At 52.3% G+C, this 138486-nt stretch overlaps 4 protein-coding genes, 2 long non-coding RNA genes and 1 pseudogene across 18 annotated transcripts; 3 read left to right on the forward strand and 4 right to left on the reverse strand.

Moving 5' to 3' along the window:
* Positions 1-3502: 3502 nt before the first annotated feature.
* Positions 3503-6725, reverse strand: ARSA (arylsulfatase A). 3 transcript variants are annotated; one of them, XM_061418990.1, is made up of 9 exons: positions 6602-6725; positions 5990-6227; positions 5562-5802; positions 5263-5481; positions 5019-5188; positions 4602-4726; positions 4382-4509; positions 4016-4118; positions 3503-3926 (listed from the first exon to the last, which is right to left on the reverse strand). In XM_061418990.1, exons 2-9 carry the CDS (start codon positions 6205-6207, stop codon positions 3607-3609), a joined length of 1524 nt encoding a protein of 507 aa, XP_061274974.1. In that variant the 5' UTR covers positions 6208-6227; positions 6602-6725; the 3' UTR covers positions 3503-3606. The 3 variants fall into 3 exon arrangements, with proteins under 3 accessions (XP_061274974.1, XP_061274975.1, XP_061274973.1); XM_061418991.1 differs by having other exon boundaries at positions 5990-6167; positions 6602-6716; XM_061418989.1 differs by having other exon boundaries at positions 5990-6241; positions 6602-6716.
* Positions 6726-6928: 203 nt separating this feature from the next.
* Positions 6929-20344, reverse strand: LOC133248603 (uncharacterized). Its single transcript, XR_009736768.1, has 4 exons — positions 20249-20344; positions 17062-17284; positions 7716-7903; positions 6929-7555 (listed from the first exon to the last, which is right to left on the reverse strand). It is a non-coding gene; the product is annotated as an uncharacterized LOC133248603 (long non-coding RNA).
* On the forward strand, positions 19961-69369 carry SHANK3 (SH3 and multiple ankyrin repeat domains 3). Of its 4 annotated transcripts, none has more exons than XM_061418992.1 (22): positions 19961-20260; positions 20581-20784; positions 21553-21624; positions 23555-23663; positions 23739-23890; positions 23983-24150; positions 24226-24342; positions 24702-24779; positions 25493-25559; positions 31224-31494; positions 34323-34525; positions 35533-35646; positions 40639-40714; positions 40950-41032; positions 41399-41523; positions 41615-41747; positions 42643-42723; positions 46475-46498; positions 50069-50199; positions 50820-50904; positions 55209-57462; positions 66843-69369. In XM_061418992.1, exons 1-22 carry the CDS (start codon positions 19976-19978, stop codon positions 67435-67437), a joined length of 5427 nt encoding a protein of 1808 aa, XP_061274976.1. In that variant the 5' UTR covers positions 19961-19975; the 3' UTR covers positions 67438-69369. The 4 variants fall into 4 exon arrangements, with proteins under 4 accessions (XP_061274976.1, XP_061274978.1, XP_061274979.1 ...); XM_061418994.1 differs by lacking the exon at positions 66843-69369 and adding an exon at positions 65814-66836; XM_061418995.1 differs by lacking the exon at positions 66843-69369 and adding an exon at positions 62737-65906.
* Positions 69370-71839: 2470 nt separating this feature from the next.
* On the reverse strand, positions 71840-74338 carry LOC133248606 (uncharacterized). The gene is made up of 3 exons (XR_009736769.1): positions 73654-74338; positions 73028-73303; positions 71840-72127 (listed from the first exon to the last, which is right to left on the reverse strand). It is a non-coding gene; the product is annotated as an uncharacterized LOC133248606 (long non-coding RNA).
* A 31-nt stretch (positions 74339-74369) lies between these two features.
* ACR (acrosin) lies at positions 74370-81816 on the forward strand. Of its 2 annotated transcripts, none has more exons than XM_061418996.1 (5): positions 74370-74490; positions 75460-75666; positions 75884-76167; positions 80508-80653; positions 81176-81816. In XM_061418996.1, the coding sequence occupies exons 1-5, from the start codon at positions 74423-74425 to the stop codon at positions 81713-81715; spliced, it is 1245 nt and encodes a 414-aa protein (XP_061274980.1). In that variant the 5' UTR covers positions 74370-74422; the 3' UTR covers positions 81716-81816. The 2 variants fall into 2 exon arrangements, with proteins under 2 accessions (XP_061274980.1, XP_061274982.1); XM_061418998.1 differs by having other exon boundaries at positions 74397-74486.
* A 9000-nt stretch (positions 81817-90816) lies between these two features.
* LOC133248605 (glucose 1,6-bisphosphate synthase-like) lies at positions 90817-92226 on the reverse strand (annotated as a pseudogene).
* Positions 92227-98629: 6403 nt separating this feature from the next.
* RABL2B (RAB, member of RAS oncogene family like 2B) lies at positions 98630-117421 on the forward strand. Of its 7 annotated transcripts, none has more exons than XM_061419000.1 (10): positions 98644-98739; positions 100581-100738; positions 108309-108377; positions 111432-111461; positions 112593-112672; positions 113228-113307; positions 115319-115430; positions 115769-115866; positions 116218-116301; positions 116482-117421. In XM_061419000.1, exons 2-10 carry the CDS (start codon positions 100632-100634, stop codon positions 116569-116571), a joined length of 750 nt encoding a protein of 249 aa, XP_061274984.1. In that variant the 5' UTR covers positions 98644-98739; positions 100581-100631; the 3' UTR covers positions 116572-117421. The 7 variants fall into 7 exon arrangements, with proteins under 7 accessions (XP_061274987.1, XP_061274988.1, XP_061274991.1 ...); XM_061419001.1 differs by lacking the exon at positions 98644-98739 and adding an exon at positions 98750-98936 and having other exon boundaries at positions 115772-115866; XM_061419002.1 differs by lacking the exon at positions 98644-98739 and adding an exon at positions 98750-98936 and having other exon boundaries at positions 115334-115430.
* The last annotated feature ends 21065 nt before the right edge of the window (positions 117422-138486 follow it).

Below are 138486 nucleotides of genomic sequence, written 5' to 3' on the forward strand. Positions count from 1 at the left end.
CCGGGGCTGGACCCCGGCAGCAACCCACTCCAGTACTCTTGCCTGGAAAGTCCCATGGGCGGAGGAGCCTGGTGGGCTGCAGTCCATGGGGTTGCTGGGGGTCGGACACGACTGAGCAACTTCACTTTCACTTTTCACTTTCATGCATTGGAGAAGGAAATGACAACCCACTCCAGTGTTCTTGCCTGGAGAGTCCCAGGGACTGGGGAGCCTGGTGGGCTGCCGTCTGTGGGGTCGCAGAGAGTCAGACATGAACTGAAGTGACTTAGCAGCAGCATAGAGCTTCTCCATCTTCAGCTGCAACGTTATCAGTCAGTTCAGCCGCTCAGTCATGTCTGACTCTTTGCAGCCCCATAGACCCCAGCACGCCAGGCCTCCCTATCCATCACCAACTCCCAGAGCTTGCTCAAACTCATGTCCATTGAGTCTGTGATGCCATCCAAGCATCTCGTCCTCTGTCGTCCCCTTCTCCTCCTGCCGTAAGTCTTTCCCAGCATCAGGGTCTTTTCCAATGAGTCAGTTCTTCGCATCAGGTGGATTGGAGCTTCAGCTTCACCATTAGTCCTTCCAGTGAATAGTCAGGACTGATTTCCTTTAGGATTGACTGGTTTGATCTCCTTGCAGTCCAAGGGACTCTCAAGAGTCTTCTCAAACACCACAGTTCAAAAGCATCAATTCTTTGGCACACAGCCTTCTTTATAGTCCAACTCTCACATCCATACACGACTACTGGAAAAACCATAGCTTTGACTAGATGGACCTTTGTCAGTAAAGTAATGTCTGTGCTTTTTAATATGCTGTCTAGGTTGGATCATGGGATTCCCTGGTGGCTTAGACGGTAAAGCGTCTGCCCGCAATGCGGGAGACCTGGGTTCGATCCTTGGGTTGGGAAGATCCCCTGGAGAAGGAAATGGCAACCCACTCCAGTATTCTTGCCTAGAAAATCCCATGGAGGGAGGAGCCTCGTGGGCTACAGTTCATGGGGTCGCAAAGAGTCGGACACGACTTCACTTTCACTTTCTACTTCACTTTCACTTTCTTTAGGTTGGTAATAGCTGTTCTTCCAAGGAGCAAGCGTCTTTTAATTTCATGGCTGCAGTCACCATCTGAAGTGATTTTGGAGCCAAGAAAATAAAGTCTGTCACTGTTTCTGTCGTTTCCCCATCTCTTTGCCATGAAGTGATGGGACTGGATGCCATGATCTTCGTTTTTTTTAATGTTTTTAAGCCAGCTTTTTCACCCTCCTCTTTCACTTTCATCAAGAGGCTCTTTAGTTCCTTTTCGCTTTCTGCCATAAGGGTGGTGTCATAAGGACACAAATCTCCAGTGTGTAGCTTCAGTGCTTTATGCATGAGTACACACCACATTTCTAGCCCTTAGTCGAGGAGGGAACTTCAGTAGCATCTGATGGCTCCCTCCTGTTGTACCCAGTCAATTCTGACACACCAAAACCCGGGGAGTCTAGGCGTCTTTGCACTGAACTCCACTCTGTCTGGGTGCTCAGGATTGATGCTCATCACCTTGCTAGTCATTAAACACCACAGGAGCGGGACTTTCCCTCGTGGTCCAGTGGCTAAGCCTTCACACTCCTACAGCAGGAGTCCTGGGCTCGATCCCTGGTGCAGGAACTAGATGTGCGTGGTACAACTAAGAGTTCAAACGACATAAAGACCCCACATACAATGAAAATCCTGTGTGCTGCAACTACAACCCAGTGCAACCAAGTAAATATCTATTTAATTTAAAAACCCCACAGGAGCAGAGATGAGTCCCCTCTATTGATCCGTGCCCCAGCCCTATGCCAGTAAAGGCTTGTGGAACTAGTGAGGCGATGCTCACAACCCAGCTGGGCAACCAGGTGCCTGCAGGTTGCGCCTGAGGGTTGGCATTCCTTCAGTCTTGCTGGAGTTTGGATGTGATACAGAGATCGTGCACCTGCTTCCATTCCTGTCTGTCCTCATCCTGAAACCAAGGCACCCTGAGGTGCCTGCAGGCCCCCTGGAGGAGGGTGCAGGGGGCAGGGGGTGGGCACGTCCAGAGCACTTGTGCACGTGTGTCCTCCCTATGCCAGCCTCAGAGGGGCAGTTCCAGGATGCAGTGGGATTTGGGCATGGCTAGTGCAGCGCCCAAGCCAGACAAGAAGTGACGGGTCACACGGAGAACACAGAAGGGGCCCCTGCACCTAGACACATGCCCTCCACACGTCCCGTTCACACGTCCAACCAGCAAGACTGCTTCTGGCTGCAAGTAACAGACAAGCCAGTAGCCGCGGTTTAGGAGGCTGGTTTGTCTTCTCACACTATGAGCTCCGGAGGGACACGGCTGGGGACGCTGATTAGCAGCTGCACAGTGTCTGGTCAGGGCCAGCAATGACACAGCATCGTCCTCACCATCTCCAGGGATGATGCTGAACAAGACCCTGGGCTCCAGCAGATGCCCTGAGCTTTCTCTGACAAGGATCCTTGGTTACACACCCTTCTCGGGCCAATCACTGGATTGCGAGTGGCTAAGACTGGCTTCCACTCTCCTGGGACCGGGAGAGGCTGCATCTGAGAGGTCAAGAGGTCTCAGCCCACCAACAAAAGGGTGGACTCCATCAGTAGGAGGGGATGGCTGTTTGGGCCACATGAAGACAGCACAGCCACTCTTCTCACTGAACCATGAGTGAGCAGGGGCCCTGATATCAGGACACACACAGGTGACCCGTGAGGGCTACACGCTGCTGTGCAGATGCATGCAGTGGGCAGTCAGGGGGCACTTTCTTCAGAGAAGGTGCCAGACAGCGTCAAGGATGGGCATCTTGGCCCGCTGCCAGGGCTAAGGGACGAGGGCATGGGTGAGGCATGGCAGGCCACCCGAGGAGTCTGGGTTCTGAGCACAATGGGAAGCCTGCAGTTCTGAGCAGACGGAGCCAAACCGGCACATCTCTTAAGCGAGTACTTTGGTGGAGAATGGCTCCTGTGAGGGCAGAGGTGAAGCCAGGAGACTGCAAACGTGTGCGCAGGCAGGAAGCTCGGAGCTTTGGAGGAGGCGCCAAGGGCCGAGGGCGGCCTCTGGAGCTGCTGCTGTGCCTTCTGGGAGCGGGGCCCCCAGCCCACGTCACCACGCCGGCTGACCACTCCACCACGCAGGATGCGCGGCTCCTCACCCAACTGCAGACAGGCTTCTCAGAGCCAGGCAGGTCTGGCTCCTGTGCTTCTCCGCCGGGGAAAACCTGGCTCTTTCGGGCGCTGTGTTCTCAGGGTCTGGTCTCTGCCACTCTCTCGCCCCCTCCCCACCCTCCCCTGGCACACAGAAGCCCCTAGTGCTGCTCCGGCGAACGCTGTGCCGCACTCGCCGCCACGCTTGTGTGCAGACACAAGCGATCACCAGGGGGAGGAAGGTGGCCCTCTCTCAGGCTGGGCAACCTCAGGCAAGTCGCTGGACTCTCCATGCCTCAGGCTCCTCACGTGTAACAGGGAGAAAAACACCTAGCTCAGGGCTCTCACAAGGATCACACAAATTATCACACAAGTGTCAGCTGGTGTTATTAGAGTTCTCGGGTACAAACCACCTCCACACCCCCACAGCACAGCCAGGAACCCCAGACGGCCTCCGTCTGCACCCTCAGGGCTGGAACTCGGGGCAGTGGCAGCAGGACGGCCGGGGGGTGCAGCTGGGCTGGCAGCAGACCTGCAGGGTGGGGTCCTCACCCTGCGCCATCTGGCTGGGTCCGAAGGTCATGGCAGCATCAAACTGGGCCTTGAGCAGCTCAAGTTGCTTCATTGCCAGCAGCGCCTCTGGGGCAACCTCATCCACACTGTCCAGAAGGTTGTAGTTCTCACCAGGGTCCTCAGACAGGTCAAAGAGCAGCGGGGGCTCATGGGCAGTCAGAGGATTAGAGGCATGGCAGGCAGGGTCTGCAGTGGTGTCGCTGTGGACAGAGCCTGGGGAGGGGCGCACATCTGTGCACAGGGCAGGGGGGCTGGGCTCGGGGGCTGGGAGGGGTGGGCGGGGCTGGGGGAGAGGAGGTTACCCTGGGTAAAGAAGTGTGCCTTGTACTTCCCGCTCCGCACAGCAAAGACCCCTCGGACCTCATCCGGGTAGGCCGAGTAGAAGAAGAGGGTGTGCCGGGGGCTCTGGAGGCAGAGTCGGGGGGTCTGCACGTGCCCAGCACTGTCTGCTCCGTGCTGGGCCCTGGGCGTGCACTGGCTCCCTGTCCACCCAGAAGCCCTTGGCTGGCACCTGTAGGATGCAGCTCAACAGAGGGTCCACCTGGCCCCAGGGACTTCAGGAGCTGCCCACACCCACTTCTGGGAGGGTGAGTGGCTGGTGGGGGTGGGGGGAAGGGAGGTCAGGATGGGGGTCGGGGGAGCTGTGGCTATGTGCTCACGGGCCCTACCTTGCCTGTGCCCAACAGCAGGGGGCTGAGGTCAACGCCATCCAAGGTGATGTTGGGCAGTTGGGCCCCCGCCAGGGCTGCCAGGGTGGGCAGCAGGTCCAGGGAGCTGGCCAGCTCATGGGTCACACCTGGGAGTAGAGGGCTGTACAGTCACTCCATTTGTGATCAGGGCCAGGAAGATGGGACCAGGAGTCCAGGAGCAGAAGGCCTGAAAACTGACCGGGAGCGATGTGACCTGGCCAGAAGGCCAAGGCAGGCTCTCGGACGCCCCCTTCGAAAGTGGTTCCTTTTCCACATCGCAGGAGGCCAGAGCAGCCACCATGGGACATCCGCATCGTCTCAGGCCTGGGACACACAGGGAGGACGTCAGCAATGAGGAGCCCAGGGTTTCCAGCCGGCCTCAGGGACCCCAGCCCCAGACCGATAAGTCACACATTTTGCACATAAATGGCCAGCACGTGTCTGTCCACTCCCTGTCTTCCCAAGACCAGCACCTCCATGTACTCACAGCTGCCAGGCTCCCACATGCACCCGGGTGTCACCATATATGGCCAACAACTCCCAAGACCCCCTTAGCCCACTAGGTTCTTGGCCAGCGTCAACATGGGAAGAGCAGCCCCCTGCCCCTGCTGAGTACCCGTTGTCCGCAGTGAAGAAGACGAGCGTCTCTCCAAGCAGCCCCAGGTCCCCAACAGCTGTCATCAGGGCCCCCACAGCCGCGTCCAGCTCCATCAGGGAGTCCCCAAATGGCCCTCGGCCTGAGTGCCCTGGGAAGCTCTGCCCACTGAACTGGGGGTAGTGGGTGTGCTGAGGATGGAGACTGGAGTTAGCACCAGGTAGGCGTCACGGGGAGCCCGGGCGGGGGGGCCACGGCCACTCACGTGGGAGGCGTAGTACAGGAAGAACGGGCGGCCTTGGTGTTGGGCGTCAGTCATGAGGTCGCGGGCAAAGGCCACGTAGCGGGCCTCGAGTCCAGGCAGCCAAGGGGGCTGTGCCTCCACCGACAGGTTGGCCAACAGTGGGATAGGGACCAGGCCCTGGTCGCAGATGCCTTCGCAGGGGGTGGCCGGGGGGAAGCAGGTCAGGTTCTGGCAAGGGCCCTGAGGGAGCAGCTCCTTCAGTGGTCTAGACTGCGGGGTGGGGCTCTGGGGTCAAGGGGAAGGACCCTGGTGGTTCCTACCTGGTCATGGGAGTATGGGATGCCCAGGAATCGATGGAAGCCGTGGTGGGGGGGCAGAAAGGCTCCCTCAGGCCCCACCCCAAGGTGCCACTTGCCAGCTATCCCTGTGAGGTAGCCTTGGGCAGCCAGGACCTCAGCCAAGGTCACCTCATCCAGGGGCAGGCCCCCTCGGGAGCTGGGCTCCAGAACTCCAGGGTACAAGCCCATCCGAACTGGGAGTCGGCCGGTCAGGAGGGCAGCCCTGCAGGGCAAGTCAGAGTCCATGTGACAGGGCAAAACCAAGATGCAGATAAGAAGGGGAGAGAGGAGAAAACAGAGACGTGAATTTCTCTATAGAGACAGAGACCCTGCTCCTCCCTCTGCACTCCGGAGTGAATCTGGGAGGAACCTAACAGTCAGGGGTGAGGGCTCCCGGCTCCCTTCCTCACCGGGAGGGTGTGCACAGAGACACAGGCACGTAGAAGTCTGTGAACCGCAGACCCCCTGCGGCCAACTGGTCCAGATTGGGAGTGGTGGAGCTGGGGTGCCCATAGGAGCCCAGGTCCCCGTAGCCCAGGTCATCAGCAAAGATCAGCAGGATGTTAGGTGGGCTGGCAGCAGCCAGACCTGCGGCCAAGGCCAGAGTGAGGGTCCACAGAGCCTCCATGGCTCACCGCACAGACAGGCCTGTAACAGAGACCCTTGGGAGAGAAGGCAAACTGGCTTCCGCAAGCTCTAACTCGGAGACCCCAGATTTGAGCGCTACCCACTCCCCAGACCCGGACATTAACCTCCCCCAAGAACCCAGGCTCAGGCACTACCCTCCGCTGAAACCCCAGACCCAAATACTCCCTCGACGGAGACAACCCCTTTCCAGATGCCTCGGCACCCGGAGACCCTCCACCCCAACAAAACCCAGGAGCCTGTAGCCCGGGATCTAACTCCCTGGAGACCCTAAAGGGCCAGGACACGTTCAGACTCTCAGGTGGAGATCTGACCATCTTCTACTAAAGGTCCCGCCTAGGCTCGTGGTCAGGGGGCAGAAGTCCCAGAACACTGACCCGCGGGGGCCCACGAAGCGGGACAAAAGCAGTTCAGGACCGAAGAGGTGGAAAGCGCAGGACACCAGCCAGCCGGGCCCTTCGGGAGCTTCCGCCTCGGCCCGGCCTGGCCCCGCCCCGCCCCGCCCCGCCCCCTGACCCGTGACTCCCGCGCGGCCCGCCCCGGGGCGGGGCACGGCGCTGGGAGGGAGGAGCACGCCGCTTGGGGGCGGGGCCCCTTCCGACAGGGGGCGGGGCGGGGCGGGGCGGGGCGGGGCGGGGCGGGGCGGGGCGGGGCGGGGCGGGGCGGGGCGGGGCGGGGCGGGGCGGGGCGGGGCGGGGCGGGGCGGGGCGGGTGCGCCCGGGTTTGCGCCCCGAGGCCTTCGGCGCTGGAGGCGGGCGGCGCGTGAGACGCGCGCAGGAGGGATCCTAGTGTTGGCGCTCGGCGCGCTAGTGTTCCTTAAAGGCCCTGAGCCTGGAGAGTGTGGAATGAGCAAATAGGAACGGAAACCGTGGACTCCGCGGGCTGCTGGCTTTTCCTTCAACGCTATGTTTGGTGTTTTATTGAAACAGATCAAAAATTCTTTCCAACCTTTCCCCCTCCGTTTGTGTGTCTGTGTGTGTGGTGTGTGTGGTGGGTGGGTTTGTGTGTGTGTGGTGTATTTGTGATGTGTGTGTGGTGTGTGTGTGTGTGTGGTGCAGGTGTGATGGGGCGTGTGTGTGTGTGTGGTGTGTGTGTGTGGTGTGGGGGTGTGGTGGGGGTGTGGTGTATTTGTGATGTGTGTGTGTGTGTGTGTGTGTGTGTGTGTGTGTGTGTGTCGGGCAGGGGCGTGGTGGGGCATCTGGAGGGCGGTGTCTTCTCTGCATCCGGGTCACACCAATGGGAAGGGCTCATCCACAGAGATGCCGGTCCTGGCCCATCACTGGACAGCCTTGTATGAGTGACTTCACGGTTTTGGTCCCCAGATTGTTTAGCTGTTTCAAAGTAAGAGAGCGCCCCACGAGGCGGTTAGGCGGGTATCTTACGCAGTGTAACTAAACACCCCAAGGTCAGTGCCTCCCGGAGAGTGCCTCCCCACAGCAGCTCCGGTAGGACATCTTTTCCCTGGAACCCTCCCCGGGGCAGCTCTCTGACCTCAGGCTCCCCAGCAGGGTCGGACCTCAGGACCAGCAGGATGTGGGCTGCTGTTGCAGAGGGTTTCTCATAGTTCCTGTCCCTGGTGCCAGCGGGAGCATGGACAGGGTCCTTGTAAGGCCTCTGGTCACTGGGGTGGGGCCAAGACACAGCTTCCACTGAAGCCCAGCTGTGGAGCTGGCATTTTCCTGGTGAAAGATGAAAGCTAAGACTAGAGGCAGTACTAAGGAGCAAAATTTGAGGGCAGGGATCTCCCTGAGACGGGGCTGGGCTCCAGGCTTCTGCTGGCCTCATTGGGAATGGAAGGGGCTCCTGTGAACCATCCCCTTGGTGTCACACTCCAGCATGGGTTCTGTGCCTGTGCGTGGGAGCAGTATGGGGTGGGTGGCCAGGACAGAAAGTTTTTCCATGGCCCAGAAATCTTTGAACCTGTAATTGGAACTATCACAGCTGGTTGGCGCTGTGAATTGGAGTTTAAAAGGAATAAGCCAAAGGCTCTTTCTTCCCTTTCTGCTGCAAGCTGGGAACTACCCTTATTCTTCGGGAGAGCCGGCCTGCTGCTGTAATGTTATGCAAATGGCTGGCACTTTCCCCTGCAGACTCTGGAGGTTGCTCAGGCGTGTGCCCACGGCAGGCAGCCCTGACCTCTGGGTGGGGAGAGGACGCGTGTGCCTCCATCTATGTTTGTTCAAAGCTGAGCTCTGTGGGCATCCGAGTCTTTCCGCGATTGTGGGCCTTTCTTGGCATTGCTGTGGGAGCCGGCAGGAGGGTCAGTTTGGGACAGAGCCCCAGTGGGAGGCAGCCTGCCAGGGTGCGGGAAGTGGCTCTGGACATTGTTAATTTGGAACTAACACCCACAGTTAAGAGAGGGGCCTTGTGAGCGGTGCCGGTCTGGTCTTTCTACACCTGGAACAAGGGAGGGGCCTCCATTTCCTGGGCCTGCTGGGGGCTGGTGCAGCACTTGGCCCATATGAAGGTATTCTGTGGTGATTCCTGGGAATGGCTGATGTCAGGGATCCAGGATGCCAAGGGCCCTGAGTGCAGGCCTCCACTTCCCGCCTTGGGTCTGCTCCCTCCTCTTTGGCCTCAACAACCATTATTCCTAACCCCAGGATATTGGAGGCAAAAGATCAGTCAGATCTAACAGGGAGCAGGTTCTGGATTCAGATCCAGGGCCTCGGATGATGCTGAGTGTGCTCTGGTTTTTAAAACCAGGGTTCACAGCAGCCCAAGTGAACGAGGCCAAGCTGCTGGAAACCTCTTTGGTTTAATAGAGAAAAAGGCACCCATAGACAGAGAGAAAGAAGTGTACTGTGCGTGACCTGGTCAGGTGTCCCCCCGCTGTCCTCCGTGAGGGTCTGGAGACAGCGAGCTGCGCTCCGGAGTCGAGGGGGGAGCAGCAGTACGCTTTACACTCCGGGGAGCTGGCTACTGCAGGGCAGCAGGGGCCACAGGGCCAGGCGGGATGGCATGGCCTCAGAGATTTTTGGCTCCCTGGCCATCGAGTCATACTCCGGGACAAACACAGAGGGTAGCACCAGTGGCCACAGGGCTGGTGGTGGAAAGACCCTAGGTTTCGGGCACGTGGCCCAGACTTGACTCACAATGCAGCTCCACATCCAATTCCTGGACATGAGTCACTCACCGGCCTGGAGCTGCCAGAGGGAAAGACCTGGTGGAAACACCCAAGGCGGTACTGAGTCTTCTCCCTGGCCTCCCTGGAGGGAGGTATGGCCTTCAGCCAGGATGGCCATGCTCTAGGGGAAGGGACAGTCAGGTTCTCAGCGGTTGCTGGCCACTAATTCTGAGTGAATACCACTTCCCAGACATTCTGATGCCCCCATAGTCCACTGATCAGAGAGGGCTTTGGAGGTCACACAAGACAAGCGTATGGGGCCACAGTCCATCTCACCGTGGATGCGGTGATTATGTGAATTTATTTTGTATTAATTTCCCTGGTTCTTAAGCATATCATTCTAATACATGTATTGAGCAGCAGGCCAATGCAATACTACCTGCTGATCTAGACAAGGACTCAAGGTTGTAGGCCCAAATTGAGGCTCCTGGGGTTCCCCTCCTGTAACAGTTGAGGAAACACTAGCTACCTTAACAGATAAAACCCCCAAATCTCAGTGACTTAACACAACAGATATTTGCTTCTTGGTCACAGAAAATCCAGTTTGCAACATAAGCAGAAATAGGGGTGGGTGAGTCTCTGCTCCATGTAGGAATTTAGGGACCCATAGAAGAGGAAGTAGGGGCTTCCCTGGTAGCTGAGGAACTGCTGCCATTTTTGACTCATGGATTTAAGATCATCCTGGATGCAGAAGGCTAAATAGAGAGCAGGCAGGATAAGAAGGAGGTATTTACTGATTAGGCCTAGGAGTGGCCGCGATTCCAGAACTCTTGACTTGGCCCTCCCTACCTAGATGCAAAAGGGGCTGGGAAATACAGACTCAGAGGGGTGGTCTGTTGGAGTCAGCAGGTGGGATATCAGCTTTCGGACATCTCAGTTTGCTGAATGTGGCAAAAAGTAAATCCCTGGGGACTAGTTCTGTGGCGCTGCTGAGGGAGAGTGTATTTCTAGGAGCTCAGGCTAGATGCTTCTTTCAGGACTTCCGATGACTTTGCAGGCACCAACTCCATGTACCAAATCCCTTTCAGCTCAAAGCAGTCGTACATGGGTCCGTGCTCTATACCTAAACCCTGACTTTTACAGTTAGTGAGATGAGAGGTCGAGGAACTGGGAGGCCATAGTGTGAGGGATCCCTTGGAGAGACATGGGCGATGTCAGAACACGGGGTGAGAGACAGCCCGTCGCCACAGTTCCCAGTGAGGGGGAGGACATGGTTGGCCAAGGGGGGCTGTTTGGTGACTGCTTTATTCCTAGTGCCTCACCCGCATGTTTTGGTGTGTGTGTTTGTGAGTAATCAACATTTTAAATGCAGGATGTCCTTTTGTTCAGTTACCCATCATTAAGCATTTCTATGTGCTGACTACTGTGACTGAATACAAAAAACAGATTTCCAACAACACAATCAAAAACACCTCTATTGTAAAACATTTGGAAATGCTGTTGTTGTTGTTCAGCCGCTCAGTCGTGTCTGACTCTTTGCGACCCCATGGACTGCAGCACACCAGGCTTCCCTGTCCTTCACTGTCTCCCAGAGTTTGCTCAAACTCATGTCCATTGAGTCAATGATGCATCCAACCCTCATCCTCTGACTCCGCCTTCTCCTCCTGCCCTCAATCGTTCCCAGCATCAGGGTCTTCTCCAGTGTCAGCTCTACGCATTAGGTGGCCGAAATATTGGAGCTTCAACTTGAGCATCAGTCCTTCCTGTGAGTACTCAGGGTTGATTTTTTTTAGGATTAACTGATTTGATCTCCTTGCTGTCCAAGGGACTCTCTTCTCCAGCACCACAGTTTGAAAACATCTATTCTCTGGTGCTCAGCCTTCTTTACGGTCCAACTCTCACACCTGTACACTGGAAAAACCATAGCTCTGACTATATGGACCTTTGTCAGCAAAGTGATGTCTCTACTTTTTTTTTTTAAGGCTTCCCCCAGTGGTTCAGACAGTTAAGAATCTGCCTGCAACGCAGGAGACCCGGGTTTGATCCATGGGTGGGGAAGATCCCCTGGAGAAGCGAATGGCAGCCCACTTGAGTATTCTTGCTTGAAGAAGTCCATGGACAGAGAAGCCTGGCGGGCTATAGTTCATGGTGTTGCAAAGAGTTGGACATGGCTGAGTGACTAATACTTTCACTTTCACCACTTTTTAATACTCTGTCTAGGTTTGTCATAGCTTTTTTTCCCAAGGAGCAAGCATCTTTAATTTCATGGCTACAGTCACCATCTGACATGACTTTGGAGCCCAACAAAATAAAATCTGTCACTGTTTCCATTTTTTCCCCACGTATTTGTCATGAAGTGATGGAAAGGGATGCCATGATCTTAGTTTTTTGAATGTTGAATATCAAACTAGCTTTTTCACTCTTCTCTTTCACCTTTTCTCTTTAGTTCCTCTTTGCTTTCTGCCATTAGGGTGGTATTGTTTGCATATCTGAGGTCATTGATATTTCTCCCGGCAATCTTGATGCCAGCTTGTGGCTCATCCAGCCGGGCATTTCGCATGATGTACTCTACATACAAGTTAAATAAGCAGGGTGACAATATACAGCCTTGACATACTCCTTTCCCAGTTTGGAACCAGTCTGTTGTTCCATGTCCGGTTCTAACTGTTGCTTCTTGATTTGCATATAGGTTTCTCAGGAGGCAGGTCAGGTGGTCTGGTATTCCCAGCTCTTTCAGAATTTTCCAGTTTGTCGTGATCTACACACTCAAAGGCTTTAGCATAGTCAACGAAGCAGAAGTTGATATTTTTCTGGAATTCTCTTGCTTTTTGTATGATCCAATGGATGTTGGCAATTTGATCTCTGGTTCCTCTGCCTTCTCTAAATCCAGCGTGTATACTGGAAGTTCTCGATTCACATACTGTTGAAGTCTAGCTTGAAGGATTTTGAGTATTACTTTGCTAGCATGTGAAATCGCAATAAGGAGTTCATGACCTGAGCCACGGTCAGCTCCAGGTCTTGTTTATGCTGACTGTACAGAGCTTCTCCATCTTTGGCTGCAAAGAATATGAACAATCTGATTTCAGTGTTGACATCTGGTGACGTCCATGTGTACAGTCCTCTCTTGTGTTGCTGGCAGACCAGCGTGCTCTGTCCTGTGCATTCTCTTGGCAAAACTGTTGGCCTTTGCCCTGTTTCATTTTGTGCTCAAAGGCCAAACTTGCCTGTTATTCCAGGTATCTCTCTTTTTTTCTTTTTAAAATTATATTTTATTCAAGTATAATTAATTCACGTTTTAGGTATACAGCAGATTGATTCAGTTATAATACATAAAGACATATATATATATATATATATATGTGTGTGTCTGTTGTTGTTATGTAGTCATTCAGTCATATCCAGCTCTTTTGTGACCCCATGGACTGAAGCCCGCCGGGCTCCTCTGTCCATGGGATTTCCCAGGCAAGAATACGGGAGTGGGTTGCCATGCCCTCTTCCATCCAGGTATCTCTTGACATCCTACTTTTGTATTCCCATGCCCTGTGATGAAAAGGACTTCTTTTTTTGGTGTTAGTTCTAGACGGTCTTGGAGGTCTTCACAGAACTAGCTTTATGGTTATATTAGAATGTGTTCACTAGGCACCAGGTACATGGTGAGCATGTCACACCCACGCGCTCTCCTAACCTGCACCAGGGCCCAGGGGGAGCTGGAGCCACCTCGTCAGCCCCAGAGCAGGTGCCTGGCATGTGGCCTGAATGAGGGAGGGAATGAATCAAGTCCTACCATTATCCCTAACACACCAGAGCTCACAGGGAGGCAGAGTGAAGCCAGGAAGCTTTCCCAGGCCACCAGGGTATCTGGTGGCTGAGCTGGGATGCCAGCTCAGCCCAAGGCCAGCCCTTCCACCTCTCTTACAGTCACGTTCCCTTTTAGAGAGGCCTTTCCCCTCTCCTTTGTGTGGACTTTCAGGTACCCTTGGCTCTCGGAGCCAAAAGAGAGAAAAGCAGATTTCAGGGACTAAGTTTGGAGATTCAAAGCCTCTTCAGAACCTTCCTTGTCTCCCGTGTCTATATTCCTCCCAGGGCTGCTTTTTCCCAAGCCTGCAATCTTGGTCACTAGTGTCTATCGAGCTTCATTTCTCCCATGTGTCCCAAGCGTGGAGAAAGGGTTTCTTCCCTCAGCTACGAGCCTGAGCCTCCAGAACAGGATTCTCATCGGCCCTGTTGGGTCACATGCCCACTGTGGTGTTCCAAGTCCTGGTTTCTCCACTGACTCACCACATGCGACTTCGGACAGGGTGAGTTGTTTCTAATTTGCTCTGTTTCCTCATCTGTTACATGAGGACAGTAACGGGTTGGCTTAGTGATTTAGTGATGACTGAATGAGTTCATACACGTCATACACTTGGGATGACATGTAGTGCTCAAAAATCTGGGGAGTAATCCATTTCATAATTATTACTATATATTTCTCTCTTATTTAAGCAGTTTTCATAAAGCCTGTGGTGACCTCTCTGCGAAGAAGTCTCCATGTTAAGTTGTACCCACTGTTGGCCCCCAGGTTTGGAGTCTTCATTATATTACCCTTTGGAGTCCCCAGGACCACCAAGCCAAGAAATTAACATGAAACAGTTCCTGGGTTAGTTGTACTCCTCTGAGGGACACATCTAGGCTTCCCAGGCCCAGCTGAGTTCATAACCCCAAGTCACAAAACTGTCACAGAAAGAACCCACAGTCCCCCTGCAGTGAGCGAGTTGGTAGATACTACAAATGAGATTAGACCACCAAAACTTTCACATATGTGAACTACTGACTAGAACTTTAAAGTAAATGTTTTAAAAATAACTAAAGACAAAAGAAATCTTTTGTCTTTAAAAAATTGCATTAAATAAAAAGAAAAAGTCAATGTAAAGAAGGAACAAGCAGATTTGATAATGTACTGAGTACGGCTTACAGAAATAAAATTTATGGTCTCTGAAATTTAAAACTCTATGGGGTGGGGGGAATAAAACCTATGGATGAGAGCTTCCCTGGTGGCTCAGAGGTTAAAGCATCTGTCTGCAATGCGGGAGACCTGGGTTCGATCCCTGGGTCAGAAAGATCCCCTGGAGAAGGAAATGGCAACCCACTCCAGTATTCTTGCCTGGAGAATCCCATGGACACAGGAGCCTGGTGGGCTATAGTCCACGGGGTCGCAGAGTCGGACACGACTGAGTGACTTAATAACAGATGAAACTCAAACAGAATCAGTGAGATGGAAGCCAGAAGTAGAAAAATTATCCAGAATACAGCACACACAGAGAAAAATCTTCGAAGTATTGAGAAAAAAATATTTTGTCAATTTAGCATTCTACACTGGCTAAATTATCACTCAAAATAAGGGTGAAATAAGACATTTCAAAGTCACTACTTTGTCACTACTTTCAGGAAGAAGAAAATTCAAGTCAGAAGGAAAGTGAGTAAAGAGTGGGTTGCATATGACTCCACGAGCAATCACAACAGACTCGCTGGAGGCTAGAACGATGTGGACAAAGGCCTGAGGCTAAGGCTGAGCCCCTCTAGTGCAGGAAAGGGGGAGGGGGACAGCCTTTACTTTGGGCTTTGTTAATCCCACATGTTACAAATCTAAGTGTATTTATGAAAATGATAGAAAGAATGTTTAACTCCAAAAACAAAGGGAGTTGAGGGAAAGAGGAATAAAGATAACGTGATCAATCAAAGGAAGAGCCCAAAGGGAGAAAAAAGCAGCATAGACAAAAAACCAAAAAAATACTGACTGACAACACAAAATAAGAAGGCAAAAATCAGGTAAAACACATCAATAATCATCATAAAACACCATTAAAGTTAATTTAAAAAATGGCCACACACACTACTTACCAGAAGCACGTCTAAGAGTATAAAATGTAGAAAGAATAAAAGGAGAATGAGGGGAAAAGATATATGAGGTCAACACTCACAGAACAGTGCTGTGCCTAGGCTAAATACTGAAAAAAAATTAAGGCAAAAAGCATCATTAAGAACAAATAAGGTACCATATAATGATAAAAGGAATAATTTATCAGAAAGCTATAATAATTCTAAATCTGTTAGCATTAAAAGCAAAGCCTGAAAAGACATATAAATCCCAAAATGGCAAAGACATATAAATCCCAAAATTTCGTGGAGAGGCTGCTAAAGTGGAATTTTATCCCACTTCTTTTAGTAATTTATAAATCAGGCAAAGGGAACATTAGAAAAGACAAAGAATATTTGAATAATACAATTAACAAACTTGATACAATGGAGGTATGATTTTATGTGTGTGTATATTGTTGGAGATATATATGGAGATATATGTATATACACACACACAAACACACACACACATACATACCTCCTTGCATCCAACAATTCCTATTGAACCACATACATGGCAACCAGAAAGTCTTTATAAAGTCAGTATTATTCAAATATACTCAAATATATTTATATTTGTATTTTTTTATATTTATTTTTTATTTTTTAACAAATAAATTATATTTGTATTGTAGTCAAATATACTCAAAGATCAGTATTATGCAGATCATCTTCTCTGATCATAACACAACAAAAAAAAATCAGTAGCTAAGGGCGAGTCCTTCCTCAAAAAGAAATAAATAAAAAGAAGGAAACCTACTATACATTTGAAAGCTTAAAGTAGCATACTTTTCAGTAATCCCTAAAGCAAACAATACAATGGACATTAGAAAATCAACAAGGTGAAATTAAAAGTGCTACTTATTACGACTTAATGGAGGACTTCCCAGGTGGGCCATTGGCCAAGACTCCGAGTTCCCAGTGCAGGGGCCTGGGTTCAATCCCTTCAGGGCACTGGATCCCACATGCCAAAACTAAGACCCGACTTAATGGACATAACTAAAGTGGAACTTGGAAATTTATAACCTTAAACACTCATTGTCAGAGAAAAGAAAGACTAAAAATTGAATTCGGTACCCAGCTGAAGAAATTAGAAGAAGGATCCTAACAACAATCAAAGCGGTAGAAAGAAAGAAACAGAAGAAAACAAAATAGAAATAGATTAGCAGAATGAAAAGTTGATTCTTCAGCAGAAGATTTGTATTCCTAGAAAAATAAAACTTATCAGACTTAGGATGAAATTGGACCTAAATATACTGACAGATGTTAAATAACTTGAAGCAAACAAAACAAAACAGAAACCTAACCAGAAGCATCGCACCAGGTCCAGACAGAATACTCAGGCATTCTGCCCCTACAACCTGCTCTGAGTTTGGAGAGGCTCTGCCCTGAACAGAAAGAGTTGGGTGTGAACAGTTTGAAGATGAAAGTTCAGCAAATGTCCACTGAGCTCGGACTAAGCCCAGGGCCTCGGACACAGGGGTGTACCAAATCAGGAAAGCTCCCGCCCCACGGGGAGCCCGCATCCTGGGGGGAAAGACAGGTCCTAGACCATAAGCAACAAGTGATTTCAGGGCAGGCAGACACTAGGGTGCTGTGGAGGGAAGACCAGAGTCGGGGCAGAGGAATAGCACAGGAGGGGAGACAGGCCCCTGGGGAGGGTCAGACGGCAGGACGCCCCCTGCCCCCTACTCCAGCCCCGTCATGGAAACCGGGCGTGAGGCCAGGCCTGCAGGGCTCGCAGTAAGAGGGGGCTGTGGGCCAGGCCTCTGTAGGCGACCGCGAGAGGGAGGGAAAAGCTGGGATTTGGGTGAGGAAGCGGCCCAGGAGTGTGAAAGGAGGGCGTGGTGAGGGAGGGGGACGCAGCCTCACCAGGAAGGCCAACAGGACGCCGCAGGTGGGGTGCTCTGCCCGCCTGCGGGGCGGGGCTGCTTAGGACCTTGAGGGTGCGGGCACAGACGGCCTCTGCAGTGGCTGGGGGCCTGGGGGGCCACGGAGTGGTGGGCAGTGTTCCACTGGAGAGGTCTGACCCTGTGCCAGGCACGTTACGGATGCTTTGCCCACATGAGCTTCCACAGGCCCTGGGCTTCCGAACCTGTGTTGGGAGGAAGTGGGGTTGAGAGAACCATGAGTTTTTCTGGAATCTTAGCCCTGATGGAAGGGCCATGGGGTCTGGGGACTCCTTGCCTTCAAGGACTAAGATAGGAGGGCGGAGAGGCAGGGCTGGGCTGGGAGGTGCTGAGGAGGCTGGGGTCTTTTATTCTCAACAAAACAGCCTGTCCCTGGGCTTCCTGCTCCATCAACCCACCAGGCTTCAGGGCCAGGAGGACATTCTGTGGGAAAGGTGCTTCTGGGGGTTGGGATTTTTGCCGTTTGCCAGGGTGGCGGTGGGTTGGGGAGTGGTGCCAGCTTGGAATTTGTTCATTATGTGCCCATTCTTTGGGCCAGGTGCTCTGTGGACCTGGCCCTGACACGGCAGGCCCAGTTGAGCCTGGAGACCAGGGATGTGTTGGTTGCTTCTCAGATGTGAGGTTTTCTCCTGAAAGCGCGGCATTCATGGTACTGGGTGTATCAAGTCCAATGGGCCCCTGGGGAGGCTGAAGGGGTCCCCATGAGGTCGTCTCGGTGGACAGGTGGGTGTCTGGCCACCCAGGTCAAGGGCTGGGTTGCAGGGAGAGCCTGGAGGCCTGGGGCTGCTCTGAGGCTGGTTGTGGGGAGATACAGCCTCCTTCTTCAGTCTCATCGCAACTCTGGTGAATGTGGCCATGGCCATACAGCTGCCACAGCGGGAGGGGGAGGGACACAGGGAGGGGCAGCTCTGGGTGACTCAGGGAGGGGAGACCAGGGGCAGGAAGACAGTGGAGACAGGGGGGCCGGGAAGCACTCGTTTCCTCTCTCCAGGGCTGGGCCACATGCTTCCCAAGGTGCTTCCTGCAGATAAGTGGGCTTCCGGCAGCCCCTTCCTGCTCCCCCTTCCCCTATCCCTCCCATCCGCTCTAGCCTCTGGGGACCCTCAGCTCCTCCACTCAGGCCAGGCCAGTGGCCTTGGGAAGAGCCTGAACATCCTGGGGTCATACTCCTAGGCAGGGAGGGTCCACCCAGGCCTGGGAAGAAAGCAGCAGCAGACTGCAGACAGCGCTGGACACACGCTCGGTGGGGTCAGTGGAGTTCCTAGGAGGCAGAGATTTTTCCTGGAGGGGTGGTGGCTGGGGAGGGAGAGAGCCCGGTTTCCCTCAGGGGTCAGAGCTGGTCCTGGGGAAGTGGGTCTTGCTCTGGGGGGACCAGAGGCTGTTCCAGGGGCGGAGTGGCGGGTACTGTGGGGCTTTTTGGGGTGGGGACTGTTCTCCAACGGGGTGTCAAGAACTGGTCTGTGTGGAGGTAGGATGCTTCCAGGATGTCGGGGAAGGGTAGGGAGGTTTTCTGTGTGTCTGTGTGTGGGGGGGCAGTTCATTCAAGTTTATTCCTGGGAGGCTCAGGGGATCCAGGGCTGCTCTTGGAGAAGGTGGGTGAGGCTGGGGTATTTTCTACCAGGACCAGAAGGTGTCCCCAGGCTGGGTTGTTCTGTGAAGGTTAGCAAGTGTGTCTTGTGAGAAGGGGAGTGGCCATGGGGGTCAGGGCCTGTTCTCTGGGGAGGAGTCCAGCACGGTGGGGGAGCTTTGTGGGAGTCAGAAGCTGTTTCTCGGGAAATCAGGGCTATTTCAACGTGAAGGGGCTGCTCGTTGCTTTTAAGAACCTTGAGGGCTCGGGTTTCCCAGCTCGGGGGTAGTTCTGTGAGGCTGACGAGTATTGGGGTGGGGGGGGGGGAGCTGGCGCGCTCCAATGGGGCGGTGGTGCCTGAGCTAGTTTCTTTACTGTGCTCCCCTCTCCTCCGCCTACTCATCACCCCCTCCCGCGTTGCCACGACAACGCGTAAAACTAAAATTCACTTCCCGGGTGCAGGTGGAGACTAGTAGCGCCCCCTCCCCTAAGCCCTGCGTCTTAGGTCGCGGCCCCATCCAGTTGTCGCTAAGGTGACCGGGGCGGGGGGGGGGGGTGACAGGCGTCGGAGCTAGGCGAACCAGGGGACCTGGGGAGGGGGCTGGAGGAGCGGCGGGCCTCAGAGTCCAGAGCGAACTCCCCAAACTCGGCTAGGGATGCGGGAGCCGCGAGCCGCGCTGAACACAGTTCGGCGAGGTCCTAAGGGTTAAGTTGGAGGGTTAAATGGTTCCGGTGGTGGGAGAGACCCCGGGGCTCTGAGGTCCCTGCCGTCCTACCCCCAGGACTGGGACCGGGTTGGTCCCTGTCATCCCCGGGTCTTGAGTAGGGTGGGGAGAGGGGGTCGGCAGAGTGGGGAGAAGCTGCCACCCCCGGAAATTAATTCTCCAGTTTTTCTCTCCCCTTCCTTCCCTGTCTCTGGTCCCAGTGCCCAAAGCGGCCCCCATCCCAGCTCCAAGACCCCCCGCCTCGCCGCATCTTCCCCGGTGGTCCACGGATGCTCTTCCGCAGCCGAAAGGCGGCGCGGTCCTCGCTGCTCAGCCACTCCCCCCACACCGAGGCCTAGGAGTCCCCACACCCCCAGCACAGCCCCCAGGGTCCCCACCCTGCAGCGAGGCCCTCGCCCTTAGCACGGACCTCCCTCCCCACCCCGGGACCCCAGACAATCCCCTTCGCCCTCGCCGGCCCTGAGCGTCCCGGCCCCCGCCTCCGGCTCAGCCCCCTGCCACCCCCGCTTCCCTCCCGGCTCAGGCCCCCTCCCCCCGCCGCCCCCGCCCCCGGGGAAGGCAGGCGCCGAGCGGAGCCGGGGCCGATGCAGCTGAGCCGCGCCGCCGCCGCCGCCGCCGCCGCCGCCCCTGCGGAGCCCTCGGAGCCGCTGTCCCCGGCGCCGGCCCCGGCCCCGGCTCCCCCCGGCCCCCTCCCGCGCAGCGCGGCCGACGGGGCTCCGGTGGGGGGCCGGGGGGGGCCGGGGCGCGGCGAGGAGCCCCGGGGCGCCCAGCTCCCGGCCGCTAGCGGCCCCGGCCCGGGCGCGGGGATGGACGGCCCCGGGGCCAGCGCCGTGATCGTGCGCGTCGGCATCCCAGACCTGCAGCAGACGGTGAGCCTCGCCGCCCGGGTCCTGGCGTCACCCTCGCCCCGCTCTCGCGGCCCCCTACCCGCGCGTCGCGAGCGGTGCGCGGGAGACCCCGGCCCCGGCCACTCGCCCCTCCCCCGCCGCCTCCACCCGGACCCTCCCCGCAGCCGGGCGGGGGCGGGGCCCAGGGAAGCACCGCCCCCGGGGCGAGGCCTAGCGAGCTGGGCGCGGAGGCGGGGGTCCGCGGCCTCCGCTCCAGCGCCGGGACTCGGGCGGCGCCCCGGGCCTCCGTGCCCCGCGCTGGCCGGGAGGCCCGATCGGCTCACGACCGCGCTCCGCTACAGAAGTGCCTGCGCCTGGACCCGGCCGCGCCCGTTTGGGCCGCCAAGCAGCGCGTGCTCTGCGCCCTCAATCACAGCCTCCAGGACGCGCTCAACTACGGGCTCTTCCAGCCGCCCTCCCGGGGCCGCGCCGGGAAGTTCCTGGACGAGGAGCGGCTTCTGCAGGAATACCCGCCCAACCTGGACACGCCCCTGCCCTACCTGGAGGTGAGCAGCGGCCGGGAACGGGCAGAGCCCCGAGCTCCAGAGGGCGCGGCAGCGAGGGGCACGGACGCGGGGAGTTAGTGTGTACGGGGCGAGTGAGGAGTGAGCCGCGTGCAGGCACGCGGTCAGCAGCACGTGCGACGGGGTGTGAGCGGGCGTGAGTGCCCAGAGCGCCGCGTGGAGTGCGCCCGCCGCGGGCTGTGTGCACATCTGTGTCTTGTCTTCCTGCCACCGCCCGTGCAGTCGTCCTAAGGACGGTCTAAGTCTTCCTCGTTTGCTCACCTGTTCATGATGTAAAGGCCGTTGAGCACCCTGTGAGCAAGGGGACCAGATCCAGTTTGAAGGTGGGGGTGGCAAGTGCAATGGGCTTTGGAACAAGCGTTATGGTCGCTGAGCTCAGCTGACTGGGCCTCCCTGGTGGCACAGGCAGATAGGCACAGTTCTGTCCAGAGAGGGGTGTCTAGGAAGGTAGGCCTGGAACCTGGTCTTGGAAGAGGACTGAGGGTTTCCAGGGAATCCTGGGGGTGGGGGTGAGACAGGAAGGGCACAGCAGGCAGAGGGACCGCTGGGCGTGCAGCACACCTGCCCTCTGTGCAGGTCGTGTCCATGGCGTGTGCATGGGCTGGTGAGGTCGGTGGCAGGAGCTTTGTTATGGGGCGATGAGCAGTGGGGCCCTGGCCACACAGCAGTGGGCAGGACTCCATTGTGTGTCTGCTTTCACTTACTCAGTCCAGGTGGGTGCCTTTTTCTGCCTTGTCTTTACCTGAGCAGTTTCGATACAAGAGGCGAGTTTATGCCCAGAACCTCATTGATGATAAGCAGTTTGCAAAGCTTCACACAAAGGTAAGGAGGCAGCCACAGCAAGGGTACTCGAAGGTGATCTTCTGCACTCCCTCCAGTCCCCTCCCCGCCATGGCCAGTGCTCCCCTAGCTCAGCCTTAGCTGGATTTTGTGATGTCAAAAATGTCCTTGAAAAATTCCCTTCTTGAGGCCTTCCCCCTGTCCCCAGAACGGCCATCCCAGCTTGGTTGGGCTGGCCCGCTTTGGCTCAGTCTGCTTTCTCCTGTCATCAGGGACCCAGAGTGGGTGTTGGGGGCGGCTAGAGGGCCGGATGCAGACTCCGGGCACCATGACTTTGGGGTGGTCGGTCTGGTGATGGGTTCCACTCAGGTCAGACTCGCTGAGCCCTCTGGTGGGCCCCTGGTTAAGGGGTGGAGTGCAGTAGGGTACAGTGTCTTTGTGGGGGCGACGTGAGGAGATGGGGTTGTTGAGGGGAGCTGGGTTGGGGTGGGGAGAACAGGGCATCCGGGACTTAGTGGTCATCCAGTGTGAGGCACTTGAAATTAGGCATCTCATTATTTTTTTTTGTTCTGGGAGGAACTGTTATTATCCCATTTCGTAGATGAAGATACTGAATCCAGGAGAATCTAAGTGACTTGCCTACAGCTCTGCATTCAGTGATGTTGGGGTTGAACCCAGATCTTCTGACTCCCAGGCCCTATCCCTAGGCCTACCTGTGGGGTCTTTACTCCTGGGTACTGTTGCTAGGAGGGTCTGACGCCACATGCTCTTTGGGGGGCACCTCCCTGCCTCCTCTGAATGTAGGAGGGGCAGGGTGGGTACCCTGGCCCTTTCCATAGGCAGACTCCCTGAGTTCCCATCCCAGGCTCCTGTGGGCCAGTGGACATTTGCTTGCTGGACACTTCCTTGGCAGTCTCTGGGGCCTAAGAGAGGGATCTGCACGTTCACCCCTGTGCCCCAGTCACCCCCTTGTGACCCTGGTGTCTCCGTGCCAGAGTCCTCTGCTGCTTTGGTTCCATGGCTGGGCAGAGACTCCCTCATTGGTGTTGGTATAACCCATCACCTCCTCTAAAGTTGACCTCAGTGACCCGCAGGACACCGATGACTCTTGACCTTCAGTGAGTCTCAGTTGATTTTAGGATGAGTTTCAACTCCGTGCCACAGTCCCGTGTTTCTGCCTGCCTGGTCTCCGGCCGGCCCCCAGCACCACACTAAGCCTCCCGCCCCCCACGCCGGTGGGGCCGAGATCTTTCCTCTCAGCTCTGACCGTGCTTCCTCTTGGCCTGTTGTCCTAACCCTCCAGAGGGTACCCCCTCATGTGGAGCTGCCCCTATGGCACCTTGTCCTATTTCTGATGCGTTTTGTCTCTGGAGGGCCTGGGGCCTCAGGCCAGGGCACCTTGCCCACTGCAGGCAGTGCTGTAGCACCAGCGGGAGCTTAGTGAGGCTCTGCTGAGTGAATTGGTGCGTGACCGGGTGAGTGAAGGAAAAGCAGTCAGAGTCACGCCGCAGGAGGGGGCACCCGGCAAGAGAGGAGGGCCCCGGAGCTGGGATCTGTCGTGGGGTGAGCTCGTGAGAAAGGTGCACCAGAGAAGGAGCAGGCTACCTGGGGAGCGGGGTGCGTGCTGCCCCTGGCTGGCTCCTGCCCACGTGGCTTCAGGCTTTTCCAGGCTGGACAGGTCGGGGCATCAGGGCCAGGGAAAGAAGCCAGGGCAGAGGCTAAGGCTGAGGGAGGGAACTCACTTAGCTGGGCTTGGAAGGCGAGGAAGGACCTGGAGCAGCATGCGGATCCAGTGGAGCTGGGATTGGGGCCACAGTGGGAGTGCATGGTCAGGGTACCACGGGAAAGGGAGAAGGTCGTGGTGTAGGCTGGCGGGTCCAACTGAGGGGTACGGCAGTTCCCTGGGTGATGTGGGCGATGGTCAGAGGACGGTTGTCAAGTGTGGGCTGATCCGGATGGCTGGCTGTTCCAGGCGAACCTGAAGAAGTTTATGGAATATGTCCAGCTGCACAGCACAGAAAAGGTGGCCCGCCTGCTGGACAAGGGGCTGGACCCCAATTTCCACGATCCTGACTCAGGAGGTGAGAAGCAGATCAGGGAGGGGCACGGTCTGGGAATGGCCAGGACTGTGACCTCTGCCTGTCCGTTGAACCCAGAGTGTCCACTGAGCCTGGCTGCCCAGCTGGACGATGCCACCGACCTGCTGAAGGTGCTGAAGAACGGCGGCGCCCACCTGGACTTCCGCACAAGAGACGGGCTCACGGCCGTGCACTGCGCCACGCGCCAGCGGAATGCGGCCGCCCTGACGGTCAGTTCAGGCCCAGCCCTCGCCGGAGCGTTGTGTGACCCAGGAGCGGAAAGAGGCTGGCCTGGCATGAATATTGGGGTTCTTGCCCTCAGACCCTGCTGGACCTGGGCGCTTCACCGGACTACAAGGACAGCCGTGGTCTGACGCCCTTGTACCACAGCGCCCTGGGCGGGGGGGATGCCCTCTGCTGCGAGCTGCTCCTGCACGACCATGCTCAGCTGGGGACCACCGACGAGAACGGCTGGCAGGAAGTCCACCAGGTAGGCGGGGGCACAGGGGCGGGCCCGGGGTCGGCCTGAGGGTCTGGGCTCCAGCAGTGATGCCCCCTCCCCCAGGCCTGCCGCTTCGGGCATGTACAGCACTTGGAGCACCTCCTGTTCTACGGAGCTGACATGGGGGCTCAGAACGCCTCTGGGAACACAGCCTTGCACATCTGTGCCCTCTACAACCAGGTCGGTCTGCACGTCTGCACACGTGTGCACACGGGTGGTGCTGTGCAGTGACTCCGTGTGTGTGCATGTCTGACCCTGTGATCACACCACAGTTGCGTGTTCTGCCTCCTGCACTGAGCTGGGTGGCCTTGCGGTCCATGTGTGCCTGTCGTTTCCCTGAACACGTGTCACGCGTGTGTGTTCTGAACAATCACGTGTGCACTGTGTGTATCTGGACCCTCTGAGCTAGCTAGGACCTGCACACTTACACCTGCCCTGCTCGTCCCCATGCTACACGTGGGTGTGCTGAACACGCAGCCGTGGGCCCTGTGTGTGCAGGTGCTGCCCCAGCTGTGACCCCTCCTCCCATCTTCCTGCAGGAGAGCTGTGCCCGTGTCCTGCTTTTCCGCGGAGCCAACAAGGATGTCCGCAATTACAATAGCCAGACAGCCTTCCAGGTACGTGAATGTCTGCAGGAGTGTGGGGCTCCCTGGGGCGCGTCTCTCCATCTCTGTGTGGCTTGGTCTTTCTGGACCTTGGTCTATTCCCTGTAAAGCGTGAGGGAGCTTTGGGCCCAGGGTCGTCCCAGGGTGAGGTGGAGGAAGGGTGTGAGCCAGGGCAGTGCCTCGCTCTTATGAGGGGTGCTCACTGAGGACGACTCCCTCGGTCCCCCTTCCAGGGAGAGGAGAGGAGGGTGACAGGGCTCTGGGGCCAGGGGAGAACAGGTGTGGGCTGTGACTGTCCATTCAGGGGCCTTCACAGGTCACGTGGGGAGACCAGGCCTGGCCCATGACTCTCCATTCAGGGGCCTTCACAGGTCACGTGGGGAGACCAGGCCTGGCCCTTGACTCTCCATTCAGGGGCCTTCACAGGTCACGTGGGGAGACCAGGCCTGGCTCGTGACTGTCCATTCAGGGGCCTTCACAGGTCGTGTGGGGAGACCAGGCGTGTGGAGGGGCTGTGCTGAGAATGGGCAGGGTGGCCAGTGTGTTCCAGCTTTAGCTCCAAGAGTCTTGTGTCCCAGGAGACCCCTCAGTCCCACACAGACTGGGGTGGTGGGTCAAACAGGGGCCAAGGTCTGAGCCTGCTTGGGCATTCAGGGAACCCCAAGGGCTGAGAGAAGGCAAGTCTGTGCTGCTAAGCCTCCCTCCATCTCCCTCCCACCCCCCAGGTGGCCATCATAGCGGGGAACTTTGAGCTCGCGGAGGTCATCAAGACCCACAAAGATTCGGACGTTGGTGAGTTCTGCCCACCAAGGGCCCTGCCGATGTGGATTTGTGGGGGTTGTCGGGGCCCAACAGGGCCAGAGTGAGTGGGGTTGTTACAAGGGAGCCCCTAACCCGGAGCCTTTTCCTCCAACTCTCCCAGTGCAACTGGGAGTGGTCCCAGTGGTCCCATTAGTGGGCCCTGCAGGGGTAGGGAGTGCAGGTGACAGAGGGTCAGGTTAGGGTCACGGTTAGGTGAAGGCTGTGGATCTGTTAGTCAGGTCAGCGTTAAGGGTATGGTTGTGATTGTTCAGTTCAGCTCAGTTGCTCAGTCGTGTCCGACTCTTTGTGACCCCATGGACTGCAGCACGCCAGGCCTCCCTGTCCATCACCAACTCCCGGAGTTTACCCAAACTCATGTCCGTTGAGTTGGTGGTGCCATCCAACCATCTCATCCTCTGTCGTCCCCTTCCCCTCCTGCCCCCAGTCGTAATTGTTACCACTGTGGATTTAGGGATCAGCTTAGGTTGGAAGCAGGGTTGGAGTTAGGTCAGGGTGTTTTCCTGTGAGGTCGTGTGAAGGGCCAGCAGGAGACAAGTGGAAATGGAGCGCCACCGCAGACGCTCGGTGTTTCACTTCAGCTGGAAACAACGCACTTTAAGTGGCCCACGGCAAGCTTCATACACAACAAGGCCACCTGTATGCATGTGTGAAGAAATCAGAGCGCAGTGGTAGGCATGCGTGTGGGGAAGGCGGCAGCCGTCTCGGGACAAGGGGCTCTAAGCCCTCAGCAGCCAGTGCTTCGGGGGGCCCGGCACGCGCCCGAGGGAGCCCAGGAGCTGCTGCCTAGTCTGAACCTCAGGCCTCAGGGGCCACCCTCTCCCAGGGCAGTGTTGCCTGTGGGGCTGGCTGGGAAGCTGTCCTGCAAATCCTGAGTCTCCCCTCCCCATGTGGAGTGACTGGAGGTGGGCCTCTCCTCCTGAAAAGAGTATTTTCTGGCCAGCGGCTGCCCCTTCCAGCCACCTGGCCACAGAGCGAGCCCTGTCTCTGCTCCCTCTGTCCTGGGTGGACAAGGCTTTCTGCCCACGGCTCTCCTGGGAGCGTAGACTCCCAGGCTTCCCTCTCTGCTGGGACTGCAGTATCTGGTGCCTCCAGTTTTACAAAGTTTAAAGTGGCAGTGGACAGCAGAGGGCTAAGGCTGGTCCCAGGGTCTGAGTCCTTGTTGCTTCTCATGTGAGGTTAGGGTAGGTTACGGTTAGGATAAGGTCAAGTCCACGATTAAGGAGTCTTCGTATATAGGCTCCCCTGAGCAGACCTGCCGGCAGTGAGGCTTGGTTGTGAGCCCCTCGTTTCCAGGCGGGGTCAGGGGTCTGTGACAGTGGGCAGACCCTGAACCCTCCAGCAGCAGCAGCTGATGCATGTTGAGCACGTGACTGAGCCAACGAAACGGTGCCGACTTGCGGTCCGGGTTCTGCTTGGGAGAGAACTGTGGTGAAGCCTGAGGTCTGAACTGGGGTGAGAGGCAGAGCAAGGCTCCAGTGATGGCCTGGCTGCGGCTGCTGCTTATTTTGGAGGAGGCCGTCAGCCTGGGACGAGCTTGGTTTCTGGACGTGTGGGGCTCGGTCTGCTGCTTGTGAGGTCACCTTGGGAAAGCAGCTTGGGACTTCTGTGCCTCAGTTTCCTTAGGTAAAATAAAGTCTTTTATGGTTCTTTACTCCTTCCCCCACTGACCTTATGCAGTGTTCGATTCCACGGGTCTGGACTCTGGCAGGTAGCCTTGGTCCAGCTGGTGGGAGGGAGGGTGGGGGCTTCTCTGTGGTCCAGGCTGAGAGTCAGGAAGGCCTCAGCTGCCCCTCGTCTTTGGACAGAGATGCTGGGGCTCCTGTGGTCACCATTATCAGCTTCTGTCTGGCTGATCCAGGGTGCGCTCACCTGGCTGGGGTCAGGCATTTGTGGCTGAGCTGAGAGGTCACATCAGTTAGTCCCACAGTTGGCATCAGCTCTGCTGGCCACGCACCCCTACATGCTCAGATGTCACACATATACTCAGATGACACAGCCAGATGCGCCTGAGTCACAGGGGAGTATATTCTGAGCATTTATGACAACTCTCTCAACAAGCCCCCAGTGAGTGAGTGCTGTTAGTCCATTTTTACAGAGGAGGAAACCCCAGACACAGAGGGATTAATAGCAGAGCCTGTCTTCAGACTGGAGTCATCCAGAGATCCACACTTGGTCCCCCCCTCCCCTCGGCACACGCTCCCTCTGGGAGTCAGAGGTCCTGTCTCGCCTCAGCTTGGGGACCCAGGTGGGACCTGCAGCAGGAGGAGGAGCAGGGAGCCTCTGCCCAGCCAGCCTTCCTTTTCCTCCAGCATGAAGCCGCCTGGAGGGATCTTGCAGGCTGAGCCCTGTCGTCACCCTTCAGGGGACAGGTCACCTGGAAGCCTCTTGGCAGCCGCCCTGCCCTGACCCGCAGGAAGCAGGGACCCTGCCTGGGAGCAGCCGCCTCTGTTTCCTTCCCTGCTGCCTCGGGCTGCCTCTGGGTCCTCAGGCCCTCCTTCCAGCTCTGGTGTACACACTCTGAGGCACACTTCTTTCTGACTTGTCCCAGAGCGCTTTTGAAGAGTGCCCTAGGAAAGTGCTTCTCACTTCGTAGTGTGCATTTGAGTCACCCAGGGATCTAGTTAAATGTAGATTCCGACTCAGAGGGTCTGGGTGGAGCCTGAGATTTCCTAAGGAGCTGGAGGTGAGGCTGCTGGTCTGCATGACCAGAGTCTAGATAGGGCTTGGCAAACTGCACCCAGGCCAAATCCAGCCTTCCGTCTGTTGTTTATTTTAATCGAGGCTTTAAAATCAAAGATTTAAATTTCAGTTAAAATCAAATTCATGTAACATAAAATTAACTATTTTAAATCAAATAATTTAGTGGTGTTTAAGACATTCACAACCAACTCTATTGAATTCCATAACATTTTCATCATCACAAATGGAAACTCTGTGTATATTAAGCAATTATTCCACATTCCCCCTCCCTCAGCCCCTGCCAACCATTAACGTACTTTCTGTTTGTATAGATTTGCCTGTTCTGGATATTTCATGTAAGTGGAATGACGCTTGGTGTTTGGCTTCCTTCAACAAACTGAAGCATGTTTTCCAACGTAATCCATATTGTAGGATGTATCACTATTTCGTTAGTTTTTATGGCTGAATATTATTCCACTCTTTGTATCTGTGACCTGTTGTTTATCCGTTTATCCTTTGGCAGACATTGAGTGGTTTCCACCCTTTGGCTATTGTGAATATTGCTGTATGGACGTGTGTGAAATGTATTTGTTTGAATACTGCTTTCAGTTATTTTGGGTACATACTTAGAGTAGAATTGCTGTGTCATATGATGATTCTATATTTAATTTTTTGAGGAACTGCGAAATTGTTTTTCACCATTTTACATTCCCACCAGAAATGCATGATGGTTCCAAATTGTTCAAATCCTCACCAATACTTGTTATTACCTTAAAAAAAAATTATAGCCATTCTAGTCCAAGTGAAGAGGTATCTCACTGAGGTTTTGATTTGCATTTTCTTAACAGCTATTGGTGCATCTTTTCATGTGCTTATTGGGTGTTTGTATATCTTCTTTGGAGAAATGTCAAGTTCTTTGATCATTTTTAAATTGCTCATAGAATACATTAGAAAGTGTTCCTTCCTCTTCTATTTTTTTTGGGAAGAATTTCAGAAGGATTTTGTTAATTCCTCTTTAAATGTTTGGTAGTATTCATTAGTGATGCCATCTGATGCTGGACTTTTCTTTGTTGGGAGATTTGTGATTACTGATCCAATCCCCTTGCTTTTTATAGGTCTGTTTAGATTTTCTATTTCTTCTTGAGTCAGTTTTGGTAATTTGCGTTTTCCTAAAAATGTGTCCACCTTATCTAGTTTATTTAATTTGTTGGCATACAATTATTCATAGTATTCTCTTATATTCCTTTTTAATTGTATAGCATCAGGTAGTAACATATCAATTTTCATTTCTGTTTTCAGTTATTTGTGTCCCCCTTCTCTAATTTTTTTCCCTAGTCTAGTTAAAGGTTTGTCAACTTTATTGATATTTTTGAAGAAACAAATTTTGGTGTCATTGATTCCCTCTGTATTTCTAATCTCTATTTGGTTCATCTCATGTAGTCTTTACTGTTTCCTTCCTTTGGGTTTGGTTTGCTTCTCTTTTTCTAGTTCCTTAAGTAGGTTATTGATTTGAGACTCCCCCCCACTCCTTTTTTTTTTTTTTGAGACTTCCCTTTTTAATGTAGGTGTTACAGCTATAAATTTCCCTTTTAGTACCGCTTTTGCTGCGTCTCATGAGTTTTGGTATGTTGTATTTTTGTTTTTATTTTCTCAAAGTGTTTTCAATTTTTCTTATGATTTCTATTTTGACATATTGGTTGTTTAAGAGTGTTGTTTAAGTTTTCACATATTTGGGAATTTTCCAGGTTTTTTTCCCCCTGCTATTTATTTTGAGCTTCATTCCATCCTCTCTGCAGAAGATACTTTGTATAATTTCAGTCTTTTTAAATTTATTGAGACTTTTTTGGTGACCTCACAAATGATCTATCCTGGAGAATGTTTCACGTGCCCTTGAGAATAATGTGTATTCTGCTTTTGTTTTGTGGAGTGTCCTGTATATATTTGTTAGGTCCAAGTGGTTCAAGTCTTCTGTGTTCTTACTGATCTTCTCTCTAGATGCTCTGTCCATTATTGAAAGCAGGGTGTTGAAGTCTTAAATATTATTGTAGAACTGTCTATTTCTCCAAATATATCAATGTTTGTTTCTATATATTTTGATGCTTTGTTGTTTGTTACATATATGCTAATAATTGTTAATCTAGTTGACAAATTGACACTTTTAGCAAATATAATGTCCTCTGTCTCCTTAATACTTTTTAAGTCTGTTTTGTCTGATATTAATGAAGGTACTTAGATCTCTTTTGGTTACTATTTACATGAAATATTTTCTTTTATCCTTTTATTTTAAGCCTACTTGTGTCTTTGGATCTAAAGTGACTCTTTTGTAAAAGCATATAGTTGGATCATGTTTTAATCACCATCTGCTATTTAAATAAAGTTTTATTGGAACTCAGCCACACCCATTTGCTCATATATATTATCTGAGGCTGTTTTCACACTGCAGTGGCTGGGCTGAGTCCTTGCAACAGAGACTGAACGGCTTGCAAAGCCTGAACTGTTTACTATCGGATTCTTTACAGATGTTTGCCAACCCCTGGTCTAGAATATCTCTTTTACAGTTTCTCTGGTGATAGTCAACTGCAAATAGCTCCATACAGTGGTCGGCTGGTGAGGTGTGTCACATGTGGCCCGTTTTTTGTCTCTCTGGAAGCCTGTGAGATGGGCAGTTCCAAGAGCAGATCTAAGGAGTCCCGAGACTCATCTGGCTGACAGGAAGGGCAGGCGTTTACCTCTGAAGCTAGAGTTAGAGGCAGCTTGGTATGTGACCCTGCCCTCTCCCACCCATCCCAGCTTCAGTCATGGGGTGATCACCTGACCTGTTCTGCCTGGGACTGAGGCAGCCCCTGGGACAGAGGATCTTACTTTTGAAATCTAGAGACACCAGGCAAAACTGGAGAAGCTGGTTCCCTAATCTGGCCGCCCGGAGTCTCACCTGTTCCCCTCCCCCCACCCCAGTGCCATTCAGGGAAACCCCCAGCTACGCGAAGCGGCGGCGGCTGGCGGGCCCCAGCGCCCTGGCCTCGCCTCGGCCCCTGCAGCGCTCAGCCAGTGACATCAACCTGAAGGGCGAGGTGCAGCCGGCAGCTTCTCCTGGGCCTTCACTGCGAAGCCTCCCCCACCAGCTGCTGCTCCAGCGACTGCAGGAGGAGAAAGACCGGGACCGGGATGGGGACCAGCAGAACGACAGCGGCACTGCCACAGGCAGGGGCAGCCAGAGCAAGATCAGGTAGGAGGAGGCGGGCCTGAGCCAGGAAGGGTTGGCATGGGCGGGCGGGCGAGTGGCAGGGAGAGGCCCGCTCTCTGCAGAGGCCTGGCTCTGCAGGGATGAGCCAAGGTTTGGGTGGGGGCCTCCCAGGGTGGGGAAGGGAAAACGGTGAGGTCTCCTGGCCTGGGGCAGGCTCCCCCACACTGAGCTCTGTTTGCAGTCAGACTTGTGCTGAGGGCAGTGGGCAGCTGCGGGAGGGCGCTGGGAGGAGAGGGTCTTGTGGTTTAGAAAACTTCGTGCCAGGGAGGAGGACGAGGGCTGGGTGAGCTGTGCTAAGAGTTTAGGGACTGGTGCGTCCTCTCCCTGAGGGCTCCAGATGCATAGGTGGACCCCAACCCTGTTCCCAGAGGAGAGTCTTGGTGTTTCCCCAACCCCTCTGGCCTCCATGGTTCTCCTCTTTACCCTTCAGCACGAGTGCTGGGATCCTGAGAACCAAGGATTTGTCATTCCCAGAATTTACAGCAAAAAGCCTGGGCAGGAGCCCCACTAGACTCTTGGGCTGGAAGCCCAGTGAGCCGAGCAGTGGGAGGAAAGGTGGTCACTGGCTTTACAGACGGTCGGAGCCCAGCACACTCCTTGCACCCACAGCCACTCTGTGCCTGGGTCTCTCATCGGTTAGGCGTGACCGATCCTACCCAAAACACTGCCTTTGGGAAGCCATCTGGAGCCTGGCAGTGAAGGCTCCCTACTTGGACCCCTGGCCACAGCACTAGCCAGCACTGCCGATTAAGGCCTCTCGCCTCCCCACACCTTCAGGGCAGGAGTTGCAGTTGCCCCGGAGCCAGTCACATAGAAGGTGCTCTGGAGACATGCTGGCTCACCCAAGTAGCGCTTTGTTTCCACAGTGACAGCTGGGCTGAGCAGCGTAGTGCGTGTCATCTCACTTAACCTTGACCTTGTACGAGGCTGTGCTCCATTTTACAGATGAGGGTCCTCACACTCAGGTGGGGTAAATGACTTGGCCAAGGCCACAGAGCTAGGAAGCAGCTTAACTTGCCCCCAGGTAGACCTGATTCCCAGACTTGCTAAGTGTGAGCGTTCAGCAGAGGGCCTGGGGTGCGACAGGAGCTTATAAAAGCCGTTCTTCCTCTGCTGTTGCCCTGCTCATACAGCCTTGACCTGTGGTGTCCTCTCTGTCTTTCTGTGTCCCTACCCAGACTGCAAGGCTATTTGTCCTGCCCCAAGTCACTTCAATTCTCCCCCCAAATTTTGCATAGCCCTGTAGCTAAAATAACAAACTCTGGGATGGTTCAGTTCTGCAGAGGCTGCTCCTGAGTTGGAGCTGTGGAAGCCCTGCTTTGATTTGGTTTTTGTATATTCACTCATCCTTTTAGCAAACACAAACTAAGCCTTGCTGGTGGGGCTCCAGCTCACTGCTCTGTGGGGAGAATAGAATTTTTATTACTCTTTCCAACAAACATTGAGTAGGTGCCTAGGCTGCCAACTGTGGTGGGGGCTGATAGCCGGGAGTTCTAAGAGTCTCAGGACACTGACAGCTGGGGCCCAGGGCTCAGAAGCAATTAAGTGGGGAGTGATCCAGGCAAAGGGGCCTCCCAGTGAGCGGCCAGGACTGGGCTGAGGAAGTTTGGTGCACTCTGGAGGGAGAGGGCCTCAGTGGGGGATCACCTTTGGTTGCAGGAGAGGAAGTGTTTTGAGTTTGAGCTGCTGTCGGAGGGGGTGGCATAGAGGTGGGGGAGGTGGCGCCCCCTCTTGGCAAAGCCTGGCCTGCAATGTCAGAGTCCCCACCCGCATCACAGAGCAGGGCAGAGAAGGCTGTGTTGGAAGCTGAGCGGTAACTTCACAGTTGGCCACAGTTGGCCAGACTAGCAGGAGTGGGATAGTTGAGGTGCTGGGAACGGCCAGGGCCGAGAAAAGAAGGCACCAGCTGTATTACTGAAGTGCAGCTAATTCTCGCCTCCGAGAACCTGGCTGTTGGCGAAGACTGTGGACGTGGTCCGCCCAGGTGCTAGGGAGCCGGTGCAGGCCCCTGAGCAGGCGAAGGCTGAGGGCTGAGGCCTCGGGCTTGGTGCCCAGGCGGTCAGCGTGGAGAGGGCATGAGCATCCGAGGCGGATGTCCGGGAGGAGAGGACCCAGGTCCAGAGGGGGATTCGGGCGCCCAGCACTCGCGGCGGCCACGGTGTGAGGTGGCCGAGGCCCTGGCTGGAGGGGGGCGCGGACCCGCCGGGGGAGCCCCTCCTGGAGGCTAGGCGAACCCCGAACCGGTTCTGAGACGCTCTTCTCCAGTCCGAAGCCCCTTCGGACTTCCTCTCCTGGCCGGCCTCGCCTCCCGGTGTCCCCGCGCTCCTCCGTCGGACCGACCCCTCCCCAGCCTTCCCCTCCGCGCACCGTAGTCCTCCTCGGCCCGGTGGCCTCTCCCGCGTCCGGGCCGCGGCGACCGGGCCGCAGGGGGAAAGGAGGGAGCCCGGCCCGCCGCCCGCAGAGGGAGGAGCCGGGCCGCGGAGGAGGCGGGGCGCGCGGAGCGGCCGCGGCATGGAGCGAGCCCGGCGCGCCCGGGAGCGCAGCCCCGCGGCCCCGGAGCCCTGAGCGGGCGCGGCTCGTGCGCTGGCGGGAGCGGGCCGGGCGCGGCGGCGCGGCCCATGGAGCGGCCCCGGGCCGGGCCCCCGGCGGGCGGGCGGGCGGCGGCGGGCGGCGGGCGGCGGGCGCTGCGGCGGCGGCTGCGGTGAGGCCGGCGGCGGGGCCGGGCCGCGCGCCATGGAGGCCCCGGGCGCCGGCTTCGCGTGCCCGCTGCCCCCCGGCATCGCGTCCGTCACCTACGTGTTCGTCTACAGCCCGAGCGGGCCCGGCGGCCCCGGCGGCCCCGGCCCCGCGCCCGGCCCCGGCCCGGCGCCCCCCGCGCCCCCTGCGCCGCCGCCCCGGGGCCCGAAGCGGAAACTTTACAGCGCAGTCCCCGGCCGCAAGTTCATCGCCGTGAAGGCGCACAGCCCGCAGGGCGAGGGCGAGATCCCGCTGCACCGCGGCGAGGCCGTGAAGGGTGAGGGGGCGCGGGGGGCGGGGTCGCGGGGGGCGCGGCGCCGGGCCTCCTGGGGCCCGCGGGCGTTCGCGGCGGCGTGGAGGGGCTGTCACCAGGGGTGTCCCCGGGAGCTCTGGGCCGCCGCGGTCATTATGGGATGTCCATGCCCCTGGGGATGCCTTGTGTCACCGTGGAGGGAGGGCTGCTCGTCTTCACGGGGCTCCTGTCATGCGGGTTTCTCTCCATCCTCTGTCATCTTGGGCTCCCCAAAATGTCACCACGGGGGCTCCTCTCCTCACGGGGGTGTTTCTGTGTCGTTCTGGGGGCTGGTGGTGGTGGGGTTCTCATGTTCGTAGGACCCTATCCGGTTACAGAGCTTCCTTGAATTATGGGGTTCCTGTGTCACTTCTGGGACTTTCTTCATTGGAAACGCTTGTGATACGTGGAATTCTCTGCCAGTTCTGTGGGTGTCTGTAATGAGGGGATCCTGTGCCATGACAAGCTCCTCCCATTATGGGGTCTCTGTTGTCACTGGGGTCCGCCCCTCATGAGTGCCCTCTGTCCAGGGAGCCTGAGGAAGAAGCGGTTGTGTTGGTCAGCTCCCCATGGTCCATCATGGGGCCCAGTCTCCTGGCCACAGCACAGTGACCCTCAGCTCTTGGCAGTGACCCCTGGGATGGGAGAGTTGGTTCAAGAGCAGGGAGGAGAGCGGGCAGGAGCAGGACTGTGGCCCCTGCCTCTGCCGCCTGTCCCCCCTCGAGTGTGTCCATCTGTGCATCTCTTTGTCCCCCACATGCCCATCCTGTGCTGTGCCCATCTGTTCTTTTCTCTCTTCCGTGTGGATCCCAAAATTTTCCCAGGGAAAAAGCCAGGAGGATGAAGGGAGGGAAGAGAAGAGAAGGAGAGAGACGGGAAGGTTGGGTGGTGATGGTGGAGATGGTGGTCGGGGGCGGGGGGCGGAGTGCGGCCAGGTGGGCTCCGGCTGCGCCCCTCTGCCCTGACAGCCTGTCTGGCTTCTGTCCCCCCAGTGCTCAGCATTGGGGAGGGCGGTTTTTGGGAGGGGACCGTGAAAGGCCGCACGGGCTGGTTCCCGGCTGACTGCGTGGAGGAGGTGCAGATGAGACAGTATGACGCCCGCCACGGTGAGTGACCCCCGCTTCCCTGGGCAGCTCCTGAGGGCACCTCCTCTTCCAGCTTCCCCTTGCTCTTGCTTGGAGGCAAATCCAGATTATATTCACAGAGAAAAGACTAGAACAAATTCAAACACACAGAAGTAGATGCAAACTCATGTACATGACAGACACGCCACATGCCCCACACTTACCAGCACACATGTGTACATCTGGACCCTGGACAGCTGTGGAGACACTTGTGACATGCCCACAGGATGGACTCGTGTGAGTGTGCACCAGTCTGGGATCCCCCATGTGGCTCTCGTGACCACAGTCCTTCCCAGACAAGGTTCTCCCATCAATGCTGGGTACTTGGAGTGTGTGACTGCTGTGTGGCTGGCAAGCAAGTAAAGAGGTCAGTGTGAGGAAAGAGGCGTCATTCCAAAGTGGACAGATTGTCCAAGTGGGCAGCGCAGGGAGGCCTGGGCCAGCCAAGAGGAAACGAGGCCAGCTGGGCCCAGAGGGGCTGTCATGGGTACCCCAGGGCCAGGATGGTCTAAAGGCAGCAGGTGGGGGACGACTGCATCCTTAGCTGGCAGGGAGGAAGTGGGGGCAAAGGCCGTGGCTCCTGGGGCTGGTCAGCAGCCTCCGTGTCACCCTGGGGCTGGTCACCTGCACCTCCAGGAAGGAGCCCTCTGGGTGCTGGGATCTGAGGCGGTCCTGCCAGTAGAAAGGAGAGACTGGTCCTTTCAAACCCCAGCCAGAGCTGACTGCAAGCCCTGGAGGCCTCTCGACCCACAGTGGGACAGGGGAGCCCCCTCCTGAGTGGTGGCTCGTGGTGGTCACTAATGGTGTGTCTGGACCCGGGGTGCACACATCTGTCTTTCTGCACATGAGGGGCTCAGACCCAGTGTTGCCGTGCTTCCTTATCCTGGGTTGAGAATTTCCCCAGGGCAGCCCACCCCATGTGGCCTGGGCCCCTGCCCTGGGTAGAACGTGGCCGCTGATCCCTTCCTGGGCAGGATTCTTTACTCTTATCCTGGCTGTTCACCACCTTGCTCTGATGGCTCTCCTTGTGGCTAGGAGCCTGGAAGGGACATGACCCCCTCTGGTCTGCCCAGGGTGGGCAGGTGGGGTGGTATGTTGAGGTGGAAAATGATTTCAGCTGTTTGGGCGCTGGTGCCAACTGTGGATAGGAGAGGCGGGAGGAAGCCTCCAGACCTGCCTAGGGTGGAGCCGTCTGCTGCCCCGTAGTGTGGGGAATAAAGGTTGTGGTTTGAGAGCTGTGTGGGTCCAGGGGCAGCTGGAGCTGAGTCTGAAGCTGGGGAGGAAGGGAGAGAGGTCTGGACTGGACTCAGAATTTGAGAACAGCTAATGTTTCTTGGGTGGTTGGCATGTGCTGGATGCTGTGCTGGGAGCTGGGATCACAGGGGCTGGCTCTGTGCCGAACGAGGAGCAGGTGTGCGCCGTGCTCCAGCAGGCACGTTGTGGTGTGACTGTGATGGCGTGAGCCCAGGGAGGCTCCCTGAGTTGGTTGAAGGAGTCAGAGAGAGCTTTTAAGCAGAGGGGTTGTTTGAACTGAGCCTTGAAGGGTGGCTGGGGCCCGCCAGGGGGTCAGCTGACGGGGTGAGGCAGAGCCTGTTGGCCAGAGTGTGGCATGGCCTGCTGCATCTGCACGTGCTGGCACCCAGCGTGCTCCGAGCAGTGTCGGGATGCCTGGCTTGGTTTTTCCCTCTTTCACATCTAAGAATTCATTGGTTCATCCCAGCAGGCCTGGGAGGTGGGGACAGTTGTTGTTAGTCCATCTCTAGGAGGATGGGTTCCACAGTCCAAGGAGCAGAGTCCTTGTTGCAGTGTAGGCGGTGGGCTGCAGGGTCTGTGCTGTCACCGCCACACTTCACGGGCTCTGGTGTGAGTGAACCTGAATGGGGCAGGGGCTGGGCTGGAGGCAGGGGTCCTGGGACGAGGGGCGTTAGTTCATGGCGGTATCATAGGAGGCGGAGTCTGGGGGAGGGGGTTGCTGTCCTGATTGTGCTGTTCATTTAGGATTAGGGTGACGGTCCAGGCAGGACAAAGTGAGGAGATGGAGCAGGGGTGGGGGGCAGGGCTGGGCCAGGGTCGTGGAGTGGGAGAGGACACAGAATACCCTGCTGAGGGGGCTGTAGGCTTCTGGGCAATGGTGGGGCCCTGGACGAGGGCTGGGGCTTTGGTCTGTGCAATCAGAAGGTGTCAGAAGGTACTGGGTAGGTGGGAGCGTTTCATAGGTTGGCAGGGAGACAGGCCTGCCAGGCTGCCTGCTGGTGGGTGGGAATCACCTCTGTCCTCACCTGCAGGCCTGGCCCAGCTGCTCTGGACAGAGCCTCTGGTCTGGGACTCAAGGGCTGAGTTCTGCCAGAGGTGAGAGGGCGGCCCAGGAACACAAACCTGCTTCCAACAGGCCCAGATCCAAAGAAGGATCTGTTTCTGAGACTGGAGCAGGGACTTCGAGGCCAAGGAGGGGACATTGCCAACATGTGTGGGCCAGGCGACACCCGTGGTCTGCAGAGCGCGGCTCCCATGGTGCCCGTCTGGGTGCAGGGAGCAGGTGCAGCAGGGAGGGTGAGCCGGTGGGGGCGGGGCGGGCGGCCTGGGAGTTCTGGCGGCAGGTGTGGGGCCCCGGGCCGTGGCTCTGCCGCTCCTCCCTCCCCCTTCTCCTTCCAGTACTCTGGCGACCATGTGTGTGTTTGCATTTTAGCTGGCTTTTACGTGTCTGATTAATAAAACTGGAAAATGAATTTGCGTTATGTAATAAATACACTGTGTTTGGTCGATAAATATAAAAACAGGAGGCCAGTGATCTGCAGAAGCTCTTTTTTTTGGGGGTGGGGGCGGTCCTTCTGCAGGCAGGCACTGTGAACATTTCCAGAGTTGGGTCCGTGTGGAGAACGGTGCAGTGGAGGGGAGAGCGGTCTGGGCCCCGCCCCCAGGGCTGGGCGAGGCTTGGCTTTGGGGACTGCAGGGTGGTGGGAGCAGGTGTGCTGCAGAGGGGAGAGAGACTCTAGTACTTGGGAGGGAGCCAGTGAGGTAAAACTACAGGCTGTCAGAACCTAGGGGGCCTCCAAGGTGAACTGTCCTGCTCTGTAAGGAGAGGGCCAAGAGAGACTGTCGACGTGCAGAGAATCACACAAGTTAGTGGTAGGGTGCTGAAATCCAGACCAGTGCTTTTCCCGACATCTGTGCGTTCTGAAATCCAGACCAGTGCTTTTCCCGACATCTGTGCGTTCTGAAATCCAGACCAGTGCTTTTCCCGATATCTGTCTTCTGACGATAACACGAGCGCTTCTTCCTGTCTTGCCGCTGCTCCTTCTGTCCTTTGACTCACCACCCATCCTGCCCTCCGCCTGCTCTCCAGCAACCCCCCAGCAAGCCCCCACCCACGCTCTCCCTCCATCCACTTATGTATGTGTTTACCGTTTGACTTGGCCTGTCTGTCCCTTGTGCCATCCAGCCATCCACCAGCCAGCCAGTCAGCTGTCTACCGCTTTGCCCTCCCAGTTAGCACTCGGAACGCCTGGTATGGATCACAGAAATAAACACGGCACAGCTCCTGCCTGCAGGGAGCTCACCGTCAGTGGAGGAGACCAGCCGTCAGAACCGTGGTTCCCTCTTGGCTCTCCTTCCCCGCTGCTGTCTCTTACTCCTCTGCCCCAGCTGCCTAGGCTGCTCACTGTTCCTTGAAAACCCCGAGCTGGCACCTGGCATGTGACTCTGCCCTGAACACCCCCACCCCCGGAAGGCCCTTTACCCACATAAAGAGATGCTCCCTTATGCCCTCTTTCCTTTGTTCAACTCTCCCTTCACGGTGAGGCCTTCATGTGACCACCTAGAGCTGCCGTGTCCCCATCTGCTTACTTTTTCTTACTGCTTGCCAGCATTCGACGTGTTCTGTGTATGCCTGGTTCTTGACTCCTCTGTCTCTTCAGCTGTACGGTTTAGACTGTACACTGCGCAGCGTAGAGGCTTCTTTCTGTTCTCTGCTGTATTCGCAGAGCCTGGTGCATAGTAGGAGCTCAGTACATACTTCTTTAACGAATAAGTTAATCTTGCGAAATGTTAAGCTGGTAGAGAAGGAGGGAGGAGCTGAGGGATGAAATCTGAGGTGGTGGTGGAGCTGCGGAGCTGGAACAGAGGTCCTGGGAAGCCGGAGGCAGGAGTGGGTGCAAGGGTACTGGAGAGCCCAGCGCACAGGCCGCAGGAGAAGTCCGTCTGGAGCAGGGCGGTTATGGCTAGAGGTGTGGCCTGGGACCTGCTGGCTTGCAGGACGTCAGCAAGGCCGAGCTGGGGTAGCAGGCAGCTGGCCAGCTCTGCAGGGAGAGCACGATGGGTAACGCTCTGTGGGAGGCAGTGAGAGCAGGCAGGGGGACCCGCCCCCCAAACCTGAACCCCTCCCTGCCCGCTCAGAGAAACGATCTGGAGCAAAAGCCCGTGAGGGCGAGCATCCCTGTGGTGAGGGACACGCTGGCCACACAAGGCTGCCTCCATGCCAGAGCTTGAGAGTATGTAGCGTGACGCCTGCACTTGCACACACAGACACGCACACGTACAGCCACGTGTGTGAGCACAACAGCTGCACGTGATTGCAGGTCACACAGACACATGCCTGTTTGAACACAGCGCTTGCACACGGCTCCAGGCCACACACATGTGTGTGCTCACCTTCTCTGCCCTGAGTTTCGGGGCTCGTTGGCTCTCCCTGTGGTTGCCCTGGCCTTGTTTGGTCTGCTCTGTGCAGCTGCTCAGGAGCAGGGTGAGCCACAGCCCCTGCCCATTCTGGACCCTGGACCCTTTCCTGCATGGTCCCCTCAGCCTTCTCACCTTAGGACTGCTGGGCCCAGTACCCCAGGCTTTGGACCCCTATTTCCATGTGGGCACAGCCAGGCCAGGGGCATGTGTGTGGGCAGAGGCTGGCGGCCCACACAGGTGAGGGGGGTTCAGGCCAGTTGGAGGGTGAGACCCTCCGTCAGCTCCTCAACCTCCCTTCAGAAACCCGTGAGGACCGGACAAAGCGACTTTTCCGCCACTACACGGTGGGCTCCTACGACAGCCTCTCTGCACACAGGTACAGAAGGGGCAGGTGGGCCGGTGGGCAAGGGGGTCAGATGGGGGAGGCCCGGGGGGAAGCAGTCAGCGGGGCGGGTGGTGCCCAACCCGCACGTCTGCTGCCTCCCCGGCCAGTCCAGGGACGACTCCTAGGGCGGGCGCTGCCCATGGACCCTGTCTGGGGCATGTGGGGGGTCAGCCTGATCCGGGTGCTTCAGCAGGGTTCTTCTCACCTCTCCATTTTCCTTCATCAGTGACTATGTCATTGACGACAAGGTGGCTGTCCTGCAGAAACGGGACCATGAAGGCTTTGGTTTTGTGCTCCGGGGGGCCAAAGGTAATGACCAGGGGGGTGTCCCACTGGCGATGCTCGCCTCCTGCCTGGCCTCTGCCCCCTTTCTCCCCCACTGCCCGCTCCCTTCCTGTCTCCCCGCCGTGACTGTCTATTCTGGGTTTGGGATGTTGGTAGGAGGCGGCAGTTGTGTTCCCTCCCTGATTGTCGGGGCCTCTGCTGAGGGTGTCTAATGGAGTAGGGGCCTTTCTGGTGGGATGTGGGGTGGGCCTCTCAGAGGCGTGCGTCCCGGATTGCTGGGCCGGCTCTTCTTGCCCTGGGCAGCCCTGTGTGCGGCCTTCCGGCCCAGGCCGGGCACGGGAGGACCGCCCTGGCGGCGCCCCAGTTGATCGCCCCCACCCCGCCCCACAGCAGAGACTCCCATCGAGGAGTTCACGCCCACGCCGGCCTTCCCTGCGCTCCAATACCTCGAGTCGGTGGATGTGGAGGGCGTGGCCTGGAGGGCAGGGCTGCGCACGGGAGACTTCCTCATCGAGGTGAGGCTGGGCCTTCCGCGCGCGCCCGTGGGTACTGGCCTCCACGCCCGGGAGGCCTCACTGGACCCCACCCCGGCCCTGGCCGTCGCAGGTGAACGGCGTGAACGTGGTGAAAGTCGGACACAAGCAGGTCGTGGCTCTGATCCGCCAGGGCGGGAACCGCCTCGTCATGAAGGTGGTGTCAGTGACCAGGAAGCCCGAAGAGGATGGGGCTCGACGCAGAGGTGAGTGTTGGGTTCCCCTTCTGTCCCCTGACCTTAGACCTTTGACCCCGGGCCCACGCTCCTCTCCTCGCTGCAGCCTAGACTGCTGACCTCAGGGGCCTGAACCTAGGCGAACACCCACGTGCGTGGCCTGGGCACCCATCCCTGACGTCAGTCAGCCAGCCCTTCCCCAGCTTCTGACCCCTGACTCCAGGTTACCCTCCTAAGATTCCTGCCCCGTCCTTCCCGGTGCCCCCCAGCCCCTGGCATGGAAGAGCCCTCCTTCCCAACGCTGCCAGCAGCTGCCTGGAGGCCGGGGTTGCCATGGCAACTGTGAGGTTGACGCTGCCGCCGCCGCCGCCGCCGCTTATTGTCGGAGGGAAGGGGGAGGCGGCACCTGCGGGAACAGGAAAAGCGTCTTCTCCCCGCGCCGGCGCCGCCCGGGCTGTGTCGCTCGCCGCCCCTGCCCAGGCCCCGGCCTGGCTGCCCACACCCCGGCCCCCAGCGGGGCAGTGGCCTCCGGGGCCTGGGGGAGCCCTGGAGCGGCAGGAGCCCGGCTCGCGGGAGACCCCTCCCAGCCCCCACCCCATGGCTCTGGGGTCCCCTGCTCAGCCCTGGAAACTGCAGCCTGGGTCCCGGGCCGGGGCCCGCCGGCCTGTGAGCTCCCTGGGGCCCTGACCGCCTCCTGAGGCCCCAGTGGCCCTGGCCCAGCCTGACCTTCAGCCCCGCCGAGCTCCCAGCACCATGAAGAAGTTTGCATCCAGCCGCAGCCTCAACAAGATCCTGGCTCAGTGTGACTCGTCCTCCCGGGAGTACGAGGAGGTCCAGGCGGTGGGGCACAGGTGGCACCTGCGCCTGGCCACGCCACGCTGCCTGCTGCTGGGCAGGAGGTCCAAGGCCCCCCTCTTCTTTGCAGCCCCGCCACCCCCTAAGAGAGCCCCCAGCACGACGCTGACCCTGCGCTCCAAGTCCATGACAGCAGAGCTTGAGGAGCTTGGTGAGCAGCGGGGCAGGTGGGGGCAGACAGCCCGGGTGGGGGGCCGGGTGGGGGAGCCGGCCAAACTCAGGCAGAGACAGAAGGGAGGACGAATGGACAGACGGATGTATGGATAGGTCAGAGGTAGATGCGTGGGTGCTGGAGCGGTCGGGGAATTGGGCTGAAGAGGGAGGAGGTATGGGGCGGGGGGCAGGGCTGGGGACGGACAGTGGGGTGCCCGGGTCTGGGGGACAGGAGCAGGGCCTGGCCGCCAGGGTGCTGGCCTGCATGTGCACGTGCTGCCCCGGTGCCCCCGCCTCCAGTGTGCCTTTGCTCCTTCATTTCATGCAAGTGAGAAGAGGGGCCCTGAGCTTTGCTCCAGGCACTACCTGTGCGGTCTGTGCCTCCCTAACCCTCTTAGCACCTACGTACGCATCCGCTAAGCAGGGTAATTACAGTGACCTGCTGACCTCAGGGCTGCGTGAGCATTGCTGGTACAGTGATGGAACAGGCCCTCAGGAGTGGCCGGAGGCAAAGAAGAGTGTGCTGGGGCTTGGATGGACATGTAGGGGCCACAGTCCCAGGATGGCCACCAGTAGCCTCATCACTGGCGTGTTCAGATATACTTGACCGTGTCCTGACATATGGACAGTTAGTAGTGGTCATGCCCCAACTTATATGACCATGAATATCTTCATCATGGCATGTTCCAATATACATGACTGCTAACATGCTCTATCCTTCTATAATCTGGACTCAATCCTAGTCCGGTTCCAGCCATAGAAGGACCCTGACTCTGGTCCTAAGATGAGCTGTGACCCAGTGCTGGGCACAGGAAGGGCCTTGATCATGGTTCTAGACTGAGCCCCAACCCTGGTTTCAGGCTTGGTTCTGCCCCAGCCATAGAAAGAGCCCTTACCTGTTCCCTAAAATTACTTCTGATTTTCCTCATGGACTGACCCCTGACCCAGTCCTTTGCTGAGCCACTCCCTTCCAAGCAGGTGTTGTTGACTGCAGTTTGGTTCAGTGGGGAGGACAGCCACCAAGACAGATTGAGCTGACGTGGCCAGGACTGTCTTCCCATAAATATTCTGAATAAAGCAAAACTTTAAAAAAATATACAGCCAATTCAAAATGAAGGGAGAGGAATTTCTCAGTTCTCAAAAATGAAGAGAGAAATCAGAGCCAAGAGTGTGCGAGGAAGCTAATGCTTCCATAATCCATGAGGTCTTGGGACAGATACAGATCCTGAGGGCAAGGGATCAGGGCTCTGATGCCCCTACAAAACCCAAGAGATGTGGAGAAGCTAAAACCAAGCCCCAAACTGGAATTAGCATCAGAAGAGCTAGGAATCCTAGAATAACGTGAAAGAGACAAGTCAAGGTGTGTAAACACCAAGTTTAACAGAACTCATAAGGCAAGGACAGGACAGGGAGAAAAGTAAGCAGATTTTAAGAGGATTCCTAAAGAACTGTTACTGAAACAAAGTTTAGCCACTGAGATTTTAAAAATCTATGCCTGGGGAACAGTATACTGACCTAAATGATAAATCTGAGATTACCCAAAATTCAGCACAGAAAGATAAGGAGATGGAAATTATCAAAGAGCAGAAAAGAGATATGGAGGGCAAACCAGACAGCCTAAATAAAGCCCCAGAAGGAAAGGGTAAAAGAATTGAGGAAGAGGCAGTATTTGAAGAGTAAATGACAGACTTTTCTAAAATTGAACAAGGACGTGAGGATCCAGGATGCAGGAGTCTAAGTCTGAAGCAGTGAAGTGGAAACAAAGCTACCTCTGGTAGTAAGAGTTCACAGCACCACAGGTGAAAGGGAGACTCTTAACTGCCAGAGAACGATGACTTAGAAAGAACAGGGGTCAGACCGACAGCAGAGTCATCGTCAGCAGCAGCAGATTCTGGAAGACAACGGGACAGTAACTTCAAAGTCTTGAGTCAGAATGCTTTTCCACCCGGAATTCTGTGTCCAGTAAACTCCTCAGTCAAGAGTACGGGAGAGAAGTGGGCGGACTCTGGGCCCCAGGGTCACAGGGGTCTGAGACTAGTCAGGGGGAGCTGATCCATCACGCTGATTGAGGCTCCAAACCGATCGATAGACAGATGCCAGTCAGCAGTGGATGTGGCTAGGCCCCACACTAGGCTCTGGTGGGTGGTTCCCAGAAGTCTCCTGCCAGAGGCCCTGTTCAGCTGCACGTTCAGAAGGGATCCTCCCCGCTTTGCACAAAGAGGTGCTTGGACAGCCTGTCATCCAGGGACTCAGGGACTCTGCCCTGCAGAAACAGAACTGCCTTTTGCTTTCTGGGCTGCTTCTGTCTGCAGAGACCAGTGCGTGGAAGAAGAGGCTTCTTCCTCTCAGGTCTGGGTGTTTCCTCTGCTGCCTTCTGACAGGGTTGCTCCGCTGGCCCGTCTTCCAGAGGGAAGGGGCTCACTCTTGCGGCCTGAGGTCAGATCCTTCCACCAGCTTTTCCTGAACAGAGTCTGGGGAAGGGGAAGGGACAGCTTCGCACAGAGCCTCTGTGCACACTGCTGAGTGAGGGGTCGCAGTTTTAACTGAACTGGACCCAAGCCCTTCCTGTGGCTCTGTTGTGAGAAGGGCCTCGGTGGCCAGGAGCACAGGAAGACCACTCCTGCCCCCGAAGACAGTTGTTCTGGGGAGCCAGCCCACTTGCTGACCTTCTCCTGACATATGGTTTGAGAAAGCCAGGCTGGCATCAGGGTCTTCTCAGGTGCCTAAGCAATCATTCCATGATTCACTGTGCTTTTAAAAGGTGGAAATAAGACCCATGGGTTCCTTGCCAGCATAAACACATTACTTTTATGTCACAACATCAAGGGCAGATAGGGCCCTCAGGTGTCCTGCAATCTATTGAGATGAGGACCTGAACATGTGGAAAAAAAAAAGAAAATATGAGGCCACAGAAGAAGCAGGTGGCAAGGATGGGGCTCAGGCCAGATGGTGCCTTGCTGTTCAGAGGGTCCTCAGGAGGAAGGGGAAGGGAGGTGTGTCCGGGGGGTGGTGTCCCAGCAGAGGGGGCCGAGCAGGCTGGCGGAAGTTGGGTTAGAGGAAGGGGTTGGGTAGGGACTCTCCCTGTGAGAAGAATCGAGGAGGGGGAGGAGGGGGGCGGGCAGGACGTCTCAGTCACCAAGTGCTCAGCCCATAGCTTGGCCCGGGCATCCTGGGGCAGTAGAAGCCAGCGGGGGCCAAGGCCGAGGGGCCCTGAGGGGCCGGAGCACCTCCGGCTCGTCCTGTTTCTCATAAGAACCCTGGGACTGCTGGGCTCCTTTCACTTAGGGGTGAGAACGTCAGGGCAGTGGCCGTGCTGGGAGTGCTCCCTGACTGGCCATGGTCTGGCAGACACACTGACCTGCCTGTTTTGGAAGCATACTTCCGGAACGCTCATGGGCGACCATCGCACCATTGATGGTCTCTGAAGTGGGTTTTTATGAGGTTTGGCCTTTTTTCTGAACAAACATTTGATTCAACCAAGTATGATTTAGCCTTGCATTCACGTGTGCATGTCTGCATGTGTGTGTGAGCGTGTGTGTGTGTGCATGCACACAGCATTGTCCCTGCTTGGGTTCCCACCTTGAATTTCCTGTACCAACTTGGCATTCGGGTAGATGTGCCACTTACAACCTGCCGGGGTACAGGCTGGGAGGGAGGGGGTTGGGGAGGGGGGTGGGAGCGGGGGTGGAGCCCAGGTGCCGAGGGACAAAGTCTGCCTCTCACCCCATTTACTCTTTCTTGATTCCAAGCCTCCATTCGGAGAAGGAAAGGGGGTGAGTCATCTGCTGTGCCCCAGGCCCAGCTTTGCCTGACCCCTGGCGAGGGAAGGTGTGTCAAGTCAGGGGGTCTGGAGGCCTGCGCTGTACCCTCCTGTTTAGGGGCACAGTAGAAAGACCTGGGAAGGGTCAGACGGGCTGGGCTGGGCTGGTGAGTGTAGCCACAGGCCTTGGGGGCTCGGGCGGGCTGGGCGGTGGTGTGAGGGCGTGGGAGTCTGAGATAGAGCTAGAAGAGCCCCCCAGGGGAAGCCACGGCCTGTGCCAGGCCTGGAGCGGAGGAGGGCTTCCAGGGGGCCCAGCCGAGGAGCTCCCTGGGGCGACAGAGTGGCTGGGCCGGTGGGGGCGGGGGCCCGGGTGCTCAGCCCGAGCTTGGATTGTTTTCTGGGACTCCTGTGCCTGGTGTGTGGGTTCTGTTTCTGCCCTGGTCTGTTGTGGGGTTCAGGCGAGTGCTGACATCCTTTCAGGGCAGGGATCAGGGCCCCGCAGCTGGGTGGCCTTCAGCACCCCGTTCCTCCCATCAGGCTGCCCCCTCCATCCTTCGAGCCTCCTTCCTGCACATCCATGTGTCTGGCCTGGCTGCACCGGGCGCAGCATCCATGGGAGGAGAGAGGCTGGGCCTGGGTGCTGAGTTCCCGCGTCTGCAGGCTCCACCTGTCCGGTGGCCGTGAGCCTCTGTCTGCCATGCGGCCGTCCATGCCAGAGGGGAGCCTGCGAGGGCTCGGTTGTGTGTCCCGACCTCTTTGTGCCTGGTGCCTCCCCAGTCCTGGTCTGCTGGGCGTTCCCTGTGCGTGGGGCACACTCACCTGTCTCAGCCCGGGTTCCCCATGTGACCAGCGATCTTGCCTCTGAGTTTTCCCAGTCCTTGCCCCAGTCCCAGGTGAAAGGCTTTCCCCAGGGTCTTTTCAGGTAGAAAACAGATGACTGGGTCTCCTCTGGGGACACTTTTCTTCGCACCTTTGAGGCAGACAAAGACGCTATCTTAGGAATGTTTTGGTTCTGCCCTCAGCTCATTAGCGGGGCTTCCAGGGTGCTCTGCTGTGGCCTGTGTGCTGCTTCCAGTTGTAGGGGACGTGGTGGCGATTCGTCGCCCCTGAAGGCCCTTCATCCCCTCTTGGGTCCTGGTCCAGAGAGGTGCGTCCCCAGCTGCATCCCTGCCGTGTCTGGTCCCCACACCCAGCGTGGCTGCGGGCAGTGGGACTGAGCAGTTCCAGGGCCCCAGGCCTGGTTCCTAATGGCCTTCATTTCTTCTTTCTTTAAGAATCTAAAGTAATTTATTTAAGAATATATTTTTTCTCGTTTTGTTGGGGATTGTGGTCAACCTCACCAGCTTGTAGTTTGCAGAATTCTTGGTTCTTTTCCTTTTGAAAATAAGTCTTGTCTGGCCTCGGGCCCCCTTGCTGGTGGCCAGTGGTGGTTTTGCTTTGCTAACTTGCTTTGTGTCTCTGGAACTGAGTTCTTCTGGACCTAGAGATGCAGCATGTAAATACCCAGCTCAGGTGAGCATGTACCCTGTGTGGCACATGGAAATATTTTCTCTCTGCTCATGTCGTTATGTCTGCGATTTCTGGATAATCTGGTTGTGAAGCCTGTTCTCTTATTGGATCTGTGATTTGGGGCAGCTCCTCTCCCCAGAGCTTCAGATTCTTGCTGGTGAAGTGGAGACAGTAGCTGTGTCCTCTGCCTGTGGCTGTTGCGGGATGAGAGGAATCGTGGTCTCTTCTCACGCTGGAAGTCACCAAGTGAAAAGTGAAAGTGAAAGTCGTTCTGTCGTGTCCGTCTCTTTGCGACCCATGGACTGTACAGTTCATGGGATTCTCCAGGCCAGAATACTGGAGTGGGTAGCCGTTTGCTTGTCCAGGGGATCTTCCCAACCCAGGGATCGAACCCAGGTCTCCCACATTGCAGCTGGATTCTTTCCCAGCTGAGCCACAAGGGACTTAGCAAATGGTGGTGATGGGGATTCAGCTTCTGAAAGGAAATCACTCACCTCATTCCAGAAGCAAAAGGAAGGCCCCTCTGACCCCCACTGCCCCTGGGGGTGCTGAGAGCTATGCACAGGCCAAGTGGGCTGGTCTGCAGATAAAAGTGTGTTTTGCTGGTGACTCCAGCATTTGCTGAACTTCCATGTATTTGGGGCCTGGGTTGGATGCTCAGGACACGAAGGCACGGACGGCCGTTTGCTCTCTCCTCCTCACGGGCTGTCTGGGGAGGTGAGGTGCAGAGACAAGAAGGGCTGTAGAAAGTGTATCCTTAGTGCCTGCCTTGAGCCAGACGCAGCTGCAGCCCTTGGGCCGAATGTGCTGATTCTCACAACAGATTCTGAAGCGGGCACCTTTTTATGCCTGTTTTATCAGATCAGGAAATCAAGGCACAAAGAGACTAGGTCAGGACAGTCAGCATACAGGATGGGACTGGAGATCTCAGAGGAGTTTGTTTCCGCCCCTGTGGCAGTCGCCGAGCAGTGCTGGGAGGAGGTGTCATGCTGACCGCTGCGCTCCCGCTGGGGCACTTGGGGCGTCAGGTGGCTAGTTGTAGCAGATGTGTGGGGGGTGGGGCTCGGGGGGTTGGTGGCTGAGTGACAGGTGGGTCGCAGTGGGGCTACGGACAGCCAGGCCAGGGGGCAGCCGGGCAGACAGTGGGGCTGCCTCCCTCTCTGCTGTGTCCCGCGTGCTGGCCCTAAGTGGACCCTCCCCAGTCATCCAGACACACTTGTTTAACAGAATCTCCAAGTCATGTTGTTCATTAAAACTACTGCTTTCCAAAACATTAAATAGCTTTAAGAGAAACGAGCAAGCAAAGCTTTTCTTTCATAACAGATTTGCAAAGAGTGCCTCCCGAGGGCACCTGGTTTAGGCCTCAGCCCCAGGCTGGTCCTTCTCCCTCCTAGCTTCTGGGGCAGCTTTCTGAGGGGCTGCTGGAAGCCCCTCAGCATTGCCTCTCCCAATAGCCTCATCTTAGCACTTCCCACCTAGATGGAGCTGCCTTTCGAGCTGTAGGTTCTGGGGCCTCCTCATCTGCATAGAGCTGTGCTTTAGGTCTCTAGCTGGGGCAGTGAACCGCTCGCTACCCCCTCCCTGGTTTTGGTTTACACACATTCTTTATGGACCTGGCTGTGCACCAGGGTCTGTTCTGGAGCTGCTGCTTGCCTCGGTGCAGTGAGGGTGCAGATGGGAATAACGGAAGGGCAGCGGGAAACTGGGAAACTCAGGAAGTCTCTGGCTCTGAACAGTCTTGCCCCTGCCCTGGTCCTCCCCTTCATGGCCAGCCAGGCTTTCCTGGAGCCGCGATCATGGATTTACCTGGAGCATCCCTGAGAGGAGAGGCCAGGCTGGAGTGGGGGCTGGTTCTGGCGGGTGCGGGGCTTGGATGGGACACAAGTCCCAGGCCTCCTATCTTGGGTCAGGAGCGCATGCCTTGGGGAGGGAAGGCCGGGCCGGGCTGGGCCGGGCGGCCTCTGTCAGCAGCCCCGGGAGGACCAGCTTTGCGGGAGGGTGTGTCTGGGGCTGCAGAGGGCTGTCGCAAGTTCAGGGGCCCCGTGGCTGAGGCAGCACCTCTCTGGCTGTGCAGAGAAGCTGGACGAGATCCTGGCGGCCGCCGCGGAGCCGGCACTGAGGCCCGACATCGCGGATGCGGACTCGAGAGCGGCCACCGTCAAGCAGCGGCCCACCAGCCGGAGGATCACCCCTGCTGAGATCAGCGTAAGCCCGCCTGAGCTGGGGGCAGGGCCGTGGGCGGGACACGGGGCCACGGGGCCGCGTCCCCTCCCCCGGCTCATGCATGTGGAGGGTGAGGGTCCCTCATTTGGACTCCACTCTTCAGGGGTGGGGGTGAAGGACCCCAAAGCCTCTTCCGAAGACGCTGGGGGCCATCTGAGTTCCCCGAACAGCCACAGTTAAAGCGTGCTGAGTGCTCACCCTTCTGGCTGTGGTGCTCGATGCCTCCTGCCTTAGGCAGGCTCTCTGCCCCCTGGAGCAAGGACCCTAGCCCAGCTGAGGCCACAGCATGGTGTGCCTCTGTCCCCCACCGCCCACTTCTGGGCTGTTTCCCCCCCCCCCCCCCCCCCCCAGCCTCACCGAGGCCCCTGTCTGCAAGAACCCTGCCCAGGGCTGCCTGGGTCCCACAGCTCTGCCCCTGCTCCTCGGAGGCAGGACCTGGGTCTGGCTTCTGTGTCAGCACCATGGGCACCAGGGCTGCTGGAATTAGCACATGGAGGGGCTGATCTCAGGCTTAGGAGGAGGATGGGTGGGGCTGGATGGGGAACTAGGGACCCTGGTGCTCTAGAACCTCCATATACCCCTGCCCCTTCCAACTCTCACAGTCACTGTTTGAGCGCCAGGGCCTCCCAGGCCCGGAGAAGCTGCCAGGCTCCCTGCGGAAGGGGATTCCACGGACCAAGTCTGTAGGTACGGCTGGGCTGGGGGCTGCATGGGGCTGGAGGACTGGGTGGGTCTGGAGTGGGTGCCGGGCTGGAGGCCCCTGTCTCTTCCCACCCTTCAACTGAGGTTGACAGTTTCTCTCCGGGTCCTGCCTCTGCCTGGCGGCGGCCCAGGAATCTCATTTGTTTGTGGACATAGATGGGGGCGAGGGGATGTCAGTCCTTCACCCAACCAAGAGATACTTTGCTGAAAGATACCCCTGAGGCTTCTCCCCATCCCTCCCCACCAGCGGGCACCCCGGTCCCGCCGTCCCACAGACACCGGCGTCCCCGTCCCTGGCTCTCCTGTACCCTGCCTGGCTGTGCCCCTGCAGCCCGAGCTCATGTCACACTTCTGATGCTAAAGCTACTCTCCCCTTGAACCGCCTCCTCCCCTCTCCAGCACTCCAGCTACGTCTCTACGTCCCTCCTCTCCTTCACAGGCAGTTTTCTGCAGAAGTCTCCCTATTTGCTGTCTCCCCACCTGCCTCTTGGCCTGGGGCAGGCCAGCTTTGTCCATACTTAACACTGAAATTGTTCCCACCAGGGAATCCCTCCCAGGGGACACACTTGACTTTCCTGCTCCCTCCTCCTTGAAGTCTTCCTCTCTAGGACTTCAAGGACAGTTGCCGTTTCCCCCTCAGTTCTTAGTCTCCATCTCTCGCCTGCGGGATGTGGGTCTTTCTCAAGGCTGTGTCGGCCTCTTTGCCTTCGGCACCTGTCCCCATGGGGCCTCGTTTCCCCTCACCCTTGGCCACCTCCTCCCCTGACCCTGGGCTGGATCATCTAAGAAGCCCTCCCCACCATGCCTCCCTCTAGGCATCGGGGCCCCCTTACCTCCCCACCTGTCCATCCATCCACCCACAGACACGTCCAGTTTTCTGTCCATCTGTTCACCCGCTGACCCCTCTGCCTGCCCACCCCTTTATTCCTGTGTGCCCGATGCCCAGCAGAGTACATGCCAGTGCTTACTCGAGCATGTGTTTACATGTGCTGGTTCATTTACTACTTACAGTAGCCTTCCTTAGACAACACTGTCAGTAACTCTAGATTGCAGATGAGGAAACTGAGGCAAAGAGGAAAAATGACTTGCTCCAGGTCACACAGCTGCCTTGCCTGTCTTCTGTCCACTCATCTGGCCAATCAGCTGCAAACTGATGGCAAACCCAATCCCTTATTCACCCCAGGGCCCTGCTGCTTCATACACACTCTAAACTGATGCTGGGCAGGGTCTGGGGACTCAGTTGGGGGAGGTGACATGTTTGCAGACAGCTCAGCTCAGCAGTTGCATGGTGGGTATGCAGGCATATTTACTAGGGAGGACCAGTCATGCTTGGGTGTCAAGGAGGGCTGGGGAGTGTGTGTTTGGGTTCAGACATGCAGGGCGCCTGGGGGTTTCTGGGAGATAAGGGGGTGAGTTGCTGAGCGGTGGTCCTTCCGAGACCGCTAGGGTCATTTCTGTAGGTTGGGGAAGAGGGCACAGGAGAGTGCAGCTGTTTTGGAGCCAAGAAGCACGTCCCCCTCACCTCCCTGGCCTAAGCCCTGGGCATCTGTGTTTCCTCCTCATGCTCTGGCTGCCCCACCTAATAGGAGTGGTGCGCTCCCTCACACACCTGGCAGCCCTGCCTGGCCAGGCCTCGCTGTCTCGTGCCTCAGTCTCTGAAGCCCCAGCTTGGGTCTCCCTGTGACCGCCGCCCGGGCTTCACCCTCTGTTTACCCTCCAGTCCACCTCCTTGGCCAAAGGGGGCTTCTGCAGTGCAGAGATCACCCCGCATCCCTGGAGTTACTCCTCTGTGGGCTCCGCGTTGCCTCGGGGCCCTAGGCCATCCTCTGCCGCTTCATCTGGGGATGTTTGTCTCTGTCTCCTTCTGACTTGGCTCCGCATGCACTGTTATCCCCCCACCCTCACTCTCTCTGGATGACCTGTCCCTCAGCCCCTCCCAGTCCCAGTACTGAGCCCCGCAGGTCCAGATCTAAGTGCCTGTCCTTCAGGCTGTGAACCGCTTGGTGGAGATTGCCAGGGTTTCCCTTCCTGGACGCTCCTGGGCTCAGTCCACAGGGAGCTCGTCTTTAGTCCTCCATGCCCTAGCCTGCCACCTGTCACTCACTTGAACGTTGATGGAGGTATCAAGACTCTGGGGCTCCTCACCCCTTGTCCTGTCTATGTGACCCTGGCCACACATCTCAATCCTTGAAATTCAGGGTCCTGACCCATAAACCTGAGGACCATCTAGTACCTACCTCCTAAGGCCACTCTGAGGTTCACTCAGAGGGCTGTACTCATGCTGATAGTAGCTGTAGTCCTGCATCTTGAGGCTGGTGCACAGAAAGTGCTGGAGAAATGCCCAGGTTTATTATTTGGGCAGAGGGCCCCACCTGCTCTGCGTCAGAACAGAGTCCCATTTTCACCCCAAGGCAAGTGGCTTGTCTTCACCCTGCCTTAGAACGCGGTGTGCCAAACCTCCTGCATCCTCCAGGAGCGCTAGCTGGTCCCGCGTGGCTCCAGCTCGTGCACAAGCTGGTGGGTGTTGAGCTGCGTTTATATGCCGCGCAAGAAATGTGGCGGGGAGGAGACCCAGGCCAAACCTGGCCCAGAATCTGTGTCCAGCAGTGGGGGTGGAAGGCAGACCTAAAAATGATGATGGTGATGACGACTGTAGCTGCCTTCCTGGGGTGCTTCTGGGTGCTCAGCCCTGTGCTCTAAGCTTTAAACGGCTCCACGTCACACTTCCGTGGGAGGGGGCAGGTCTCCAGAGATGAGGAAGCTGAGGTGTCAGGAGGCGAAGAAACATCAGACAGTAACTGGCAGAACTGGAATTCAAGCCTTATCGCACACCAAAGGCCCCCAGCCCCACCACACGCCCCTTGTGGTGCTGTTACGCAGACACGGGCGGGCAGTGCTGTGTGGGTGGACTGGTAGAGTGCCACGGCGGCGGGGGGCGGTGGGTGGGGACAGGCGGTCTGCACGGGAATGCGGCCAAGCCCTGAGCCAGGCCAGGTGTAGATCCACAAGCAGTCTTCCCAGAGCCCTGTGCGTCAGCTCTGAGGAGCTGCTCGTCCACTCTCCTTGGCCTGGGCTGTTCGTCGCCTGCAGCCTGACTGAGCGCGTGGGTGGCCCAGCTGTCCGCACTGCACACGGGCACCCGGGAGGCCCCGCCAGGTTCTAGCGAGGTGGCAGGACAGTGGGGGCCCTGCGTGTTCCAGCCCTGCTCTTGCACAGACCCTAATGACATCGGAGTGAGGCAGGAGGTAGGGTTCATTTTAACTCTGTGTTGTCCACGAGAGAACTGGGGCGTCGAGGGGCTCAGGGCCTGGCGTAGGCTTACACAGCCAGTAAGGAGTCAAGCTGAAATGTGGGTCACGTGCTCAGCCTGCCATCCCTCCTCTGCCCAGCCTTCCCGAATTTCTGCCACTAGGGCTACGGCAGTTCATGGGGTCGCAAAGAAAATGCCTTAGTCACTGAACAGCAACAAGGGCTATGGTATGACCTCCTGGCAGCCTCCCCCAGCCCAGTGCCCACGGGTCGCTAGGATGGAGCCTCTCTGGACCTGTCTCTTCACAGAGCACCACTCACCCGGGCCTCAGCTCTCTCTTCCTGGCCACAGTCCTGTTGCCCCCTTGCCTACAGTGAATCACTCCTGCTTGAGAGAGTTCCCCCTTATATCTGACTGTCTCCCTTCCTCCAACCCCGGTTGCCACCAGGGCCTCCCAGTGACACCTGCTTATTCCGCTGCTGGTGGCTCAAGAGGAGGCCTTGCTCAATCTTGGGCGGGAAGGCCTGCTCCGACCACCCCTCGCCCTTCTCTGCAGTTCCGTCCCCACTGCTGGGGTAGGGGTGGGTGGGGGCTGCTGTCTTTGGGCCCTCTCCATGGGTCAGAGTTGGAGTCTTCTCTCAAAAGTCTCTGCTGCTGGGCCCTCCTCTCCCCTGTATTTGAACCCATCCCTCTCCCCAGTCCGCAGGAGCCCTACCAACCTGACGCCCGGCTTGAGGTGCAGAGCCTGGCCTTCCGGGACCAGTCCAGCCTGAGGACCTTGCTCAGACCCCCTGCCCTGGGCTCTCCGTGTCTCCCCGTGTCGCCCTCTGCTCTGTAACCCTAGTGCCCACACCCACCCTGACTCCATCCTCCGGCGGGCAGGCCAGCAGCCCTAGCAGATTTTGAAGATGCCTTTGCGCCCGGGACCTGGGCTGCCCCCGGGGGTGGGGAGAGGGCAGGCGTCCAGGTCCGGAGGGGCCTCCTCGCAGGCCCTGGCCCTCGGTGCCACGGCTGGGCTCACCAGGGCCTCTGTCTGCAGGGGAGGACGAGAAGCTGGCGTCCCTGCTGGAGGGGCGCTTCCCGAGGAGCACGTCGATGCAGGACTCGGTGCGCGAGGGCCGTGGCATCCCGCCCCCTCCGCAGACCGCGCCGCCGCCCCCTCCTGCCCCCTACTACTTCGACTCTGGGCCACCCCCCACCTTCTCGCCACCGCCGCCTCCGGGCCGCGCCTACGACACTGTGCGCTCCAGCTTCAAACCCGGCCTGGAGGCGCGCCTGGGCGCGGGCGCCCCGGGCCTGTATGATTCCGGCGCGGCCCTGGGTCCGCTGCCTTACCCGGAGCGGCAGAAGCGCGCGCGCTCCATGATCATCCTGCAGGACTCGGCGCCCGAGGCGGCCGACGCCTCTCGGCCCCCGCCAGCGGCCACCCCGCCGGAACGCCCCAAGCGGCGGCCGCGGCCGCCGGGCCCCGACAGCCCCTACGCCAACCTGGGCGCCTTCAGCGCCAGCCTCTTCGCGCCGTCCAAACCTCAGCGCCGCAAGAGCCCGCTGGTGAAGCAGCTGCAGGTGGAGGATGCGCAGGAGCGCGCGGCCCTGGCCGTGGGCAGCCCAGGCCCGGTCGTCGGCAGCTTCGCCAGGGAGCCCTCCCCGACGCACCGCGGTCCTCGGCCCAGCGGCCTCGACTACGGCCCCGGAGACGGCCCCGGGCTGGCGTTTGGCGGCCCGGCCCCAAGCAAGGACCGGCGGCTGGAGGAGCGGCGGCGCTCCACCGTGTTCCTGTCTGTGGGCGCCATCGAGGGCGCCTCTCCGAGCGCGGACATGCCTTCCCTGCAGCCCTCGCGCTCCATCGACGAGCGCCTTCTGGGAGCCGGCGCCACCACTACCGGCCGCGACCTGCTGCTGCCCTCCCCAGTCTCTGCTCTGAAGCCATTGGTCAGCGGCCCGAGCCTTGGGCCTTCCGGCTCCACTTTCATCCACCCGCTCACCGGGAAACCCCTGGACCCTAGCTCTCCCTTGGCCCTGGCCCTGGCGGCTCGCGAGCGAGCTCTGGCCTCCCAGGCGCCCTCCCGGTCCCCGACACCTGTGCACAGCCCCGACACCGACCGGCCCGGGCCCTTGTTTGTGGATGTGCAGGCCCGGGACTCAGAGCGAGGGCCTCTGGCTTCGCCAGCCTTCTCCCCCAGGAGCCCAGCCTGGGTTCCCGTGCCTGCGCGGAGGGAGCCCGAGAAGGTGCCCCGGGAGGAGCGCAAGTCTCCGGAGGACAAGAAGTCCATGATCCTCAGCGTCCTGGACACGTCCCTGCAGCGGCCCGCTGGCCTCATCGTTGTGCACGCCACCAGCAACGGGCACGAGCCCAGTGGGCTGGGGGCCGAAGAGCAGCGCCCTGGCACTCCGGAGCTGGCCCCGGCCCCCACTCAGTCAGCTGTGGTCGCAGAGCCCCTGCCGAGCCCCCGGGCCCAGCCCCCCGGCAGTGCCCCCACCGACCCCGGGCCCGGCCAGGGCAGCTCCGAGGAGGAGCCGGAGCTGGTATTCGCTGTGAACCTGCCGCCAGCCCAGCTGTCCTCCAGCGACGAGGAGACCAGAGAGGAGCTGGCCCGCATCGGACTCGTGCCGCCTCCCGAAGAGTTTGCCAACGGGGTCCTGCTGGCCACGCCACTCCCCGGCCCCGGCCCCTCGCCCACCACGGTGCCAGGCCCGGCCTCAGGGAAGCCGAGCAGCGAGCTGCCGCCCGCCCCAGAGTCCGCAGCGGATTCGGGGGTGGAGGAGGCGGACACGCGCAGCTCCAGCGACCCCCACCTGGAGACCACGAGCACCATCTCCACCGTGTCCAGCATGTCCACCCTGAGCTCGGAGAGCGGGGAACTCACGGACACCCACACCTCCTTCGCTGACGGACATACTTTTCTACTCGAGAAGCCACCAGTGCCTCCCAAGCCCAAGCTCAAGTCCCCGCTGGGGAAGGGGCCGGTGACCTTCAGGGACCCGCTGCTGAAGCAGTCCTCCGACAGTGAGCTCATGGCCCAGCAGCACCACGCCGCCACCGCCGGGCTGGCCTCTGCTGCCGGGCCTGCTCGCCCTCGCTACCTCTTCCAGAGAAGGTCCAAGCTGTGGGGGGACCCCGTCGAGAGCCGGGGGCTCCCTGGGCCTGAAGACGACAAGCCAACTGTGATCACCGAGCTCAGCTCCCGCCTGCAGCAGCTGAACAAAGACACCCGCTCCCTGGGGGAGGAGCCGGCCGGCGGCCTGGGCGGCCTGCTGGACCCCGCCAAGAAGTCTCCCATCGCGGCAGCTCGGTGAGCAGGGCAGTGGGGAGGGTCGGGTCCCGTCTGCCCCGCCCCGTGCTCCTCCCCCGTGGCTCCGTCCCCCAGCCGCCCATCCCATCCCCTCTGTCACCTGTCCGTGCTACCCCGCCCTGCGCTCTCCTGTCCACCCCTCTGTCCTTTACCTGGCCTCGTCTGTCTGAGACCCAAGGCTCTTTCAGGGACCTGAGATGTCAGAGGTGCTCTTCTCTGCATCCCTGTTGGTGCTGGCCGTGAAGGCTGGGCGTGAGCACCTCTGCACCCTGCTGAGGCTCTGTGCCCCTGGGAATCCCCGAGGACTCTCTCTTAACCATAGGTGCCTCTACCATTAAGGGTCCTTCTGTGGTCCACTATAAAGTTGCCGCTGCCCCCCGCCCCCAGCTGCTGGACTTCTCGGTGCCCTGTGCAAACCGCTACCCACCCCACCGTCCTCTTTGTGGCCATGTGGCTGTCCCATGTGGTTGGTACCATCTTTCCTCACTTCCTTTTGAAACTTAGAGTACACTGGATCCTTTTCCTCCTAAGACCCACCACCAATTTCCTGTTTTCTGCCCCAGAAACATTTCTGTCACTCAGCACTGCCTTAGAGCCCCTCAAATACTGATTCCTGTGCGTGATTTTCAGAGTACATTAAGGAGCTATTAGATGGAAAGCATCTTCTCTCTCTGCACCTCCATCTGCTTCTTCCCCGTACCTTCCCCATTCCTCTGGCCTCCCCGCCCATCGCCTGCACAAGGTGGGGACTTAGAGAGGCCATGTGGTGCTCTGGACGTGGGAGAGGGACTGGGGGGCTGCTCTGGCTCAGAGTCTGCTGCCACAGCCTCTGGGCTCATCCCTTGGCTCTTCCTTTGAGGACCTCATTCCCAAGAGTGTGCCCCAGAGAGGACCTCCTTGGGCCTGTGGGCTCCATGGATGCTGGTAGGAGAGCTGGTCTGAGTCAGAGCTGGTCACCGCCGGTCAGTCCTTGTCTGCTTTTGCCTTCTGCACCCTGGCGGCTCTCCCCCACTTCTAGCTTTGTGGTATCACGTGGGGCTCCACCTCCTGACTCCTCCTCTCTACCATGTGACCAACCTAGTGAGTCTTTCCTGCCAGCCTTGGAACGCAGAGTTCACAAAGCAGTGAGGAGATCCAGGTTCACAAGGGCTTGTCCAATCTACTTTTTTCCCAGCTAAGGACTCAAAAGATAGGTGGGGGCTTGGGAAACTGGTGATGCCTCTCCTAAGGGGTTTGGGGAGCTACCCTCCAGCTCCTGTCATCCCGGGCTGGCTCTGGCGCCCTCCCCACTTTTCACCTCTTCCAACTCCCAGTTGAACGTGAAGGCCTTATTCCTACCAGGACAATGTTTAAAGTGCCCTTAGAGACGGTGTTAGGGGTGTGGCCAGGGGAGTCCAGTTGGAGTGAGCAGCCCAGGCCTCTCAGGAACAGAGCCCTGAAGGCAGGGTTTCCTGATGCAGCCTGGACCAGCCCCCGTCTTCACTCTCTGCTTCTCCTGCCTCCACCAGCCCCTGCACCCCTTTGTGCCCCTCCTGATGAAAATTAGGGCCGTTGACAGTGGGTAGCACCACGCCTGGCACAGTGCAGGCCTTAATAAAACATCTACCAAATGCAAGTGCTGTCTCTTGTGATCTGAGGCCTAGGCAGGCAGCTTAAGACAGATGCCACAGAAGGACAGACACTTGGTTGAGGTTTGCTGGCTGTCGAGACCCAGAGCCGCGCTCAGGGCAGCCCAGGCCCCGTCTTCGCTCCAGGGGTTCCTGTGGGGCTGAAGCAGGTAGTCTATCAGCTGAGCCTCCTGCGGCATCTCCCGGGGTCTCTCCTGAGCCTCCTGCCGCGTCTCCCTGGGTCTCTCAGGAGCCTCCTGCTGCGTCTCCTGTGGTCATCTTCAGCATTTCCCATTTGTCGTGGCAAGGCTGTCTCGTCCAGTGGCTCTGGGTTGCATCAGGACCTGCGTGTGTTTCCTTTCTTGGATGTGGGGGTCGGGGCAAAGCCAGCAGTTCCAGCTTTTATATTGTATCTGCTCTGCAGGCCCACGGCAGAGTGAGTCTCTTTCCCTCAGGAGTTCCTGCAAAATCCGAGGCTCCGATTGGCTTCATCTGGGTCCCCTGTGTCCCCTGAAATGGTCGCCTGAGTCAGGGAGACCCAGGGCTGCTGTTGGCCAGGCCTGTGTAATATGCTGTTTTAGGGATCAGGGCTTGTGGTCAGCCCAGCAACTGGACAGGTGCTAAAGTGGGGGTGGGGGTGGTATCCAAAGGGGACTCGGATGATATTCCCAGAGGTACCAGGTGCTAGCGAGCCTAAAACAGGAGACTCCTTTGTGCCATGGCATTTATCAGCTTTAGCAACTCACTTTGTTCCCTGACATTGGCCTGGGTCAGATGGTCCTGGATATCAACCCTCAGCAGGTTGCATCTGAGTTTGTAGTCTTGGACAAACTACTTAGCCTCAGTGAACTGCAGTCCCTCGCTTGCGGAATAGTGAGGGTAGCCAGGTGCTCCGCCAGGGCAGCGGGTGGACTCTTAGCGTCCTTATGGGAAAATAAGCAGGCTCTGCACTGGACCAGACCGAGTCACGTCACTTGGTCTTCACCGCCTTTCTGTTGGATGGATACATGAATGTAACCTCCACTTTCCAGACAGTACAGCTGAGGTTCTGAGGAGGGCCATTCCAGCCAGTACATGGTGGCAGCTGACCTCAAGCCCTGCTCTTTGTCCACTGTAATCTGGAGTCTCTGTCATTAAGCCCCTTCTGGTGACACACACAGGGTTAGTGTGCAGTGACTGCCCTCACATTCCCGGATGTCTGACTCTAGGTGAGAGACCACATAATCGTGGTTATCTGGGTCACTAAGGCCTTTTTTATACAGTTCTTTGTATTCTTGCCTTGTCATCTAGAACCAGACATCCTGGAGTGTGAAGTCAAGTAGGCCTTAGGAAGCATTAGTATAAACAAAGCTAGTGGAGGTGATGGAATTCCAGCTGAGCTATTTCACATCCTAAAGGATGATACTGTGAAAGTGCTGCACTCAGTATGCCAGCAAATTTGGAAAACTCAGCAGTGGCCATCAGACTGGAAGAGGTCAGTTTTCATTCCAGTCCCAAAGAAAGGCAACGCCAAAGAACGCTCAAAGTACGGTACAGTGGCATGCATCTCACATGCTAGCAAGGTAACACTCAAAGTCATCCAGGCCAGGCTTCAACAGTACGTGGACCAAGAACTTCTAGATGTTCAAACTGGATTTAGAAAAGGCGGAGGAACCAGAGATCAAATTGTAAACATCCACTGGATCATAGAGAAAGCAAGGGAATTCCAGAAAACCATCTACTTCTGCTTCATTGTCTATGCTAAAGCCTTTGACCGTGTGGCTCAAAACAAACCATGGTAAATTCTTAAAAGAGATGGGAATATCAGATTACCTTACTTGTCTCCTGAGAAACCTGTATGCAGGTCAAGAAGCAACAGTTAGAATCAGACATGGAACAACAGACTGGTTCCAGATTGGGAAAGAAGTAAGTCAAGGCTGTATATTGTCACCCTGCTTATTTAACTTATATGCTGAGTACATCATGTGAATTGCCGGCTGGAGTCAAGCTGGAATCAAGATTGCTGGGAGAACTATCAACAACCTCAGATATGCAGATGACACCACCCTAATGGCAGAAAGCAAAGAGGCGATAAAGAGCCTGTTGATGAAAGTGAAAGAGAAGAGTGAAAAAGCGTCATTAAAACGCAACATTCAAAAAATGAAGATCATGGCATCCAGTCCCATCACTTCATGGCAAATAGATACAGAAAAATGGAAACAGTGATAGATTTTCTGTTCTTGGGCTTCAAAATCACTGCGGACGATGACCACAGCCATGAAATTAAAAGACACTTGCTCCTTGGAAGGAATGCTATGACCAGCCTAGATAGGGTATTAAAAAGCAGAAACATCACTTGGCCGACAAAGGTCCATATAATTAAAGCTATGGTTTTTCCAGTAGTCATATATGGATGCAAGAGTTGGATCATAAAGAAGGCTGAGCACCAAATAATTGATGCTTTCAAACTGTGTTGCTGGAGAACATTCTTGAGAGTCCCTTGGACAGCAAGGACATCAAACCAGTCAGTCCTAAAGGAAATCAACCCTGAATATTCATTGCAAGGACTGATGCTGAGGCTGAAGCTCCAATACTTTGGCCACCAGATGTGAAGAGCCAACTCACTGGAAAGACCCTGATGCTGGGAAAGATCGAGGACAGGAGAATAAGGGGGTGAGAGAGAATGAGATGGTTGGATGGCATCACAAACTCAATGGCCATGAGTTTGAGCCAACTCCAGGATGGTGGAGGACAGGGAAGCCTGGCGTGCTGCGGTCCACGGGCTCACAACTGAGCAGTGATTTCCCTCACGCAGAAATGCGTGTGTGTTCGTTCTGTAGACCAGCACCTACGTTTATCAACCGGAGTACAACAAACAGCTCGTGGATTCTGAAGTCACTACAGTTGAGCCCAGTCAGTGCCCTCGGCAGGCCCAGCCGCCTTAACCCCTGTGTGCCCCGCCCTTCCTTCGCCACTCCCCTCTGCGTCCCGTCGGCTCGTGCTCACACTTCGTCCTTCCTCCTCCTTGGCCTCAGCCCCGGGTGAAAGCACAGGCAGTCAGCACCCTATGCAGTCAGCGCCCCGTGCGGCCACACGTGTTGCCGGCTGGGGCTGCTGGGCGGCTCTTTGCAGCCAGCAGTGGCTAGAGTTTGGCCCTCACTTCTCACGTCGTGACCACAGCTGCTGCGGACACTGTCTGCTGGAGACATGTCCCGAATGTAGGAAGTTCTGGGGCCCAGGTGGGGCTGTTTCCTTCTGGGACTGACCCCAGCTGAAGCTTGAGGGCAGTTGCCACGGCCACTCGGTGGGTCACACCCCCGAGCCTTGTCGCCTGGACCCAGGCCTGCCCGCCTCCTCACCACAGAGACACCATGAGGGAAGAAGTACTTGCTCTGCCCACCTTCTCCACTGATAGCTCAGTCCAGGCTCTGTGTCCCTTTAGCTGCAAGACACTCTGTGGCCTGGAGATCTAAAAAGATCTCAGACGGGGAAGGAGAGGTTACCGCTTACGTCAAGGACTTGAAGCTTGGTAACTTGTGGAAATGTATCTGGAAGGCCCATGGACTTGGCTGCTTGCAACTTTGATCCCAGACCAGCTCTCTCTCTGCTTCCAGCTTTCAGTCTAGCCTGACAAGCAGAACATCTTCTCAGAGCCCCACGCCCGCTCTAAACTCCCTCTGTCTTCCAGACCCCGTGCTTGGATCTGAATCCTGCGTGTGGCCTGAGGGCTGCCTGTCTCTGAGCCCCACAGCAACGCTCGGCTCTGCTCTGGCTCTCGGTTTTATTCCCGTCTGAGCCGCATATCTGATTTTACCTAAAAAGATTCTTGGACACAAAGTTGGCGAGGTTTCTTCTCAGTGGTGCTTCTCAGAGCTTCTGATGTGCGGCCTGCTGTGGTCTGACCATCTCCTTAGGGGGTCATCAGGTATCATCCCACAGAAGAGGCACATTTCTTCGGGGATGGAGAACCCTGCCCGGGGGACCCCTGTGGGCCCTGTCCTGCTCGCATCCGGGAGTCTGGCTGGAGCCTGACATGACTGCAGGTGCCTCAAGGCCCACAGGAGTTGCTCTTTGGAAACTGGACCTGTCGTGTGCTGGCCAGGGCAGGACACAAGGGCCAGCACGTGTTCCTTGCTTGAGGAGGTCCTCACAGGTGGGGGACCTGTGAGGTGGGTTTGCAGGAGCCGTGATCAGGGCCTCAGGGGCCACGAATTCCACTGGAGGAGTGGGAAGGGGTCACAGGGGGCGCCCAGGGGTGTCTGGAGTGTTGGAGGTTGGAGCTGTGAGCTGGTGCGGGCAGTGAGAAGTCAGGGCTTGGGTGAGACGCTGACGCCAAAGGGGGCCTCGTGGTGCTCCCAGCCCGAGTTGTTTGAGCTCCTCTTGAGGGCTACTTCCCTCTATGAGCCTCTCAAGTTGCAGGAGGCCACAGGCCTAGACCTGCCCTGCATGAGTGTAGTGGCAGAAAGTTCCAGGCAGAGGCCGGGGCCGGGCTGGGCTGCTGCTTGCCTGTTGGCGCCGCTGGGCTGACAGGCAGTCAGGCCTGAGAGTGACACATCACGTGGCTCTTGTCTTATAGCATTTTTCCCCCATGCATATTGTGTTCCTGGCTTTAAGCTAGGTACCAGGAGTCAAGGCTAACAATTAGGAAGCCAGGCAAGAGGTCCTGAGCGAGCCCATGAAAGGTCTGGGATCAGAGGTAGCTGGGGGATGAGGAGAAAGGCCTGGGTTCATGAACCATGCGGGTGAAGAGACGGGGCAGCTGATGGGGGCTCCAAGGCCTCTGGTGCGGGAGGGACCAGGGGAGGAGAGCATGTGTGGGGACCCCAGCAGAGGTCTGGGGCTCAGGAGAGACTGGCTCGGCCTGACATGCGGCGTTCGTGGACACTGGTTACAGCAAAGGGTGGAGGTGGATGACATGGCCTGGGAGAAAGTGCGAACTAATGGGGGACCGATCTAGAAGGGAAGTGGAAGGGCACCTAAGAGGGGAACTGGTGGACAGGTCAGCAAGGGGACTCTGCTGACATCCTCGGTAGCTGCAGGGGCTGGGGAAGGGGAGGGGAGGCGCGATAGCCGACCTCACTGGTCCAGGCGCCAGGAGTGAGCCAGATAGTACAAGACTCAGACATCGGTGGGAAGGGTGCCGAGGACTGTGGAGCTGGCTAAGCTGTCTGCAGAAAGACCAGGAGGTGTCCAGGGTGCAGGTGCCTAGTGAGGTACACGTGTTAGAGACTGTTCCCGGAAGCCCTCTGGGAGGCTGGCGGGGCTGTGCCCGGGCCGTGCCATGGTCAGGGCCTGGTGGGGAGGCCACCGGAGCGTGGAGAGCGGTGACAGACAGTGGCGGCTGTGCAGAGGTGGCGTGGAAACGTGGACCCAACCAGGGACGCCCTGGGGGTCCTGGCCCGGGACAATGTGGGCAGTTCCCTGTTCCCGAGGGGAAGGGGAGGAGGAGCAGACACCCAGCTGTGGCATCCCTGGACACTTCCTGCCAGGCCCTGGGGCCTCGGGGGGACAGCCGTGGGAGCATGACGAGCCCTCTCCCCCCTGAGGCCCCAGGGGATCGTGGCCCTTCAGTCCCTCTCTCACACGCCTCCTGGCACCAGCCCTAGCCTCTGGCAGGCACCCTGCTCCACACCCAGGATCTCCCCTTGGCAGGGTCTCCCTGGCGCTTCTGAGCCAGTGCACCCTCATCCTTGGCCTTCAGCTCACCTCCTGCCAGGGCTCCTGACCCCGCTCCAGGAGACGCCTGGGGTGGGCACACAGGACTCCATCCTGAGACGCAGGTCCCCGGGCCTGGGAGGGATGTGCGGGGGCCTGGGCGCGCGGACAGAAGCGCTGACCCCAGCTCCGCTCCCTTGCCCTCCCTAGCAATCTCTACGACTTGGGCTCCCTTCAGCCCTTTGGGGTCCTCCCCACCCTCCACTGCTGCCCTACTTTGCCCCGAAATCCAGGTGGTACCACCGAGGCCAGATGTGGGGGAGAAGAGGGTTTCTTCTAATGATCGGTGCCTGTTCCCTGAGCCCGTCGCCCAGGTGCTCTTGGAGCCCCTCTCTGCTGGGGTGGGGAGAACACGGTCTGGCCTCTTCAAGAGGCTCTGCTCTGGATCTGAGCAACTGGGTGAGGCAGCGGGGACAGAGGCTGAGGAGAGGGAGCCAGGCAGCGGAAACCAGGTCGAGTAGGACAGAGCTGGATCTCCTGGGAGACGCTGACCTTGCACCGGTGAGAGAGGAGAAGACAAGACCTGCTTTCAGGGGACGACTGGTGCTCAGGATGCCCTCCACAATGTGGGGCAGGCACCAGTCAGGATGGCACAAAAGTTGGGGAACCCAGGGGAGGGGTCCTTAGCCCAGTTCAGGCAAGGGCAGAGAAAGGGAGGCGGGCCGGCAGCTGGAGGGAAGCTCTTGGGCCAGCAGCAGCACAAGGTCACAAAGCACCCCAGAGCCAGGTGTCGGCTGAGCATCTGGCACACAGGGCTCTGCGTGAAGCCTGTGGATGAGGGCCACAGAGCGGAGAACAGGCCACAGGCTGGCCAGAGGCCCACCCAGACCCACCTCGTCTGGCCTGCACTTCCCCTCGCCCTGCAGCTCCAGTGTGCTCCTTCCCATTGCACCGGCCCACTGCCTCCGAGCCTCCTCCCGGGGTGTCTGGCCAGCGGGTCCCCACCTGGCTGCGCACTGTGGTTCTGCCCGGCGCGCCCGCTCAGGGCCGGCGCTAACTCTCTCTCTCATTGCTCTCTCCTGCCCATCTGCATGTGGCTGCTCTGTCTAGCTGCGCGGTGGTCCCGAGCGCCGGCTGTGTAAGTGAGCATGCCCATCCCATGCCTCTCTGTGCACTGCCCGCCTGGATCTCTGCTGTGCTTGGTCTCGTGGGGCTCCGGTGCCACGGCCGGTCCCCCGAGGCTTCCCTTGGCCACAGCAGGGGTATAGGGAGACAAACTGGGCGGGGGCGATGTGGGATACAGGAGGGGGTTTTCTCTGGAGGAGGCCTCCCATCGGGCCTCCCACCAGGCCATGCTGGGGGGTGGAGGGGCTGAAGGCCGGATCCATCAGGTGACGCTGGGGAGTGCAGACCATCTGCGCACGCGTGTGTCTGTGAGTGTGTGCTGTTTCTGCACATATGCTGCTTGTCGCTGTCGTGGGCAGGCCATGCCGCTCCTGCCGCTGCTGCTGCATGTATGTGACAGACGTGGCTGCCGCTGCGCAGCGAGGCCGCATGGCACGTGCCCCGCGGCCTCACGCCTGTCCTGCACGCGCTGCTCTCTGTGTGGATGTGAACGCCGCCTGGTGTCCGTCTCAGACCTCATGGACTGTTCCGTCTTGTGCTGCCACCAGCCTTGATCACGGCTCAGCCAGCCCTGCGGCCGGCCCTGGTCTCTCTGGGTCTCATGATAACAGAGGGGCAGTGCTGAGGGGTACTGCCAGCCCTACTCTCTAGGGTCTGGGTGGATGGGCGGTGTCCAGAGCCGGTGTCGCAGGCTGTCAGAAACGTCGGGTCAGCCCTTTGCCCCAGAGGCTGTCCTTGCTCAGGCAGCCTGCTCTCGGAGCCCCCATGGAGTAGAGGGGCCTGGGCTCTTATTCCATTCAGTCTAGGGCTCCCCTTCCCCCAGCAGGGCACTGACTCTGGGGGCCGGGCCAGAGGAACCACGGGATCCTATCCTCCGGTCTCCCTCCGGCCCCAAGGCTACCCCGCCCCCGGCCCCGCCCCCAGCGTCCTCCTGGCCTCTGGCCCCGCCCCCTCCGCCCGGCCCCACCTTGCCTGGTACCCCTCACCTGGCCTTGACCCCCTCTCCCTCCGCAGGCTCTTCAGCAGCCTCGGTGAGCTGAGCACCATCTCAGCGCAGCAGCGCAGCCCTGGGGGCCCGGGCAGCGGGGCCTCCTACCCGGTGCGGCCCGGCGGCCGCTACCCTGTGGCGCGGCGCGCCCCGAGCCCAGTGAAGCCCGCGTCGCTGGAGCGGGTGGAGGGGCTGGGGGCGGGGGCGGGGGGCGCGGGGCGGCCCTTCGGCCTCACGCCCCCCACCATCCTCAAGTCGTCCAGCCTCTCCATCCCGCATGAGCCGAAGGAGGTGCGCTTCGTGGTGCGCAGCGTGAGCGCGCGCAGCCGCTCGCCCTCGCCTTCGCCGCTGCCCTCGCCAGCGCCCGGCCCGGGCCCCGGGGCCCCCAGCCCGCGCCGGCCCTTCCAACAAAAGCCCCTGCAACTCTGGAGCAAGTTCGACGTGGGCGACTGGCTGGAGAGCATCCACTTGGGCGAACACCGCGACCGCTTCGAGGACCACGAGATCGAGGGCGCGCACCTGCCGGCGCTCACCAAGGACGACTTCGTGGAGCTGGGCGTCACGCGCGTGGGCCACCGCATGAACATCGAGCGCGCGCTCAGGCAGCTGGACGGCAGCTGACGCCCCCCGCTCCCTCCCCACGCCCCGGCCGCGCCCTGCGGGCAGGGCCCCCCTCCGCCCCCGGGCTGCGGGCTCGGCCCACTCCCCAGCCCCCACCCTACCGGCGCCCGGGCCAGGAATGTTGCATGAATCGTCCTGTTCGCTGTCGCTCGGAGACTTGCCCTGTACATTGCTTAGCGCCCTCCCAGGCCGTCGAGCCCCACCCAGCACACGGTCAGGAAGGGCGCGGGCCGTGGGGGGCTGGAGCGGGAGGGGGTCGGGGGCGGGGTGCTCCAGCCTGACCATCTCCCGCTGAGCTCCTGGTGGCTACTTTCCCAGAGGGGGTAACCTAGTCCAGCATGCGAGGTCAAGACACACCTTGGTGACTCGGGGGGAGGGGGGAAGACATTGGGGTTCTCGGTTGGGGGCCAAGGAGCCCCCTGTTTTGCATATTTTAATCCACTCTATATTTGGAACAAGAAAAGGAACAAATATCTCTGTCCTTAATAGCTTCCCTTCCCCTCCCCTCCAGCCCCCGGTTCCGCTGCGGCTGCCCAGTCTTCCATCTCTGGCCCCTCAACTGCCACTGCCACCCCACATGGGGCAGGGGACGCTCCAGCTGGTCTGGGGTTGGCCAGGGTCCTCGCACCCGCCCCGGGGCCCAGCTGGGCCCCCTCCCCTCGCTGAGCTATGGTGTTCCCCACCGACCCTTCAGGTGCTGCGTGGAGGAGGGGCGGCAGGCGGCGACTCCTGTGGGCCCTCGCACGGTCACGCGGCCTGGGAGAGCCGCCCAGGGCGGGTGTGGGCGCAGGGCCCTGGCACCTGCCCCCGGCCGTCTCCCTCACAGGGTCCCCCCCCAGCAGGGGTCTAGCTTCCTCTCCGCGCTGCTGGGCGACTACAGCAGAGAAGCCTCCCTGCCTCAGACCTGAAGTCGCCAGTTCCGCCCTGTGTGTGTGTGCGCACATGTGCGAGTGTGTGAAACTCGGGGTGCGACTGAGTGCATTGGAGCCCCTTGTGTGCCTGACTGGAGGGTGGTCCCAAGGGGCCACTCTGGACTAGTGTGGGGGCTTCGGAAGCTTGCACAGGGTGCGTGCATGGGTGTGTGCCTGTGAAAGCACCCCGTCTCCACTTCCAAAGAAAGTCAGAGGTCGTCTTGCACCCTGGGACCTGCTGTTTGCCCAGCCTGTCCCTCCAGAGCCTCGCGGAGCCTGAGTGGGCCTTCTTGGTGAAGCCTTGCTGCTTGGGAGAGGCCCCCAAGGGCCCTTGGAGGCAGTGCTCCGCCCTCTCTGGGCTTCTAGGGGGGATCATAGGGGCACCCCTAGAGTCAGGCCACTGCGAGCCTTGGGGAGAGGCAAAGACCCCAGTGGGCACCCCAGCCCCCCTTACTGTGACTCCTCACACTCAGCAATGACCTGTGGGGTGGGGGGCCCGGGACGTTTTTAAACCTAGGGTTTGGAGTCTGGACTAAGCTCCATCCACGTCACTCACGAGTTTCTGTTTATATTTCTAGCTTTTTTTAATAAAAATGAAAAAACCCAGAAAACAGAAGTTTTCACAGCCCAGGGGCTTGGCACGCCGGTCTGTGCCCACCCGCCCTGCCCCGGCCCACCGGCCCCATGCCCTGGGCAGATTCACACCCAGTAACCCTTTCACCAACAGACCAGGTCACACACACGGCAGCAGTCACTGTAACAGACTGCCACATACACACTCGTCTCACTCACCTGTGGGTTTTGGTTCCGTTCAGTTTGGGTTTTTAACTTTACAGGGTCAGTTCCGCTTCGCCCCTCCTTTTGTACGGAGCTCCACCTGGGGGGTTTCTCCCCCTGCTCCAGCTCCGAGGCCTCCTGACCCTGACGTTGTGATACACCCCACAGAGATCTATGTTTCTTATATTATTATTATTGATAATAATTATAATATTATTATGTAATAAATTTATAAGAAATGAAACCATTTCTCAGCTGCCTACTTGAGGAGATACTGGAAGCGCAGACTCTGCCCTCATTTGGGCAGGTCACACAAACCTCCCTGGCCCTCAGCAGTCGTCTGGCCGCTCACACCGATGACCCACGGATCCTGTCTCTGACCTGGTCTCTTTGCTGACCTCCATACCCGCGGGCCTGGCTTCTTTGTGCCTCGCTCTCTCCGAGTTGTGCTGGGCCTGAGCCCGTGCTTCCTGAACTGGAAGCTTCTCTTTCTGCTCACCAGCCCAGCGAATGACCCCTCCTGAGCTAGAAGTCCGGGTATCCTCCGTAGCCTCTGTCCACTTTTCCCGCCAGTGTCCAGGTGTCCCTAGATTCTGCTGCTCCTGTCTTTGAGCCCTCTCCTGTCTGCCTGTGCTCTCCTGCCCCAACAGCTCCTGCCCAAGTTCAGATCTCCCCTTGAGCCAGCTGCCACCAGCCATTGATGGGGCCAAGCCTGTGTGGTAGCTGGTGGGGAGGGTGGTAGCTCCCAGGAAGGGCAGGGGCACCTCAAAGAGTGAAGGGGGTGGTATAGTGGGGCGAGTGGACAGAAGAGACCCACAGGGAGCTGTGGGAGGTGGAGGCTGCGTGGCTGAGGTCTGACAGAGGGCCAGAAACCGTGGAGGCGGGCCATCAGACCGGCTGGGCACCTGGTGGGGTTCTAGGAGGGCAGTGCGTGCAGAGCCACGCCACACTGGGTCAAGGTGGAGTGTGAACATCACACATGGCAACTGTAGACCTCGACTCAGGATGGGGCCTGGGTGATGCCTCCAGGGAAGCGAGAAGATGCCGGGAAGGATAAGAACGTGGATGGAGTGACGCCTTGTGTGCAGAGGGGAGTGGGCTCAGGTGTCTTTACCCAGGGCTGGCAGGAAGGCAGAGCAGCTCTGAGAAGCAGGTGGATGTCTGGAAGGCCTGCTCGGGAAGGCAAAGGCCCTTGTGAGGCTGAGATGGTGACCACTGGCAGTGGGTCCTTGAGAGAGGCTTGCAATCTGTCTAGAAAACCCCACAATTTCTAATTTTCATATTTTCACATTTTTGGCTTCATTTTCAAGTTGGAAACTGTGATCGTCCACAGAAGTGGCCTAGAAGGAAGTGGGGACCTGGGAGGGTCTGAATGTGGAGGCACAGGGCGGGGTCTCTGAATTCCCTGAGCCCAAGCACTGTGGCAGCTGCGGATCAGCCTCCTCTGAGCCGCATGTGGGACCCTGCGTCTGGCTGGAACTGGGCTCGGACCTGGGGGCCAGTCCAGCAGGCATGGCAGTGGGATCATGGCGTGGAAATGGCATTACCATACTGACCCTGGGTCCTGGGGAGAAGACAGATATCCCACGGGTCAGAAGACACCTCAGTGCCTCAGAAAATGAGTCAGAAACTTCAAGACCGGGACTTGGCGAGAGAAGCCTTGATCAGAGGAGCAGGTGGTGGGATGGCAGAGGGTCGTGGTGCTGAGTGAGCTGCAGCCTCCCAGCACCTCTGGGCAGACACTTTCTCACTCAGGATGGTGGACTCCCTGCCTCCTCCTGCCCCCTCACGACCTCAGAATGTCCCAGCTTTATCCCCTCAGGGGCCCTAAGCGTCTCACCAGCACGCTGTCTGCAGCCTGGAGCAGAGAGCACTTTGTGGGTGGCCCTCACCGCTGACCACCCTACAGGTCCTGTGGGCAGCTCTGGGCACTGAGGCTGAACAGATGAGGAAGGTCCTGCTCTTCCTCAGGGAGAAAGAGGGAGTATCATATGCTGGAGAATAACCGGGTGGGTGGGAGTTAGCAGGCTGGGAGAAGTGAGGCAGGATCTGCGGGAGCTGGCTGGGGCTGGGCTGGGGGTGGGCACAGGACGGCCCAGGTTGGGGCGTGCAGAGGGAGCCAGGGCGGGAAGGAGGCTGGGGAAGCGAGGGGCTCGCGGGGCTGGGGAGGGTGGGCCTCGAGAACGGGGAGAAGGAGCCTCAGGAGGGGGGACCCCTTGTCCTGACCCCGCCCCGTGCTGGGAGCTCCACCTTGGCCTGAGTCAAGCCACCAGGAGCCATTGAGACCCCATCCTGTGTTCCCAGAAGCCTAACTGTCGTGTACCTTCCCGTCTCTCCCTTGCTCTTCAGAACAGTGTGAAGGAGGCAAACGGAGTCCCTCTTCCGTTAGATTTAATGACACAGCTGAAGCTGCAGGTCTGTATGTGAGACACTCAGCATATGACTGTGTCTGGGAGCAGGGACTAGAGCCTGTTTAAGAGTCAGAAGGGGCTGCTGCTCTGCAGAGTCACACAAGAGTTTTCTTCTAAAATCTAGACACTGGGTCTTCAAACTTTTTTATTGCATAACCCCTAAATGTTTTGAAAATCTGGGTACCCCTTTCCATTTTGAAACTTTTATTTTACATTTTCATCTTATATTTTAAAAAGCTTGCAAACAAGCTTGCAAACATTATGATTTTTGTACATATTATGTACATACAGAAAATTGTACATATTAACATTTAAAATAAATGGTTACATCATTCTGTTACAGGATTCACGTGAATCTAAATACCATTTCAATTTTATGCCCATCAAAATCCTGTAAAAACACCTGGATAATCTTTAATAGTCAAAACTGTAACATCACTTATCGAATTCCTGCTGCCATTTCTTGAACTATATTTTCAGTCTTTTTTGATTACTTTATTAGGCACAATCTGTTACTGAGTTAAAATAAGCAAGTTCTCAGGTAGGTGAAATAGAACCTTGCAGATCTTCAGATAGAGGAGGTGAGGCCACCTGCGATGAGAGAGAGACAGAAAGACACCTTGGAAACTTACGTATGGGGCAAGAGTCCTCCTGAAACTCAAGTAGCAGAAACAAGACCTGTGACACTCAGGCATGGGGAGTTAGAGACCCCTAACAGACACGGTACCTAAGAGCCCTGAAACCGATGGAGGGGAGACAAATGCCCCTCACGCTCAGGGTGAGGAGAAGGAGACCTCGACATGCAGCAGCAGGGATTAAAACCTTTGGCCACTCAAATAGCTGATACTCTTGAGATCCGATTGCATTTTTATCAGGAAAATAAAACCTCTTGCCTGACAGGAAGGGAACTAATGAATACTGAACTCAAGTAAGGAAATTAAATCATCCTGCTTCTCACCAGGGGGATAAGTCCTTGTCACTTCCTAGTAAATAAAGATGAAAGGTGTGTTCTGGCTTTGTAATAAGAGAGACAAGACCTTCTGACCTGCAGGGAGAGTAGATTTAGGGACAGTCATGTAGAGAAAATGGTAACTTCCTGACAACGAAGTGCATGAGAGGATGTCTCTGGACTCTGGAGAGGAAATGAGATGTCCTGACGATTAGACAGGAGAGACGGAGATGCCTGATGCCCAGGGATGAGGAGGCTCACAGAGGGAAGACGAGACGTGCGTGTGCTACAGCGGGAGAGAGGAGACCCCTTGGTCATTCAGAGAGAAGAGGCAGGGCCTCCAGATACAGAGCAGAAGAGATGAGGCGTGTCAGGTGGAGACAGGACCCCCCGACACTCAGGGCCTGTAAGACCTGCTTGTGCTCAGATGGGAGATACAAGATTTCATGGCCCTCAGATAGTGGAGATGAGACCTCAAGACACTCAGGAAGGGTAGGAAAGACTTCAGACAGGTGGTTGAGATGGAAGATTCGGACACTTACGTAGGAGAGGAGACCTCGTGGTGCTCAGGTAGAGAATATGAAAGCTCAGGATTCCGACAGGGAGACCAGGACCTCCTCCAGCAGGAGCCGGGAGACTGCCTGGCGGTCAAGTGGGGACACGGGAACCCCAGCATTTCTGTGTGTCGGTTGAAGCTGCAGAGCACTCACAGCGGTGAGACGCAACCTCCTGACACTCCGAGGCTGTGAGACCTTTTGGTTCTCAGGTAGAGAAGATGGGACAAAGTCACGCTCCTGTCTGAGGTCTTAGGTCCTGAGCTGGAAGAAAGGAGAGATCCTCACAGTCAGGGGGAGGAGATGATAGCTTCCATCAGCAAGTAAGATATGTGCGACCTACTGGATGTTCAGTTGAGGAGGATGTGATGTGAAAGTTACATGAGATGAGAAATTCAGTCAGTTCAGTCGTCCAGTCCTGTCTGACTCTTTGCGACCCCGTGGACTGCAGCACAGCAGGCCTCCTTGTCCATCACCAACTCCCAGAGCTTGCTCAAACTCATGTCCCTCAGGTTGGTGATGCCATCCACCCACCTCGCAACTAGAACATTCAGTTAGAGAAGATGCTCAGGTAGAAGAAGTGAGGTCATCTGACTATCTGAAACGCTTTGTACCTGGAAAGAGGACAGGAGGTGTCCTGACACTTGGGTAGGAGAGGTAGGTGGTGCCTCGTGACTGTCACGTAGGTGAGGAGTGACTCCTTGACGTTCAGATAGGCCAGCTGAGACCTTGTGCCCAGGTACAGGCGCTGAGACTGCTCCTCCAGCAGGTAGAGATGTGACCTCATCACGCTCTTGCAGGGAAGGTAGAACTTTAACATCCAGGTAGGTGAGTTGAGCATTTTTCTGTTCTGGGATATGAGATGCTGTCTCCTGACAAGCAGAAGAAGCATTATTTCATGACATTCAGGTAACTGTGCTGAGAATTCCTGACACTCAGGTACAGAAGACAATTTTCTGCTTCGCGTAGTTCCCAGAAAGGAGACCTGGAGAGATCCAGGTAGAAGATATGAGACTTTGTGGACAGAAAAGTGGGCTTCATAGTTCTAAGCTAGGGAAAGTCAAAATGGTCTTCAGAAAATGTCCTGAGGGCACAGCCTTGGCAGAGGGAAAGAGTTTGCTGCCTACGGGGTTAAGGCCTGTCGGTCTGTAGAGCCTGACTCCCTTGAGCTGCTGACGTGCTGGAGGTCTCACAGGGGGCTGACCCTGGTTACAGTTTGCATGAGGCTGTGCAAGACGTCGGGAAGTCGCTCCAGCATGAACCGCCAGGCCTGGTTTCTGGAGGGTGGGGGTGGGACGTCACCCTGCTGATTGGTCGGAAGGCCATGAAGCTTTGTGAGGTCACTGGGCTTCCAGGCCTGGCTGGGGCAGGACTTTGGCAGAGATGCTGCCAACTGCCGTTCTGCTGGTCTTGGCAGTATCTGTGGTCGCCAGAGATAACACCACGTGTGAGTAAGTGTCAGACAACTTGGGTGGGGGGAGGGTGTCTTCTGAGTCACGGACCCGGTCCAGACTCCCTCTGTCTGCGGCTCTGCAGAAAGCCAAGCTGGGGCCTTAGCATTCCCCCGGGTCTCACAGCGCTTTTGCCCCACATCACCAATTCGGACCTTCCCTGCTCCCACCATCCTCAGCCCGGAGCCCCCAGGGCCCTGGCATCTAGAGCGTTCTCCTGAGAGGAACTCTGGGGCTTCCGCAAAGCACAGGCCGGTTTCCACGGCGCCCCTGTCCCCGCCAGTCACTGGCTTCACTGCCTCTTGAACACTGAGTCCTGCAGACCCAGGGAAGCACCTCCCCCCAGCCCTGCGCTGACCCCAGAGATCCCAGGGCGTCCTCGTGCAGCACCTCGGGGACCCCCCACTCCATGTGTAGACTCCCAAGCCCCCAGGGTATCCTGAAATCCCAGAAACTCCCTCCTTCTCACCGGTGACACAGAGCCCTGAACGTTCACCTCCGCCCCGCCCCGCACGCCTCCCCCGGGTCACTTCCACCTGCGCAGCTGTCCTCCTGCTGCCGCCCAGTCCAGCCCTGCAGCTCCGAGCCCCTCTGGCTCCTTCCTGAGCCTGCACCGGGGTCACCCGCTTCACGCCCACGCTAGCTCCCTCTCCCCCGCCATCTCCCGCACGGCTAGGGCCCCTGGTCTGTCCTAGCTGCCTGTGGCCACTCCGAACCCACCTTGTGACCTCAAGACCGGAGAAAACTCCCCCCCCCACCGAACATTTCCCGGAGCCCCTGGCCGCCTGTCCCGGCACGGCCCCCAGCACCACTGCTCAGCCGCGCCCCTTGGACCCCCACCCTGGGGCTACCCCAGCTGGCCCGGGACCCCATGGCTGCTCCCCTGTGACCAGCCTCAGGCCCTCCTCCCCCCGCTGCAGAGGCGCCGGGATGGCCTTGACTTGGACAGTGCCTGTGGTCTCTCCTCAGTGGCCCCTGTGGGATACGGTTCCGGCAGAACCGGCAGGGGGGCATGCGGATCATCGGCGGGCAAGACGCTGCCCACGGGTCCTGGCCCTGGATGGTCAGCCTCCAGATCTTCACATACCACAACAACCGGCGGTACCACGTGTGTGGGGGCTCCCTGCTGAACGCCCACTGGCTGCTCACTGCCGCTCACTGCTTCAGGATCAAAAAGTATGTGCGGGAACTCGCAGCAGGGGTCTTCAGAAAGGCTCTTCTTAGAACTGGGCATTCTCCAAGGGTCTCAGTGCCAAAGGTCCCTGAGGCTCTGGGCCTAGTGGCAACCAGATTGCGGGGTTGACCCGGACCTGCTGGGGATGGGGCCCTCCGAGGGTCATGGTCATCAGCCAGTCTGCAGCCAGTGTGACCTGGCTTACCTCTGTGCCCACAGAAAAGTGACCGACTGGAGGCTGATCTTTGGAGCTAAGGAAGTTGAGTGGGGGAGCAATAAGCCAGTGAAGCCGCCTCTGCAGGAGAGATATGTTGAGAAAATCATCATTCATGAGAAATACTCGGCGAGCTCAGAGGCCAACGACATTGCTCTCATAAAGATCACCCCTCCTGTTATCTGTGGGCACTTCATTGGACCAGGCTGCCTGCCTCAGTTTAGGGCAGGCCCACCCAGAGTTCCCCAGACATGCTGGGTGGCTGGCTGGGGATTCTTACGTGAGAATGGTGAGTACGGGCGGGGCAAACCCCGCTGACGTGGTCTTAGGTGAAGGGGAAATCTGTTGATGCCTGCCTGAGCCCCACCCAGTCCCTAGCCCTGTGCTGTGAGTGGATCCTGTCACCGTCCCCTTTCACAGCCAGAGAAACTGAGAGTGAAGCTCCGTGTCCAGGGCCCCTTGCCAGTGGCTGGTGTAGCCACCAGGGGTGGCTGGGCGGCACGCACAGAAGAGCGCCTCGGCATCTTTGGAATGGGGTTAAGGCTGGGCCTGGAGCTCCAGGGCTGCCTCTGGAGGTGGGGGTCGTGCCTTGAGGCAGGCAGCAGGTGGAGAAGGGCTCTGGATGGGATTTCCCTCTCCATGCCTCAGTTTCCCCAGCTGTAAAGGGAAGGGCCGGGTCACATGGTCTCCAAGCTCTGCAACTCCTGCGTGTGGCCCCTCCTGGCCATCTCTGCCCCCGACCCTCGGCCGTCAGTCCCACCCAGCTGTTACTGCGAGTGTCCTCTGTAGACGGTGAAAGGGGCTGCTGCTGGGCGTGACTTTGTGTGGGTCAGCAGCCTGGGCAGCATGTTTCTGCCAGTGGGGCAAGACCGAGTAGAACAGGCCTCTGTGCGTGAGCTGTGCTTTCAGCTTCCCGTAGGTGGGCACGTGAATTTTCACCAGTCGTGTCACGGGTGTGAACGTATGATTGAAACTGAATTGGCGCTCAGTCTCCTTTCTTCACTGATGGAACATCTGTTCATTGGTGGAAAATCTGGGCCTCCTGGGGTTTAAACCTCAGTGTGTTTTGTGTCTTCTATCTTCTCCTCCCTCAAAGTTGATTTTGGCTTTTGGTAGGACCGCTGTCTGTGCCGCCTTGCGGGGAGGGTGTCTCACAGTCTCTTCCCTGGCCTGGGGTGTCAGCCTCTGTCTGGCTGCTGGTGTCCGAGGCTCTGCCGCGGCTCCCAGAGCAAGCGCACACTTTCTTCTTGCTCCACCCCCTTCCCTGCTCTGTCCACCTCTCCAACCTTGTCCTCAGCTTTCGGGGGTTCTTGCAGTCCCTGGGAGGCTGATCTCAGGGTTTCCATTCAACAACCCTCAACCCCACCTCTGCTCTCCTTTTGCTCAGGAGAATTGTAGGCTCCCGTCTATATCCTGGACGTCACACAAGGCCTCTTTGTTCTATAATCACCTTGAATTTAATGCAGTTTCTATCCCTTTTTGTTTGTTTGTTTTTGCAAACCCATCCCTTAAAAAGTGAAAGTGTTTAGTTGCTCAGTTGTGTCTGACTCTTTGGGACTCCCCCCCTGGACTGTAACTCGCCAGGCTCCTCTGTCCCTGGAATTCTCCAGGCAAGAATACTGGAGTGAGTAGTCATTCCCTTCTCCAGGGGGTCTTCCCAACCCAGCGATTGAACCTGGGTCTTCCAGGGCCAAGTCTTAAAGAAACCCCCAGGCTCCTGTGATACTCCTTCTGACCTTTCCTTATCTGGACCTACCACTTCCTTGAACTCAGATGCTTTGGGGCTGGAAGAGTACTTTTGGGAATTGGTCTCTTTTTCCATCAGACTTTTAGTTTCTGCAGGCTTTTTGGCATTTGATATTTAAAACCAAGGTGCTGAGATTGAGAAAGCTCTTTTGTGTCTCAGGACACCTGTCTCTTAACAAGGAATTGCATGGCTTCCAAGGCTGTAGGCTCTGCCATAGATTTAAAGGGTCACTTTAATGGCCAACAAGCCAGGCTTGTGCTTGTTAGTTCCATGTCACCTGTACCTAAAGGGCAGTGAATGTGTGAAACCCTCCATGCTGCTTAGGTGGGAGGAAAAGTGGGGGCTAAGGAAGTTGGGAACATAACCGAAGCCTTGCAGACACGCGTTCAGCAGCCATCCACCGAATGCTTGCTGGTGCCCTCCCCAGCCACGGTGCTCCATGGGCTTCCCTGCTGGCCTTACACTCCGAGTCTGCCCCTTCCCACCTGTACAGCACATGGTGTTCAAACCCTCTGGGCGGTGACTGGCTGTGGGTGCTGCTATGGCAGGGCTGTTGGGATTCTCCTGCCTGTGGGACCACGTGATTCAGAGGGTACAGTCGCCTTGGCTCTTGGGCTCCAGTTCAGTTCAGTTCAGTGGCTCAGCTGTGTCTGACTCTTTGTGACCCCACGGACTGCAGCACGCCAGGCCTCCCTGTCCATCACCAACTTCCGGAGCTTGCTCAAACTCATGTGCATCGAGTCGGTGATGCCATCCAACCATCTCATCTTTTGTTGTCCCCTTCTCCTCCTGCCTTCAGCCTTTCCCAGCATCAGGGTCTTTTCCAATGCGTCAGTTCTTCTCATCATGTGGCCAAAGTATTGGAGTTTCAGCTTCAGCATCAGTCCTTCCAATGAATATTCAGGACTGATTTTCTTTAGGATGGACTGGTTTGATCTTGCAGTCCAAGGGACTCTCAAGAGTCTTTCCCAACACCACAGTTCAAAAGCATCAATTCTTTAGCATTCAGCTTTCCTTATGGTCTACCTCTCACGTCCATACATGACCACTGGAAAACCATAGCTTTGACTAGATGGACCTTTGTTGGCCAAGCAATGTCTCTGCTTTTTAATGTTCTGTCTAGATTTGTCATAGTTTTTCTTCCAAGGAGCAATTGTCTTAATTTCATGGCTGCAGTCACCATCTGCAGTGATTTTGGAGCCCAAGAAAATAGTCTGTCACTGTTTCCATTGTTTCCCCATCTATTTGCCATGAAGTGATGGGACCAGACGCCATGATCTTCTGTTTTTGAATCTTGAATTTCAAGCCAACTTTTTCACTCCCATCAAGAGGCTCTTTAGTTCTTCTACACTTTCTGCCATAAGGGTGTTGTCATCTGCATATCTGAGGTTACTGATATGTCTCCTGGAAATCTTAAATCCAGCTTGTGCTTCATCCAGCCTGGCATTTCACATGATGTACTCTGTATATAAGTTAAATAAGCAGGGTGACAATATATAGGCTTAACATACTCCTTTCCCAATTTGGAACCAGTCTGTTGTTCCACGTCCAGTTCTAACTGTTGCTTCTTGACCTGCATATCTTGACCTTGATTTCTCAGGAAGCAAATCAGGTGGTCTGGTATTCCCATCTCTTGAAGACTTTTCCATAGTTTGTTGTGATCCACAAAGTCAACAGCTTTGGCATAGTCAATAAAACAGATGTTTTTCTGGAATTCTCTCGCTTCTTGTATAATCCAACGGATGTTGGCAATTTGATTTCTGGTTCCTCTGCCTTTTCTAAATCTGGCTTGAACATCTGAAAGTTCATGGTTCGTGTACTGTTGAAGCCTGGCTTGGAGAATTTTGAGCATTACTTTGCTAGCATGTGAGACGAATGCAATTGTGCGGTAGTTTGAGCATTCTTTGGCATTGCCTTTCTTTGGGATTGGAATGAGAACTGACCTTTTCCAGTCCTGTGGCCACTGCTGAGTTTTCCCAATTTGCTGGCATATTGAGTGCAGCACTTTCACAGCATCATCTTCCAGTACCTGGCCTTCGGTTTGGGCTCCAGGCAGGATGCAATGTTGGCTGCTCCAGCCACAGTGCAGGCTGGGGTTTTCCTAACCCCTGGTCATGGCCAAGCATCTGAGGCTATAAAGGAAGTTCTGACCTGGCCTCAACGGTCATTTCAACCGCCTGTGCCCCTGACAGGTCTGCTGTGTGTGGAGGCACCACCGTAGGTCTGTTGCCTCCAGATCTGAATAAAGATTTGAGGCACATGGGAGGGAGTCATCAGCCCAAGTCCTGCGGGTCCTGTCCATGGCTGGATGGAGGCTAGAATGCAGGGGATGACCTACAGCCAGAGTGAACGGTGTGTCCTGGACTTGAGTCTAGAGACGAAAATCCTTGGTGTGAGTCCAGGGTTCCCTACTGTGACCTTGGGAAGTGGCATTCCAATCTCCTGATTGGAGAAAAGGGGAATAACTGTTTCTAACTCATGAAGTGCCTGTGAGGAGTGAATGAGATGAAGCCTGTGTGACTCAAAGTAAGTGCTCAGCATGTCCTTGTTATAATTGTTAATGTCATAGCAAACTTCCATAAGCCAGCATCCACCCTTCACGTATATGACTCTTCAGCTGCCTCCACCGCCCTCCTTCTGTCGTCTGTCCACAGTCCCCCTCCTTCCTTCTCCTCCAGTTCCATCTCCCAAGTCTCGTGTGCTCTTCCAGCTGTGCTTTCTTCCCTTCAGGAGTGGATAAGGAGAGGCCGGGGGCATAGGCTTGCTTGGCTCTTAGGTTCAAGTGGAGCATTTGAGGCCACTGGGGGCTCAGTGGCGGGAGGAAGGCAGGGCTTTCCCAGACGTCTTCTATGCTTACTGACCACTGAGTCACCTGGCTGTAGCCCGCAGGACATCACCTGTGCTGCAGGAGGCGCATGTGGACCTTATCGACCTCGACTTGTGTAACTCGACCAGATGGTACAATGGGCGCATTCGTTCAACCAATGTGTGCGCAGGGTACCCTGAAGGCAAGATTGACACCTGCCAGGTAACTCTCCACCGGGTGCGCTCGTGGACACTTCCTTTCTGGATCCCTGAGCAAACCTCCCTGGTCCTGTCTTCCACTGCCTGTAGTCACTATGTGCTTGGGTGGTGACACGCATACGCTGCCCAACAAAGACTCAGTCACCGTAGGTAGAGCTTTCTTCCACCCTCACACAGAGATCATATCCTCCGAACACTGCCCAGAAGAGAACATTTACCTCTCTTCACCAGAACGCAAAAGGGTCCAATCCACTTGCACACACACGTTCATGTCCCCACGTAAAACCGTGCACAGACACGTGGGTTTGTCTGTCCTCCCCATCAGCGCAAGAAAACCCATGGAATCCCTCCCCTTCTCACAGCCCCAGAGAAGTTGTTGGCACCACCTCAAACTCTGCCATAACTGCCTGTGTTCATGGCAGCAGGAGGCCATGTGACTGCAGAAATGACCTGCCCAGAGGCCACGGCCCTTCTGGGCAGGGAGCGTGGCTCAGGCAGAGCGTGACTTCTGTATCCTTCTGGGCAGGGGGACAGCGGCGGGCCTCTCATGTGCAAAGACAGCGTGGAAAACAGCTATGTGGTCGTGGGAATCACAAGCTGGGGGGTAGGCTGTGCCCGAGCTAAGCGCCCCGGAGTCTACACGTCTACCTGGTCCTATCTGAACTGGATTGCCTCCAAGATAGGCTCTAACACGGTGCACATGATTCAGTTGCCCACTGCTCCCCCTGCTTCTACTCCAGCAGCCCAAGCGAGCCCTGGCTCCGTTCAGCCTTCCATTCGCCCACCTTGGTTCTTCCAACACGTTCCTCAACCACCTCCCTCTCAGCAAGCTATTGCTGTGGCCCAACCCTCACGTCCCTCAAGCCCCCGACCCTCAGTCCCACCTGCCCCCCGACCCCCACGACCACCCCCACCGCAGCCTTCCACTAGGCCTCCCCAGGCACTCTCCTTTGCCAAGCGACTGCAGCAGCTCATAGAGGTCTTGAAGGGAAAGACCTTTCTTAACGAAAAGAGCAATTATGAAATGGAAACCACAGGCCTTCCAGGACAACATGCCTCCTCCTGATCTGAACCCATTCTCAACGGACCCAGTGAAGCCCTCACTCCTGAGGGAAAAAAAGATGAAATAAATGGATATAAATACAAATATAAATATATATACACTAAGAGACGCTTTCTGGACTTCTTCCTATATGCCCTCCCCAACTTAATCCCTCATCAAGTCTACCCTGCCTCCATTCACCCTTGTATTGTACAAATGATGTTGACTTAAAAAAAAAAAATGCACAACGTGAGTTGTGAGTTAAGTTTTATTTGGGGCAAAATGAAGACTAGCATGAGAAATGGCACTTGAGATAGCTCTGAGAAACTGCTCCAAAGAGGCAGTGGGGGAAGGGCAGTAGCTGTGGGATTTTTGGTGAAGGGGGAGTGCATGCAATCAAGCATATTTTATTTAGAGGTTTCTGCTGGCCTCCTGAAGATTACTGCTGGTCATGAGGAGCAGACATTATCCTGAAGGATTTTAGTGCTTTTCTAGATATGAGGAGATTGAAGAGTTGGCTTTGTAAAGCCAGCTCCTGAAAATATCTAACTGTTTGAAGACCAGTCCTGTTAGTTTTCCTGGAGCACCAAGAGCCTCATTTCTGCCCTCCACCCTGAACGCTGCTCAGAGGGTGTTGAAGGTCAGCGGCTGGAGCGGCGCCTGAGTTCATTCTTGTGGAGGTGGATGGCAAGTGCCAGCTTGTAGTTGCCAAAGTCAGCTGTGGTTTTTAACTAGAACAAGATGACCTGGGGTCATAGTCCAGGTAATTATTAAATGCTGGTGTCTCTGCATATTAAATCAAGGGGCCGCACACTCCCTTGAGGTAAGCTGACTGAAAATGAAGGATGTGCGTTCAAGTCTGCTGGAGGCCACACTCTCCTGGTGCAGAGACAGACCCACGAGACGACTCTGTCTTTAGTTGTGTCTTCTCTCCTCCTTGAGGTGGAAAATTTCCCCCTGGGTCTGTGATCTGCAGCTGACACTTGGGTCTCCTTCCTGGAGGGACAGGGCTAAGCTCAAGAAGCACTCTGCCGGGAGCCTGCAGAGAACAGGCAGTGGGTTCTCCGGGGGCTTGTGCAAGCTTTTCATGCATGTGAATAGAACCTAATCCCCTTCTTCTATTTCCTTGTCCATGTTACTCTTTGACTTCCTGTTCCACTTATCAAACGCAGACATTTCCACATTAGCACACGCGGACCCCTGAATCTAACTGTGCTCCACAGCAGGGGCGTTTATGAGCCCGTGGTGTCCCAGAAGGGGACTTCTCGTCTTTCAACACATTTCCCCACATCTAAGACAACACTGGTTCACAGCAAATTCATCAATCCTTGCCAACCTAACTGATGCTTACATTTTCATTTTTAAATTATGAATGAGGCTGTTTGTAAGTGAAGTGAGACTCTCTGATCTGCCTTCGTGTTCCTGCGGACGCTCTAGCCCTGAGAACGGCTCACAGATTCTGGAGCAGAAGCCTCTGCATGGGGACAGGAGGAGCAGGGAGGAAATGGAACAGCTGTGTGCAGAACCCCCAAAAGGGGTCGGGCATCTGAGGAATACGCTTACTTCCTTACAGGATTGTCAGGCATGACCAGTATTCTCAAAACTTAGAATTCGTAATGAAACTTATTGCTAGGAAGAATAGCAGAAAATGATTCAACAGTGGCTAAACTTGCACATGGTGAAACTCAGACACTGGAAAACCAGGCATGTTAGGATAACAGGTAAAGGGGCGGAAGCTCTAACTGTGCATTCGATCGGTACATGACATCTAATATTCACAAAGAAAAGCTGAATGAACCAATGAATATAATTGTAGTACATTTTAAATGGAAGGTAAAAAATGGAGGTAGTTCATTTTTAATATGAGCAAGAAACAGAAGCTAGCTTATTGATGTTTTCTGAAGAAACTACATTCTTGGTAAAGAATCATCACTGACCCTCTCTGGTTACGGATGAGTCTGCGTGGAGACGTGCTTTCAGAGTGGAATGGCTGGGTGGTACAAGAGGGGTAAGCTTTGCTCTGTGACTGCACCCCAAAGGTGTCAGTGCAGTCAATGTAGTGAGCATATCCACCACTCCCCAGAGTTTCCTTGTGGGACCTTGTAATCCCTCCAGCCCTTTCCTCCCTGGCTCCAGACAGTCTCCAATTTGCTTTTTCTCATTATGTATTAAGTTGGATTTCTGAAGATTTTATACAAATGGAATCACACATCAAGCAGTTCTTTTTGTCTCGCTTCATTCAGCATCATCATTTTGAGGTTCATCTATACGGCAGTGTGTTCAGCAGTCATTCCTTTTTACTGCTGACCCTTTCATCACACAGCTATCCCACGGTTTTTCTGTTCATTGTTGGTGGATGTTTGGCCATGTGAAGTAGAGCAGCGATGTGCATTTGTATACAAGTCCTTGTATGGACATGTGCTTTCATAGCTCTTGGCTGAGTGTGTGTGGAATGGCTGCATCCTATGGTAGGTGTATGCTTAGCATTTTTTAAAACTGCCAAAGTGGTTTTTCAAAACGGTTTAAACATTTCACATTCCACCAGCAGTGGGAGAGAGTTTCAGTTCTTGAGCTCCTCACCAACACCTGGTCTTGATAGCTTAGTGGTGAATGGTGAACCATGTCACCGGATTTGTGGTCTCTGAAAGAGAGGATTTAACTCTGGGACCAAAGACCTTCTCGGTCACTCAGAGTTTTTTTTGTAGATTTTATTTAAAGTGAAAGTGACAGAAAAAGCTTTTGACATGGACGTCAGAAGGGGACAGGAGAGTCCCCGCCTCACTGGCTCAAGTGGTTTATACTTGTCAACTAGCTGCTGAGAATAGATGAAAAATATTTTAAGGTGGTGAGAATTTTGTTCAAACCCTTTACTGTAACATACATCCTGGGATGACATCAGCATGAGATTAGTCAGAAGGAACAGGTAAACCCCGAGCTCAAGGCTGTGGAAGTTTTTACCCAGAGCTTTCCCCATAACATATATAAAGTTCAAAAAAAGGCATGCCTTTGAACAAGAGATACTGTTGCCTACAAGGCTACCTGTCTAAGGCAAAGAATGTGAAAAAGAAAGAATGTTTGCCTCCTCCTTAAAGGGGCCTTAGGCTTGGACTCCTTATTAACCTGCCTAAGTTAACTCTCTCAGTATGATCAGTTCTTCTAATTTTAGGGGTTCTGAGAGATGTGTAGTAATATTTCATTTGGGGAGTTTTCCCCATAAACAAATGTAGTCTATCAATAAGTTTAAAGCATTCTAAATGAACACAGCTAAGATTTGGTATCAGTAATGTGGTAGGGCAATAACTCTTGATATTAGAGCAAAATATGGAAGGACTCCTAGGGAAAAAGGGAGGTAGAAAAAGGCATAAAATAAATATATCCAAGCAGAATTTGGATTTTTCAAGCATCACAAACATCAATGGGAGACTGAAAGAAATAATGATAGGAACAGTTCATAGTACAACACTGATTTCAGAAGCAACCTGCTTCAGAAATGAGAGGTCCATTTCTTATAAAGATATTCCAAAATATCCAACCTCTTGGAACCTCTGTCTGTTGATGTTACTACATCCAAATAACACTTTATATTTAAAACTAAATCCTCAGGTGTCCTTTTAATGCTCTACATTTTTCAAGGTGAACAAAATGGTGTTCACGTCTCAATTTGCCAGGTTAAATTAAAAATAACATCCAAGCAGGTCTTAATTCATTACACTCATGTGTCTACCACACAAAATATACAAAACCTATTTTGTGGGTTAATTCTTCTAGATATGGAGCTAAAAGTTTATTAATACATTCAGTGTTCTTTACATCATCTTTGTTCCCACATGAGTTTTTAAAAAAGCAAGAGTTGAAAGGAACCTTCAAAAGTCATTCAGTATGTTTCTTAAGTTTTAAATGTTTTATTTGCTTTTTAAAAAAGTTATTCGTTTGTTTTTGGCTCCATCAGTTCTTGGCTTGGCCTGTGGGCTCAGCAGCTGCAGCAGGCAGGCTCAGTTGCCCGGTGGCCTGTGGGATCTCAGTTTCCCGGCCAGGGATTGAACCTGTGTCCTCTGCATTGGAAGGCAGATTCCTAACCACTGGACAACCAGGAAAGTTCTTAATTTTTTATTGTCTTTAAAATAAAAAAGACTTCAAATAGAAGACTTCATGACAATTCCCACTTAAGTTAAATCTCAAATTTTCACGCTTTTTTTTCAGCCCCAGTAAAGTAGATCTGGAGTCCCTCATTTTCTGTCCTCACTGGAGATAGAGTACAGCTTATCTTATGATTTCTTTCTTTGAGTCCTTTAATAGAAGTCTCAATAACAAGACATGAAACCACATCTACAGCTCTTTCCTCTCCAGAACAAAATGGTCTTAACTTTTTGATCTTTTTCTCAGAGATCTTATTTTACAATCTGTATTGCATTCCTTTTTATTTCTCCTAAATCTCCTTCCGAGTTCCTATAGGACCCTAAGGGACGACAAGCCAGCAGGGACTGGATTTGTAATTTATGACCTCCCAGAGGAGACCCACCCTGAATAGTCATTGGAAGGACCGTTGCTGATGCTGAAGGTCCATTAATTTGTCCACATGATGCAAAGAGCTGACACACTAGAAAAGACCCTGGGAAAGATTGGGGGCAGGAGAAGAAGGGGACGACAGAGGATGAGGTGGCTGGATGGCATCACCGACTCAGTGGGAACCCTGGGAGATGGCGAAGGACAGGGAAGCCTGGTGTGCTGCGGTCCACGGGGTTGCCAAGAGTTGGACACAACTATGCGACTGAACTACAAAAAACAACCCCTCTTAAAGCTAGGTCTCTCTCTAATGATTGCTAATAAAGGACAACAATCGGCTCACTGTCTGCCTTTATAATAACGAATAAGCACGAGTCAGCAACTTGCCCATACTCTGTCTGTGCCCTGCGTTTGGGTGGTTGTAGGTTCCCCCTTCTCAAGAAGCATATCCTGTATGGCCTTACTGACCTTTCTGCTGTTTGTTTTCACTGTTACTTTCTAATGTATGCTTTGATCTTGCCCCATTCATTATTCCTTTTCCCCAAATTCCAGAAAGTTGAGTTCTGATATGCTCAATCAAGGAGAACATATTCATTCCCATGGTGTTATTCCTAGAGAAAAATATAAACAAAACAAGGCTGGGACTTGCTAGCTACAGCTTGTCCCTCCTGGCTGGCCTGGGTACTGAATTTGTCCTGTGAGCCAAGTGTTGAGCACTATGTCAGTTCAGTTTAGTTCAGTCGCTCAGTCGTGTCCGACTCTCTGTGACCCCATGGACTGCAGCACGCCAGGCTTCCCTGTCCATCACCAACTCCCAGAGCTTGCTCAAACTCATGTTCATCGAGTCAGTGATGCCATCCAACCATCTCATCCTCTGTCGACACTTTCTCCTCCTGCCTTCAACCTTTCCCAGCATCAGGATCTTTTCCAATGTGCCAGTTCTTCACATCAGGTGGCCAAAGTATTGGAGCTTCAGCTTCAGCATCAGTCCTTCCAGTGAATATTCAGGACTGATTTCCTTTAGGATGCACTGGTTGGATCTCCTTGCAGTTGAAGGGACTCTCAAGAGTCTTCTCCAACACCACAGTTCAAAAGCATCCATTCTTTGGCACTCAGCTCTTACATCCATACATGAATACTGGAAAAACCATAGCTTTGACTAGATGAACTTTTGTCAGCAAAGTAATGTCTCTGTTTTTTAATATGCTATATAGATTTGTCATAGCTTTTCTTCCAAGGAGCAAGAGTCTTTTAATTTCATGGCTGCACTCACCATCTGTAATCATTTTCAGTTCAGTTCAGTCGCTCAGTCGTGTCCAACTCTGCGACCCCATGAAATGCAGCATGCCAGGCCTCCCTGTCCAACACCAACTCCCAGAGTTCACTCAAACTCACGTCCATCGAGTTGGTGATGCCATCCAGCCATCTCATCCTCTGCCGTCCCCTTCTCCTCCTGCCCCCAATCCCTCCCAGCATCAGAGTCTTTTCCAATGAGTCCACTCTTCACATGAGGTGGCCAAAGTACTGGAGTTTCAGCTTTAGCATCATTCCTTCCAAAGAACACCCAGGACCGATCTCCTTTAGAATGAACTGGTTGGATCTCCTTGCAGTCCAAGGGATTCTCGAGAGTCTTCTCCAACACCACAGTTCAAAAGCATCAATTCTTCGGCGCTCAGCTTTCTTCACAGTCCAACTCTCACATCCATACATGACCACTGGAAAAACCATAGCCTTGAGTAGATGGACCTTTGTTGGCAAAGTAATGTCTCTGCTTTTGAATATGCTATGTAGGTTGGTCATAACTTTCCTTCCAAGGAGTAAACGTCTTTTAATTTCATGGCTGCAATCACCATCTGCAGTGATTTTGGAGCCCCCCAAAATAAAGTCTGACACCATTTCCACTGTTTCCCCAACTATTTCCCATGAAGTGATGGGACCAGATGCCATGATCTTTGTTTTCTGAATGTTGAGCTTTAAGCCAACCTTTTCACTCTCCTCTTTCACTTTCATCAAGAGGCTTTTTAGTTCCTCTTCACTTTCTGCCATAAGGGTGGTGTCATCTGCATATCTGAGGTTATTGATATTTCTCCCGGCAATCTTGATTCCAGCTTGCACTTCTTCCAGCCCAGCATTTCTCATGATGTACTCTACATATAAGTTAAATAAGCAGGGTGACAATATACAGCCTTGACGTACTCCTTTTCCTATTTGGAACCAGTCTGTTGTTCCATGTCCAGTTTTAACTGTTGCTTCCTGACCTGCATACACATTTCTCAAGAGGCAGGTCAAGTGGTCTGGTATTCCCATCTTTTTCAGAATTTTCCACAGTTTATTGTGATCCACACAGTCAAAGGCTTTGGCGTAGTCATTTTGGAACCCCCCAAAATAAAGTCTGTCACTGTTTCCATTGTTTCCCCATCTATTTGCCATGACGTGATGGAGCAGGATGCCATGATCTTTGTTTTCTGAATGTTGAGTTTTAGGCCAACTTTTTCACTCTCCTCTTTCACTTTCATCAGAAGGCTCCTCAGTGCCTCTTCACTTTTTGCCATTAAGGGTGGTGTCATCTGCATATCTGAGGTTGTTGATATTTCTCCCCGCAATCTTGATTCCAGCTTGCGCTTCTTCCAGCCCAGCGTTTCTCATGATGTGCTCTGCATATCAGTTAAATAAGCAGGGGACAGTACCCAGCTTTGTATTGTGTACGGTGCTGAAACCACATAGAGAAATGCTAACTGCCCTACTGTAGACATTCTCATTGTAAATAACTACCTGTGATGTGACATTAGCACCTTTCCACGGTGATCCGGGAACAGTGCTGTTTTCTTGCCAGTCAGTCAGTTCAGTAGCCCAGTCCTGTCCGATTCTTTGTGACCCCATGGACTGCAGCGTGCCAGGCTTCCCTGTCCATCACCAACTCCCGGAGCTTGCTCTAAGTCATGCCCAACGAGTTGGTGATGCCATCCTACCATCTCACCCTCTGTCGTCCCCTTCTCCTCCTGCCTTCAGTCTTTCCCAGCATCAGGCTTTTTTCTAAGGAGTCAGTTCTTCACATCAGGTGGCCAAAGTATTGGAGCTTCAGCATCAGTCCTTCCAATGAATATTCATGACTGATTTCCTTTAGGATGGACTGCTTTGATCTCCTAGCAGTCCAAGTGACTCTCAAAAGTCTTCTCCAATACCTGAGTTCAAAAGCATCAATTGCTAATTGGATTAATTTCCTTAACTAACTCTGCAATTACACATAGCACGTACCTCTTTTAAAGTGTGCTATACACAATTACAAGACTGAAATTAAACTTAATCGTACTTTAATTAGTAAACTCACTTTTGTATTGTGTTTTTATTAAAGGAAGAACAACATGTTGTTATGATACCTCAAATGTAGTGACTTTTGTTCAAGATTATGAAAAGTTTAAATAATTTCCCTTCAGATAATCTCATGTCAAATTTACACAGTTTGTTTAGTTAGTTGACCAAAACTGAATAAAATAACATGAAAAGAGACACTCAGGCAGATGAGATAGAGACAGGATGCCGACCGAGGCCCGGGCAGCTCTGTTGCTCTGTTCCCTGTGCCAGTGAAAGCAGCGGCTCACTGGTTCCCACCTGAAAGGGGTGCCAGGCCGGTTTATTCTTACTGGGTTCAATAAAGCTTTAATCAGAGTGATGAAATAAAATTCACGTTTTGTTGTAAGACAAGAAAAAAAAGTAAACTTTCTCCCAGTCTGGGCATCTTCTCCCCTTTAGTGTGTGCTGTGTGTCTGCATTAACTAGACCTCCTTAGGTGAGAACCTTCTTTCTTAATCTTGGAAAGAGTAACGATGACCCACTACGGCCTTGTACAGGCAGATCTGGATTGTGTAAACTATGAGCATGTCATCTGATATATAATCCTTAGTATCAAAAATGACATAACTCCTCTTTGACCTCTAGTAGGCAGAATAGTTTTCAGAGCTTTCTGAAAGACTCTCTCCTGGGTTATAATCCTGAAATTGGCTCAAGTGAAATTGTCCCTTTCTTTCTTAGAGCAACTATTGATTACTTGATTAATTAACTGAAGAACCTCAGTGAGTTTCTCCAACACTTCTTTCAGTAAGGCAGCATCACTCTGGTTGGGTGATGTGCACGTCTCTGCGCAGAGACCATTGGTTTTGTCCTGCTTGTCTGAAGACATTTGAAAAGCAAATGTTAAAGCAGTTCTTTTGCCCATTTCTGTTCCCCTCTAACCTGTAAAGAACTGAATTAACCTGTTTATTCTTTTCCTAGATAAAGAGAAGTGAGAATAAAGAATTAAGTAGTTAAAGGATGATGAACTCTCTGCTCCGAAAACTCCGTTAGCAACCCTGCTGGTAGACCAGGTAGGCAGGACAAGAGCTGAAGGGAGAGTCAGGCAGCCTGCCCACAGCACCATGGGGCCCAGCCTCCTGCCCACAGCACCATGGGGCCCAGCCTCCTGCCCACAGCACCGTGGGGCCCAGCCTCCTGCCCACAGCACCGTGGGGCCCAGCCTCCTGCCCACAGCACCGTGGGGCCCAGCCTCCTGCCCACAGCACCGTGGGGCCCAGCCTCCTGCCCACAGCACCGTGGGGCCCAGCCTCCTGCCCACAGCACCGTGGGGCCCAGCCTCCTGCCTCAGCGAATCACTGAGATTATCTCCCCTTCAGGAAGATTACCCTTTCCCTTTAAAGGCTGTCATGGCCAAGTAGAATCTTTGGATTTGGTCTTGGGACATGAGTCTACTCCACAGATCTTCTCCGCAATTGCTGGCTTTTCTAATTAGAACACCTCTCTTGTCTGCTGACACTTGCTTCTTGATTACTCTTTTGAACATTGAACGGCCGAACCCGGGTTTGGTAACAAATGTAATCATTTGGTTATTTTTATTCCCAGGCAGCACAGATTTCTTATTAGGCTGTCTGCTGTCATATTAAGAAATAATGTCCCATTATGCAATATGGTAGATATTCTTTTGGAGAATCAATATTGTGAAGACTTTCAAATATACTTTTATTGGTAGTCAGAGCATAACACAAGAAATATAAAGTTTTGGAAATATGACTATCTTTCACAAACCTTAATGGGTTACTGGCTCAATGTTATGGTTATGGTTTCCAGTTATTATAACATCTCAGCAACAGCAACAGCTGTACTCACCCCATTTTTATTGAAAACTGAAGTTTCACACAGAAAACCAAAAGACTCTTAAAGTTCAAAAATGATTTCTTTCCCATTTTCTAGGTCATTTATCCTACTTCTAATCCATTTAAAATCTGGTAATGTTTTTTCAAAATAAATTTTGTAAAAAGTGCAATTGAATTCAAAATTTTGGAGGAGACTGTGGTGGCTAATATATAATTATTCACATCAGAATTTCTTGATTGATTTTTCCTCCAGCAACCAAATATTCACCCTCCCCACAAAGAAAGTTGCTAACTCATTTCCTGTGAAAACTTTCCATTGACCATCCTCCGGAAGTTCTGCCTCTGCCAGCTGGTCTGCATCAGAAGCTGTGGATAGCATATCTGAGCATTTTCTTTCTCTGCCAGCCTCAGAGAAATTTCCAGCACAGATTCTCCTTCTTCCTATTTGGGCATTAAGTGGTAGAAAATGTAGAATCAGGAACTTTTGTTCTGGTCATGGAACTGGAGGCTTTAAACCAAACACTCGCAAAGTCAACTGCACATGGTCATGTCTGGCCAATGAAATGATATATGAACAAATTTCAACGTGGTCTTTGACTTTGAGTCCCTGTGAAAATCATTGTTTTTCAGATCTCCCATTTGTCTCTTATAAGTGTCTTATAGAGGGTCTCTCTCCAGTAAGCTGGCATCCACTAAATTGTCATTCCAGGAACCATTCCAGGGCTCCACACAATCCCCTATACATTTTGGATTTTCTTTATCATGGGGTGGAAAAGGGAATGGCAACCCACTCCAGTATTCTTGCCTGGAAAAATCTGTGGATGGAGGAGCCTGGCAGGCTACAGTCCATGGCGTCCAAAGAGTCGGACACGACTGAGCGCACACACATTATCGTGAGATATGATCTAAACACCAGTTTCCCAATACCCTTTGTCTATTGTCTTCCCTGGAGCTGTGAAAGGCAATAGTCATCACATCTCCAGCTGCTTTGAGCTCCTGGACTGCATATGATATATAAGAGGTGTAGGAAGTTATTTTGAAAAAAGGTACACAGGAACCTCTTTAGCAAGCAAGACTGCAGCAGTGGCTTTAAGAAGTCTCTGATTGTTGCAACTGCTAGCTACTTGACTCCAACAGTCAAACCCAAGACAAAGCTTCTCAGCATCTCTCAAGGTATTTGTGCATCCTCTGTGTTGATTGTTACACTGTAAGGGCATTTTCTTGAGATCTATTCAATAAAATTAGAGATACAAGGGAACATTTCATGGAAAGCTGGGCTCAATAAAGGAAACAAATGGTATGGGCCAACAGAAGCAGAAGATATTAAGAAGAGGTGGTAAGAATACAGAGAAGAACTGTACAAAAAAGATCTTCATGACCCAGATAATGGTGTGATCACTCACCTAGAGCCAGACATTCTGGAATGCGAAGTCAAGTGGGCCTTAGAAAGCATCACTACGAACAAAGTTAGTGGAGGTGACGGAATTCCCATTGAGATATTTCAAATCCTGAAAGATGATGCTGTGAAAATGCTGCACTCAATATGCCAGCAAATTTGGAAAACTCAACAGTGGCCACAGGACTGGAAAAGGGCAGTTTTCATTCTAATCCCAAAGAAAGACAATGCTAAAGAATGTTCAAACTACTGCACAATTGCACTCATCTCACATGCTAGCAAAGTAATGCTCAAAATTCTCCAAGCCAGGCTTCAACAGTACATGAACTGTGAACTTCCAGATGATTGAACTGGATTTAGAAAGGCAGAGGAATGAGAGCAAATTGCCAATGTCTGTTGTATCACTGAAAAAGCAAGAGAGTTCCAGAAAAACATCTACTTCTGCTTTATTGACTATGCCAAAGCCTCTGACTGTGTGGATCATAACAAACTGGAAAATTCAAGAATACCAGACCACCTGACTTGCCTCTTGAGAAATCTGTATGCAGGTTAGGAAGCAAGTTAGAGCTGGACATGGAACAACAGACTGGTTCCAAATAGGGCAAGGAGTACGTCAAGTCTGTATATTGTCACCCTGATTATTTAACTTATATGCAGAGTACATCATGAGAAACGCTGGACTGGATGAAGCACAAGCTGGAATCAAGATTGCCGGGAGAAATATCAACAACCTCAGATATGCAGATGACACCACCCTTACGGCAGAAAGGAAAGAACTAAAGAGCCTCTTGAGGAAAGTGAAAGAGGAGAGGGAAAAAGTTGGCTTAAAGCTCAACATTCAGAAAACAAAGATCATGGCATCTGGTCCCATCACTTCATGACAAATAGATGGGGAAGCAGTGGAAACAGTGGCTGACTTTACTTTTTTGGGCTCCAAAATCACTACAGATGGTGACTACAGCCATGAAATTAAAAGATGCATACTCCTTGGAAGGAAAGTTATGACTAACCTAGACAGCATATTGAAAAGCAGAGACATTACTTTGTCAACAAAGGTCCGTCTAGTCAAGGCTATGGTTTTTTCCAGTGGTCATGTATGCATGTGAGAGGTGGACCATAAAGAAAGCTGAGCACCGAAGAATTGATGCTTTTTAAGTGCGGTGTTGGAGAAGACTCTTGAGCGTCCCTTGGACTGCAAGGAGATCCAACCAGTTCATCCTAAAGGAAATTAGTCCTGAATATTCATTGAAGGACTGATGTTGAAGCTGAAACTCCAATACTTTGGCTACCTGATGTGAAGAACTGACTCATTGGAAAAGACCCTGATGCTGGGAAAGATTGAGGGTGGGAGAAGGGGATGACAGAGGGTGAGATGGTGGGATGGCATCACTGTCTCGAGGGACATGAGTTTGAGTAAACTCTTGGAGTAGGTGATGGACAGGGAGGCCTGGCATGCTGCAGTCCATGGTGTCGCAAAGAGTTGGACACAACTGAGCGACTGAACTGAACTGATTGGAGAAACCATAGCTTTGACTGCATGGACCTTTGTAGGCAAAGCAATGTCTCTGCTTTTTAATACACTGTCTACATTTGTCATAGCTTTTCTTCCAAGCAGCAAGGCTTTTATTTTCATGGCTGCAGTCACCACCTGCAGTGATTTTGGAGCCCAAGAAAATAAAGTCTATCGCTGTTTCCATTTTCTCCCCATCTATTTCCCATGAAGTGATGGGACCAGAAACCATCATCTTTGTTTTTTGAATGTTGAGTTTTAAGCCATCTTTTTCACTCTCCTCTTTCACCTTCATCAAGAGGCTCTTTAATTCCTCTTTGCTTTCTGCCATAAAATAATGTCATGTGCGTATCTGAGGTTATTGATATTTCTCCCGGCAATCTTGATTCCAGTTTGTGCTTCATCTAGCTCGCCCTTTCGCATGATGTACTCTGCCTAGAAGTTAAAGAAGCAGGGTGATGATATACGGCCTTGCCGTACTGCTTTCCCAATTTGAAACCAGTCTATTGTTCCATATCCAGTTCTAACTGTTGCTTCTTGCCCGCATACAGCTTTCTTAGGAGGCAGGTAAGATGGTCTGGTATCCCTATCTCTTTAAGAGTTTTCCACAGTTTGTTGTGATCTACACAGTCAAAGGCTTTAGTGTAGTCAGTGAGGCAGAAGTAGATATTTTTCTGGTATTCTCTAGCTTTTCCTATGGTTCAGTTGATCAAACTGGCAATTTGATCATTGATTCGTCTGCCTTTTCTAAATCCAGCCTGTACATCTGGGAGTTCCCTGTTCACATACTGCTGAAGCCTAGCTTGAAGGATTTTGAGCATTACTTTTCTAGCATTACCAGTGCTTAGGGGAGGGCAGAATGGGGAACAATTGCTTAATGGTTAGAGTTTCTATTTGGGATCACAGAAAAATTCTGGAATTGACATTGGTGAAGGTTACATATGAATGTTCTTAATGTCACTGAATTGTACACTTAGAAATGAGTTAAAATGGTTAATCTTGATATATACATTTTAACAGTTAAAAAGTGAAAAAAAGTTACAGTACAAAAAAATCAACTAAATCCTAAAGGATGCAGGAATGGAGAAAAGCAGGGCAGAAAAGTACGAGATCGGCCGTTGCCCGCACTGCTGGCTGGTTTTGTGGACCAGCGCCACACATGCGTCCCCGGGCTCGTCTGGCACGTGGGACGGGGCGCAGCACTGAGCGGAGGCGTGCTGAGGCACTTGCCACGTTGCTGCCGTGGTTACGTAGTGTGCGGCTTTGGTTGCAGCCCCACGGAGTTAGGCATCTCCGCAGCTGACTTTCCTGAACAAGCAGCATTCTTTCTATTTCGGTATCCACGGACATTTGTTAGTATTGGACCAGTGTTGGAAGTGGAGATGTCCAGTAGACAATGGTGAGCATAGGTTGGAACTCATACTACAAGAATATAAAACGCCCGTGGAAACTGATTTCAGGCGTACCTGATAGTCTATCAAGGTAGACTTCTGTGAGGAAATCCTCAAAATGTTCATCTTTGGCTGTCTCAGACAAGAAAAAACCTTTGGCTCTTTCGATTCACTTATTTCAGCGATTCAAGGTTATACTGAGTAAGCTAAGAAATGCCTAGCTTTACCAGACTGGATGTGAAACAATGAAGACAATTTCTTTTAGGCTTCTGAAAGCAAAGTGATGAATGACCACTGGTGAGAGAGAAGTTTATATTTTCAGTCACTGTTTCCTAGTGCTTTACTGCTCATAACTATGCAGTCTCACCCGGTTATACTTAATTTTATTTTCACCTTAGTTATATTTTTAAAATCAAACATTGTCCTAAATCTGTGAATTAAACAGTATAACATAGTTACCACATCATGCTTCAACTGTCAAGTTAAATTCATCATGAGATATTATTAAAAAGACTGTATCTTTAAAAATAAAAAATATTTTAGTGTATTATATTAAAATCTCTTTCAAAATTTTCTAAAATATACCACTAGAAAGGTCATTTTTAAAGTGCCTTATATGGAAATAAAATAAATATAAGTATAGTTGTAAAGGCAAGTCACTAATTTGAGATGAGACCTACAATTCTCACGGTAAAACCAAGAATGTATGTACTCCATAGACTGTGCTGCTGAACAGAGAAGGCTCATAAAAGAAAAAATGTTAGGTCATATGGCTTATTTTTGGTTTTTTAGGTCTATACTGTCTTCCACAGCGGCTGTACCGATTTTACACTCCCACCTACTTGCACAAGAGTTCCCTTTTCTGCACATTCTCACCAACATTTGTTATTTGTGTTCTTTTTGATGATGGTCATTCTGATTTGTGTGAGCTGATTTCTCACTCTGGTTTTGATTTGCATTTCCCTCATGATTAGTGATGTTGAACATCTTTTTACATGCCTGATGGCGTTTTTTTTTTTTTTTTTTAATGTGCGTTTTGTCCTTGGAAAAATGTCTATTGAGTTCTTCTGCCCACTTTTCTTTTTCTTTTTTTTTTCTGCCCACTTTTCAATTGCTTTTTTTTTGGTAATGTATTTTTTAAACGTTTTAAATTATGAAAGTATGGTAACACATTTACAGGAGACTTGGAAAATACAGAACAAAGTTACACACAATTCTACTGTATATTAAAATTATTTTTTAAGTAGATAATTAGTTGGAGTTTCAATATCAAACTCTCAAAATTTAACAGAATGCATGGACAGAAAAGTAGAAGGATACAATAGACCTGAAAAGCACTATGAACCAATTCAACATAATTAAGATTTATAGGTCCAGTGGTAAGACTCCTTGCTTTCAATGCAGGGTGCCTGGGTTCAATCCTTGATCAGGGAACTAGATCCCACACGCCACAATTAAAAGTCCTTGCTGCAACTAAAGACCCCACATGTTGTATCTAAGACCTGATGCACCCAGACAGATAAATTTTCAGGCTTCCCAGGTGGTGCTGGTGGTAAAGAATCTGTCTACCAATGTAGGAGTTTGATCCTTGGGTCAGGAAGATCCCCTGGAGGAGGGCATGGCAACCCACTCCAATATCCTTGCCTGGAGAATCCCATGGACAGAGGAGCCTGCTGGACTACAGTCCATAGGGGTGCAAAGAGTTGGACGTGACTGAAGTGACTTAGCGTGCGTGCATACAACAGCAGGATACAAACTCTACTCAAGTTCCCAAAGACTATAAACCAGGAGACACCGGAACGTACAGGGACATAAAGTTGGGTGCAAAAATTTCATGGTCTAAAGGTATTGAAGTCATACAAAGTCTGTTCTATTATTATTGTGCAATTATGTTAGAAATTAATGTCAAAAGATATTTGAAAACAAGCCACATATTTTCAAGTGCAAGGTGACATTTACCAAGAGAGATCTTTGACTCAGCCATTGAAAGTCTCAATAAAGTTAAAAGACTGAAAAAACACAGAGAGTGACTGCAGAGAAGAAAGCAGTTAAATGAGAAATATATACCAAAATGAGAAATTAATGTCAAAGATACTTTAAACACATGTATTTGGAAATTAAATGTCCACTGGCAAATGATGGGTGTATCTAAGATGCCATAACAAGGAAAATTAGAAAATATTTGTAACAGAATAAAAATGAAAAAAGAATTTATCAGAACTTGTTGCATGCAGCTGATGCTACTCAATGCAACTAAATACAATATGGAAGCTTGAATAAGATATGAAAACAAACAATAGACACTGGCATAAAATTTTGTGGAATTTGGACAAAATATGTACTTTTAGCCCATTAGACTGAGCCATCCTAGCATCTTTGGTCTATATGAATGCACTAGGGTTTCTGTCCTTTTGCTATAAAATTGAGACAAATGACTAGATAGAATTGCAACAAATTGGAGGGTTATGTTTGGAATGATTGGACTTGAAATAGGCTAGACCAGTGCACATGAGTATGTATAGGCTGATACATACTTAAGTAGGTATCAACAAATCGCTACAGTATATTTTCGAAAACAAAGATTATACATGTTTTTCTCACTACGCTCTCCTGTGGACTTAATGGTTTATTTCGACTGGATGACAACTAGCTATACTAATCATTGTTTTGATCTGTATCATTTATTTTGCCCATTTTATAAGATTGTCTCTTGCATTATCCATTGTATAATCAGTCCTCTATGTATATGAGATGCCATCTCTATACGGATATAGAGATTCTAGGGTTGTTCAGGGCTTTCCTGATAACTCAGTTGGTAAAGAGTCCTCCTGCAATGCAGGAGACTCCGGTTCTTAACCTCAGCCGCCTACCAGTGGCCAACGCCTGTCCCCCGCGCCGCGCCTCATGCCCCGCCCCCACGCCTCATGCCCCGCCCCACACCTCATGCCCCACCCCCACGACTCAGGCCCCGCCCAGCGCCTCAGGCCTCGCCCGCGCCTCAGGCCCCGCCCCGCGCCTCAGGCCCACTTCCCTAGACTCCGGACTCCCGCTTTCCACTCACTCCCCGAGACGTAAAGCCGCCTGGATCCTGGCTCAGTCCCCAGGTGAAGCCCACCCAGACTCTGGCAGTTGGAAACCCCAGGCCGGCCTGATCCGGATGCTGGTTCACCGGCGGTTCTCCGGCCCGGCATCGCACGAGCCAGCCTCCCGGGGTCCTTCAGGCCCTCGGCCGGGCAGCCCTCCTGAAGTCCTTGAGCGGTTGCGTAGCAGCTGCGGGGACGCGGGCAGAGCTGGACGCCAAGTGAGGGGCGGTGGGCCTTGGGCTGACTGTCGGGGTCCGATAGTGGAAGGAATCCGGGACGGGCGGGTTCCGAGGGCGGCTAGGGGCCCTGAGGGCGGCTGGCCGTGGGCGGACAGACCTGCGGCGCCGCTAGTCTCCAGTCCTCGCTCGGGAACAGCCGAGATGACGAAACGGCGCGAGTGGCGGCCTCGCCTGTGGGAAGCGCCCCTTCAAGGCCGTCCTCGGGCCCGCAGCTGGACGGAGGGCCTGGGGGGGAAAGAACGGGACAGTGATTCTAGCAATGGTGGGAGGAGGGAGGCGAGGGCAGCCCATTCTGGCCAAGAGGTTGAGGTGCTCGAAAACTACTTGAGTGAAAGAGAGCTTATCCAGTGGGTCGCGAGAATATCGACAAGCATTGAAGGTCTTCGAGAATAGATTTGGCTGCGTTTGGCTCCAGCTGCAGGGTGGAGGTGGAAGGGGCAGCCCCTTATTATGCTTATTAAGCATCTGCCACTTCCCAGTCACTGCTCTTGAGGCTGAGGGTGCCTCGGTGAACAAGGCTGACTCCCTCCCTACCTGAGCAGAAGCAATAGCATTGCGGTCAGGGAAACTCAGGGGTCCTGTTGGTATTTTCCACCCTTGTGTGCACCTCTGTCATAGCTCTTGCCACAGTAGAGTTTTCCTTCGTGTCTTGTGCAAGATCTGCCGGTATTTAAGGCTGAGTAAGTGTGGGCGCTGCAGCTGCATTGTTGCATCGTTGAGCTCAGAGTGTGGACTGTGGCACAGTCTCAGTAATGTTTGTGAAGTTATTAATATATTTGGGCGTGATGACATGAGGATAGTGGAATAGAGCTAGAGATTATATTACACTTCGGTGCTGGCGTTGGGTGTCTGGTGATGTACAGACAAGGGATGCGAAGAGTGAGTTTGGGGTGGGCGGGGCTTAGGTTTCACAGGTCATTTTTGCCTGTGTGCAGTGGTTTGCTAGTCAAACCCTGGTAGGCAATTGCATACTTGAGTCTGGCACTGAGGGGCTCGCGGTCTCTGTGGAGATGCAGATTTGGCATCATCAGCATTTAGGAGATCCTTGAAACTAGTAGAGGTTGAAATAACCCTAGAGAAGAGGGCCTAGAAATGCCAGGTTTGGGAAAGGGAAAAACAGCTACTGATTTCAGTAGGATGGAAAATGAGGTGGAGGTGAGAAGCATGAGGTAGAGGATCCGGAAGAGACGTCTTTGGCTGTGTGGTCTGTCATTTGCGATGATAATTCAGGCCCACACAATGTCTCAAATTGATTATGTGATGTAAACGTTGATTTTTGCCCCTGCTTCACAAGTGAGCAAATGTTTGTACATAAAACTTGTAAAACTTCAACATGGTTTTAGAATAGTCTCTCCAGGTGGGAGTGGGAGTTGTGGTCCTGAGCATAGCTGTAGTAAACAGATGACGCAGGGTAAACCACTCTAAGAAGATCTTGTTGGGGACAAGATTACAGCGCCATGGTTCAGCAAGTGCTAGCCAGGTTGGTAGTGAATAGAACAGAATAGTGTTTCCTGGGGCTCCTCTCTCATCAGGTCATTGTCTCCCCTGTCCAGGAAGAGGAAGGGAATTTGGTTGAGGGGACTTCTCATCTCTTTACCAACAGCCTCTTCTTGATCTTTGCAGTGACAAGATCCCCCTCCCCTGAGCTGATGCCCTTTCTACAGCCAGGAGCCAATGGCTAGGGACAAAGCCAAACCCTGTGAGCTGGACCAGGAGAAATACGATGCTGATGACAATGTGAAAATCATCTGCCTGGGAGACAGCGCTGTGGGCAAGTCCAAGTATGTTGGAGGATTAGGGGAGCAAAGCCAGGCCCAGAACAGATCTGGGTTCTTAGAGGCAGAACCTGTGCCTCTGTTCCTCCAGAAGCACAGAGGAGCATGGTTTCTGTGGGTGTGGTGAGGGAGCCCAGGTGTGGGGGAACAAGGGAGCCTTCCATCAGCAGCTGTGTGTGTCTGGGGAGGAGGGCTGGAGAGGGCTGAGTCAGAACTGAGAGAGGTGAGCTTTACCCTCTCTGCCAGGTGAGTCCTGGCAGACTGCTGGAGCAGTTCTGGTGAGGTGAGAGTTGAGGTTTTCCTGTGTGTCGTCTGTGGGCTGAGAGATTTCAAGGTGCACACAGTGGGAACGGGGAGAGGAAAGTGTGAAAAGTGTGACTAGCATAACCAGCAGCAGGTTGAAGAAAGGTGGTGAGGAAATGTTCTTGGAAGAACTGACTGAGAAGAGTGGATAGAAATGATGACTGACTGTAACCAGCGTAAAGGTTGGCTCGATCACATGCAGCGCCTCTGTGCACAGGTGGGACTCCCCTGAGACTCTGAGCGAGGCTCTGCAGTGCAGCAGTCTGTCTCCACAGGTGTGAGCCTGCTTGTCGGTTTCTGGGGCTGTGGGGCACACATCCATTTCTGCCCCTGACCAGATACCTTGTTTAGTCTTATATCCTGCGAGCCCCAGTTCCACCTTGTTTTCCACTTTTATCTGTTATTAACATATCTTTGGAATCAGGGAGCTGTGAATAATTCCCTAGGTGCTGGTTGGCACAGTGGAAACTTAACTTTTCTCAACCTCAACGCTGTTTATTTTAAAAGATGCCCTGGGAAAAGCAAAACAGGAACTTGTAGCAGGAGTCCTAAACTTAAGCCTTCATCTCAATGCCCAGACTTTAGGTGGAGCAGGGCTGTCACTGTAAAATGCCTAGGAAGAAACTCAAACTAACGATTTTCTCATCACAGGGCTCTGGCTGGAACTCTCGGTGCTGTGTTGAATAGAAGTGGCAAAAGCAGGCATCCTCTTATTTCTCACTTTGAGGTGAAGCTTTTAGTCTCTCACAACTGAGTGTGGTGCTAACTCTGGGGTTTTCATCAGTTCAGTTCACTTCAGTCACTCAGTCATGTCTGACTTTTTGCGACCCTACGGACTGCAGCACGCCAGGCTTCCCTGTCCATCACCAACTCCTGGAGCTTGCTCAGACTCATGGCCATTGAGTCGGTGATGCCATCCAACCATCTCATCCTCTGTAGTCCCCTTATCCTCCTGCCTTCAATCTTTCCCAGCATCAGGGTCTTTTCCAGTGAGTCAGTTCTTTGCATCAGGTGGCCAAAGTATTGGAGTTTCAGCTTCAGCATCCATCCTTCCAGTGAATATTCAGGACTGATTTCCTTTAGGATGGACTGGTTTGATCTTCTTGTAGTCCAAGGGACTCTCAAGAGTCTTCTCCAACACCATAGCTCAAAATCACCAATTCTTCGGCGTTCAGCTTTCTTTATGGTCCAACTAGCTTTGACCAGATGGACCTTTGTCAGCAAAGTAATGTCTCTCTGGTTTTTAACATGCTGTCTAGATTGGTCATAGCTTTTCTTCCAAGGAGCAAGCATCTCTTAATTTCATGGCTGCAGTCACCATCTGCAGTGATTTTGGAGCCCCCCAAAATAAAGTATCTCACTGTTTCCACTGATTCCCCATCTATTTGCCATGAAGTGATGGGACCAGATGCCATGATCTTAGTTTTCTGAATGTTGAGCTTTAAGCCAACATTTTCACTCTCCTCTTTCATTTTCATCAAGAGGCTCTTTAGTTCCTCTTCACTTTCTGCCATAAGTGTGGTGTCATCTGCAGATCTGAGGTTATTGATATTTCTTCAGGCAGTCTTGATTCCAGCTTGTGCTTCATCCAGCCCAGCATTTCGTATGACGTAATCTGCATAGAAGTTAGATAATCAGGGTGACAGTATACAGCCTTGACGTACTCCTTTCCCAATTTGGAACCAGTCTGTTGTTCCATGTCTGGTTCTAACTATTGCTACTTGACCTGCATACAGGTTTCTCAGGAGACAGATCAGGTGGTCTGGTATTCCCATCTCTTTCAGAATTTTACACAGTTTATAGTGATCCACACAGTCAGAGGCTTTGGCATAGTCAATAAAGCAGAAATAGATGTTTTTCTGGAACTCTTTTGCTTTTTCAGTGATCCAATAGATATTGACAATTTGATCTCTGGTTCCTCTGCCTTTTCTAAATCCAACTTGGACATCTATAAGTTCACGGTTCATGTACTGTTGAAACCTGGTTTGGAGAATTTTGACCATTACTTTGCTAGCATATGAGATGAGTGCAATCGTGCAGTAGTGTGAACATTTTGGCATTGCTTCTCTTTGGGATTGGAATGAAAACTGACCTTTTCAAGTCCTGTGGCCACTGCTGAGTTTTCCAAATTTGCTTGCATATTGAGTGCAGCACTTTCACAGCAGCATCTTTCAGGATTTGAAATAGCTCAATGGAATTCCATCACCTCCGCTTGCTTTGTTTGTAGTGATGCTTCCTAAGGCCCATTGACATCACATTCCAGTATGTCTGGCTCTAGGTGAGTGATCACGCCATTGTGGTTATCTGGGTCGTGAAGATCTTTTTTGTGTAGTTCTTCTGTGTATTCTTGCCACCTCTTCTTAATATCTTCTGTTAGGTCCATACCAATTCTGTACTGTATTGTGCCCATCTTTGCATGAAATGTTCCCATGGTATCTCTAATTTTCTTGAAGGGATCTCTAGTCTTTCCCTTGGTTTCGTCTATTTCTTTGTATCGATCGCTGAGGAAGGCTTTCTTATCTCTCCTTGCTGTTCTTTAGAACTCTGTATTCAAATGGGCATATCCTTTTCTCCTTTGACTGTAGTTTCTCCTCTTTTCTCAGCTATTTGAAAGGCTTCGTCAGACAACCATTTGCCTTTCTGCATTTCTTTTTCTTGGGGATGGTCTTGATCACTGCCTTCTGTACGATGTCACGGACCATCAGATCTAATCCCTTGAATCTATTTGTCACTTCCACTGTATAATTGTAAGGGATTTGATTTACGTCATACCTGAATGGTCTAGTGGTTTTCCCTACTTTCTTCAATTTAAGTCTGAATTTGACAATAAGGAGTTCATGATCTGAGCCACAGTCAGCTACTGTATAGAGCTTCTCCATTTTTGGCTGCAAAGAATATAATCAATCTGATTTCGATATGACCATCTGGTGATGTCCATGTGTAGAGTCATCTTTTGTGTTTTTGGAAGAGGGTGTTTCCTAGGACCAGTGTGTTTTCTTGGCAAAACTCTGTTAGCCTTTGCCCTGCTTCATTTGTACTCCAAGGTCAAACTTGCCTGTTACTCCAGGTATCTCTTGACTTCCTACTTTGGCATTCCAGTCCCCTATGATGAAAAAGACTTCTTTTTTTGGTGTTAGTTCTAGAAGGACTTGTAGGTCTTCACAGAGCCATTCAACTTCAGCTTTTTTGGCATTACTGGTCAGGGCATAGACTTAGATTACTGTGATAATGGTTTGCCTTGGAAACGAACAGAGATCTTTCTGTTGGTTTTGAGATTGCACCCAAGTACTGCATTTTGGACTTTTGTGTTGACTGTGATGGCTATGCCAATTCTTCTAAGGGATTTTGCCCACAGTAGTAGATATAATGGTCATCTGAGTTAAATTCGCCCATTCCAGTCCATTTTAGTTTGCTGATTCCTAGAATGTCTCTGTTCGCTCTTGCCATCTCCTGTTTGGCCACTTCAGTTCACCTTGATTCATGGACCTAACATTCCAGGTTCCTGTGCAATATTGCTCTTTACAGCATTGGGGTTTTCATATGTGGCCTTTTATCCTAGAGGTGACTGCCTTCTCTTCTTAGTTTATAGAGTGTTTTTGTCATGATATGGTGTTTGGTTTTTGTCAGTTGCTTTGCTTGCATTTATTGAGATAAATATGTGGAATTTTCCCTTCATTCTATTTATATATGTTTGATTAATTTTCTTAAGTTGTACCACCTTTATATTGAGAATAAATCTCCCTTGGTGATGATATATAATCCCTTTAATATGGTTTGGTTTGCTAGTGGGTTGTGTTTTTTTGTGCTGTTCTGGGTCTTAGTTGCTGTGCATGGGCTTTCTCTGGTGCAGCGAGCAGGAGCTGCTCTAGTTGAGGTACACGGGCTTCTGCACGTGGCGGCTTCTCTTGTCACGTATCATGGGTGCTGGGAGCGAGCTCCGCCCATGGCAAAGGTCATGAGGAAGGAGGCTTGGCATATGCAAAGGCGGGATCGAGCCTCAGGAGTTCCCCTGGAAATTCTCAAGCATCTACCCCCAAAACCAGAGTCTGCCTACTTTCTGCTTTGTGCTTTCACCTACACCTGTGACTTTACGGGGGGCTGTCCCCCACTACCTCTCTCTGAAAAAAGAGTTAGCTTACAGCTCCAGTTAATATATCCTGGATGTGACAGTGTTTCAACCTACAAACTCCTTTGGAAGTCCTCTAGCCTGCCTGAATAGGTTTTTCCGGCCACATGTGATTGCTCAGAGCCTCCCAACTGTGAGAGGCATGAGATGTTCTAAACTGTCTAAATACAGATTCCTTTGAGCAGTTAAAAGATTGATTAGAAATTGTATTGGTGAAGGGATTTTCACTTGTTGGGCCAATGTTTGCTGCTAAGTTTCCATATCCCTTACCTGCTGTGTCCCTGGCAGTGTATTGATTAATATAATTGGTGTAAGTAGTAGCTTTAATGTTTGTAACCTGGGACCCTTGAGTTAATTCTTTTTCTTGTTATAGCCCACCACACCTTTGCTCTGTAGGAATGCAACTTTATCTAACGCTTTTGGAGGGTGGCTCCTGACCAATCTCCTTTAGAGAAAAATAAGTTTTCTGAAGAAAGGGTCTTAAAATGTTAACAGGCCTCCGGGCCAGAAGATGATGCAAATCACCTAAACTTTTGCATATGATAAGTTTGCAGGAAGAAAGCCTGGCTTGCTGCATGACTCTACCCCTTCCCCCATTATCCTCTATGCATAACTTAAGGTATAAAAACTACTTTGGAAAATAAAGTGTGGGCCTTGTTCGCGGAAACTTGGTCTCCCCATGTCGTTCTTTCTCTCACCTTCTGGCTGAATTATTCAGCCTCTTTTCTCCACTGAATTTCCTCACTGAGCTATCCTTATTTCAGCCTCTTTTCTTCACTGAATTTTCCTACTGAGCTATCCTTATTCTATTACTCTTTATATCCTTAATTAACGTTTAATTAAACAGTTGTTTCCTGATCCTCGCCGATGCCATCCCCGCTTCGAATTCCCTGGATCCACCGGGCATGGGGTCTAGAATGCAGGCTCATTGTGGTGCATGGCTTAGTTGTCCCACAGCACGTGGAGTCTTCCCGGACCAGGGATCAAACCTGTGTTCTCTGCATTGGCAAGTGGGTTCTGAACCACTGGACCACCAGGGAAGTCTGCTAGTGGATTTTGGGGGGATTTTTACAACTAAAGTCATGAGAAATATTGGCCTGTAGTTTTCTTTTCTAATAGTGTCATCTGGTCTTGGAATCAGGGTACCACTGGCCTCATAGAAAGAATTATAAAGTGTTCCCTCCTCAGTTTTGGGGAAAAGTTTGAGAAGAACTGGTGTTTGTTCATGAAGTGGTTGGTAGAATTCACTAGGGAAGTAATTCAGTCCCGGACCTTTAGTTACAGGGAGTGTTTGAATGCTGATGTACTCTCCTTACTTGGTATAGGTCTACTCAGATTTTCTGTTGCATTTTGAACCTGGTAGTTTGTGTGTTTCTTGGAATTTGTGCACTTCCTCTAGGTTATCCAGCTTATTGGTATGCAGCAGTTCATGGTGTTCACTTGTAATTTTTTTGTTTCTATGAGACTGATGTTACTCTCCTAGCTTTCAGTTCTGGTTTTGATCATTTCTGTCCTCTCTCTTTTCTTGGTCTACCTAAAGGTTTGTTGATGTTGTTGATCTCTTCAAAGAACTAATTTCTGGTTACACTGATACTCTGTTGTCTTTCTCTTCAGTCTTCTGCGAATCTCCACTCTAATCTGTATGCTTTCTTTCCTTCTGCTAGCTTTGTGTTTAGCTTGGTCTTTCATATCTACTGCCTTTAAACTTACAGTTATGTTGTTGACTTAATTTGCACTGTTTGTGAATTTTCTGGTTTTCTTTCTGTTATTCTAGTTGCATTCCATTTTATTTGTAAAGATACTTTGTATAATCTCAGTCTTTTTATTGACATTTTTGTGGCCTAAGCTGAGTTCACTTGAGAAGAATGTGTGTTCTACTGTTGTTAGATAGAGTGTTCTGTATGCGTTTGTTGGGTCTGCTTGGTTTATAGTGTAGTTCAAGTCCTCTGTTTCATTGTTCTGTTCATTATGAAAGTGGGATGTTGAAATCTTAACGTGTTACTGTTCAACTGTTTATTTCTTCCTTTAGTTGTGTCAGTGTTGACTTCATATATTTTGGAACAACTTTGTTGTTCTTTACATATATGTTTATAACTTTTCTATTTTCTTGACAGATTGAACTTTTCATTGGTATATAATGTCCTTCATCTCTCGTAACATTTGTCACTTAAAAGTGTGTTTTGTCTGGCTGAAGTATAGCCATCCCAGTTCTCTCTTGAATACTGTTTGCATGGAATATCTTTTATCATCCTTTTGTTTTTCAGCCTCTTTTTGACCTTGTATCTAAAGCAAGTGTCTTACAGTTAGCACATACTTGGTACATATTTTTAAATATACTCTGCCAGTCTCTCACTTTTAATTGGAGAGTTTTATCTATTCCCATTTACAACAACAGTAATTAAAGTTATTACTGATAAAGAAGAATTTACTTCTGCCATTTAACTATTTGTTTTTTATGTCTCCTGTTTTATTTCTCAATTACTCCATTACACTTTTTTTAAAGTTGATTTTTGGTAGTATACTGTTTTGAGTCTCTTTCTTTCATATATAATTTTTTAAATTTTGTATTAATAGTTACCTTGAAGATTATAATTAATATCTAACATTTATAACAGCATATTTGAATATCAATTTAACTATAATACCATACAAACACTCCGTCCTTTCCCTTTATATTGTTTTGTCACATATGACATCTTTATACATTAATTGTTCATTAACATAGATTTATAACTATAATTTTATGTATTTGTCTTTTAAATCTTATAGGAGAAAAAAGGGGAGTTATAAACCGAGAGTATGAGAGAGCTGTTTTTATATTTGCCTCTGTGGCTGCCTTTACTGAAGACCTTTATTTCTTTATGTGGCTTCAAATTACTGTTTAATCCTTTCATTTCAACCTGGAGGGCTCATTATACTGTTTCTTCTAGGACAGATTTACTGCTTATGAGCCATGTCAGCTTATATTTATCTGGGAGTTGTCCCAATTTTGTCTTCATTCTGGAAGGATAGTTTGCTGTGCATAGAATTCTTTGTTGACAGTTTTTTTCCCCCTCGGGACTTCAGTTATGTTTCCACTGCCTTCTGATCTCAATGGCATCTGATGAGAAATTGGCTGTTTATTTTATTGAGGATTTTGTCTTTCAGTTCCTACAATTTGCCTGTGATGTGGAACAGTGTGAGTTTATCCTGTCTGGAGTTTGTTCAGCTTCCCAGGTGTGTGTATTCATGTCTTGCATCAGGTTTGGGAAGTTTTTAGCCATTATTACTTCAAATAACCTCTCTGCCGCCTCCTGTCTTCTATCTGTGATGCCTGTGTCAGGATGATTAATGCTGTCTGTGGATCCTTAGGCACTGGTCATTTTCACTTGCTTTTCTTTCTGCTTCTCAGACTAGATGATTTTGGTGCCTTAACTTCAAGTTTGCTGAAGATAAACTGTTTTTTGCTTTCTCAAGTGGTGTTGAAACCCTCTAGTGAGTTTTTCACCTAAATTATTGTACTTTTCAGTTCCAGAATATCTGTTTCTTTTCATATTTCCTGTCTCTTTATTAATACTCTCATTCTGTTTATGTGTTGCTTTCTAATTTCCTTTAGTTCATTGTCCATGGTTTCCCTTAGCTTTTTGAGCATATTTAAGATAATTGATCTAACATCTTTGACTAGTCAAGTATCTGGATTTCTTCAGGTATTATTTCTGTCAAATTCTTTTTTATCATGTGAATAGGCTATACCTTCCTGTTTGTATGCTTTGTAATTTTCTGGTTTAGAATTAGACATTCTGAGTATTTTACTCTGAAGACTTTGTTTGTGTTAGTCACTCAGTCATGTCCAACTCTTTGCAACCCCATGGACTGTAGCCCTCCAGGCTCTTCTGTCTGTGGGATTCTCCAGGCAAGAATACTGGAGTGGGTTGCCATTTCCTTCTCCAGTGGTGACTTTGGAACTCAGATATTCCCATTCCTTGGATATGGCTGATTTCTGCTTGTTTAGGGCTGGAGTGTCTACTTGTAACTTTTCCATACTTTTTACAAAGTGTTTATTCCTTCTTGTGTGTGGTCATTGATATTTCTATTCCATTATCTGTGGTCAGACAGTGACCTGATAAAAATTTCCTTAAATATTTGGCTCCAAAATGGAAAAGATAAAACGGGATAGTCCTATCCTGTTAAATTTCCAGTAGTTGCAGGGGAAGCCTCTGAAGCCTGAGAGAGCTCAGACCTGGCTCCTTGGGGATCTACCAGCTGATCACAACACGCAAGACAGACTTTCTGAGGACAGCGTCTCCACTGCTAGCCAGACACGTGGAGCACCAGTCACTGCACGGCTTCGGTGGGCCTGCGGGGTGTGGAGCTGCTGCTGGTCTGTGCGTGGTCTTCTGCACAAGGCCAGCTCTCTCCTTTCATCCAGCACGCTCCTGGCTGTTGAGTCCAGTCAGATTCCAGAGCTCTGAAATGGTTGATTCTGGTCATTTTTCCAGTTACCAGTTGAGGGAGTGACGCCTTGAACTTCCTACCCCACCGCTTTGTGTAGTGTCCTCCAGGTTCATTTTCTTCCTGCACAGGTATTCAGTTGTCTCCACACCGTTTACTGGTAAAGCTCCCCTCTGTGTGTGTGCGTGTGCTCAGTCGTCATGTCCGACTCTGCAACTCCATGGCCTGTAGCTCACCAGGCTCTTCTGTCCTTGGAATTATCCAGACAGGAACACTGGAGTGGGTTGCCATTTCCTTCTCCAAAAACAATCCTTCGACCCGCTGAATTGCGGTAATGCTTTTGTTCTAAATCCGTTGACCATGCACATGGCTGTACATATTTTAAGAGTGTGTTTGTTGTCTGTCTGTCTTCCCCAGTAGAATGTAAGCTTCACAAAGACAGGAATTTCCATCTGTTTTGTTCAGTGTTATATCCTGGTGCCTAGCCTAGCATCCAGCATATGGCAGGCACTCAGTAATATTTTTTTACTTTTTTGTACTAAACTGTATCTGTCAGTTCTGTTGAAGAGCAGTTATGAAAAATTATTATTTTTATGATATTAGATACAGTACTGCAGAGAATATTTTATGCCTATCATCTTGGGCACAAATTCTATTTAGAGCTGGGGTGAAACTGCCCAGTTTTAGCATTAGGTCAAATGTTGAGTTATCCCGTTTTCTCTCCAAAGTAGTATGATAGATTCTCACTCCTACTGCACAGTATAGGAATTTCTGTTGCTTCACAAAGTCCCTAACTTTGTGACTGTCATGTGACTTTTTCAATTTTGTTACTCTAATGGATGAGTGTGCTACTTCATCTTATTTAATTTGCATAAAATCATTAAAAGATGGAGCATCTTTTCATCTGTTTGTTAGCTGTTCATCTGAGTTGCCTATTCGTATTCTCAGGACCAGGTTGTATGTGTGTTCTCTTAGGTATCAGAGCTGTTCATGATTTCTGTATACTGATTCTTCGTCAGTGGTTGGCATTGCACGTGTCTTCTCCCAGTCTGTGAGGGGATTTGTTTGTTTGTTTTTTCTTTAACTTTTCATTTTGAAATAACAGATTTACAGTATGTTGCAAAGAGAATACAGAGAGGGCCTGTGTATCCTTTACCTACTGTCTCCATTGGTTAGCTCTTAAATAACCAGAGTACAAGATCAAGTGCAGGAAATCAGCATTTGTTCAATGCCTGTGTATAATTCCGTGTCATTTCATCACATGTAGATCTGTGTAGCATCACTGGAGTCAAGATACCCAGCTATCCCAGCACAGTGGAGGCTGCGGCTGCGCGTGTAGCCGCACCCACCCCACTTCACCCTCTACTAGCCCCGCCTGCCTCCGCTAACATACTCCATCTCTGTAGTGACCCCATCTTGGCAACATTGTGTAAAAGGAGTTGGCCTTTTTCACTCAGCGTAATACCCTTATGATCCATTTAAATTGGGTTGGGGTAGATCAGTAATTTGTTCCTTTTCATTGCTGGGTGGTCGTCCCTGGTGTAGATGTACCACCATTTGTTTATTCCCTAAACTGCGGTCCCTGCTCACAGGAAAAACACCTGTGGGTGCTGGTGAGTGTTACAGCCAAAGGGTGTCAAGAACTTAGCCCCAGTCAGGAAGAGGGTGGATGGGTGGTCCCTGGGCATTGTCCTTGAAAGGGAGCCTGTAGCTGAGGAAGGAACTGGGGGGAGCCACAGCTGGCTTCCAAGGGTCCCACCCCTGGGTGGTGCAGCAGTGCGAGGAGGAGGCAGGAGTGCTGAGGGATGCGGCTGACCACCTTGCACGTTCTCCCTACAGACTCATGGAGAGGTTCCTCATGGATGGATTGTATCCTTCAAGTTTGCAATGCTCCCATGCCAACTCAGCCCCCCACGCCCCTGCCCCTGCTTTGCTCTAGGGGTCCAGGGAGGGGCAGGTGAGCGAGTGCAGACGTTCATTCATGCTGGTCTCTCACCAGCTGACCTACATGGCGTGCTGCAGTATACTCTGAAGTTCACTTATATCTGGATTTGCTTTATATCAGGAAGGCAGTGCAATGGCTAACCGTACCTCGTCCGATGCCTGCACTGACACCCCACCTCCTCCTCAGTAGCTCTGGCAGTGGCTAAGTCACTTGACATTTCTGACCTCAGAGCTTGAGCTCTCTACAATTTAAAAATTCTCTGGTGTGAATCAACTTTCTGAAGAAGGATCTGCCAGCCCCACCCTCCTTTCCTGAACTGTCGTTACTATGCAAGTTTGGAATGAGACAACTGAGATGATTTGTAAAAATCGTCCCAAGCGAGTCCATTGAGAACCATGGGTAAGAAGAGCCCTGGCGCCCCCTCCTCCCTGCCCTGGACCTCAGCCTCCCAAGGCAGAGTCCAAGTGTATCTTACTTCATCTTCTCCTGAGTTCTATATGCTCACCCACCTGTGTTGTCCCAACTCTGATGGTTAAACCACACAGCTTCTTGCAACTTCAGAAAGTCATGTTCCCCATGCTTTCTGATAGGGTTTCATACACAGACAAACTGCCGCTCATCAGCAGCTTGTCAGCTGGCTGGCTTAAGGAGGGGGCTTGTTTCCCCTGGAGCTGTTGTGTTGCTTCTTAAGGCTGGGTTTGCTCTCTGCCTGCAAGAGCCCCATCCATAGTGAGCTGGGGCATCCACAGTGGCATTTGCCAACTACGTGATGCCGCTTCGGACAGCTGCTCTGTAAGAGTCCATTGCGTGTATTCCCATGTACTCAGGTGGCCAGGACACAATCCCAGCCTCTCCTGCCCCTCACTTTTCATGGAGATTGTGCCTGTGATGTTTGAGGTTGAGGTTGGTCCTCTGTCTGCAACACTCATTCAATTTAAAATCTGAATAACTTTCTAAATAAGGAGAGCGAGCCTCCATTCCGTCACACCAGCAACCACCCCTAGCACCTTTCTTGCGTCTCTTTTTATTCATTGTTTTCCTTAACCTAAATGCAGTCAGCCCCAGCAGCTGTCCACATACGCCTTGACCCTGTACAAGCACACGGCCACGGTAGACGGCAAGACCGTCCTTGTGGGTGAGCAGCGCAGCGCTGAGCCGCCCCAGCTCTCCAGAGGGAGAGTCGGGAGGGGAGAGTCAGGCGGCGGAACCGAGGGCCTAGGCTCAGATGAGGGGCGGGAGGCGCAAGGGGAGGCGGAAAGAAGCACACAGGTTCTCCTCAGTTCTCTTCAGTCGGGAAAATAACAGGTGTTGCCTGAGTGTTGTCTTCCACAAAGGTTTGGCTTTTGGTGGGGTTACAGCCTTTCCCTTGGCCAGGCCACACATCTGGCCTCTGTGCTGAGCACTCATGGGAATTGGGTTTAGTTTTGACCTTGGAGGGCCCTGTGTCTTACTGGGTGGGGGAGGGCGGGCTCTGAGCCTGCCCCTCGTGGGGTCTCCTGTCTGCGTTCTCCTTCTTCCTGGCCCCCGCCTCCCTCGGCCGCCCCGATGCACCGCTGAGCGCATCACATGTGGACTACACAGCCGTGAGCGGAGCGCTCGCCCGCCCTCCCCGCCACCGCGGAGATGCTCCGTGTCCGGGCCCTGCGCCTCTCCACCCCCTCGGGCAGTCAGAGCTGTGTTCCTGTTGCAGACTTTTGGGACACAGCAGGCCAAGAGCGGTTCCAGAGCATGCACGCCTCCTACTACCACAAGGCCCACGCCTGCATCATGGTATGCAGCCTGCTGGGAGGCAGAGGCGCGGGCAGGCCTGGCTGAGGGGTGAAGGGGTGAGGGAGGCGCGGGCAGGCCTGGCTGAGGGGTGAAGGGGTGAGGGAGGCGCGGGCAGGCCTGGCTGAGGGGTGAAGGGGTGAGGGAGGCGCGGGCAGGCCTGGCTGAGGGGTGAAGGGGTGAGGGAGGCGCGGGCAGGCCTGGCTGAGGGGTGAAGGGGTGAGGGAGGCGCGGGCAGGCCTGGATGAGGGGTGAAGGGATGAGGGCCTGAGCCCTCCTCACCAGGGCTGGGTGCCGGGGGAAGGATCAGGGCAGGCTTCAGACTGCAGAGGTTCTGGGTGAGAGCCTGCCTGGGCCAGCGTCTCATCAGGGGTGAGGGTGAAGGGGTGTGTGGAGGCCCTTCCACCAGGAGGAGCAGGTTCAGGGCTTCATGATGGGCAGCTCCCTGCCCGGCAGTTGTCTCAGTCAGACAGCCGCTCCGGGGCCCCTGTCCTGCCCTTGTGTTTAGGGTACAAAGTCTCTTCACTTTTTCAAGAATTTAATGCTAATACCTATACAGGGGGCCTTCCCTGGTGGCTCAGTGGTAGTGCAAGAGACGCAGGCTTGATCCCTGGGTCGGAAAGGTTCCCTGGAGAAGGAAATGGCAACCTAATCCAGTGTTTTTGCTTGGGAAGTCCTATGGACAGAGACTCCTGGTGGGCTACAGTCCATGGGGCGGCAAAGGAGTCAGACATGATTTCCTGACTAAACAGCAATGGGCTGTGCAGGGACAGAAGGAGAGGAGCGGGCGGGGGAGGCGGCCGGGGTGGGCTGGGACCCGCAGGCGTGGCCTCTGGCCTGGGACGCGCGCCTGTCAGCCCCGTGGCCCTCTTCTGTCCTGCCAGCCTGCCTGCGTGCCTGTGTCTGCCCGTGCCTCTCACGGCCCCAGCCTGCTGGGGGGGCCTTGGCCACGTGGGGACCTGATCGCCCTGGAGGGAGGTGGGGTTCTGCAAAGGCTGTGCTGCTCCGCCTAACCAGCGCCTCCTCAGCTCAAAACAAGGAAAGGAGGCTCAGGAAACTCGACCGGGGCCAAAGCTCTGACGGCGATGATGGCAGGAGTGAAGCAGATCCCCAAGGTTTCACGACAAGCATATTTTAGAAGACGTCTTTTTTGGGAATTCAATAAAACATGGTCACTTATTGAAGTTGGGCCTGGGGGTGCCACATGAGAGCCTCTCAGCAGGCCTGCTGCTGCCTCAGGCAGCCAGCTGCTGGCTGGAGCCCGCCGCTGTGCGGGGGGAGCCCTGGCCCCAGGCACGGCTGCTCCTGAGAAGTAAGACCTGCTGCCCCAGCAGGGTACAGGGCTGTCTGTCTCTCGACCCACGGCTGTGCTGGGGCAGTTTGGACCTGCGAGTCCGTTCTGGGAGATGGCTTGGTGGCAAGCAGCTGACCTTTTGGGGAGCTCCTCTGAGGAGCTGGAAGGATCCTTGTAGCGACCACTTGAAGCATCTTAGGACTTCTGGCCTGCTCGCCCTTAGAGCTAGTCAGTGTTCATGCTTCTTGCTGGTAATTTTAAATAAGTAAACAGTATAAATTATAAACAGTTCATAAAATGGTAAGCTGAAAAATAATAAAAGTTACTTCGTAAAAGTTTAAAATATAAAATTAAAAGTTTATAATTAAAGGTAAAACAGCTGAAAGGGTACTCTGCAGACATTGAAGACGATCGTAAAGGGGCTTTAAAGACAGGTAGGCAGTGATTAGACTAAGAAAACAAAAAATGTTCACTATTCACAGACTTATCAATGGTACAATAAGTAAAATGGTACCCGTGGTTAAAATAGGGAAGTCAGGTGGCAGAGTGAAGGCTCTTGAGGGATTCTCTGAGAAGCGTGGGCAAGGCTTGTGGTGAGAGGGGCTGCGTGCGGAGCAGCCTGTGGGCTGAGCTCCCAGGCCCGTCTTGCTGGCTCGTGCCTGTCGCCTGGGGGATGTGCAGACGGCGACGCGCCTGGGCTTCTTTCCTCTGCTGATTCAGGTGTTCGATGTGCAGAGGAAAATCACGTACAGGAACCTCAGCACCTGGTATGCAGAGCTGCGGGAGTTCAGGCCGGAGATTCCGTGCATTGTGGTGGCCAATAAGATCGATGGTGAGGCCACCCCTACACCTGGGTGCCAGCAATTCGTGGGGGAACCCACCACCACACGTTTCATCGTCCTTTCCTGGGCCATCAAACCACCAGTGATCTGTTCCTCCCAAAATAGATCCCTTGGCTGCCTGCCATCACTCCCCTTCCAGTAATATCCACGTGAGGCAACCTGCCTCCTTGAGACACAGGTCCCAGTTGAATGAGCTCTTTATATGACATGTCTGCTGATTGTCCCTGCTTGTCCCACTTCCTGGAATGGGGACCTCCAGTGACCCACCCTTCAAGACTCCCTCCTTTTCCCTTGGTAGACAGGCCAATGTCCTACCTTCTCTCTACAGCAGACATGAAGATGACCCAAAAAAGTTTCAATTTTGCCAGGAAGTTCTCCTTGCCCCTGTACTTTGTCTCAGCTGCTGATGGTACCAACGTTGTGAAGGTAACAGGAGACTGCAGAGACGGTCTGGTGAGGTGGGGAAGGCCTGACGTTTCCGGGGATGTGGTGGAGAGAAGGGCTGGCTGCAGGGCTGTTGGTGAGGACGGCATTGCTGGGGGCCCTGGTAGCGACAGGAAGGGGTCGTTGTGAGTGTCGACAGAAGGGGAGGTGATGGTTTGGGTCTGGTGAAGAAAAGGCGTATTGACCAGCACGGGGTCAGGGGACGGGGAAAAGGTGCTGACTTCAGGGTGGAGTGTCGTGTGGACGCATGATGACGATGGGCCAGTGGGTGCAGGGCAGGCAGAGCCCCGGCCAGTGGTGCCCACAGCCTCGTTTCCCCTCCCACTGCCCCAGCTCTTCAGTGATGCGATCCGACTAGCTGTGTCTTACAAACAGAACTCCCGGGACTTCATGGATGAGGTGTTGCAGGAGCTCGAGGTAGGTCCGGCGCAAATGTCAGGTGGCATCGAGAGAACGGCCTCTCTCCGTAAGGGTGCAGAGCTAGCCCCGCAGACCTGGCTTGGCAGGCAGCACATGCTCGTGGGCGTGGCCCCTGGAGGTGTCAGAGCCTCACCTGGGCACACGCAAGGCCAGGCCTCACCCGCCGCTTGTTCACAGAACATCGACTTGAAGCGGGAGGAGGAGGAGGAGGAGGAGATGCTGGACAAGGAGCAGCCGGGCCGCCAGCAGAGCCCGTCTCCCTCGTGAGCACAGGAGGCCTCTCCACAGCCCACCTCCCTCGGCAGTGCTTCAGCTCTCAGGGGAGGCACTCTCCCAGGCCGTCCCTGCCACACCGAATACAAACTCAGCTGCCCCATTGGCACCCCCACCCTGACTTCCGTGCCCCGGGAAAGCTGACCCTTCAGTACACGCCAGTAACAGGCGTAAGGCCCATAGCAGACCCTGAAGCCAAATGAGGGACGGACCCTACAGGGCATATGGGGCAGTAAAGAGAATGGGAATATTCTCTGTGTCTCATCAAGGATATTTAGGGGTCTCCCCCGCCCCCTCCCCGAGAGCTGATGTCAGGGCCTATTCATTGCCTTTCCACCAAGAGGACGATTTCTAATTCCTGACTTTTCTCCTGTTTAGGCTCCCAACTAAACCAGTCATTTTAAGAATGATTTTGAGCAGAGAGCTGTTTGTTCCTTAAGTTTTTCTAGAGCTCTTCTGGATACGGCCAGTACTTTGATGAACAGCGAGGCCAAGATCACAGGCCCAAGTTTGCTGTTAACATCAAGAGAAAGCAGGTGACTGGTCTGGCCGCAGACTAATACACAGACATCACTGCTGTGAGCATCACGGTCAGTACAGCCACACACAAGGCATGCATGATAAGCAATTGACTTTAGGAAGCTTCTTTTAAAATCCGTATTTCATTTTTCTGGGGACTGATGTGGGCTCTGAGCCTCCTTGGGTGGCGAGGGCTGCTGAGAACCGACCTGCCACCTTTTCTATTTATCTCCAGGACTTGTCGCTCACTAGAATGCTTTTATGATCATCTTGTACATCATTTCCATTAAAATTTTTTTTTACAATAAAGATTGAATTACATAAACACTGAGTTGATGTGCCTGCTTTGTGGGTATGGATTTTTTTTTTTTTTTTTTAAGCAAAAAGTCACAAAAGAATGGGTGGACCAACAGCTGCATTAAATGGGGGGAGATGGCCGTGATTGTGAAGCAGGGGTGACCAGGTTAACTTCGCTTATTGTCACAGAGATCATTTCAGTGGAATTTAGGGTTTAAAAAAATAGGTATTTGTCTGGGAATCAAGAACAAACATTTTTACCCTTTAAATTATTGATGCTTACAGTTTCAATTTAAGAAATGTAACCTGAATTCAGTGTTACCCTGGTGAGATAGGCTTTTAAAAACAAGAGCAACAACAAAAAACCTTTATTATAAATGAATAATGTGTTTAGAAAATAATGGCTTCTTTGAGATATGATTCAAATACCCTAAAAGTCACCATGAGTATTGGGCTTGCATAGCCATTTTGCATCAGTTCTCATAGAAGCAAAGCCCAGAAGACAACACACCTTGGTTAGCTGAGTTACTGGGGCCATTCTCTGTCTCTGCTAGGGGCCGGCTTCAGCCTGCCTCTCCCTAAGAGAGCTCTGGAGGGCAGACGGTCCCGCATGGGTGATCCCACTTTGAGACCAGGAGGATTTTTGTGCTACTTAGCAAAGCGTGTGAAGAGGAAGAGGTGGAAGGGAGGATGTGTAGTGTCTAGCTCACAGTGGCTCTGGCTTTAGCAAGGGCAGGTCTCTGGGGAAAAGGCAGCTATGAGTTCAGCACTCAAAGCAGGTAGGGGAAAAGTGTTCAGGTGGGGTGTCAGCAACATCCATGGCCACATAGCCCTACATTGCTCAGATCCACCTGCTTCTGAAAGGTCATTTCATTATGGCACACAGGAACACCACCCTTGAATCTTCTTTAATATGTTCCTGAGGTGAAACTTAGATAACAAAGTTATCCATGGTAAAGTACACAAGGCTGTGCCCTTTAGAACAGTTACATTGATGGGCAACCTCCACTTCTCTCTAGTTCTAGAACCTTTTCATCACTGAAGTAAAATGCCTTCCACATTAAGTAGTTTCTCTCCAATATTCCCTCCCCTCAGCCCCTTGCAGATACGGGTCTACATTCTGTCTCTATGGATTTTATCTATTCTGGATCTTTTATATAAATGGAATAAAACATGATGTGACCTTTTGTATCTGTCTTATCCTTCACTCCTTTTTACGGTGGAATAATGTTCCAGTGTGTTTATAACAAAGGTGGTTTGTCCATTCATACGCTGATGGACATTTGTGATGTCCATCTTTCAGCTATTGTGTATAATGCTGCTATGAACATGCTTATACATGCGCATGTATGCTCACTGGTGCTTCTATGAGCAGTTTTCAATTCTTTTGCTGTCAGAGACTGTTGAGGCTGCTGTAACAAAATACCATTGACTGTGTGGCTTGTTCAGTCGCTCAGTCATGTCTGACTTTGTGACCCCATGGACTGCAGCACGCCAGGCCTCCCTGTCCATCACCAACTCCCAGAGTTTACTCAAACTCCTGTCCATTGAGTTGGTGATGCCATCCAACCATCTCACCCTCTGTCATCCCCTTCTTCTCTTGCCCTCAATCTTTCCGAGCATCAGGGTCTTTTCCAATGAGTCAGTTCTTTGCATCAGCTGGCCAAAGTACTGGAGTTTCAGCTTCAGCATCAGCCCTTCCAATGAATATTTAGGACTAATTTCCTTTAGGATGGACCGGTTGGATCTCCTTGCTGTCCAAGGGACTCTCAAGAGTCTTCTCCAACACCACAGTTCAAAAGCATCAGTTCTTCGGCGCTCAGCTTTCTTTATGGTCCACCTCTCACATCCATACATGACCACTGGAAAAACCATAGCCTTGACTAGATGGACCTTTGTTGGCAAAGTAATGTCTCTGATTTTTAATATCTAGGTTGTCATAACTGTCATGCTGTCTAGGTTGGTCATAACTGTTCTTCCAAGGAGTAAGTGTCTTTTAATTTCATGGCTGCAGTAAGTATGGAGCCCCCCAAAATAAAGTCAGCCACTGTTTCCACTGTTTCTCCATCTATTTGCCATGAAGTGATGGGACCAGATGCCATGATCTTAGTTGTCTGAATGTTGAGTTTTAAGCCAACTTTTTCACTCTCCTCTTTCACTTTTATCAGGAGGCTCTTTACTTCCTCTTCACTTTCTGCCATAAGCATGGTGTCATCTGCATATCTGAGGTTATTGATATTTCTCCCGGCAATCTTGATTCCAGCTTATACTTCATCCAGTCCAGCATTTCTCATGATGTACACTGCGTAGAAGTTAAATAAGCAGGGTAACCACAATATACAGCCTTGATGTACTCCTTTTCCTATTTGGATCCAGTCTGTTGTTCCATGTCCAGTTCGAACTGTTGCTTCCTGACCTGCATACAGGTTTCTCAAGAGGCAGGTCAGGTGGTATGGTATTCCCATCTCTTTCAGAATTTTCCACAGTTTATTGTGGTCCACACAGTCAAAGGCTTTGGCATAGTCAATAAAGCAGAAATAGATGTTTTTCTAGAACTCTTGTTTTTTCCATGATCCAGCAGATGTTGGCAATTTGATCTCTGGTTCCTCTGCCTTTTCTAAAACCAGCTTGAACATCTGGAAGTTCACAGTTCACATATTGCTGAAGAGCCTGGCTTGGAGAATTTTGAGCATTACTTTACTAGTGTGTGAGATGAGTGCAATTGTGTAGTCGTTTGAGCATTCTTTAGCATTGCCTTTCTTTGGGATTGGAATGAAAACTGACCTTTTCCAGTCCTGTGGCCACTGCTGAGTTTTCCACATTTGCTTGCATATTGAGTGCAGCACTTTCACAGCATCATCTTTCAGGATTTGAAATAGTTCAGCTGGAATTCCATCACCTCCACTAGCTTTGTTCATAGTGATGCTTTCTAAGGCCCACTTGACTTCACAGTCCAGAATGTCTGGCTGTAGGTTAGTGATCACACCATTGTGATTATCTGGGTCGTGAGGATCTTTTTTGTACAGTTCTGTGTATTCTTGCCATCTCTTCTTAATATCTTCTGCTTCTGTTAGGCCCATACAATTTCTGTCCTTTATTGAGCTCATCTTTGCATGAAACATTCCCTTGGTATCTCTAATTTTCTTGAAGAGATCTCTAGTCTTTCCCATTATATTGTTTTCCTCTATTTCTTTGCACTGATCACTGAGGAAGGCTTTCTTCTCTCTCCTTGCTATTCTTTGGAACTCTGCATTCAGATGCTTATATCTTTCCTTTTCTCCTTTGCTCTTGGCTTCTCTTCTTTTCACAGCTATTTGTAAGGCCTCCTCAGACAGCCATTTTTCCTTTTTGCATTTCTTTTCCATGGGGATGGTGTTGCTCCCTGTCTCCTGTACAATGTCACAATCCTCTGTCCATAGTTCATCAGGCACTCTATCAGATCTAGGCCCTTAAATCTATTTCTCACTTCCACTGTATAATCATAAGGGATTTGATTTAGGTCATACCTGAATGGTCTAGTGGTTTTCCCTACTTTCTTCAATTTCAGTCTGAATTGGCAATAAGGAGTTCATGGTCTGAGCCACAGTCAGCTCCTGGTCTTGTTTTTGTTGACTGTATAGAGCTTCTCCATCTTTGGCTGCAAAGAATATAATCAATCTGATTTTGGTGTTGACCATCTGGTGATGTCCATGTGTAGAGTCTTCTCTTGTGTTGTTGGAAGAGGGTGTTTGTTATGACCAGTGCATTTTCTTGGCAAAACTCTGTTAGCCTTTGCCCTGCTTCATTCCATATTCCAAGGCCAAATTTGCCTGTTACTCCAGGTGTTTCTTGACTTCCTACTTTTGCATTCCAGTCCCCTATAATGAAAAGGACATCTTTTTTGGGTGTTAGTTCTAAAAGGTCTTGTAGGTCTTCATAGAACCATTCAACTTCAGGTTCTTCAGCATTACTGGTTGGGGCATAGACTTGGATTACCGTGATATTGAATGGTTTGCCTTGGAAACGAACAGAGATCATTCTGTCGTTTTTGAGATTGCATCGAAGTACTGCATTTCAAACTCTTTTGTTGACCATCATGGCTACTCCATTTCTTCTAAGGGATTCCTGCTCACAGTAGTAGATATAATGGTCATCTGAGTTAAATTCACCCATTCCAGTCCATTTTAGTTCGCTGATTCCTAGAATGTCAATGTTCACTCTTGCCATTTCCTGTTGACCACTTCCAATTTTCCTTGATTCATGGACCTTACATTCCAGGTTCCTATGCAATATTGCTCTTAAAGCGTCAGACCTTGCTTCTATCACCAGTCCCATCCACAACTGGGTGTTGATTTTGCTTTGGCTCCATCCCTTCATTCTTTCTGGAGTTATTTCTCCACTGATCTCCAGTAACGTATTGGGCACCTGCCGACCTGGGAAGTTCATCTTTCAGTGTTCTATCTTTTTGCCTTTTCATACTGTTCATGGGGTTCTCAAGGCAATAATACTGACGTGGCTTGCCATTCCCTTCTCCAGTGGACCACATTCCGTCAGAGCTCTCCACCATGACCTGCCTGTCTTGGGTCTGCTCTCTAGCAGCCATCAGACTGCCGACACTGCCTAAGGTGATCCCTGAGGAAAGGAAGCTCAGGATGTGAAAACAGGATGGTGGCCCCAGGTAGGTGAGGTGCACAGGAAAGGAGTGGGCCCGGACTCCTGCATCTTCCCATACACACAAAAGCACGAAATCCCTCCACTCAGGATATCTGGTTTTCTTTAACAACAGTCTTTTGATGTTCAGACTACCTGCCCTTTGTTACAGAGTTCTCTGTAACCTGTCTTCTCCCTTCATCTCCTGGGAGCAGTTCTCTCAGGGTTACTTGAGATGGTGTCTCCTGGGCTTGAAGTCCTAAAAATTCCCACCGAATAAAACGTAACTCTCAACTTTTAGGTTGTGCGTCTTTTTAAAGTCGACAGGAATATTGTAATTTTGTTCTCAGTTTCGTTGTTTAAGGAACTTTCACACTGTCTCCATGGGTTTCCCACGTGGCACTAATGGTAACCTACCTGCCAACACAGGAGACATAAGAGACACGGGTTCAATCCCTGGATCAGCAAGATCCCCTGGAGGAGGGCATGGCAACTCACTCCAGTATTCTTGCCTGGAGAATCCCATGGACAGAGGAGCCTGGCAGGTTACAGTCCATGGGGTCGAAAAGAGTCAGATATGACTGAAGTGACTTAGCACGCACACTGTCTCCATAGAGGCTGTTCCCAGTCGACATTGCAGCTTCGATGGAGGACGGTTCTCATTTCTCCCCACCCGCTCCAGCCTTGGTTCTTTGTAGAGTGTTTGACAATGGCCATTCTGACCGGTGTGAGGTGATACCTCATTGTAGTTTTGATTTGGATTTCTCTAGTATTTAGTCCTTGAAAGGAAAGTTATGACCAACCTAGATAGCATATTCAAAAACAGAGACATTACTTTGCCAACAGAGGTCCGTCTAGTCAAGGCTATGGTTTTTCCAGTGGTCATGTATGGATGTGAGAGTTGGATGGTGAGGAAGGCTGAGTGCCAAAGAATTGATGCTTTTGAACTGTGGTGTTGGAGAAGACTCTTAAGAGTCCCTTGGAATGCAAGGAGATCCAACCAGTCCATCCTAAAGGAGTTCGGTCCTGGGTGTTCATTGGGAGGACTGATGCTGAAGCTGAAACTCCAGTACTTTGGCCACCTCATGCAAAGAGTTGACTCATTGGAAAAGACCCTGATGCTGGGAGGGATTGGGGGCAGGAGGAGAAGGGGACGACAGAGGATGAGATGGCTGGATGCCATCACTGACTCGATGGACATGAGTTTGGGTAAACTCCGGGAGTTGGTGATGCACAGGGAGGCCTGGCGTGCTGCGGTTCATGGGGTTGCAAAGAGTCAGACACGACTGAGTGACTGAACTGACTGGCTGACTGAGTATTTAGCAAGACTGACATAACTTCTTGTGATTTTTTTAAAGGGTATGAGTGAAACCCCTTGCAATTGACTCTTGAACGTCTGCCCTGTGTTTTGATAAACACTAGAACATTCCTTGAAGGCGCATGTTGTTTAGTCGTAACCCCATGGGCCTTCTGCGTATTAAGTGTCCATCAGCACAGCTTTTGACGTTCACGTTGTTGTTATGGAAAACGGCCACAAGGCGGCAGCATTTTTCATGCCCCTTTTTTCTTTTCCTTTCTGTGCAATTTCATTTTGATCTTATATTGGAATAGAGTTGATATCCAATGTTGTGTTTATATAAGGTGTACAGGAACTTAATTCAGCCATGCATAAATGCATATCTATTCTTTTCCAGGTTTTTCTTCCCATATACAGAAGATCCTAAAAAGTAGTGAGAAGCAAGAGTCAGAGAAGAGAATTAAAATGCAGCAGGAGGTGGTGGAGGTGTTGGAAACAAGTGGAAAATCCAAGAAGCAAGGCTCTACAAATTTAAAGCACAGAAACTGGGTTCTGGAATTCTTTACAGTGGGCACATTTTCCCTAAGAAACTGCCAGAGAAGCCACCCACTGTGCCTATTGGCTTTGATTTTGAAATAGAGAGAAGAATCAAACAGCGAGAAGCAAAGAGGGTATTGCAGGACAAACAGTTTAAATTTATGCAAAGCCTTGCGCTTATCGTATCTTGTTAGGTGTTGTGTGTGTTCCCGATAAGAAAGAAATTCCACTCACTGTCCCCAGGACTCCTGCCTTGGTTTGGAAGAAGAGAACCCAAACCAACCCAAGAGGACGATGACGAGGAGTAGCCAGGAGTGATAAGAACCCAACAATGGCCCCAGATGGAGGAACTTTTAAGCCCAAATCTGGTGAGAACTGTGGAAATATGCCCTTTCTCTTTTGATTCAAAAAAGTCACTTGGAGAAGAAAGTAAAACAGCTGCAGAAAGGCGAGGGGCCCAGCTCTGGGCACTTCCTTCGCCTCATTTTACCACCATTGACCTGCAGGAGAAGAACATGAAGAACGCGGCTCAGGCTGAGCCTTCTGCGTGGAGCCTGGCAGAAGAGGCGCCTGAAGGCACAGACTTGGGTTCTCTCCGCTCCTCCAGGGTGACGGGGCAGCTCCCTTCAGGCTGGCGCGCCCGGAGCTCTCGGCGGTGCCCGCGCAGTCAAGGGCCGCTCACTGACAGAGTCTCTGGCTTCCACCCTCCTCCTCCGTTCTGTATGTGAGTCAGAATATATAGTTGATTTGGTTTGTAATTTACTCACTTGAAGTGTAATTTTTACGGCTTTATCCTTCACTTTTTATATTTGTATTTAAAAATAAAGATACTTGATTTAGTTTACAGTTTATGTCTGATGCTCTTCTCTGGCAAGATGAATTTGGAGTTAAGAGCCCTTTGCTGTGAGGGGGAGCCTCGTTAACCACCCGACGAGGTGGAGACCTGCCTGTGTGTCCCTCACCGAGGCTGTCTGCCGCTTCGGGCGGGGCTGCTGTTCAGCACCGTCTTCCCTTGTTGGTGCTGACGATGAGGGAGCGCTGAGCTGGGCATGTTTTAAGTCCTCTTGTGACCTGGGCTGGGATCAATATGTTTGTTCTACTAAAAATTAACAAAGGCAGTTCCATACTCCTCTCCACAGTGATCCTCAGCGTCTACATCTCAACAGCACCGCGAGTGTTGTCTTTCCTCCGCGTCTTCTCCACTGTTTTCCTTTGTAGACTGAGGATGGCCTTTCAAACAGCTGCAGTGTTCTCTCGCTGTGGTTTTGATTTGCACGTCTGTAACAATTCCTGGTTTGCAGCACGTCTTCACGGGCTTTGATTTTAACTAGTGTGTGTGGAAATGACTGTGGAAATTTTCTTGTTTACAGTCTGCCCAGTTGTTATTTATTTTCAGTTACTGAAATTTTTAAAGTGCCCGTATCATTTAGAACCCAGTAGTCCTGTGAATATGAAGTGTTTATAAGTGTGGCAGTGAAATGAGAAATAGTTTTTCCTCTTTTGCCTTTTGAGTCCTTCTCTACTTTAACTGTTCCCAATCTACAGCCTGCATTGATAATTGTTTCCTTCTTTTCAGAAGACTAGCCTATTATGTAAGCTCTATCCTGCACCTGTGTGTGTGTGTGTGTGTGTGTGTGTGTGTGAGTCGCTCAGTCGTGTCTGACTCTTTGTGATCCCATGGACTGTAGCTCATCAGGCTCCTCTGTCTATGAAATTCTCCAGGCAAGAATATTGGAGTGGGCTGCCATGTCCTTCTCCAGGGATATCCTGTGCCTATTGCCCTCTAACTCTGCATGAGCCACATTTCACATCTATTATCTTTTAATTTTATGCTAGTCACAACCTGATGCTTAACTTTACGGTACTCTCTCTGCAAATCTCCCCTTATAGTTTGTTTTTCTGTTTTTGCAATCACAAAAGAAAGCCACAGTGCAATCTACAAAAGACAATGGCCCCGACTCCTGGGCCTGCCTGCCAGACCCAAGTCACTGGGCTCTCTGACGCCAGCGTGTTGACTGTTTTGAAACAAAGCGAAAGGAAAGCATGTAGGATCCTTATATGTTTGCTGTTTATCTTCAGCCTCTGACCACGAGCCCCAGCTGTGTGAGCCTTGATTCCCCATCAGGGGAGACACAGCTCTTGAGGCACAAGTCTACTGTGTTCTCTCCTCTACCAGCTTGGGGGTTAAGGCCATCTGTCTATTTCCCCCCCAAAACATTTATTTCCACAAGGGTATAAAGTTCCTACGTTCTTGTTCCTTTTTGCATTGTTTCAAAACAGTCAATAGGTTAATCTTCTGAAAAGAAAGAAGCTTAGTTATCAATGCAGACTGTAGATCAGGAACAGCTAAAGTAGAGAAAAAACCTTTTCTTATTTCACTGCAGCATAAGCAATAGCTTTAAAGTTTCTGTTGCAGGAGATGGCCACAAGGAGACAGGATTTCTTCACGCCCTACTCCTGTTACTACGGTAACCAGAGCTTTAGGGTTCTCCTAGTTTGTGGTTTATTCCAGCACATGCCAGAGGCCTGTGGCTCATTAACCCTTGTTTTTCTTTTTTAAAGTTAGTGTTTACTTCCTTTGGAGGATAGCTGACTTATGGTGCTGTGTTTGTTGGTGGAGAGATTCTTCATCGGTTATCCCCGTACACATTCTGATTCATCTTTGTTTTTTCACATACATGTTGTTATAGTGTGTAGTGCACCCCCTTTCTACAGTAGGTCCATGTCGATCCTATATTCTATATGTATTTGTGAGGATAAATGAATCCCAGCCTCCTAATTTATCACTTCTACCCCCCACTCCCCTTTGGTAACCATGTTTGTTTCCTGACTGTGCGTGCATTTCGCTTTTATAAAAGTGTTCATTGGTATCAGTTTTTCCTTCTGAAGTGCTTCACTTACTATGATTGTTCTAGTTCTAGATTACCCCTGCAAATGACATTTGTTTTCATGGCTGAATCATATTCCATTCTGTGCATATATGACTTCTTTATTCATTCACCTGTCCGTGTACATTTTGGTTACTTCCATGTCTCAGCTGTTGAAAATGCTGCTGCAGTGCATGCTTGTGTGCGGTGTTGTTCAGTCGCTACTTCTATCTTGCAAAACCCAGACAGTCCCCGTGAGACACTCAGTCCCCATTCTCCTCCCTCAGCCCCTGGCACCCACCATCCTGCTGTCTGTGTCTATGGAGCCAATTGCTCTAGGGACCTTGTATGAGTGGACTCAAACATCATTTGTTCTTCTGTGTCTGCCTTATGTCACTGAGTATAATGTCTTCAGAGTCCATCCACACTGTAGCCTGTGTCAGAACTGCCTTCGTTTCAGGCTGGACAACATTCATTGTGTGGATGGACCATGTTCTGCTTGTCCATTCTTCTGTCGAGGGACACATGGGATATCTACATTCATCTCTCAGGTCTTGTAGTACTTGTGGAATAACTTCAGAAAGTCCCATGATCTAAAACTCATTCACCATTAACTACTTTATAAACTTTTTTATGTTGGAAACCATCAAAGCTCAGAAGGGAAGAACGCATGTGAGCATCACTTGTATTTAGGAACGAGCACTTTAGGGTATTCATTTTATTTCCCGTGTGTGTAAGAGAAACTCCCCAGGTCAGTAGGTGCCCAATATGCTACTGGAGATCAGCAGAGAAATAACTCCAGAAAGAATGAAGGGATGGAGCCAAAGCAAAACCAATACCCAGCTGTGGATGTGACTGGTGATAGAAGCAAGGTCCGATGCTGTAAAGAGCAATATTGCATAGGAACCTGGAATGTCAGGTCCATGAATCAAGGCAAATTGGAAGTGGTCAAACAAGAGATGGCAAGAGTGAACATTGACATTCTAGGAATCAGCGAACTGAAATGGACTGGAATGGGTGAATTTAACTCAGATGACCATTATATCTACTACTGTGGGCAGGAATCCCTCAGAAGAAATGGAGTGGCCATGATGGTCAACAAAAGAGTCCGAAATGCAGTACTTGGATGCAATCTCAAAAAAGACAGAATGATCTCTGTTCGTTTCCAAGGCAAACCATTCAATATCACAGTAATCCAAGTCTATGCCCCAACCAGTAACGCTGAAGAAGCTGAAGTTGAATGGTTCTATGAAGACCTACAAGACCTTTTAGTACTAACACCAAAAAAAGATGTCTTTTTCATTATAGGGGACTGGAATGCAAAAGTAGGAAGTCAAGAAACACCTGGAGTAACAGGCAAATTTGGCCTTGGAATACGGAATGAAGCAGGGCAAAGACTAATAGAGTTTTGCCAAGAAAATGCACTGGTCATAACAAACACCCTCTTCCAACAACACAAGAGAAGACTCTATACATGGACATCACCAGATGGTCAACACCAAAATCAGATTGATTATATTCTTTGCAGCCAAAGATGGAGAAGCTCTATACAGTCAGCAAAAACAAGACCAGGAGCTGACTGTGGCTCAGACCATGAACTCCTTATTGCCAAATTCAGACTGAAATTGAAGAAAGTAGGGAAAACCACTAGACCATTCAGGTATGACCTAAATCAAATCCCTTATGATTATACAGTGGAAGTGAGAAATAGATTTAAGGGCCTAGATTTGATAGATAGGGTGCCTGATGAACTATGCAATGAGGTTCATGACATTGTACAGGAGACAGGGATCAAGACCATTCCCATAGAAAAGAAATGCAAAAAAGCAAAATGGCTGTCTGGGGAGGCCTTACAAATAGCTGTGAAAAGAAGACAAGTGAAAAGCAAAGGAGAAAAGGAAAGATATAAACATCTGAATGCAGAGCTCCAAAGAATAGCAAGAAGAGATAAGAAAGCCTTCTTCAGCAATCAATGCAAAGAAATAGAGGAAAACAACAGAATGGCAAAGACTAGGGATCTCTTCAAGAAAATCAGAGATACCAAAGGAACATATCATGCAAAGATGAGCTCAATAAAGGACAGAAATGGTATGGACCTAACAGAAGCAGAAGATATTAAGAAGAGATGGCAAGAATACACAGAACTGTACAAAAAAGATCTTCACGACCCAGATAATCACGATGGTTGTTATCACTGACCTAGAGCCAGACATCCTGGACTGTGAAGTCAAGTGGGCCTTAGAAAGCATCACTACAAACAAAGCTAGTGGAGGTGATGGAATTCCAGTTGAGCTATTTCAAATCCTGAAAGATGATGCTGTGAAAGTGCTGCACTCAATATGCCAGCATATTTGGAAAACTTAACAGTGGCCACAGGACTGGAAAAGGTCAGTTTTCATTCCAATCCCAAAGAAAGGCAATGCCAAAGAATGCTCAAGCTACCGCACAATTGCACTCATCTCACACACTAGTAAAGTAATGCTCAAAATTCTCCAAGCCAGGCTTCAGCAACGTGTGAACTGTGAAATTCCTGATGTTCAAGCTGGTTTTAGAAAAGGCAGAAGAACCAGAGATCAAATTGCCAACATCTGCTGGATCATCAAAAAAGCAAGAGAGTTTCAGAAAAACATCTATTTCTGCTTTATTGACTATAACAAACCCTTTGACTGAGTAGATCACCACAAACTGTGGAAAATTCTGAAACAGATGGGAATACCAGACCACCTGACCTGCCTCCTAAGAAATCTGTAGAAAGCAGGTCAGGAAGCAACAGTTCGAACTGGACATGGAACAACAGACTGGATCCAAATAGGAAAAGGAGTACGCCAAGGCTGTATATTGTCACTCTGCTTATTTAACTTCTATGCAGAGTACATCATCAGAAACGCTGAACTGGAGGAAGCACAAGCTGGAATCAAGATTGCCAGGAGAAATATCAATAACCTCAGATATGCAGATGACACCACCCTTATGGCAGAAAGTGAAGAAGAACAAAAGAGCCTCTTGAGGAAAGTGAAAGAGGAGAGTGAAAAAGTTGGCTTAAAACTCAACATTCAGACAACTAAGATCATGGCATCTGGTCCCATCCCTGCATGGCAAATAGATGGGGAAACAGTGTCAGACTTTATTTTGGGGGGCTCCAAAATCACTGCAGATGGTGACTGCAGCCATGAAATTAAAAGACGCTTGCACCTTGGAAGAAAAGTTATGACCAACTGAGCATATTAAAAAGTAGAGACATCACTTTGCCAACAAAGGCCCATCTTGCCAAAGCTATGGTTTTTCCAGTAGTCATGGATGGATGTGAGAGCTGGACTATAAAGAAAGCTGAGCACCAAAGAACTGATGCTTTTGAATGTGGTGTTGGAGAAGACTCTTGAGAATCCCTTAGACTACAAGGAGATCCGACCAGTCCATCCTAAAGGAGATCAGTCCTGAATATTCATTGGAAGGACTGATGCTGAAGCTGAAACTCCAATATTTTGGCCACCTGATGCGAAGAACAGACTCCTTGGAAAAGACCCAGATGATGGGAAAGTATGAAGGCAGGAGGAGAAGGGGACGACAGAAGATGAAACGGCTGGATGGCATCACCGACTGAATGGACATGAGTTTGAGTAAACTCCGGGGGTTGGTGATGGACAGGGAGGCCTGGCGTGCTGCAGTCTATGGGATCTCAAAGAGTCAGACACGACTGAGAGACTGAACTGAAATGATGAAGAAATGCTGCCCCCCTGTGGCCATTTTCCATAACAACAGCGTTAAAAGCTGGGCTGATGGACACTTAATATTCAGAAGGCCTGTGAGGTTGTCAATTGCCCTCAAGAAATGTTCTAAGAGTGTTCATCGAAAAACAGGGCAGACATTCAAGAAGTCCGTTACAAGAGGTTTCACTCATACCCTTTAAAAAATCACAGGAAATGATGTCAGTCTTGCTAAATACTAGAGAAATCCAAATCAAAACTACAATGAGGTATCACCTCACACCAGTCAGAATGGCCATTGTCAAACACTCTACAAAGAACCAAGGGTGGAGAGTGTGGGGAGAAATGAGACCCCTCCTCCATCGATGCTGCAGTGTCGACTAAGAACAGCCACCATGGAGACAGCGTGCCTGCTAAGTCACTTCAGTTGTGTTTGGCTCTTCCCAATCCCGTGGACTGTAGCCTGCCAGGCTCCTCTGTCCATGGGATTCTCCAGGCAAGAATACTGGAGTGGGTTGCCATGCCCTCTTCCAGGGGATCTTCCCGACCTGGGGCTCGAAGCCAGGTCTTCTGCACTGCAGGCGGATTCTTTACCATCTGAGCCACCAGGGAAGCCTGAACAGGCCTGTTTCCATAGATTAAAGCTTCACCAACTTTGCAGTTTGGAGAGACACTGCTCTGGAAAGCTCCCTGCTGTTCTCCGTACTTCGGCAAGTAATACACCTTTCCTTCCCATGAGCTTTGGGTGGGTTGTATCTTCTGGTTCAACATCCCCCAAGAGGCAAACCCACTTTTTTGTTAACATCTCTCCATCCAGACTCCCAACCAACACTCCTGGCCCGCCTTGATAATAATTCTACAGTCAGTTGTCTCGCTTCCAATACATGGAAATCGTGTTATTTTTCTGCGAGCAAAGCTAGGTAAGGGTCAGAAACAGTGTCCCCATTTTATCTTGTGGAGCCAGTAAGTGTCAAGCAAACTCTCCTCTGTGGATCCATCGTCCTCCAATTTGGTGCCTCCTTTTATGGAAAACACTTGCAGGGCTTTGGGGTTTATTTACAGTTCATTTCTGCAGCCTTTTAATACCTACATTGTGCTTAAGTCGCTCAGTCATCTCTCTTTGCAAACTCATGAACTGTAGCCAGCCAGGATCCTCTGTCCATTGGGGATTCTCCAGGCAAGAATAGTGGAGTGGGTCGCCATGCCCTCCTCCAGAGGATCTTCCCAACCCAGGGATCGAACCCAGGTCTCCCGCACTGCAGAACGATTTTCCACCAGGGAAGCCCATACCTACATTAAATATACAGATTACGCATCAGTACTGCTTCAACTGCTTTGAGGTTTAAAATCCTCCACATTTTTCCTAATATACTTATTATTCCATGCGTTGCGTTTAAATCTTTGACCAATATGCTGTTTATCTTGTGTCTCGTCAGAATTTAATTACACCGTTTTCTCCTGATACTCGTCACATACAGTTCTTGCCAAAACTGGGTTTCACAAGGTAGGGCACAGGTGGACGAGGAGAAAGTTCGCGAGCAGGACAACAAGTCGGGTGGAGCTCAGATTCTAGTTCAGGGAACTGGAAGGAAACATCCAGCCTCAGGACCCACTGCCCACGTGAGGCTCCAGAACTAAGACGCTACGCCCGAAAACAAGCAAAGAAAACAGCCAAGATGCACCTGCGCGCCGGAGGCCTCAAGACAGACACGCGTGGAACGCAGAGCAGCCAATCCCCGAGCGGTGGGGCGGGGCCTTCTGCGCGCTCCGCACTATCCCGGCGCCTATTGGCCGGACTGCTTTGGTGGCAACGCCGATTGGAGGCTTGTGCCTGCCAGGCCGGCAGAAGCCCGCTGCTCGCCCTTGGCTTCGCCTCAGCTGCGGAGGACGAGACGAGGGTGGACTAGAGGCCGCCCAGCTCCCAGCGCTGGAGGACAGCGGGGAGACTGACAGGAACGCACCCTGAGAAACCCTTGTAAACCCTTAGCCTGACGGCTTCAAATTCCAGGCTGGGAAGCCCCAGGTCCCCGCAACTTTGAGGAACCCGGGTCCTACCTGAAGGGAGGTCATGTATAGTCAGCTTAGGGACTACAAGTCCCTTCACCCACAGAAACACCAAATCCCCTGGTGCTGCGATCCCCAAATACCTAGAGGAACCACAGTTCCCTTCAGCCTGAGGCACCCTAAAAATAGCAGCTGCAGAGAGACCAAATTTCCTTAACCTCAGAGACCCTGAATACCTCAGCCTGGGAACTCTTAATCCCGTCCTCCTCAAGACCCAAACTGTCCTGCATGTTGGAAACCTAAAGCCCCTTAATGAGAGCCCTCGCCAATTTCCTCAGCCTCAAAGGTCCCACATTCTCTCAAACTGCGCATTCTACATCAGCCAAATGACTCCCCCAATCCCCTCTTTCTGAGGAACCCCAGTTCCTTCAGCCCATGTGACCCAGATGTCCTCTAGCCCAGGGATTTGTCCCTTAGATGTGGAGCCCATGTTATGCCCAGATTCTCCCAGAGTATCCAGGCGGAGATCCCCAAAATGCTTTTTGGAGAAATCTTCCCTCTCCCACACTGGAACAGAGCCCTGATTTCAGCCTGACCCCAATTCAGCAGTTAGGGGCTTCCAGGTCTCCTCCGGACTCACTCCGTCACCCACAGGCACAAATCTCCCACTGCCTTTCCTCAGAGGGGCCGAATTGTAGGGGAATCAAAGAAGCCAAATCTAGTTCACATTAGGCTGGTCTGTGATAACTGGTCATCCCATCCATCCCAGCAGTACCCCCACCCTGACTTTCCCCACACTTTCCTTCCCTGGACACTCCACCCAAGGAAGACAGACCTGGCTCTGGACAGTGGTCTGGGCTATTTCAGCATCTTCTTCTTCCACAGGCACCTTGGCCTTGAGGTGGTGGCATGGTCATGAGCTCCAACAGATCCCCAGAGGAGAGCACTGAGGGTGATACTGGGAGAACAGAGTGGAAGCCCATGGTGAGGGGTGGAGGCAGCAGAGCTGGGCTGTAAGCCAGCTCTATAGGAAGGACACGGAGCTGGTCCCTGAAGGACCACAGAATGCTTGCCTGTGCCACTGAGTAATTTCTGTGACATACACATGATGGGCGTGCCTGGTCCTGTCTGAGATGGTGTGGTGGAGTGGGGTGGAACAGGACACTAGCATCATCAACTGCTCTGTGTCCAGGGAGAGTTAGGAAAAGGCTCTGTTTTTGCTCAAAATTCTCCAACCCAGTCTTCAACAATACATGAACCATGAACTTCCAGATGTTCAAGCTGGTTTTAGAAAAGGCAGAGATCAAATTGCCAACATCTGCTGGATCATCAAAAAGCAAGAGAGTTCCAGAAAAACATCTATTTCTGCTTTATTGACTATGCCAAAGCCTTTGACTATGTGGATCACAATAAACTGTGGAAAATTCTGAAAGAGATGGGAATACCAGACCACCTGATCTGCCTCCTAAGAAATCTGTAGAAAGCAGGTCAGGAAGCAATAGTTAGAACTGGACATGGAACAACAGACTGGTTCCAAATAGGAAAAGGAGTACGCCAAGGCTGCATATTTAACTTATATTTAACTTATATTTAACTCTGCTTATTTAACTTCTATGCAGAGTACATCATCAGAAACGCTGAACTGGAGGAAGCACAAGCTGGAATCAAGATTGCCAGGAGAAATATCAATAACCTCAGATATGCGGATGACACCACCCTTATGGCAGAAAGTGAAGACGAACAAAAGAGCCTCCTGATGAAAGTTTTGAAAGAGGAGAGTGAAAAAGTTGGCTTAAAGCTCAACATTCAGAAAACGAAGATCATGGCATCTGGTCCAATCACTTTATGGCAAAGAGATGGAGAAACAGTGGAAACAGTGGCACACTTCATTTTGGGGGCTCCAAAATCACTGCAGATGGTGACTGCAGCCATGAAATTAAAAGACGCTTACTCCTTGGAAGGAAAGCTATGACCAACCTATATAGCATATTAAAAAGCAGAGACATTACTTTGCCAACAAAGGTCCGTCTAGTCAAGGCTATGGTTTTTCCAGTAGTCATGGATGGATGTGAGAGTTGGAGTATAAAGAAAGCTGAGTGCCAGAGAATTGATGCTTTTGAACTGTGGTGTTGGAGAAGGCTCTTGAGAGTCCCTTGGACTGCAAGGAGATCCAACCAGTCCATCCTATAGGAAATCAGTCCTGAGTGATCATTGGAAGGACTAATGTTGAAGCTGAAACTCCAATACTTTGGGCCCCTGATGCGAAGAGCTGACTCATTTGAAAAGACGTTTATGCTCAGAAAGATTGAGGGCAGGAGGAGAAGGGGACAACAGAGGATGAGATGATTGGATGGCATCACGGACTCAATGGACATGGGTTTGGGTGGACTCCGGGAGTTGGTGATGGACAGGGAGACCAGGTGTGCTGCAGTCCACGGGGTCGCAAAGAGTTGGACACAACTGAGTGACTGAACTGAACTGAACTTGCTCAGTTAAGCAGGACACAGTCAGGAAGGAAAGTCTTCATCCCTGTCTCACGGAGACCATCCTGTAGCTTCAGTCTACTCCCTGCACACGAGGTGGAGGAGAAGGCCCAGTTCCAAGGTCTGACTTATATTAGTAAGTCACTGAAGTCACTGATTTCCTTAGACCAAAGATGCTTTCAGAGACATTTCCATATACTTCTCCAAGGAATAATGGACAGAGATGGGATAATGGGGGGAAAGTCTGGTATAAGAATGTGAAAAGGAACTGCAAAGCACTGATTACTGCAGCTAACAGGAAGTGCTGGGTGCCTGTGAGCCTGGGAAACATGAAACAGGGCTTCAGCCTCAGTGTTAACTTGGCCCTCTCTTAGGTGGCTTCATCTGCTCACAGTTCCCTTTTATGTGGAGATGAACCTGGAGGAAATTTTTATTTCTTGCTGGGTATGCAGCTTTCTAGCCCTGGCTGCCTGCCAGCGAGGGGCTCCTAAGATGCCTCAAGCTGGGGTTGGCAATGGGTGAGCTGGACGCCAGGGAACCCGAGACCCTGCAGCAGGTCAGTGAGCTGTGGACAAGGGCCGGCCTCACTGAATGATTAGGCCCTGTGCATTCAGGACACCCTCTCTGGACTCCAGGTGGAGGTGCTGCTGCCCCCAGTGCCCACCTGGGTCTCAGGAAGTGGAAGAGAGACCGGGCTGTCCCTCCCACCTCCTGTCCAGAGAATGACAAAGGCCATTTCCCAAAAGTTGGAGCAGAGTGGGCAGAGTGAGTGCTTGAGTCTCACAGGGTCCCTGTAAAGAGGGGTTTACTCCTGACTGGATCCTTCTTGGATGGTTCTCTGTGTTGTCTTCACATCAAATCTCACAAGGACAAGGCAGTCAGCTGTTCACAGCATCACTGGCCTCCTTATGGTGTGTTTATTATGGGCAGGGAGACAGGGAGACCGGGTAGCTGGTGTGACGCTCCCCTGGACAAGAGGAGAGACCCTGTAGGTTGTGTCTCTTCCACCTCCTGAGACCCAGGTGAGCACTGAGGGCAGCAGCACCTCCACCTGGGGTCCAGAGAGGGTGCTGAATGGACGGGGCCTAACTGTCCAGTGTGGCTCCAGGGGTACTGGAAAGGGGGGCACTAACTCCTTTTCTGAGTATTTCAGACTACCACTAAGTTCTTTTTGGTTTTTGGTTTCAGATCTTTTTAATATGGTCCATTTTTGGAGTCTTTATTGAATTTGTTACATTATTGCTTCGATTTTATGCTTTCATTTTTTTACCACAGGCATGTAGGATTGTTACCAAGTCAAGTTCGCTCTGCTTGCTGCAAAACAGTCCAATAAATCAGAGGTGAGGTGCTGAGGCCTGGAATATGACTTTACTCGGAAAGCTGCAGACCAAGAAGATAGCACACTAATATCCTGAAGAAACCATCTTGTTGGGGTCTGGATGCCAGTGTCCTTTATAGAACACAGAGCTGGGGATGTGAGGAAATAAAGTAAAAAGGCCATTCATCTGGCAAATATCTCCTGGAATGGCCAGCCTTAGGAGGAGATGTGTTACTTCCTGTAGCCATCCACAGGTGGACAGGCTCTGAACAAAGGCAGAGGGGCAGGGTTTCCTGAGGCAGGCCATTATGTATGGACAGTATCCTTGTAGCAAACAAACCAACAGGAAGCAAAGGTTAAAGTAAAAGATTTATTTTTTAATAAAATTTTTTAAAACATGGAGTCAGATTTTGTTCTTCCCTGTAACAGTTCCCCACTCTCAGTGTCCATTCCACGATCTATTGGAAAACGGGGTGATGGGATTGTTCTAATCGCTCCATCAGTTGCATCTTTGGGGGAGTGTCCACCATTGGTGCCAGGGTTCCAAATGTTGAGATTTGTCTTCTTTTGTTGTTCTTTGGAAAGTGTCTACTCCATATGTGTAGACATTAAAATATTTATAACCTAGGTGTTGAGAATTAAGTTTTATTCAGCGAGAATCTAAAAGGACTTCAAACTGGAGGCACCATCTAAAAGTAAGGAATTCAGCACTTTTCCATGTATGGGAAGATGCAAGGGTCATTTCATTGAAATTATTCCTTTCAATACACACCTCACCATTTGGGGCCAGTATCCTGTCTTTTCCTTCCCGAGTTTCCTCTGGGCTCACTGTGGGGAGTGGTTGTAGTCTGATGGCTGCTAGAGGGCAGGAGGGGAAGCTGGGTCCCCCTGTGATCATCTCAGCAGAGAGAGTAAGCACGTCCTGTGACTCCAGACCAGCCTCCAATGTTCAGGGTTCTGCGTTCAGCCTGCAGGATCCAGAGCCACCAGCTCAGCCACCATGCTCTGCACTTGGTTGTTAAGCAGCCCTGAAACCTACACTGCGGGAGGCTCTCTAAATGTGGCGTCCTGTCCAGCAAACTCTCAGTCACACCCTCCAAGCCCGACCCAGGCCCAGCCTCGCTGAGAGGGTCTCACTGGGGACCCAGGTTCCCCCTCCTGCTCTCCACATTCCCTTCGGTTCTGTGTGATATTAACTGTTTTTACAGCTGCATAATAATGTTGAACACACTACCTTGGTGCTGGCAGTCTCGGTCTTTTGTTATCCCACAGAGGTTCTGTGAAAACACACCAGATGCTGGGCTGGAAGAGGAGGGTTAGGTCTGGTCTCTGCTGAGTACGGACGGTCTACTAGAAGGAGATCACCGCAGCAACCTCACCTGCTGCTCATTGGCTTTTTGCCTGATACATGTACCCTGCAATCAACTGCCCAGGTAAACCTGCTCCATCCTCGCCATGCTCCTGCTGCTGGAGTTGGCAATTTGATCTCTGGTTCCTCTGCCTTTTCTAACCAGCTTGAACATCTGGAAGTTCATGGTTCAAGTACTGTTGAAGCCTGGCTTGGAGATTTTGAGCATTACTTTACTAGTGTGTGAGATGAGTGCAACTGTGTAGTAGTTTAAACATTCTTTGGCATTGCCTTTCTTTGGGATTGGAATGAAAACTGACCTTTTCCAGTCCTGTGGCCACTGCTGAGTTTTCCAAATTTGCTAACATATTGAGTGCAGCACTTTCATAGCATCATCTTTTAGGATTTGAAATAGCTCAACTGGAATTCCATCACCTCCACTAGCTTTGTTTGTAGTGATGCTTCCTAAGGCCCACTTGACTTCACAGTCCAGAATGTCTGGCTGTAGGTTAGTGATCACACCATTGTGATTATCTGGGTCATGAAAATCATTTTTGTACAGTTCTTCTGTGTATTCTTGCCACCTCTTCTTAATATCTTCTGCTTCTGTTAGGTCCATACCATTTCTGTCCTTTATTGAGCCCATATTTGGATGAAATGTTCCCTTGGTATCTCTAATTTTCTTGAAGAGATCTCTAGTCTTTCCCATTATATTGTTTTCCTCTATTTCTTTGCATTGATCTCTGAGGAAGGCTTTCTTATCTCTCCTTGCTATTCTTTGGAACTCTGCATTCAGATGCTTATATCTTTCCTTTTCTCCTTTGCTTTTTGCTTCTCTTCTTTTCACAACTATATGTAAGGCCTCCTCAGACAGTCATTTTTCCTTTTTGCATTTCTTTTTCTTAG

This window comes from Bos javanicus, chromosome 5 (assembly GCF_032452875.1).
Source record: "Bos javanicus breed banteng chromosome 5, ARS-OSU_banteng_1.0, whole genome shotgun sequence".
NCBI lineage: Eukaryota > Metazoa > Chordata > Mammalia > Artiodactyla > Bovidae > Bos > Bos javanicus.

Coding starts and splice junctions, on each gene's coding strand:
- ACR (XM_061418996.1), top strand. CDS start 74,423: ATGCTGCCAACTGCCGTTCTGCTGGTCTTGGCAGTATCTGTGGTCGCC. Junction 74,491..75,459: donor AGAGATAACACCACGTGTGA/GTAAGTGTCAGA, acceptor GTCTCTCCTCAG/TGGCCCCTGTGGGATACGGT. Junction 75,667..75,883: donor CACTGCTTCAGGATCAAAAA/GTATGTGCGGGA, acceptor CTGTGCCCACAG/AAAAGTGACCGACTGGAGGC.
- RABL2B (XM_061419000.1), top strand. CDS start 100,632: ATGGCTAGGGACAAAGCCAAACCCTGTGAGCTGGACCAGGAGAAATAC. Junction 113,308..115,318: donor AGGCCCACGCCTGCATCATG/GTATGCAGCCTG, acceptor CTGCTGATTCAG/GTGTTCGATGTGCAGAGGAA. Junction 116,302..116,481: donor AGGTGTTGCAGGAGCTCGAG/GTAGGTCCGGCG, acceptor GCTTGTTCACAG/AACATCGACTTGAAGCGGGA.
- SHANK3 (XM_061418992.1), top strand. CDS start 19,976: ATGCAGCTGAGCCGCGCCGCCGCCGCCGCCGCCGCCGCCGCCCCTGCG. Junction 23,664..23,738: donor CCACGATCCTGACTCAGGAG/GTGAGAAGCAGA, acceptor CGTTGAACCCAG/AGTGTCCACTGAGCCTGGCT. Junction 41,033..41,398: donor TGTGCTCCGGGGGGCCAAAG/GTAATGACCAGG, acceptor CCCGCCCCACAG/CAGAGACTCCCATCGAGGAG.
- ARSA (XM_061418990.1), bottom strand. CDS start 6,207: ATGGAGGCTCTGTGGACCCTCACTCTGGCCTTGGCCGCAGGTCTGGCT. Junction 4,727..5,018: donor TTCTTCACTGCGGACAACGG/GTACTCAGCAGG, acceptor TGTGTGTCCCAG/GCCTGAGACGATGCGGATGT. Junction 4,119..4,381: donor TGCTGTTGGGCACAGGCAAG/GTAGGGCCCGTG, acceptor CTCTGCCTCCAG/AGCCCCCGGCACACCCTCTT.